The 144,179-nt window shown below is 42.9% G+C and overlaps 3 protein-coding genes, 2 long non-coding RNA genes and 1 other non-coding gene across 27 annotated transcripts in view; 3 read left to right on the forward strand and 3 right to left on the reverse strand.

Moving 5' to 3' along the window:
• Positions 1–6,039: 6,039 nt before the first annotated feature.
• Positions 6,040–13,383, forward strand: Lyc2 (lysozyme C type 2). Of its 3 annotated transcripts, NR_172125.1 has the most exons (5): positions 6,040–6,205; positions 9,761–9,925; positions 10,520–10,670; positions 11,786–11,864; positions 12,601–13,383. NR_172125.1 is itself a non-coding variant. In NM_001394393.1 (4 exons), exons 1-4 carry the CDS (start codon positions 6,070–6,072, stop codon positions 12,665–12,667), a joined length of 447 nt encoding a protein of 148 aa, NP_001381322.1. In that variant the 5' UTR covers positions 6,040–6,069; the 3' UTR covers positions 12,668–13,383. The 3 variants fall into 3 exon arrangements, 2 of the variants coding, with proteins under 2 accessions (NP_001381322.1, XP_087415235.1); NM_001394393.1 differs by lacking the exon at positions 10,520–10,670; XM_087559109.1 differs by lacking the exons at positions 6,040–6,205; positions 10,520–10,670 and adding an exon at positions 6,727–6,899.
• A 12,362-nt stretch (positions 13,384–25,745) lies between these two features.
• On the reverse strand, positions 25,746–31,042 carry Lyz2 (lysozyme 2). The gene is given in 4 exon segments (NM_012771.3): positions 25,746–26,526; positions 27,264–27,342; positions 29,184–29,348; positions 30,877–31,042. Coding segments are annotated over 4 exon segments (447 nt in total). The 5' UTR covers positions 31,013–31,042; the 3' UTR covers positions 25,746–26,459.
• A 17,764-nt stretch (positions 31,043–48,806) lies between these two features.
• Positions 48,807–76,808, forward strand: LOC148004692 (uncharacterized). The gene is made up of 4 exons (XR_015625335.1): positions 48,807–49,181; positions 49,767–49,873; positions 70,946–71,076; positions 75,512–76,808. It is a non-coding gene; the product is annotated as an uncharacterized LOC148004692 (long non-coding RNA).
• On the reverse strand, positions 49,067–49,208 carry LOC120093975 (small nucleolar RNA SNORA48). The gene has a single exon (XR_015626249.1). It is a non-coding gene; the product is annotated as a small nucleolar RNA SNORA48 (small nucleolar RNA).
• Positions 76,134–120,767, reverse strand: Cpsf6 (cleavage and polyadenylation specific factor 6). Of its 19 annotated transcripts, none has more exons than XM_087556388.1 (13): positions 120,485–120,744; positions 118,654–118,792; positions 107,818–107,975; positions 107,609–107,730; positions 98,440–98,649; positions 96,834–96,937; positions 94,151–94,296; positions 93,190–93,363; positions 92,021–92,525; positions 91,608–91,723; positions 90,357–90,510; positions 87,402–87,594; positions 80,343–80,952 (listed from the first exon to the last, which is right to left on the reverse strand). In XM_087556388.1, exons 5-12 carry the CDS (start codon positions 98,551–98,553, stop codon positions 87,405–87,407), a joined length of 1,503 nt encoding a protein of 500 aa, XP_087412514.1. In that variant the 5' UTR covers positions 98,554–98,649; positions 107,609–107,730; positions 107,818–107,975; positions 118,654–118,792; positions 120,485–120,744; the 3' UTR covers positions 80,343–80,952; positions 87,402–87,404. The 19 variants fall into 19 exon arrangements, with proteins under 19 accessions (NP_001426828.1, NP_001426829.1, NP_001426826.1 ...); XM_087556389.1 differs by having other exon boundaries at positions 107,823–107,975; positions 120,485–120,732; XM_087556386.1 differs by lacking the exon at positions 118,654–118,792 and adding an exon at positions 92,953–93,063 and having other exon boundaries at positions 107,609–107,975; positions 120,485–120,767.
• An 11,533-nt stretch (positions 120,768–132,300) lies between these two features.
• LOC148004693 (uncharacterized) overlaps positions 132,301–144,179 on the forward strand; it is a 13,475-nt gene continuing 1,596 nt past the window's right edge. Inside the window, exons 1-3 of one of the 2 annotated variants that reach the window (XR_015625338.1) lie at positions 132,301–132,493; positions 138,231–138,304; positions 138,642–138,811. This is a non-coding gene — a long non-coding RNA (uncharacterized LOC148004693). Of the gene's footprint in view, positions 132,494–137,626; positions 138,305–138,641; positions 138,812–144,179 lie in introns of those variants that run through there. The other variant, XR_015625336.1, reaches the window with a different exon arrangement.

Genomic DNA, 144,179 nt, shown 5'->3' on the forward strand with positions numbered 1-144,179 from the left:
AGGGCCTTGCGCTTCCTAGGCAAGCGCTCTACCACTGAGCTAAATCCCCAGCCCCTAAATTAACGGTCTTTTAAAATTAAATTGTTTTGTGTGCATTTTGCATTCATCTTCTTTTCACTTTAAATTCTCTTACACAGACCTTCCCACAAAACGAATCTTTTTTAAAAAAGATTTATTTATTATATATGAGTACACTGTCGCTGTCTTCAGACGCACCAGAAGAGGGCATCAGACCCCATTACAGATGGTTGTGAGCCACCATGTGGTTACTGGGAATTGAACTCAGGACCTCTGGAAGAGCAGTCAGTGCTCTTAACCACTGAGCCATCTCTCCAAACCATGAATCTCCCAGTATTTAGCCTGCTATGACTTTGTTTAGTCAGTTTCCTTTTTTAGATTTTCTTGGTTGTAATATAAATTTTGAATTGTTGTAAATCAGCACTTTGGTTTCTTTCTTTCTTTCTTTTCTTTTCTTTCTTTTTTTTTTAACCTTTTTTTTTTTTTTTTTTTGAGACAGGGTGTCACTGTGCAACTGGCTGGTCTGGAAATTGCTACATAGACAAGGGTGTTCTTGAACTCTCCCACCTCTTGAGTGCTGGTATTAAAGACATGTGCCACCATGCCTAGCAAACAGTTTGTTTGTTTGTTTGTTTGTTTGTTTTTTTAATAAGTTTCTTATTTATGTCATCTCCTAGCATAAGCAAAGGAACAGAAGATGAGTGAACTGCTCATCATTTGATAGAAGAAAAGGTGACAGTAAAACCCTGTGTGCTTTCTGATCCACACCAAGAGTAACAGTAGTGCAAACCAGTGCTGTGGGATAAGCTGGGGTTCTCTCTACTCATCTTTTTGCTGGGTGAAGTTGAGTCACATGAAAGTTATAAGAGAGAGAGAGAGAGAGAGAGGGAGAGAGAGAGAGAGAGAGCGCCTAGTTCTGATGCAGAGATGGGAATAGTGATGAACTTGGATCCCTTGTGTGCTCAACAGTGTGACTTCAGGAAGACCCTCGGCATGTTCACCCCTCAGGGCAATGTGAGGAAGAAGAGCGAGGGCCCTGATCATCCTCAATGGTTCAAGATACACCTAACAGGCAAGAAATCCAGGAGCTATCACCGCCGTTTTGGATCTGGACCCATAAAACTATCTTTAAGTATAAAGCTCATGTGAACAACTTTCCAAACATCTTCCACACAGAGTCTTGTCTCCCTCTCCCCAAATGCATTTCCACGTAAGAATATAAAAGGGTTGCTAGGAGTAGTGGGGCTTTAAAAATCCAAGTGACCCAACAAACACGTGCAGCGGAGCATTGCCTTCAGAAGCCGCCAACTCGGGGTGCTGTGCACGCATTCTTTAACACCGTCCGAAACCCCCAAACAAGCATGCCCAGGATCTGCCTAGGAAGGAAGTCCTGGAGCCATACGAAATGCCAATTTTATAGTTAAATCTCTTTTTCAACGATGGGAGTTGCCCCGTTTGGCCTAGAGAATACCAGTTTGGGGGCTGGAGAGATGGCTGAGTCATTAAAAGTTAGGCTCACTCAGTGGTAGAGCGCTTGCCTAGCAAGCGCAAGGCCCTGGGTTCTGTCCCCAGCTCCGGAAAAAAAAAAATTTAAAGCAAAAGTTAGGCTCACAACCAAAAATAAAGAACATTAGTTTTGGCTCTAAGTGGTTATTTGAGCATCAAAATCATGACTAATGCCATTTTTTCCAGATTAACTTTGATTCTTTAATAACAAGTGCTGAGACTTGGGGGATTCTAAATAGCAGGAACCAGATGAAGGTCCTGGCTAGCTGCCTTGTGCCCTTCCTGACTCAGTGCACAAGACCACATCCTTGTTATCTGCCAGGCTTTGTCCCTTCTGTTAACAAAACTGTTTTTTTTTTATTACAAACATTTGAACAGTGATGAACTTGACCTCTCAGGAATGGGATAAGCAAATGTTTGCTTAGCATCCAGAGCCAAGATGGTATCAGCCATCCAGTGGGACTACTTTAGAGGCCAGGAGGTGGTTCTGATCTCAAAAGGTCTTTCTCCAGGTGCAGGACTTACTATTCAATTATAATTTCTGCTTTATTCAAAATAGTGAGCAAACGACTTACAAATAAAAGGGCCAGCACACATAATGGTGGGCAGAGAGCTCACTCGGCCTTTGTAGAGCATACATGTCTTTGGTCATGTTTTAAAGGCTGTTTGTAGGTCCCAGACAATTCTGTCAAGTTGCAATGAAAAATAAATGCAGTCATGTGTCCATACTTAGTTCTTTATCCTGTTTCCAAAGATAAAGGAATTGATTATGATGAGGCCAGGAAGTTGGGGGTTGACTGTGGATCTGTCTGATATTTGACTGTAGCCCTTGAATGGAAACCAACTTCAAAGGTCAAAGTTTTGCCACAACTTATGGGAGTCTATAGAATGTACCTATAACCCTGTTAGAAGAAGTGCACTGGATACAGTGCTCCAACCCTTCCAATACCTAAAAATACTTGGGAAAGGCAAAAACAGTTAAAAAAAAAAAACAGTGATCTAAGTGATCTAAGCCATAGAGGAAGAACAGGAATACCAGATGTGATGAAACAAACCCCCAAGTGCCCACCGAAAGAGAAATCAAGGCAGAGCAGTCTGGATCTTGCCCTACAATCTGGAAAAACTAAGAGAATCTGGAGGCAGCCCATGGACAACAGGACAGGTTAGAAGTCGGTTTGTGAAGTCATTTAAAGGCCACCATCTTCTTTCCTGGGATGGAGAAGAGTCCGTTGCCCCTTCTGAGCCTTGGAGGAAGAATGGGGCAATCACTCCTTGGAGAGAATGAAGTGGACACTCTGGGTTTGAGACTTGAGGCTGAAGAGCTGGGCTGTAGCTCAGCTGGCAGAGTGCGTTCAGGTGCAGATCCCAGGTGGCTGCAGTGCGGCTTGCTCCTCCAGGCAGAAAATGATCACCATCTTGGTGTAGAGAGTACATGTGGCAATGTAGAGTAGAACAGTAAGGAACAGCCAGGCAATGGTAATAGTATTGCCAATATTTCTTAAAAGGCAGAGGAAGGAGAAGCCGGGAGCCTCATCATGGAGTCTAGCCATTATTCCTTTCTGCTCTCTCCCAACTGCTAGTGATCCTAGGTGTTGCTTGAGCATAATATATGTTTGCTGAAAGGGGAAACTCCATGACGTGGCTTCCATGACATGGTCCTTCACGATGGGGTGGGACTCTGCAGTAATGCAGCTGGATGCTTTAGGCTATCCCCAATTCTGTTATATTCTCTTATTTATGTTCTGTAAGTAAGCCCAGAATCCTCATTGGCTCACTGAGCTGCGTGTGGGTAAATTGTTACTTTGGTCTATTGTTGGTCTATGGGTGAGCAGACACATTCTCCCATACAAAGTTAAAGAAACATGAGTATAGAAGGACAGGGTAGCTAAAATCACAGTTATGGTGCCATAATCCAAACGGGAAGACAAAATAAAAACCTGCATTCAGAACTCTGAGCCAGGACCCTCTCCAGTCTGCCCCTTAGAAGCAACTTAATTGCTGTCTGTGCTGGTTGGTTTTGTGTGTCAACTTGACACAAGCTGGAGTTATCACAGGGAAAGGAGCCTCCCTTGAGGAAATGCCTCCATGAGACCCAGCTGTAAGATGTTTTCTCAACTAGTGATGAAGGAGGAAGAACCCAGCCCCTTGTGGGTGGTGCCATCCCTGGGCTAGAGGTCCTGGGTTGTATAAGAGAGCAAGCTGAGCAAGCCAGGGGAAGCAAGCCAGTAAGTAACATCCCTCCATGGCCTCTGCATCACTCCTGCTTCCTGACCTGCTTGAGTTCCTGTCCTGACTTCCTTTGGTGATGAACAGCAATGTGGAAGTGTAAGCTGAGTAAACCCTTTCCTCCCCAACTTGCTTCTGGGTCATGATGTTTGTGCAGGAATAGAAACCCTGAATAAGATGCTGCCTGACATAATAGCCTCCAAGTGAAATTCAATACAACTGTCTCAAGGAGGAGGAAAGACCACAGATGATGTGCTTGCAACTGTCAAAGGCCAGCTCCACTCATTTGCTTCTGATGTGACCTACCCAGGTCATAGGTTTGTCATTCAGCCTCTCAGTGCTTAAGGTTATATAAAATCAACCAAAAATCACCACATACTTTCCAAAGCTATTAATATGAAAGAAAAGTCAAAGCAAATGTTTAGAAAGAACTCAAAAAACAGGAGCTCAGGAAACACAAGATAAAGCATGATCCATGATGTGTATTTCAGAGACGAAGAAATATATACATCACATCTGCGGACCAAGCTTGATGATATGATAAATGATTGGAAGAAAAAAAGTTATAGCATACATTTAAAATGTGATTGCATTAGGAACACCTTTACTAGGAGAGCTAAGAAATGTTCTACAACCCTCTTCTACATGAGGCCCAGAGCAATGGCAGAAAGCATCCTGGAGGGTGCATAGCTGTTGGGGAAGGTGAGCATGCATTGTAGGGAACCCAGGAGAGGCGCCTACTAACTATGACCTCAGCTCAGCACTAACCACTGAATGTCCGTCTCAGGCATACACTGGGTCTAGTCTGAGGTCTCCCTGAGTTGTTTTCTTTTGTTGTTGTTGTTGTTGTTTTGGTTTTTACTGTAGTTTCTTGAGACACAGTTTGTTTGTTTATTCAGAAAGACCATTACCATCTCCCCACTCAAGGAGAACTGAAGCTCAGAGACAAGATCGATGAATTAGAAAAATAGCCTGAAATCTCCATTCACAGTGAACAAGTTCATTCCCACACGTAGCTGAGTTAGATCTGTTTGTTCTGATTTCTCTGATTTGTTTGAGAGTGAGCGTGGGGCTAAGAGATGGTCCCTGTGAGTCCCTTCCACTGTCTGCTCGTTCCTTTTGTTTCACGTGTGGGAACCCCACTGGTGCTTCACCCGAAGGCCACGGAAGGAACTCTTTTCTCTAATCCTCACTTTGCCCTTTCTTACTGTAAGCTGGCAGGTTCTCTCTGTCCCCCTCTCTTTCTGGCACCTATTCATGCCTGTTGGCATATATATTTCACAGCCTGCTTTAATAAGGGTCCCACCTCCACTCTAGCCCACCACCCAGCAGAGGCAGTGGAAAAGAACGTTATTAGGGTGTGGGGAGGTGAATCTTTTAGAAATAATTCTTTGTACTCCTTGTTCTCAGTCCGGTCCACTAGCAAACACCGAACGTGAAACAGCAGCTGCAGGCCAGTCCACTCAGCAGATGCCACATACGAATCAGCAGGGGCAGTTCAATCCAGGAATGCCACGAGAAGTTCCTTGGCAAGTTTTCTCTATGATGCCGCCACAGCGAAGCTCAGTAACAGAACATAAGGTGAACCGATATATGCCTGACGTCAGCGAAGACTAGTGAGGCAGAGAAAAGCAAACCAATGCCTTCCATGTCTGTGGGGTCACATTCATATTCCTTCTGAACATCACGTGTCCTGCCACGTGTCTGCTAGAGCAAAACATTCTTTCACGTGTCTGGTTTAGCATAACATTCTTTCACCCATCTGCTCCAGCAAAATGTCATTTGACACATTTGACTTTCCAAAGAAACCAGAAGTTTCCACTTCAATGGCTTGTAGTGATAACTCTTGGATAAGGATGATGATTGGGGTGCTGAGATGTATTCCAGGTAAGCAGGTCCTTTGACTAATCCTGGCCATCACAACAGGGAGTCCACCTCAGGCCCCGACAGAAGGACAAGTGCAGGGAACAGACAGAAGCCCTTATTTTTACAAGGTACTAGCAGTCCTTTGCCTGAGGGAGTGGATGTTCTAAGCTATGTGGTTACTGTCAGAAATGAGGCCACAACTCAAGAAGCGTGTGGGCAGACATCAGGGCTGTGCCTGCTGGCAGAGGCAGAGATAAAGGATTATTGATCCTACATTGTTGTTACAGCTAAAGTGGACTTGAGACTCAAGCTGAAGGGAAGGTGGGGCTGCCCGGTCTGTAAGCTGACCACACTAAGAGAGGCTGGCATAGAAGAAGGAAGGAGTTGGAGGATGCTTAAATAGCAGGCAGGCTTTCTCTAGTCAGCCGGCAGCTGGTCCAGCTTCCAGTCACCATGAAGGCTCTCCTAGTTCTGGGGTTCCTCCTGCTCTCTGCCTCTGTCCAGGCCAAGGTCTTTAAACACTGTGAGTTGGCCAGAATTCTGAGAAGTTCTGCACTAGCAGGCTATCGTGGAGTCAGCCTGGAAAACTGTAAGTCTCTCTTCTTAATGCCTCCAGCTAAGTTTTTAGAACAGGGACAAGGCAGCAATGGGTGACCAGAGGGAGCCACACCACACGCTCTCGTGTTTCTCGTGTTTGTTCCCTGTGTGTTTGAGTTAATTTGACTAAAAGCATCAGTCTTTGTCTTTTGGATCAGAGATGCTGGGTGAGGGCTTGGAAGGGACTTTGTGTGCCATGCTAAGGCGATAGGACCTGAGGTGCCCATGGACTGTCACTAGGTTTTCCAGTTGCTTCAGACTCGGCAGCCCATGAGAAAGGGGGCTGAGAACAGAGGGGAGACTCAGTCATTCAGAACTTGGGGTCTGAGATCCTGGACTGCCATGGTATTTGTCTTCCCTTCTCTTACCATGGTGTACAACTTCTGAGATAAAATATTTCAATTTTTTTTAACTTTTCTACACAGGTGAGAGGGCTCATATTGGCCCCTAGTTGCTGTATAAGTGAGGTCATCAGAAACTGAGTATAAAGAGACTTAGTGGTGGGACGATGTCACAGGTGAGGCAGGTACAAGATAGAAGGAGGCCTGTCATTGTATGAGAAGGAAGGATGGGCGGGAGAGAAATTTGAAGGGGGGAGGAGATGGGAACGGAAGAGAGGAGGAGACAGAGAGTAGCTGGGGACAACATGGAGGCTGACGTTAGGATTCCACACTGTACCTTTACAGGTTGTTATGAATGTTCTTAAGGGATGGATGTGTGCAGGGCTTTGTATGTTTAGATGGGCAATTATATCTTATCAATTGGGTCAGAGGTTATTGTGTTGTGTGTTCTTTCATGTAGCGATTTAAATGTAAGAAAGTGTGCAGCAGCTAAAGACACTGGGCCGCCGCAGAATTGGGATGTGTGCTTCTGGCAAGATATCTACCAGATATCTTAGGACACTGCGGTGCCGGATCTAGTGTGGGATAAAAGAAAGCTCTTTATTTTTTATATTTTCACCACACTTAGTAGCATTCTTTCACTCTGGGGTGGTCTTTAGTTTCATACAAGATGTGGAACAGTTCAAGGGTTACTGTGTGCTACGCAGATGCATTTCCACAGCTCTCACTTAATAGCTAGCTTTTGGTGAGTGAGAATATGTGTGTGTGTGTGTGTGTGTGTGTGTGTGTGTGTGTGTGTATTTGAATTGATGGATGGATGGACAATAGACAGATGGATGTAATCATAAAATAGCCTTTCTTGGTCTAATAGTCTTGAATGAAAGATCTAAGTAGCCAGCTGTGAAGCATGCATCGCTAATCTTAACATTTGGATATAGAGGCAGAGGACTGCCAGTTTATGCCCACATAGGCTACTTAGTGACATCTTGTCTGAGAAGAAAGAATTTTGACTTGAAAATTCACTTTGTTATAAAAACATTGCTCTGAGAACAATCCTTACTTTACTAATTAAACTATTTTTCATCTTCATATGTAGTTCCCATTGCTATTAAATCTACTAAGCCACTTTTTCCCCTATTCTAGGCTGAGGTGTCTCAAAAAACAGGGTCAGGGAAGGGTAAAGCCTGGAAGACGTAGTTATTTTAATTTCGTTGTTGTTGTTTTGGGTTTTTGCTTGTTTGCTTGTTTTGTTTTGTTTTGCTAAGACACAGTTTCCCTATGTAGCCCTGCTTAGCCTGGAACTTTTTTTTTCTTTTCTATTTTTCAGAGCTGGGGACCGAACCCAGGGCCTTGCACTTGCTAGGCAAGTGCTCTACCACTGAGCTAAATCCCCAACCCCAGCCTGGAACTTTTTAATCTAGGATAGGCTGGTTTCAAACTCACAGAGATCTGCCTACCTGTCTCTGCCTGGGATTAAAGGTGTAAATCACCATGCTGGCCTCATCTATTTTGACCTTTATGTTTATAATCTTCCATTATGTCTTTATTTACATAGGCTGTCTCTGCTTGCTCTTTATAGAATGAAGCAGGCTTTAAAAATAATATTTATTGATTTTATGTAAATGAGTGCTCTATCTGCATGTATGCCTACACTCCAGAAGAGGACATTGGATCCCATTACAGATGGTTGTGAGCCACCATGTGTTTGCTGGGAATTGAACTCAGGACCTCTTTAGAAGAGCAGTCAGTGTTCTAACGGGTGGGCCATCTCCGCAGCCCCTGAAGCTGTTTTAATAGCATGTGAAACAGTGTTCTTTTTTTCTGTGGCAGGTTTCCTCACTGCTGGTTTCTTAGTAGCTGGATCCATTTTCTGGACTTCTTCTGATTCTTGACACTCCTAGACCTCTTTTCTTGCTGTGTACTGGCTTCTTGCCTGCAGACCCCCTGCTCTGATTTGCCTTGAGCTGCAAATTCCACTTTCCTTCTTGGAGTTTGTGAGTTCCAGCCAGGCCAAGAATGGTACTGGGCTCATCTTTGTTTGGACTGTCTTATGTGCTACCTTGCTGGGGGCGGGGGGCAGGGATAGGTGTCTTTGGATCGCTGGGTTTCTCGTGATTCTCCTAAGGTTCATCATCTTGTGCATAGGACGGTTATAGCTCCTTTTTAGGGACTTTTGCGTTACTTTGAGCCTGACTCCAAGTGCCAACTGCTTACTGGAAATGAACATCAAAACCTCCCACAGGCCCAACAGTCTTCAAAATAACCAGCTTGATCCCGTTAAGCAGAGTAATACCCAGCATGCGACGGAAGGCCTAGATGATACCATGGCTTTCATTGTAGGTGACACACTGGATACTCGTGACATTGGAGTCTTGTTTCCGTCCTTGACGTTCTCATTGGCAGTTTCTTAAGCGGAGGAGCAGCCTCCTGCTCTTCTCGTAACTTTCAACCTTATCTCCAACCACCAAGGGCAGTTCAGGATTTCCTCAATACAATGATCTTTAGACCTCACTCAACGTGTGGAGACTGAGGTAGCCCAGGCAGAGCAGAAGGCAAATCTCTTTGTGGGTCGTGTGCATTCTGTGGTGCTGAACACACAGGTTTTCATTAGTGCCACATGTGGTCTCCCTGACTCATACTTCCAAAGAAATGCTGGCCAAACAATGTTTTGCACTAATTTCAACTCTGGGATTCCATTCACAACTCTGCCAATACCAGACAAGGAACTGATCACATGACTTGCTAATTCATGACAGCAAAGGGCTGCCTGTAATTTTCACCCAAGTTGGACTGAACAGAGTTCACACTATCTTGTCGAGCCAAAGCTGTGAACTCATCTGGCAAATGACATTTTTGCCAGATGAGTCGTCCTTTTCAGAGTATACCTGTGGAGGGGAGAGCACGTGCCATTGTGAGGAGAGGTGAGCCTCCTCTCAAAATGAAAGTTCTTTTCTGAATACCAACTCTTGTTTATTCTTGGTAGAAATTGGTTTGCTCTTAAAGAGGTATTCTTTAGGGCACTTAAAAACCACTTGCTGACTGGGCACAACAGTTTCACCTACTTGAAGGGCAGAGGCAGAGGAGCGCTTGAGACCAGAGCCTGAGAAATGCAGCCACACCCACGCCAGCTCAAGGAACTGATGTTGGTGTCTAATATAAGTGATTTGGTGCCTCGACTTACTGATAAAAATTCTTTTTCTTTTTAGGGATGTGTATGGCTCAGCATGAGAGTAATTTTGATACAGAAGCTATAAACTACAACTCTACTGACCAAAGCACCGACTATGGGATATTTCAGATCAATAGCCGATACTGGTGTAATGATGGCAAAACCCCAAGAGCAGTGAACGCCTGTGGGATACCCTGCAGCGGTAAGACAAGGCGGGTTACAGTGGCAGCCAACAAGCCATCTGCTCTAACTGCAAGAGCAGAGACGCTGTGCAGGAGGCAAACACTGGGGGAAGCATCAGGAGCCTGGGGAGACTGCTTTACTGTTAGAGTCGCTGTTAACTACATCAAAATTAGCCAACTAAGGCATTAGGTTGTGGTGTAGTTTGGGGATAGAAAGCTCTGTCAGAGGGCCCGTGGTCGCACTGCCAAACTCAATGAATGAATGAGTAAAACGAAATAAGTAAAGGCTGGACAGACAGTTCTGAAGGAAGAGTCATGCCGGTTTGACCCCAGCAGCACAGAAAAGCTGTTTGGTGAGGAGCATTTGTAACATCAGCACCCGAGAGTGGGACACAGGCAGGGGCGTGGGGCTCACTGGCCAACCCAGCACAGCCTGCTCTGCAAGCCAGGTCCCAATGGCAGACCCTGCCTCAGAAACACTGGGACTGCTCCTGGGGCAGTCCTCTACAGTGACCTGTATGAGTTCCTGCTCTGTCAAACTTGGTTGCTAACTTTCCTGAGAGAAGATGGACTTGGGGCATTCATTCTTTGCGCCTTGCTTTGTCTGACTGAAGGAGCGTTCTGCACACTCAGCTGTAGTCACCGAGAAGAGTTCGAAACACCAGCAAAGGAGAGACATTCTCAGCCTGGGCACTGCGAGCATCCACTTAAGTGGAAGCCTTTGGGAAACGCTCCTGCGGAATGTCAATCCTGCTGTCCATACATGTAAGGTTATATGATGCATGTAAAGTTATATGATGCATGTAAAGTTATATGATGCACATATGCGCTCATGTGAAGACATGTGACGATTTTACAGTTTTACATAAATTATACTTACACAGATGCATGACATAGCTATCACTGAAAAACACATCTGCGGTAACAAATACTGACCCGGAATCTCATCTTTAAGAGGGAATAAACTTACGGTAGCAACACCGTGCTTGAAGACAGCAAGCTCTAGTCCGATGTCTTAGAGCAGAGGGGCTCCTTGTTCTACAGCAGATGCAGAGTTAGGAAGAGAAAGGCCTACACGCTGCTTTCTTTTCTAAAGTATTGATTCATCTTTATGTGTGTGGGACTTTTGCCTGCATAGGGGTCTGTGCATCAGTGAGCCTGGCAACTGTGGAGGCCAGACAGGGCTCCAGAGCTCCTGGAACTGGAGTTACAGACAGTTGTGAGCTGCCATGTGGGTGCTGGGAATCAACTCCTCTGGAAGAGCATCCAGTGCTCTTAGCCAGTGAGCTTCTCTCCAGCCCCTGGTTTTTCTTTAGGATAAATTTTCACTGGTGGATGCTCAGGTGACAGGTCTCTGTCTGCCCTGTTTTCCAGTGTGTGAATGGAGAGGGGCTTCCCTCACCCTAGCGCACAGACACACAGCCTCCAGTGTGTCCTCACCACCCAAAAGGCTTCCTCAGTTTTCATCAGGGCTGGGATGCTAAGAACCCAAGTAGTTACACAGGCTCAAACCCACGACCACTCAAGCATATCCTAGACCCACCGGGGACCCTATGAACGAGAAATAGGGTGACTCACACCAAGTCACACAGAAGGAGCCCAGCTGCTTTAAGACAGAAGACTTAAGTGTGCTGTTTCAAGCACAGAATATTGCTACTGTAATTTTATTCCCTCGTTAAGATGTGAATTCGGGTCAGTATTTGTTACTGCAGACATGGTTTTGAGAGAGAATCAAGAGACTGTCTCCAGCAATCACGCACGCACAGACACTTGGGAAATAGTTCCTTGAATTCCCTGCTCACTGCCCCAGAGGAAGCTGGCAGGATCTGACCTGAAGTGGTTCTATAATGTCCTTGACATTCCTCACTCCTGTCCTTCAGCTCTGCTGCAGGATGACATCACTCAAGCCATACAATGTGCGAAGAGAGTTGTGAGGGATCCCCAAGGCATTCGAGCATGGTATGTTGGGACTTTGGAGGGGAATGGTTGGCTCTGTTGACATATGCTGTCTCAGTTAGGCTTTTACTACTGTGAACTGACACCAGGACCAAGGCAAGTCTTATAAGGACACCATTTAATTGGGGCTGGCTTACAGGTTCAGAGGTTCAGTCCAGTATCATCAAGGTGGGAACATGGCAGCATCCAGGCAGGCATGGTGCAGGAGGAGCTGAGAGTTCTACATCTTCATCTGAAGGCTTTAGGAGAATCCTGGCTTCCAGGCAGCTAGGGTGAGGGTCTTAAACCCATGCTCACAGTGACAAACCTACCTCAACTGGGCCACACCTCCAAATAGTGCCACTCCATGAGCCAAGCATATTCAAACCATGACATAAGCAGTGTGTGCCATTCTGAGAGCTGTGGGTACAGTTGGGAGCTTTTCCTGCATCATCACTTTTAGGGAATTCCTCCAGGTTTTGAGAGCCCCCCCCCATGAGACTACTTCCTTCTCAGGCCTGCAGATGAGTTGTAGAACCCGTGGGTTCTACAACATCAGAGCACAAACAGCTATGTAGACCCAGGCCCACAGTCAGTAGCCTGTTCTGGGTGCAGGCACAGCGTGCATCACAGCAGCTCTTGGCCCTGAACCCAATCTCCTTTAGTGTCATGATTGCAGTATTCTGTCCCCAGGGTTTGAGTGTGTGCACCAGAGGAGACACATGTTAACCATTTATCCCCATGTCTCTTTCCTCTACAGGGTGGCATGGCAAAGACACTGTCAAAACCGAGATCTATCCGGGTATATTCGGAACTGCGGAGTCTGACCGCAGTGCACTTCTACTCAGCTCACTCTGTCTCTTTCTCACTGTGGGAGTAGCTATGGGAAAGGTCACACTTCCTTGCTTTCCCCTCAAACCAACAGGGCTTTCACTTCTCAGTCTCCCAACACACTGCACACTGCTCCCAGCATCCCGCACAGTCTCACCACACACATCTCTGCACATCAGGAAGTAATGCACAGTAGGCTCCATCGGGATCCATCTTCATCAGCCCTGTGCCGGATACAAACAGCACATATTTACAGGAGACGAGTTGATCTTGGGGAATGGCAGTTGTGTGAGTGCCAGGGCTTTGTATAGGCTCAGCACCCAGTTAGAACAGCCTCTGTGGTGGACCTGGAGGGCTTTTGAGGGCCCAGGACTCTCAGTGGATGAGAACTGAGACTGCCTGAACTCAGAAACTTATGAAACGTGTGAGCTTTCAAAACAATATCTTCTTAGAGCTGGCCTGTTTATCCTGCCTTCAAAATAAATTCTCAGCCCGTATGCCCGTCTGTTTTAACCCTTGAGAGGATGTTCCCAGTCTTGTGAGGTGCTCAGGGGGACCAGTGAGCTGTGCTTGTCCATGTCTTTCTTAAGTAGCTTCATGCACACTAACCAACTCTGAGACAGATGAGCTTGTACCACCAGACAATAATCACTAGAACAGATCTAATCTCATAGAGAAAAAGTATAATTCTCATTAAATGATTTTCAATGCACAGGTTGTCTTTTCTTTACTCTGAAATCGTGTGTCTGGGGGAAATTGTTTAATATTGGAAAAAAGTCAACTGGGCCTACATCCTTACTTACACTTAACCACAGAGAAATGAAAATTTTAAAATTTAAATCAATTTTGTGTTCATGAGTATTTTCCTGTATGCATGTCTGTGTGTCATGTACATGCCTCATGCCCTCAGGATCCAGAAGAAGGTAATAGATCTCCTAGGACTGGCGTTTACAGAGTCCTACATATGGGTGCTGAGAATTAAACCTCACTCCAGAGCAGTCGTTGTTCATAACCAATAAATCATCTCTCCACCTCCTTTGTTTTTTCCTTTTTCCTTTCAAAAAACATCCAAGAGAGACCAGCTTCACTCTTTCACGGTCACGTCTGAAATGTAGACTCAGAGGTCACTGTCCAGATGAGTTTGTCATTTGGAGGCTGGAGGTTTTCCTTCAGCCGTCACCTGCCAACTGTGGTCAGTGCCTGCCCAGGGTCCTCTGCAGCTCCATTCTGTCCAGGAGTGGGCATTTGACGTTGTTCTGTATCCAAATAGGAGGGATAAACACGGTCAATCTTAGTCCTTTAGTAAATGCGTTCTCATGCATACACAGTGGTGACTTGGTTGACATGTCTTTAGCAAGTCTCCAGCATTTGAATCCTTGCTCTCCAGTTGGTGTTAGCTTAGTGAAGATTGGGAGGCATGGGCCTTGCTGAGGGAAATGAGTCACTAAGGGTGGGCTTCGAAGTTTCAAAGGACTGTTTCACTGCCAGTTAGTGCTCTCTGCCTCCTACTTATTGAGATAGCGTCCTCAGCTGCTGCTCCAGCTTCCTGCCACCATGCCTTGTCTTTCCAAAGGACACTAGTCCTCTGGAAAATGTCAAAGTAATTTTTATTCTCCAGATGTAATTATCCTCTTGGAGACTTACTGCTGAACACACCCACCCTCTCTCGTTCTCTCTGAATTCTGGCTAGCTAGTACACCTCAGCTGTCCTAGCTCAAACTCCTCACTAAGGTGGACTGATTTCAATCTGCCTTCTCTCAGCTTCACATGGAATTGCTTTGCTTGTCTTCAAACTAACTCTGGCAATCTCTTCTAATATTCTGGCTCCTTGTTCTGGGCCTTCAGCTGCCCGTACTGACGTGTACTGAATTGTCTGAAGTCACAAATGAACTCAACTCCACTCACTGCCCTGCACTGATCTCACTGACCTTACCACACTGCACTCACCTCACTGCACTCACCTCACTGCACTGCACTCACTGCACTCACCTCACTGCACTCACCTCACTGCACTCACCTCACTGCACTCACCTCACTGCACTGCACTCACTGCACTCACCTCACTGCACTCACCTCACTGCACTCACCTCACTGCACTCACCTCACTGCACTGCACTCACTGCACTGCACTCACTGCACTGCACTCACTGCACTCACCTCACTGCACTCACCTCACTGCACTCACCTCACTGCACTCACCTCACTGCACTGCACTCACTGCACTCACCTCACTGCACTCACCTCACTGCACTCACCTCACTGCACTCACCTCACTGCACTGCACTCACTGCACTCACCTCACTGCACTCACCTCACTGCACTCACCTCACTGCACTCACCTCACTGCACTGCACTCACTGCACTCACCTCACTGCACTCACCTCACTGCACTCACCTCACTGCACTGCACTCACTGCACTCACCTCACTGCACTCACCTCACTGCACTCACCTCAGTGCACTGCACTCACTGCCCTGCATTAATCTCACTGACTTCACCACACTGTGCTCCCCACACTGCACTCACCTCACTGCACTGCACTCACTGCCTGAACTGCACTTGGTCCACTGACCTCACTGCACTTGCTGTACTGCAGTGCCTGAGCTGCACTCACTGCACTGACTTCCAACTGACTGCACCAGCTGAAGGGAACTGAACTTAACTGACTGAACAGCATTGACTCTCTCCCTCCAATGCTCTTAAATAGCTTTTCTCCTGAGAGTTGCACATATCCTGTCTCTGACTCATTCTGTCAAATCTTTCTCTGATTTGTCATTTTGTCTGCCCCTCAGTTAGAGGTCATTGTTTGGGATCAAATGTACACATACTAAAGGATTCCAGCCACAGGGATTAAAGACGTGTACCAAGGGCCTATCTGCATTCCAGCCTTGTAGTCCCTAGGCAGTGCTCTGCAAAATCCATCAAAGCTGTGGCCAGCCCCTCCTTTCTGCCCCGCCTATGTCTGGAGTAAGATGCCCTGCAGGATCTGTCAAAAATGGTGGCTCTTGTCAAAAGGCAGCATTGGGACATCTCAGCCAGGAGCTGACACAGGAGCTGTCCACGGTGGCGACACCTTCTTTCCTGCCTCAGTCTTGGTGAAACACCACTGCAGGAGTGGTCCCATGGGAGCAGTTCACTGTGGCAGCATCTCCTCTCCAGCCTCCTTCCTGCCCCCCCAACAGTCCCACAGAGACAGCACCTCAGCAAAAACCTGCTATAGCCAGAAGGACTTCTCACCATAACCCCCAATGCAGATGGTGGTAGTGAAAAAAAGCCACCAACCCCTGAGCAGGAAAACCCACCAATCTCTGACCAGGAAAATCCACCAATCCCTGAGCAGAAAAATCTACCAATCCCTGAGCTCCTCAAGTTCAGGATTTGAAATCCCACCAATCCTTATTCTGGAAATCTCTGCCCTGAGAAGCTCCGCCCTCTCAGAAATCGTATAAAAGCCCTGCCCCTTGGTCCAATTTTCTGCTGCCCAATCCTGGGAGCAGAGTGCAGCCACCCCAGGATTCATCCCTCCACAACCTCGACTCTCCAATAAATCTTTCTCTTGAGATTTGCTGCCTGGCGGGACTCTCATCAGAAGAAGCCATGAAGCAATGAAGAGATGGGAAGGAGTGAGAAAGTGGAGCAGGGCTGAGGCTCCTTAGCTCCCCAGCCCAGCTAGGGATCCCCTCCCCTGGGGGCTGCAACCCCTCTGCTGAGAAGGCTTCCCCTCGGGGCTGTGTGGTTCCTGGGAGTCTGAGCCCCAGGTTACCCTTCCACCTGAGCAGAAACACGTCAGATCACATCTTTGGATGTGATCAGAGCAGTCATGTTGCTGGATTAAAATTCCTCTATAGGAAAAGTAGGGCACATTTAACTCAGTGTTATAAGTTCTCTTGGCCATCACATCGATAGGAACATAACGAGTACGAGCAGGAGGGTTTCCTTTGTTTTGTCTGGCCATTTATCATAGTGCCCCCTTCCCAGTTCTCTCTGGGGGGACATTCACTGTAATTGTTTTACTTGTATTGTTCTGTTTCCTCTTGATCCCTTCCTCCTCCTCCTCCTCCTCCTCCTCCTCCTTCTAATTAATCATTTTATTCGTTTACATTTCAAATGATATTCCCCCTTCCCGTTGCCCCTCCACAAACCTCCCATCCCATCCTCCTCTCCGCCCTCCTCTTTGCCTCTGTGAATTGCTTCTCCACCCACTCGACCACTCCCACCTCACTGCTCTAGCATCTCCTTACGCTGGGGCATCAAGATTCCACAGAACCAAGAGCCTCCCCTTCCACTGATGTCAGGTAAGGCCATCCTCTGCTTCATATGCGACTGGAGTCATGGGTCCCTCCATGTGTACTCTTTGGTTGGTGGTCTAGTCCCTGGGAGCTCCAGGTGGTCCAATTAATAGATATTTTTCTTCCTATGGGGTTGCAATCTCCTTCAGCTCCTTCAGTATTTCCCCTAACTCTTCCATGGGGGTCCCCATGTTCACTCTGATGGTTGGCTACCAGCATCCACGTCTGTATTGGTCAGGCTCTGGCAGAGCTTCTCAGGGGACAGCTATATCAGGCTCCTGTCAGCCGGTGCTTCTTGTCATCAGGAACATTGTCTGAGTTTGATACCTGCAGGTGGGATGGATCCCCAGGTGGGGCGGTCTCTGGGTGGCCGTTCCTTCAGTCTCTGCTCCACTCTTTGTCCCCGTACTTCCGTTTGTGTTCTCTTGTGTCTGGGTTACCTCATTCAGGATGCTCTTTTCTAGTTCCATCTATTTGTCTGCAAGTTTCATGAAGTCATTGTTTTTATAGCTGAGCAGTAATCCATTATGTAAACGTACCACATTTTCTGTATCCAGCTCTCCATGGAGGGACATCTGGGTCATCTCCAACTTCTGGCTATTATAAATAAGGCTGCTATGAACCTAGTGGAATATGTGTTCTTGTTATATGTTTGGTCATCTTTTGGATATATGCTCAGGAGTGATATAGCTGGGTCCTCAGAATTATTTTCTTCTTTTTTTTTTAAAGATTTATTTATTTATTGTATATAAGTACACTGTAGCTGTCTTCAGACACACCAGAAGAGGGCATCAGATCTCACTACAGATGGTTGTGAGCCACCATGTGGTTGCTGGGATTTGAACTCAGGACCTCTAGAAGAGCAGTCAGTGCTCTTAACCACTGAGCCATCTCTCCAGCCCTAGAATTACTTTCAATTTTCTGAGGAACCTCCAGACTGATTTCCAGAATGGTTGTACCAGTTTGAAATCCCACCAGCAATGGAGGAGTGTTCCTCTTTCTCCACATCTTTGCCAGCATCTGCTGTCACCTGAGTTTTTGATCTTAGCCATTTGGACTGGTGTGAGGTGGAATCTCAGGGTTGTTTTGATTTGCATTTCCCTCATGACCAAGGATTTTGAACATTTCTTTAGGTGCTTCTCAGACATTTGAGATACCTCAGTTGAGAATTCTTTGTTTAGCTCTGTATCCCATTTTTAATAGAGTGATTTGGTTCTCTGGAGTTTTAACTTCTGGGAGTTCTATGAAGCCACCGTTATGCTGATACCTTTCTGTGGAGCTCAGTTGAGTCACCGTGTGGAGGAAAACACCACACAAACTTAGTTTAGAATCAACAGGTAACTCAATCGCTGGGCACAGCAACTGGCATCCTAATTTGTCAGCCATTCTAAATATAACTCTTCCGGTTGGTGAATCCTGGTGGATTCGTCGTCTAAACCCGGGTCTTCTTGCTAGCTGCATTTTGTCGTCTAAGCTCTCCCCATCCGACAAGCTGGTCCCTTCTCTTCTGTTTTCTTATTTCAGACAGTAGCTTCCGTCCTGTATCTGCCGATCTTAGGTTTACTGCATAAAACCTTAATCACCAAGGAAGTGAGAAGGAGGCTGTGATTGGGGTGAGAGGCACCGAGCAGAGCTGGCCGTTCTACTGTGAGCCCAAATATTAGCAGTGTGGTGTGCTTTCTCTTGCTTTAGAAGTTTATTTCAGGGAAGAATCCTGCTGGCTCCTGCCTGGGAGAAAACTGTGTCGAACACGAAGAAGGGCTGGCTGAGATCCGTGTTTGCCAACATCTGTAATCCTAGATCTGACGAGGAGATGGGAAAGTTGTCTTTAATTTGAGGTCAATCTGGAATACAAAATGAACCCCAGGATTTGCAACCTGTGCCACAAAGTGAATCCTGGTCTCAGGAAACACCAATGGCAGACTGGAGAGATGGCTTAGCAGCTCCAAGCACTGGCTGCTCTTCCAGAGGACCCAGGCTCCCAGAACCCACATGGTGGTCCAGTCCCAGGAGTCCTGCCCCCTCTTCTAGCCTCTTCTAGCACCAGGCCTTCGAGTAGTGCACAGATGTCCATACATAGAAGGAAAACACTCATACTCATAAACAAAATAAAAATGGAAATAATAAACACCAATAACAATGGAGACAGACAGACAGGACAGACCTGGCTTAGTGCTCACAATGCACAGTTTTACTTCATTTTTCTTTCACTTACTTCATTTTACTTTCATTTTTCTATTATACATCCGCCTTCACCTGTGACTATCTCTCCATCCCTCTTCTCCAAAACCTCACTTCCCTACTCCACCCCTTCCTACCTTTCTTCCTTTCTCAGCACTGAGAGTTCACTAATGGGCCCCATGGTTTGCCCACCGGTGAGCTGTTTTCCTGTCTTTAAGCTTACAGTGATTGTCAAGGCCAGAATCTCCAGCTCTCTTCTGCACGGGCTGGTCCTGCCACGGGCTGGTTCTGCCATTCTTCTTCTCTGGGGTATGAAGAGCCAGCAACCTGCTCTCCAGATCTGGGGGGTTTATCTCTTCACAGGGAGACTTCCAGCTGGCTCCCCTCTTCTCGGCTGCCCCGCTAGTTTGTTCCCAGTCCCCAAGTGTCCTGTGGCTCATAGAGTGAGAGTCTGGCCTCTCTGGAAGATGCAGGCATAGAATGGGGCTGGCCCAAGAGGGGGTCTGTGTATACTCTGAGTGGATGAGCAGGAGAAGTGCAGCTGTCCGTGGTCTTTGGAGGTAGTTGTGCACCACAGAGAGCTGCTGGACTTGCTGTTTGCACTGCTGAATTTAGGTCTCGCTTAGGTCTTATTGTCAGGGTGACATGGTTGTGAACTGGGCTGCATGACCCACTTTCGGCTGCGGGAGCACCGTCAACCTGAATAAGGCAACTCTGGCTTTTTGGTATACAGATGGCGCTGCTCTTTCTTGTATGCTTTCTGTTTTGTCTTTTTCTATACTACATTTGTCCTCAAATACAACTTTGGTAAAGATTTCTGGAAAAGAAACTGAGGGCAAAACTAGAGAAGGAAATGGCTCTGATGTCTATTAGGAACAAACTGTTCTGGTCCTGGTCATTGAAGCAGTCAACTCAGGCACAGTGGGACAAGGGGTTCTGGATGTGGAGGCTGACTGCATTAGTTGTTCTCTGGGAAATCTTAGCCAACTCATGATGGTTACATTGTACCAGGAAATATTTGAAGAAGGAACTGTTTTAGTTAAGAGAACTGATGATCCCAAGGAAAGGGAACATTGAGCCAGGGTCACTAAGAACAGGGATGTACATGGAAGATACAAGGGACAAGATAGAGGAAAAATTAGCTGAGTCTACTGGATTAGAGAGCAATGGTGAGGGCCTCTAGGGGAGGAGATCTGTAATAATAGGAAGTTTGATTTGGAAATATTATTGGGGAAAATTGGAAGATATATATATATATATATGATAAAAAAGATAAAGAACAGATAGATGGACCCAGCGAGGGGGCCGTTGGATTAGGGAACTAACTGACCTTTTCCAGAAAGATTGGAACATTCTGATCTGAGCCCTGGCATTGTCTGCCTAAGAAAACTAGAGTACAGGATCTAAGAGACAGAATTCGGGCTTGTGAGGGAGCCCTGGGGAAGCCGCAAGAGAATCAATATTGCGTATGGGAAGAGTTTGAAAAGCACTAAAGACATAGATATTCAGATTAGATCAATAAACTGGAGGGAGAGAGTCTGCAAATTTAGACAAGCTGAAAATCCTAACCATACCCTGGCCTGTCTTACCCCTTTCCGTCCTCATACGAACGCTGTCACCTCACCTTCATGCCCAGATGACCTGCGATTTGGAGGGTTTTTTCGGGGAGTTAAGAGTTAATGTGTAACTTGCTTTTGCAGACACTGAACTGTGACATCGTGCACATTGTGCTTTCTGGTGAAAGTTACACAGGGTTTTCAGGGAAAACAATGGGTTTGAGGAAAATAATGAAAAGGTTTTTTGATTATGTATTAAGGTATCTCGAGGAAATGTGTAACCAATAAAAAAGACTGAGGTGAACTCGGAGGGAGGGAGAGAGAAAGAGATGGAGGGAGAGAGAGAAGCTGAAAGCCATCTCCAAGCTCAGCTTCAAAACAACAGTCAGCTGTCAGCCTGCACCGGCATCCTTGCCCGAGACTCTGATTTCACCCTGATCCAATCCTCCCATTCTCGAGAACCCCGGAACAACTGAGGCTGGTCTTCGGCATCTTATATTTTCTGGCCTTGCCCCCATTTTATCTTTTTAGGATGGGAATATTAGCAATTGGGAGATGGCCTCATTGGCAGGGGGCCCGACGCTCCATGGAGCTTATCCAAAACCAGGCACAACTGTATCCAAGTGCTCCTTCTGCAAGATGGGAGGTAGAGATATGAGAATCCTGGGAGCCTGGCCTGGGTGGAGGGTGGGGAGGGCAGCAAGCAGGCCCAGTTCAGTGAACACATCAGAGACAAACAAAACCAATTTGTCTCAAGGGGGAAGGCAAGGACTAACCTGGGGTTTGCCCTCCACATGCACACCCTGGCACTCTCACAGCTGCACCCCCATGCACAAACACATGCACGCATACACATGCACACTCACCATACACACATACACACACACACATGCACACTCACCATACACACACACACACACACAAACATGCCACTGTATGTGGACCACACTAAAGTGTCCATATATCGATTAGTTTGATTGGGGTTTCTTACGGGAGCTTGGGTAGGAGGTACTTCATAAGCTCTTAGATAAATGCCTTACCTGTGGCCATACAGCTGAGGAAAAGGACTCTCCCTCCAAGGGGTGTGGCCTTGTGATCGCTCTTCTTGGTTGTCAGCTTGACTACGTCAGGAATTAACTAAATTCAAGCAGCTGGGTACACCTGTGAGGTATTCTTCTTAATTAAATCATTTGAGGTGGGAAAACCGAGCTTTAACCCAGATCTTCCGAGGTAGAAAGATCCGCCTTTAATCTAGGTCACACCCTCTGGTAATAATCTGTGAAAGGACAAGGAGGAAGGAAGCTTTTGTTTTCTGCCTACTTGCCCTCACTCTCACTAGCAAGTCCGTTCCTTTGCTGGCTTCAAAGCCTCCTTCTACAGGACTCCTATGTATACTGAAGACAGGCTGAGACGCCCAGCCTCGTGGACTGAACAACTGTAGGATTTTTGTATTCTGTTGGTAGACAGCTACTGTTAGCCTGGCTGGACCACAACCTGTAAGCCTCTGTATCTAGATAGATCCATCTTATTAGTTCTGACTAATGCTGAGGTTATGACTTCTCCCCTGTAACTTGATTTCAATGTTGTAGGGTCTCAGAAGAGACTGAGCCCATACTTTTATTTTTATTTTTAAAAGGTTTATTATTTATTTATTTATTTATTTTATGTGAGTCCACTATAGCTGTCTTCAGACACACCAGAAGAGGGCATGGGATCCCATTAACAGATGGTTGTGAACCACCATGTGGTTGCTGGGAATTGAACTCAGGATCTCTGGAAGAGCAGTCAGTGCTCTTTTTTTTTTTTAATTCTTTTTTTCGGAGCTGGGGACCGAACCCAGGGCCTTGCGCTTCCTAGGCAAGCGCTCTACCACTGAGCCAAATCCCCAACCCCGCAGTCAGTGCTCTTAACTACTGAACCATCTCTCCAGCCCCCAAGAACAGTTTTACTCTTACCCATTTGGGCACATACCTCTTCAGGAAAAACTTTTAATGCCGTAATTTATCTTCCAGCATTGAATGCAAAAAGAAGATTCCACCATATTCAGTAATAATTCTAGTGATTCCAACAACTTTAATAAATGAAAAAGAGTGCTTTGGAGAAATGGCTCAGAATTTGAGAGCACATGCACATTTGAGTCCCAGCACCACGTTGGGCAGCTGGAAGCTGCCTGTGTCTCCAGCTCCAGCACGTCCAGTACTTCTGGCCTCGGTGGGCACTAACTCATGCACACAGCCACACATACACACGGTTCAAATGAAGACAAAAGTTCTAAAAAGAGTGTTTTTTATACTGTCAAATAAGACAGGATAAACATGGGTTTCTCACCAACAGTCAGGTCCGTACGTTCTTGGGGAACTTTCTTGGTAATTTTCCCTTGGCCTAACAGAAGGAAGCTGGCTAAATCCAAACAAGATGCAGATTCTACGGCAGTCCCTTCTACTCGTTACTCCTTCCTTTCAACACCACCCGGGGCCACACCCTGCGCAGAGCACGGTGAGGAATCCACAGATGTGTCTTAAAAACTAGTTACCCTGCTGCAGATATAATCCCTCCATTCTTAAACAGGCCATTTCTGGCAGCTGACAGAGTCTTACTCTGTTACTTTACACTGCCCTCAGGCGGTCTGGGGACAGCTCTGCCTTTGCTGCTCAGGTGAGGTTCCTGGCCTGCTCTCCCAAGTGCTGCAACTGGCAAGGAGTGGGGCCAGCGCTCCCAAGCTGCCTAGGCAAGAGGCGGGGCCATCTCATAGGTACTTATAGCATGGCTGTCAAGGATGGGGAGGTCTCACCCACACCCATGACACCATGGTTAGTTCTACTGTGCTGCCCAGGTGAAGTGCAGAGCCACTCTACCGTGCTGCCAGGTGGAGTGTTGTAGCTGAGGGGCGAGCCGAGGGGCGGGGCCAGCTCTCTGGTATTCACATACCACAACTAGGGCCAGCTCTCCCAAGTGCTGCAGCCATTGAGGGGCATAGCCAGCTCTGGGCATGCCTTGGACATAAACATAGTCCCAGGTGGCAGCCCAGAACAGAGATGTCCATATGGCCTTTGGTAGTAAAAGGGTAACATCGACATAGACCCCCACTGCCACAAACCCAGACACTGCCCTCAGTGGCAGCGCAGGTCAAGACCTAACCATGGCCTCAGGGAGCAGTGTAGGCTACTCCCATCGTTTCTAATCACTCGCACATCTCCAGCTCCTCCTCTCATAGTGTACGCACTGTCCTGCTTCTCTTTCTTTCCCATCTCTCCACACTTGTTCCTCTCGGCAGGCAGGGATGGTCTGGTGTGGTCTGAATAACGACAGAGGCTTATATTATTAATTATAGCATTAGGCCTTAGCTTACTCTTGCTCCCATCTAGCTCTTACAACTTAAATGAACCCAATATATATATATATATATGTGTGTGTGTGTGTGTGTGTGTGTGTGTGTGTGTGTATAAAATTAACCCATATATGTAGGTATGTATGTATGTTCTGCTACATGGCTCATAATTTACCTCTCCTCAGTGCCAGCCTGCTTCTTCCTCCACAACTGCCCTCTCCGATACCACACTCTCTCCCACAGTTCCATTCTCCTCCCGGAAGTCCTACCTTCTACTTCCTGCCTAGCTATAGGTCGTTCAGCTCTTAGGAGACCCATCAGAAGGTGATGGAGAAGATGTTTACAGGTGATGTTTAACAGTATCTGGCCTGCAGTCAGATCTCTGCGTGTACAGACACCAGCATTTGAACAAGGCAGAGACGATCTTTACACAGTGCTCCAAAACATCCCCCACACAGCTCCGTGTCTATGTGTCTATGTGCACATGCTCATATGTGCTGTGTCTGCGGTGCTCATGGAGGTCAGAGGACAACTTGCTGGAGTGCATTTTTTCCTTGCGTCATGGGCATCCCTGGTTTGAACTCAGGTCGCCAGACTTGGAAGGAGACTTGTGGCTCCCCACTCCCTGTTTTCTGACTGCAGTTTCTTAAGATCTTGGGAGGCTCTAAGCTGTGGGAGCTGCTGGTACTTTTGAAAAGGCTGTCGTTGCCTCAAGCCTCAGGGGAAGCACAGCTAACTAACGATGCTCTGAACGTGGACGATAAAGCAAAGTGAAGTGTATTGAGTCCATTCTTGGTTAGCAAACCACATGCAAGGTGCTGCTGGTTCTGGTTCTGATGGTGAGATTAGGAGATGGAAACCACAGCTAGTATACAGAATCCCACATACATTATATTTTAGACATATACACACGCACACACGCACACTAACAGCAGGTAATGAGAAAGGATTATTATAAAATTCAGTAAACTAAGATAACTAAGACCTGAATACTGTCACATAAGCATGCAGATGCTGGCAAGGTGAAGCTGATAGCTGATGTGGTCCTCAGAGACTAGGAAGTGTGTAGAATTCACAATGCAGTTGCCCTGGAGAAGGTGATGTGCCAGGGAGAACAGGGCAGGGCATAGAGGCTTCCACATTTGGGATAGGCTAGGAAATTCTCACAGAGCCAGTATTCATTCCGGCATTTTTTCATTTCTTATCTTCAGATCGTGCTTAATGGTAAGTGGTTGAAGGGGGGAGTAAGTGAATATATCATAAATAAAAGTAAAACTGTTACTGGATAGAGCCCTAGTGTCCCACACCGAGAAAGGAAATTGCAGTCTAAGAGCCAGCAAAGGCTTGAGAGAAGCAGCACGTTGGGGATGAGGCTGGGCTAGGGTAACTCCGAAAGCAGGAGTGGCTGACTCTCTCAAGGGCCACTGAGGGGTGGAGGAAGATTGGCCAGATGGCTTTGAACTTTATCCAGATGATCAACTGGTTAAGTGTACATGAGAGTGTAGGCCCAGTTAAGACTGCCAAGTTGGGGGCTGGGGATTTAGCTCAGTGGTAGAGCGCTTACCTAGGAAGCACAAGGCCCTGGGTTCGGTCCCCAGCTCCGAAAAAAAGAACCAAAAAAAAAAAAAAAAAAAAAAAGACTGTCAAGTTGACTTTTTCCCCAACACATAAACAATTCCCCCAGACACACACCATTTCAGAGTAAAGAAAAGACAACCTGTGCGTTGAAAATCATTTAATGAGAATTATACTTTTTCTCTATCAGATTAGATCTGTTCTAGTGATTATTGTCTGGTGTTACAAGCTCATCTGTCTCAGAGTTGGTTAGTGTGCATGAAGCTACTTAAGAAAGATATGGACAAGCACAGCTCACTGGTCCCCCTGAGCACCTCACAAGACTGGGAACATCCTCTCAAGGGTTAAAACAGACGGGCATACGGGCTGAGAATTTATTTTGAAGGCAGGATAAACAGGCCAGCTCTAAGAAGATACTGTTTTGAAAGCTCACACGTTTCATAAGTTTCTGAGTTCAGGCAGTCTCAGTTCTCATCCACTGAGTCCTGGGCCCTCAAAAGCCCTCCAGGTCCACCACAGAGGCTGTTCTAACTGGGTGCTGAGCCTATACAAAGCCCTGGCACTCACACAACTGCCATTCCCCAAGATCAACTCGTCTCCTGTAAATATGTGCTGTTTGTATCCGGCACAGGGCTGATGAAGATGGATCCCGATGGAGCCTACTGTGCATTACTTCCTGATGTGCAGAGATGTGTGTGGTGAGACTGTGCGGGATGCTGGGAGCAGTGTGCAGTGCGTTGGGAGACTGAGAAGTGAAAGCCCTGTTGGTTTGAGGGGAAAGCAAGGAAGTGTGACCTTTCCCATAGCTACTCCCACAGTGAGAAAGAGACAGAGTGAGCTGAGTAGAAGTGCACTGCGGTCAGACTCCACAGTTCCGAATATACCCGGATAGATCTCGGTTTTTACAGTGTCTTTGCCATGCCACCCTGTAGAGGAAAGAAACATGGGGATAAATGGTTAACATGTGTCTCCTCTGGTGCACACACTCAAACCCTGGGGACAGAATACTGCAATCATGACACTAAAGGAGATTGGGTTCAGGGCCAAGAGCTGCTGTGATGCACGCTGTGCCTGCACCCAGAACAGGCTACTGACTGTGGGCCTGGGTCTACATAGCTGTTTGTGCTCTGATGTTGTAGAACCCACGGGTTCTACAACTCATCTGCAGGCCTGAGAAGGAAGTAGTCTCATGGGGGGGGGGCTCTCAAAACCTGGAGGAATTCCCTAAAAGTGATGATGCAGGAAAAGCTCCCAACTGTACCCACAGTTCTCAGAATGGCACACACTGCTTATGTCATGGTTTGAATATGCTTGGCTCATGGAGTGGCACTATTTGGAGGTGTGGCCCAGTTGAGGTAGGTTTGTCACTGTGAGCATGGGTTTAAGACCCTCACCCTAGCTGCCTGGAAGCCAGGATTCTCCTAAAGCCTTCAGATGAAGATGTAGAACTCTCAGCTCCTCCTGCACCATGCCTGCCTGGATGCTGCCATGTTCCCACCTTGATGATACTGGACTGAACCTCTGAACCTGTAAGCCAGCCCCAATTAAATGGTGTCCTTATAAGACTTGCCTTGGTCCTGGTGTCAGTTCACAGTAGTAAAAGCCTAACTGAGACAGCATATGTCAACAGAGCCAACCATTCCCCTCCAAAGTCCCAACATACCATGCTCGAATGCCTTGGGGATCCCTCACAACTCTCTTCGCACATTGTATGGCTTGAGTGATGTCATCCTGCAGCAGAGCTGAAGGACAGGAGTGAGGAATGTCAAGGACATTATAGAACCACTTCAGGTCAGATCCTGCCAGCTTCCTCTGGGGCAGTGAGCAGGGAATTCAAGGAACTATTTCCCAAGTGTCTGTGCGTGCGTGATTGCTGGAGACAGTCTCTTGATTCTCTCTCAAAACCATGTCTGCAGTAACAAATACTGACCCGAATTCACATCTTAACGAGGGAATAAAATTACAGTAGCAATATTCTGTGCTTGAAACAGCACACTTAAGTCTTCTGTCTTAAAGCAGCTGGGCTCCTTCTGTGTGACTTGGTGTGAGTCACCCTATTTCTCGTTCATAGGGTCCCCGGTGGGTCTAGGATATGCTTGAGTGGTCGTGGGTTTGAGCCTGTGTAACTACTTGGGTTCTTAGCATCCCAGCCCTGATGAAAACTGAGGAAGCCTTTTGGGTGGTGAGGACACACTGGAGGCTGTGTGTCTGTGCGCTAGGGTGAGGGAAGCCCCTCTCCATTCACACACTGGAAAACAGGGCAGACAGAGACCTGTCACCTGAGCATCCACCAGTGAAAATTTATCCTAAAGAAAAACCAGGGGCTGGAGAGAAGCTCACTGGCTAAGAGCACTGGATGCTCTTCCAGAGGAGTTGATTCCCAGCACCCACATGGCAGCTCACAACTGTCTGTAACTCCAGTTCCAGGAGCTCTGGAGCCCTGTCTGGCCTCCACAGTTGCCAGGCTCACTGATGCACAGACCCCTATGCAGGCAAAAGTCCCACACACATAAAGATGAATCAATACTTTAGAAAAGAAAGCAGCGTGTAGGCCTTTCTCTTCCTAACTCTGCATCTGCTGTAGAACAAGGAGCCCCTCTGCTCTAAGACATCGGACTAGAGCTTGCTGTCTTCAAGCACGGTGTTGCTACCGTAAGTTTATTCCCTCTTAAAGATGAGATTCCGGGTCAGTATTTGTTACCGCAGATGTGTTTTTCAGTGATAGCTATGTCATGCATCTGTGTAAGTATAATTTATGTAAAACTGTAAAATCGTCATGTGTCTTCACATGAGCGCATATGTGCATCATATAACTTTACATGCATCATATAACCTTACATGTATGGACAGCAGGATTGACATTCCGCAGGAGCGTTTCCCAAAGGCTTCCACTTAAGTGGATGCTCGCAGTTCCCAGGCTGAGAATGTCTCTCCTTTGCTGGTGTTTCGAACTCTTCTCGGTGACTACAGCTGAGTGTGCAGAACGCTCCTTCAGTCAGACTAAGCAAGGCGCAAAGAATGAACGCCCCAAGTCCATCTTCTCTCAGGAAAGTTAGCAACCAAGTTTGACAGAGCAGGAACTCATACAGGTCACTGTAGAGGACTGCCCCAGGAGCAGTCCCAGTGTTTCTGAGGCAGGGTCTGCCATTGGGACCTGGCTTGCAGAGCAGGCTGTGCTGGGTTGGCCAGTGAGCCCCACGCCCCTGCCTGTGTCTCACTCCCGGGTGCTGATGTTACAAATGCTCCTCACCAAACAGCTTTTCTGTGCTGCTGGGGTCAAACCGGCATGACTCTTCCTTCAGAACTGTCTGTCCAGCCTTTACTTATTTCGTTTTACTCATTCATTCATTGAGTTTGGCAGTGCGACCACGGGCCCTCTGACAGAGCTTTCTATCCCCAAACTACACCACAACCTAATGCCTTAGTTGGCTAATTTTGATGTAGTTAACAGCGACTCTAACAGTAAAGCAGTTTCCCCAGGCTCCTGATGCTTCCCCCAGTGTTTGCCTCCTGCACAGCGTCTCTGCTCTTGCAGTTAGAGCAGATGGCTTGTTGGCTGCCACTGTAACCCGCCTTGTCTTACCGCTGCAGGGTATCCCACAGGCGTTCTTTGCTCTTGGGGTTTTGCCGTCATTACACCAGTATCGGCTATTGATCTGAAATATCCCATAGTCGGTGCTTTGGTCTCCAGGGTTGTAGTTTCTGGCTTGTGTGTTATAATTGCTCTCATGCTGAGCTAAACACACCCCTGAGAAGAAAGAGAAAATTTATCCATAAGCGTCAACAGCAAATGATCTATATTTGATACCAAAATCAGAATTTTGAGCTGGCTGTAGTTTAGAAGTGATGTACTCCAAGTACAATTATGTGGTTAAATTATATAAGATGCTCCACTATTCAGTCTGGGTCTGGCTGTGCTGCCCAGCGTAGTCTCTGGTCCCAAGTGATCCTCCTGCCTCTGCCCTTTAGTAGGTGGAACTGGTGTGCCCAGTCAGCAAGTGATTTCAAGTGTCCCAAAGAGAACCCCTTTCAGGACAAATCAATTTCCACAAAGAATAACCTGGTTAAGGTACTTTAAAAACATACACCTGTCACGGTGCTCAATTTCATTCCCAGCAGTCAGTAGGCAGAGGCTGGTGAATCTGTGTGAGTTTGAGACTAGTCTGGTATGCATAGCAAGTTCCAGGCCAGTTAGTGCTATAAAGTGAAATCATGCCCCTTCCAAATAAAATAGCTATTTCTTCTATTGCTTTTACCCTCCCACGCCCCATCTCATCCTTTAAGACACCTCTGTCTAAAATAGAAATGCAAATAGTAGTTAGGCACAAATTAATATGAAATATGTATGCTGCTAGAAGTATTAATATTAGAAAAATAAGGATTTTGTCAGAGAGATTGTTCTTATAACCAATGTGAAGTTTCATGTTAAGTTGGAATCCTTTCTTCTACTATGTGTTCCTAAGTATCCTTCTTTGGTGCTGAGCTTGCAATCCCCTGCCTCAGCAACCCATTGCTTGGATTTTGGGAGTGTGCACCATCACGAATGTCTAATGGGAATACTGAAAGCAAGAATATCAGAACAGAAAAGGCTATTCTGCAATTTCATCCATCCACCCACCCACACGTACATCTCTCTGTTGAGTAGGGACCACGTGAACCGAATCTTATTGTGCTAACATAGATGGTAGAAGGCATAAGAACTGTTCCTCATCTGCATCTTCGGTTGTGTGAAACTAAAGGCCACCCCAGAGTGAAGAACACCACTAAGTCTCTCTATACTCAGATCCCGAGGACCTCATTTACACAGCAAGTAGAGGTCAATATGAGCCCTGAGCCCTCTGCCCTGTGTAGACAGGTAAAAAAATTGAAATTTTTTTAATCTCAAAAGTTGCCCACCATGGTAAGAGAAGGGAAGACAAATACCATGGCAGTCCAGGATCTCAGACCCCAAGTTCTGAATGACTGAGTCTCCCCTCTGTTCTCAGCCCCCTTTCTCATGGGCTGCCGAGTCTGAAGCAACTGGAAAACCTAGTGACAGTCCATGGGCACCTCAGGTCCTATCGCCTTAGCATGGCACACAAAGTCCCTTCCAAGTCCTCACCCAGCATCTCTGATCCAAAAGACAAAGACTGTTGCTTTTAGTCAAATTAACTCAAACACACAGGGAACAAACACGAGAAACACGAGAGCGTGTTGTGCAGTTCCCTCTGGTCACCCATTGCTGCCTTGTCCCTGTTCTAAAAGTTTAGCTGGAGGCATCAAGAAGAGAGACTTACAGTCTGCCAGGCTGACTCCATAGTAGCCAGACATCCCATTCCTTTTCAGAGTTCTGGCGAACTCACAGCGTTCATAGGTCTTGGCCTGGACAGAGGCAGAGAGCAGGAGGAACCCCAGAACTAGGAGAGCCTTCATGGTGACTGGAAGCTGGACCAGCTGCCGGCTGACTAGAGAAAGCCTGCCTGCTATTTAAGCATCCTCCAAGTTCCTCCTTTCCTGACAGCTTGTGGCTTCCTACTTTGGAGCTGTGTGCAAAGCAGGAAGTCCCTCCATCTGTGGACTTTAGCATCTGATGTGCTTTCCCCATATATCTGATGAGTGATGTTCTGGTGGCCCAGGAATAACAGTATTTATTTTAAATTGCTCAAAGCTTTGTCTCATTAAGAATGGGGAAGTACTTCAGTTTCTAAAGGAGGCATTTTTCTTCCATTTGATTATGAAGTTAGGCAAAAAAGTAACTAGTACTTGCAGTTAAAACCAGAACTCCTTTCGCCAGCATGCCTTCATAGTAAACTATTTCTGTGTGCATCCGACATTTTGCACTGATTTGTTTTTAATCTTTCGTGTGTATCTTTCCCCCGGTGGACCTGCCACACGTACCTGTTCTCAGGAAGGATGCATCACATGTCATCACACGCTTAGCTGACTCCTGCCCTGGAGTGTTTCGTGGTCTGGTTCATTTTGTGCAGTGTAGTGCGGTGCACTGGGCGCAGCTGTCCTGCCCCTTTCACACTGTGCGCTCGGCATCTCCTCTCTACATTAGAAAGGAAAACATCAAACGGAACCAAACACAGACAGCCAGCTATGCGCAGACTTCAAGAGCGACCATCTCGGGGAGCTGCGCCTATTTTTTAAATAAAGTTTTCATTTCCTGATACAGAGGTGATGACAACTGGAATGTTTTTTCTTGATTTTCAACCGTTATTTGCATTTTATGCATATAGGCCTTTTTGCCTGCCCGTATGTCCGTGTGTCCTCTATGTGCCTGATCCCTTGGTGGCCAGAACAGGGTGTCAGATGCCTGGAGTGGAGTCCCAGGCAGCTGTGGGCAACTGCATGGGTGCTGGTGTGTGAACCTGGGTTCTCTGGGGGAATGGTTGCTCTCAAGTGTTGAGCCATCTCTCCAGCCCCTGTGGATGTGTGTGTGTGTGTGTGTGTGTGTGTGTGTGTGTGTGTGTGTATCCTTTAAATATATATTTACTGTCACTGTCTTCAGACACACCAGAAATGTTCATCAGATCCCATTACAGATGGTTGTGAGCCACCATGTGGTTGCTGGGAATTGAACTCAGGAACTCTGGAAGAGCAGCCAGTGCTCTTAACTGCTGAGCCATCTCTCCAGCCCCTGAATCTTGCTATCTTTAAGAAAGGTAGTGAGATTTCCCAGATTTGTTTGTCATATGGCCCTTGTTATGTAGCCCCGGCTGGCTGAGGGTTTGTAGGCCCAGTGTCTGTCTCTAAGTGCTGGGACTGTGGACATTTCCACAGCATGAAGCACAGCTACCTTTTGCTTACTCTTGACTCACAATCTATTCAGCCTCCTTGTGGCCAGATGTGGAGGAAAATGGTTGCCTATGCAGAGTGGCAGGGGCTTCAGGCCTAGGAGAGGGACTCCATGGAGTTTTTAGTTGACTTTTGACTAACATCTAAAATGCTAATCCATGTAAAAGACAAAGATTTTGTCAGTTTATGTTTCTAAGAATGCCCTGTGGGTGGAGGGCTGGGCCCTCAGTTCCCATGCAAATGCCATTAAAATACTGACAAAAGATTCTTAAGTGCACGTGTCAGGTGGAGCTGACTGACATTTTCTAGCACATACTCTGGAAGCTGAGGTAGGCATTCATCTGAGCACAGGAGCTGGAGCGCCTCCTGAGAGCCACAGTGAGGGAGCTCAAAACCCAAGCAGAGGGACCCACGTGGTGACTCTTGATAACTCCAGTCCAGGGGGTCTGACACCTTCTTCTGCCTCCACCACACCAGCAGAGACACAAGCAGGCAAAACGTGCATATACACAAAAAGAAATATTTTTAAATATATAAGCCAAAAAACAAAGCAAAACAAAAACAAACAAAATACTCCATGATAAAGGTACAATAGGAGAGTGGACACCAATCGTGTACAGGAAGAAAAATCAAGAAAAAGCAAGCTGGCTCTTGACCTACAGCCTAGCAAGTGCTACGTGTAGAAGCCACGCTGCACGGCAGTTCAGGAGAAGTAAGACCGAATGGATATCTCCGTGTACAGGGGTGAAACCCCCAGACAGGAGACCAGCCTGCTGACTCTTCGGTCTGCAGAGAAAGATGGGAGTCCGTCTGGGAATGACGGTTTACAGACCCTGGACTTGTCCACCATTCATTACACAGCTGCGGTCTGAGACGCAGGTTGGTGGCACAGTGCTGCCTACATCCATAAGGCATTTCTAAACCCACACACTTAGCAAACAAAGAAATGGAAAAGGGGCAGGAGGAGTGAGTCACAGAAAAAGGCAGATGTTAAATAGGGAAATTAGAAAAGTCTACAGTCTAAGTCCCAAGCCATTCCCTCGCCCCCTTCCTTTGTTGTTACTGAGACGAGTTCTCACTCTAGCCCAAGCGACCCTGGAACTCGCTGTCAAGTTCACCTTTTGAGTGCTCAGCGTTTCTGTCTGTCCCAGCCTCATGTGCACTGGGATTTCATGTGAGCCACAAAGCCCCTCACTTTGAATCAGCCGTTCCTGAGTTCTGGGCACCTTGATTTCTGTCTGTTATGATTATCTCCCAGGCAGGAGCCAGTAGGATCCCCCTCTGGGGTAACTTTTGTCCTACTGTTGCTAACATTCAGGTCCAGAATAGCAAGTTCTGCCCAATTCCCTCTGCTATGCCCCACCCTGCTCAGACTTTCCATTCGGTTCCACGGAGCTTAAGACTATTTACAGTCAACCAAAGCTCACCAGACACTAGAGGAAAGCCAGTGCCGGAAGGACAAAACAGAGAAGAGGGACTAAATAATGGTTCTCAACCTGTGGGGTACAACCCCTTCCCAATATCAGAGACCCTGCATACCAGACATTTACATTACAATTCACAACAGTAGCAAAATTACAGTTATGAAGGACCAACGAAAATGATTTTATGGTCGGGGTCACCACAACATGAGGAACTGTGTTAAAGGGTCGCATCATTAGGAAGGTTGAGAACCACTGGAAGAGGAAATGAAGCAGCACAAAATAAAAATAGGAATTAGAATGAATGTTTTGGAGATCAGAAAGAATACCACATGTATGGAACAAGCAAAGCCTCTGTAATAAAGAATAAAGAAAAATATAAATTATAAACCAGGACATACTTAGAATGAGATTGGAAACTGGAAGGGAGATGGTGCCTGGGAATCCCATGAATAAACTGTTTTTCTGTAGATGACTTTCTGGTCTCGTGACTAAAGTTCCCAGTACCCTCAGGCAACCTAGGTGTTTGAGTGTCTTGTAATGCTATTCCTTCAATCCTAGTCTCTCTCTCTCTCTCTCTCTCTCTCTCTCTCTCTCTCTCTCTCTCTCGCTCTCTCTCTCGCTTGCTCTCGCTCTTGCTCTTTATTTTTTTTTTTGTTTGATTTTTGTTTGTTTGGTTTTTGAGATAGGGTTCTCTGTATAGTTTTGGCTATCTTGGAACTTGCTCTATAGACCAGGCTGGCCTCAAACTCACAAAGATCCACCTGCCTACACCTCTGGCTCTATTTTCTACTAGTAGTGAATAATTAAAATTTATTTGGGTCACTATATAAGGATGGGGAGGGCAAGAAAGCAAACAGCTTTTGAAAATCCTTGATATTGTAAATCAAGATTCCCTGGGGTGCCGAAAGCTAGTCTCTGGTGTGTTTTGTCAGAGTGAAGATGGTGTTGTAGGCCTATGTCCTGTGGCTGTTGAGGACCCCAGGAGACCCCGGGTGGGCAGCTGCACTCCATTCATTACTTGGAGATGCTATGGTCTGGCATACAGAAGACCCACCCTCACCTGTGTTGTGGCAGCAAAGTTTCTAAGAAAAGATTCGAAGGAGGTAGGGGTAGAATAGCCCTTTCTGTTCACCTGAGAGAAAACCAGATGCTAAAAGGTTCTTTCTCCACTGTGGAGCAATCCTTCATCTAGATGGACAATAATTTTGTGACAAAAGACCAGCACCCCTATGCATTCTGGGTCAGATTTGCTTCCTGTCTTAGCAATCATTGACCCCAGTGCATACACAGCAACTAAATGAGTTGCACTGGGTTGATAGGAAATGGTACATAATTTGAGTGCACTTAATCTAGAGCAGTGTATTTTTATTAAAAGACTAATGACCACTTTCTGGCTTTTTAGTAATCAGTAACTGCAACTGAAACTGTTCTCACTGAAAACTAGATGGAGATGCTGGCAAGCTGGGCCTTCTGCCACCATGCAAAGCTATAGACCAGGCTGCCCTCGAACTCACTGATGCTTAATACTGGCTACCATCTAGTTACTATTGCCTTTGGAATCAGGTTTACTGTAAGAATATTATAGGGGACCAAGCAAAAGGAATTATTTAGACTGCACTGCTAACCCCGTGCTGCAGTTTTGAGCAAGACTCAGAAGCTGGCTGTGGAAACATGGTAGCCTGAAAAACATCTGTAGCCCAGTGAGATCCTGCTATGCACTGACACCACCACCCAACCCAGTGGCCCTCGTAATTCGCCACTGCTGCTGCACACTCACTCTCTCTGCACAGTTCCTCAATCCCTGCGTTCCTCCCCTCCTGCTCTGCCTGTGGAAATCAACTAGGTCTCTGAAACTCATTTCCATGCCATCAGACAGCAATGTTTTTTCCTATTTTCTTCAGTAGTGTTTTGAGAGTGTTTCTGTTGCACTTTCCTGCTTGCAACTTTCTCTTCTACTAATCTTTTTTTTTCTTTTTTCTTTTTTTTCCGGAGCTGGGGACCGAACCCAGGGCCTTGCGCTCGCTAGGCAAGCGCTCTACCACTGAGCTAAATCCCCAACCCTCTCTTCTACTAATTTGAGAAAGAACAAGTCATGCATATTGCTGAAGGAGCTAAGGGAGGGTGATCAGCATTGAGAAAGATGGCCATGTGGAAAAGGCATGGAAGCAATGCCATACACATCTGGGAGAGTCACTGAAAACAGTTGTAGAAGTAAAAACATTTTGGTACAAAGGATACTGAATGTTAAGACCCTTGTGTAGATGTGTTTGAAATGTGGAACCAGTTTTGCGAAAGACATGCTTGGTTTTAAGCTCTTAACTAGCTTTTGACAGCTTTCTATTTGGGGTGTCTTTGCACCTTTGCAGCCTAATGCTGTCAGTGGGCAATGTTGGTTCTGAGGTGTAAGCAACTCTAACTGCCTATGTTGGCCAATTAATTGTTGCTAGGGAACCAGAATGCCTTTGCCTTCGTAGAACTTATACAGACCCCAGACTCAAATAGTATCAAGAGCAGAGAACATTTATTCTGCAGAAATAAGCAGCGTGCAGGTGTTATCACTGCTTCAGAATGGCAACCCAAACAGAGACGCTCGAGCCCCTTTTATAACAGAATGGGTTATTAAGTCTTTCCCAATGTCAAAACTGCAATGGGGACTCTGCCAGTCTTTAAGTACATGAGTTAATTGCTTCAGAGAAAACAAACAGGCATCTAAAACCCAAAGCACATTCCAAGGGGTTGTAAAAACCATTAACCAAAGGACACAAAGAAGGAGCTAAGGATTTGCACTCTAGGTTCGAGGACAGAAGATAAAAATATTGAATGGGTTTATCTATACAAACCTTCAAGGACAACTTAGTTGTGTTTTTAACTCTCCATGAGCCTGTAAACCTAGTAACAAATGATGAATGTTTAGCCAGATAATTACTCCTAGTGGATAGGCATGTAGAAAGTCTATTTTATAAACCTCTTATTCAATTTATTACCTGAATTTATGTGCAAACTTGTAATGAACTTTTTAATGATTTGATCATGCACTGTGAAAGATATACAAGTGCTGAGAACAAAGAGCAGGGACAGGCCTCCCTCCCCTTCTTCCTGAGACCTCACCTTAGAGCTGCCAGTGCAATTCCTGCAGAGATAGAACAAAGGCTACTTCAAGGTAACTTATACTTAAAAGAGAGGTAAACATTTTGTTATTATATTGTTAGAGTTAGGTAATCTAAGACCTCATTAATAGGTGCTGGATACCCCATATGGGCTGTACTCCTGAGTCATGAATGATTAACTATAGGATAGGCTGCCCAGCACAGATGGCCTACTTATCCTGAGATAAGATATCTCCTATTCATGTGGCCATCTTTAAGCTGTTCCTCAAGTGATGGATTTTATTGTCTTCTTCCTGAACTTTGGGGTCTGCTACTGGATCAAATGGTTTATGGCCTAGTTTCTGAGTGGAGACAAAATGTGATAAAAGGTCCCTTCAAAAGGTTTGGAAATTTAGGTAGAGTGGGCCTGAAGGGGCATGTTAAAGAGACTAGAGGAAGGACTAAAAAGATGGCTCAGAAGTTAAGAACATGCAGAGGACCAGGGTTTGCTCCTACCACATACATGGTGGCTCACAACCATCTTGTAAGGTCTGTTCCCGGGGGATTCATTGTCCTAATCTGGTTGGTGTGCACCAGGCACACACATGCTACACATATATTCAGGCAAAACATTTGAACACATAAAATAAAACTAAATCTTAGAGGAAAAAAGAAGAGGGTGGCAAGGAAAGGCTGAGGAAGATTAAGAAGAGTCCAGAGAGCTACTGAACAGCAAGAAAGAGGGGATTGAAGGGACAGGGTCAGACCTAACTGTTGAACCCCCAAAGCAATGGAATCTACAACTTAACCCCAAGGACAAGCAGAAAGTATTTATGAACACTAAACTGGGGAGTGAGAGGCTCAAAATCTTTCCTAAAAATCCTGTATCAATCACTCTAAGAGAGCTGCTATATGTCTGACATATCTGGGTGCCAGAGCATATTGGGCTGTGGGAGGGAATAAGAGGCATCAGGAGACATTTCTTAAAGTATACTGTCAAGAGTTGGTCACTGCCAACCAACCAGAACTTCCAGGGACTAAACCACTTCAGAAAGACTATACATGGACTGACTCAGGGCTCCAACTGCATATGTAGCAGAGAATAGCCTTGATGGGGCACCAGGGGAAGGGGAAGCCCTTGGTCCTGCCAAGGTTGGACCCCAGTGCAGGTGAATATGGGGGGGGGCAATAAGGGGAATGTATAGGGGGAATATCCATATGGGGGAGGGGAGGGGATGGGGGCTTATGGACAGGAAACCAGGAAGGGGAATAATGTTTGAAATGTAAGTAACGAAATAAATCTAATAAAAATAAAAAAATAAAAAAAGAGTTGGTCACTATCTAGACTGTATGATTATAAATGAAAGAGAAATAATACCTTTAATTATCAAATGTTCAAAGGAGCAGTTACTTAAACTTTAAAATTCTCACAAAAGTCATATGCATAAATATACACTTTACAGATGAATAGTAGGTGTACTGTATGGGGGCAGTAAAGAATCATATTCAAAGAAGTGCTGGAAGCGGCTCGGGTTTGGTTCCAGGTCGTTTCGTTCCTCTTTTGCATCTGTCACACATCCTTGTAAAATAGAACTGGAAGGGGAATATGCTCTCTGGGGACTCAGTTCTAACCCTTGACACACCTAAGGTGTCTATCCATCCCAGCTCTCACCCTACACGCTGTAAGGCATCCATCTTTCCCTTTTCTGATTTCTGTTCCTCACACCATTCTGCACACTACATCTATCAATATCTATCTATATCTATATAGCTTTATAGCTAGCTAGCTCTGTATCTATATCTACCCATCCCTCTATCAATCTACTTTTCATCTATATCTATATCTATATACTTAAAGACGTGAGTTTTTAGGATACACAGTTGGCTCTGTGGTTAAGAACACTTGCTTCTCTTGCAGAGAAACGGGGTTCAATTCCCACCACCCAGACGGTGGTTCACAACTGTCTGTAACTCTAGTCCCAGAGAATCTGACCTCTAAGGGTAGCAGGCATGCTTATACATGCAGGCAAAGCACTCCCACACATCAAATAACAAAATGCATCTAACAATTTTCTTTTAAATCTAAGCTGTGGGTTTTGTTTTTAAGATATCTGTCTAGTGTAGAGAATAGCACTAAGCATCTGGAGAGTGTTTGTGGATAGACATCCCTGCCGTTGATAAACTCAGCAGCTCTTTACACCTCTCTTTATGAGCACTTTCTCAATTCTCCATCGTTTCTGTTTTCTTAAGCTTTCAGGACCAAAGCAAGAGGAACTTTGGCTGAGAGTCTTCCTCTTTGCACATTGTACTCAGATGTTTCCTTCCTACTTTAGTCATGTTATAAAAGCCTCTTCTGGATTTACACAATGACTGGGTATTTCACATTAAGAAATATCATTGTGAAATTATAGTGCAATCTCTAGGTAAATTTTCAAACATGTTATGAAATCCAGTCTTGTTTGCAAAGATCTGAAATGTTCCCATTTTTCGTTTCCTGTTTTCAAGATTTCATTTCTGTGTTCTGTGTGGTCGTTGTATCTGAAGTTCCACATAATGTTTTCACTTGTGTCTACACAACAGTAGACTCATTAAACTCACTTTCACTGAACTAAAAAGTGTTAAGTTCAACTTCCAAATGAGTTGCAATAAGAGTGCAAACTGTGGGGAGACCGAGGAAAGGCAAACTCAGCAAGCACCATAAAGTGCTTTACCTTCTTTTCTTCCCCCTTTTCTTGGTACTTGGGATCAAATCCAGTTTTGTTCATTTCTCAACACCCATTCTACCACAGAGCCACATCCTTAGCCAACTTCTTTGCAACAGTAATTTGTATCTATTCATACAACAGAAGATGGCCGCCTCCTCCTTTTAGACATCACTCTTAAGTTAATTGGTCAATGATAATCAGAGTAATTTAAGGTCCTTTGTTTTCAGATTCTTAGGATGAAGCACAGGTCCCCACATACACTGGGCAAGCAATCCACCACTGCACTCTTGATAGCTCCTAGGCTGGTCAGGTGCTTACTTTGACCACCTTAACTCTGCCTATCCTCTCTCCTACAGCTCTGGGAGACGTCCAGTTGCTTGCATGGAACAGTCTATGTCTTAGTCAAGTGGAAATTGAATTCACAAACACAACACCATTTATACATAAAAAAAAACTTTCATGGAGGTCGAATGTTTTTATTAGGGGTGAGGAAACACACATACAGCAGGCACACAGAGAGACAAGATTTTCTATCAAACAGCATGCGGACTTGGGAAGCTGAAGCCTAGCCTCTCCTTGAAGGGTTTTTCATTTTAAGTCTTTGAAGGGTCTTCCTTCCCTAATTTAGGGTTAGTCAGTTTGAAGAAAGATTTGTCTTAAATTGTTGTATGAACATGTTCTAGTATGGCCTTGAACTTTTTGAGCCAGTTCATCAGTAGGAGCTCTATTGGCAGGAGAAAAGCCCAACAGGTCTTTGTTTTAAGCTGCTGGCTTTTGTCTCAGGTCAGGAGGGTAAGGAAGAAGTCATCCATCTTGGAAGTTCACCATCTTTATGACCTGTACACAGCCCCTCTCCCTATTTTTCTGCCCATCAGGGAATCTGTCTAACTCTTAGTTCCTTATGTCCCTGAGGTCACCCTAACTATTAAAGGTTTGGGGAAAGCTCTATTTCCAAGCTGGCAAAGTAGATGATATAGAAGGAGCAGCAGGCAGAGCACCTCAAAGGAGGGCCGATCAAAGGAGCCACCATAAAACTTAGCAGATGGCAGATCCAGAATATAATGCAGCATGGGCGCTTGAAGTATGTTATGTAAGGGAGGTAGCATGTATAACACACAGAGTGAGACTCTTAGTACTCCTATAATCTCTACTGAAAGTGTGGTTTGGGAAATAGTCATGGCATTTTTGCCCTTATTAAGGAGAAAAGAACAGGCAGGAAAACCATCCCAAGAACTCATGGTAGGCTTTGACACAGGTGTAGCAAGCCTGGTTATTTCTTTTCCACTGCTGTCCACTGCATGATGCATACCCTGAGGGAGGCCATTGGTTTTGGCTTAAGTGCTTGAGACTTTTCACTGGCTAGTGTAGGTTCAGAAGTTGACCATAGGGTCTCCTCCATTACAACCTCAGGGGCAACATTTAAGAGACAAAGATAATGAGTGAAACTCTTTGACACTATGATTAGCATAAGTTAAGTCCTAGTTAGTAAGGTGATAATGTAATCACATAACTGGCTGGACCATGTATGAAACTTCTGGAGAAGAGTAAGGTCAGAGAAATGGTTCTTAGATCTAGAGGGACATAAGCTTTGTTTGATAGGTCAAAGTGTAACTGTACAGTAATTGTTGGTTACATTAGACTCCTGCATGTGGAGCAAATGACTGAAACATATATAAGAGAAGGCAGTTAAAAAATGTGCCCTGTTGGTCAGACCCTCCAGACTACAGTGCCTCTGCCCATGCACCAGATATAATGTCCAGTGGGAGTGGACATTAAGAGTCAAATCTTAGTGAAATGCACATTCCATTCACTAAGGTCACAACCAGACATCAGAATCTAATTGATAATCTAAAAGAAAAATATAATTGGGCCTTTTTTTTTATAGGATTGCCTAGCAATTTCCCAGAGACACCACTCAGGTAATCCTGAATAAGTTTCCCAAGCTTGTGAGTTTGAGAGCAGGATTTCTGGCAGCTTCCTTTACCCAAGGAACCAACATGGGCAGTCAGGGTTCACAATGTGACATTACATATTACTTACTCTTCCAGAAAAAGCGTTTCATAGTTGATTTAAAAAACATCTTTTTTTTAATCAAGAAGAGATTCATTTGTGAGAAACAACGGTTCAAATAATATCTCACATGGTTAAGTACAATGCTGAGCACTCCAGTCCCTAGACGGATTTAAAATATATACGAATACTGATCATTCTCTCTCTGGTTATACTCTACTGGCTATTTAAGACAGTAACCAAAATGACTCATTTTCAATGTCCAATCAGTTGACATTGGTCTTTAGAGGTCCCAGGCTTGGGAGGACCCCCTGGCTCCTGTAGTCTCTTCCTACCAGTTAGTCCATCTGAGTGAGGATATCTCAAGAGCCTTGCTTAATCACCGTTTCACTCAAAAGGGTGGAGGAAACATTTCCCCTGGTTGACCCTTTTCTTTGTAGACTGGGCACTGGCTAGAGTCCAGTCAGTGGTGTCTCCATGGACACCCAGAGGGTCAGTTGTAACAGCTGGTGTTTTTAAACTTGACTAGACACATTTTTTAAAAGATTTATTTATTTTAATGTATGTGTCTTCAGACACAGAGGGCATCGAATCCCATCACAGATGGTTGTGAGCCACCATGTGGTTGCTGGGAATTGAACTCAGGACCTCTGGAAGAGCAGTCAGTGCTCTTAACTCCTGAGCCATCTCTCCAGCCCAACTAGTCACACATTTTTTTTTTTTAAAAAGCTAGTTCCTATCTAATCTTAGGTTTTACACACTGTAAATACTTTATTCAAACCCTCATAGCTAGTGAAAACTTTTTACCTTTTTTTCGTTTTTGTAAAAAAAAAAAAAAAACTAGTCATTTTAATCTTTATACACAAGGCTTTTCTTTTTACTAAAAATTTATTTATTTGCACATTCTAACATTTGTCTTCTTCTTCTTTTTTTTTAATACTACGAGACACAGTGATGCCAATCTGTTGTGAGATTTGGGGGTGGGGTAGACTAAGTTCCAATGACAAACCAAAGTCCGGGCTTTACCAATGCTCACCCTGGCAGAAACCCCTCTCTGTCCTCTCCAGGTGAGCAGGCCATTAGCTGGGTTTTACCACAGAGGTCTCTAAATCAAGAGGCAAATGATAGCAACCTGTGCTGGGAAGAGTTTAGCCACTCACTGTCCCAGGGGCGCAACGCCTTTACCCTGGGGCTATATTACTGCTCCTTCTGTGTCATACTCAGAGGTCCAGACTGCGACGACAGGGGTTTTGAGGTTGTTTTGAGACAAACATGCTTGAGTTGTAAGCAGGAAATCCAAATCCCACCTCCAGAGCTGCTTCAGTGAGGTCCTGAGTTCAATTCCCAGCAACCACATGGTGGCTCACAACCATCTGTAATGGGATCTAATGCCCTCTTCTGGTGTGTTTGAGGACAGCGACAGTATGCTTATATACATAAAATAAATAAATAAATCTTTAAAATGCAAAAACTTCTCTTTGTTACTATAACTGAAATGCAAAGGCAAGGGTCCCCAGGGTGTCTTAGGGCTGGAACAAAAGCTGACAGGTGTGAAACAATGGAGTATTGGGGCCAGGGATAACTTTCCCTCGCAGGTAGAGGCACCAGACTCCAGCCTCTTCTTAAGCTGACTCTGCCTTGGCTGCAGGGGCTGCCCTCTGGAAGCTTGTCTAGCATCTGGTCATTTATCCCTCGGGTCCCCATTGGGACCTGTTTTACCAAGATTCAACCCTGGACCTGCACAGATCTCAAAGGCGTTAGCTCCTTTTGTTAGGGGCCCAGTGTTGGAGGCACATTGCATTTGTCATTGTTCAGATAGGAAGAAAGCATGATGTACACGCATGGTGACTTATTGACGTATTTACGTATTATCCGTATGAGGGACTGGGAAACCCCTTAGTTCTGTCTCCTCTAGAAACCAGTAAATTTTGTTATATAAAACATCCTATCAAAATTAAAACACAACTAAACATCAAAAATAGGAGGAAAGAGCACTTTGGACATCTGTGTCACCTCCTTAGTCCAACATGAAAAGGGTTACAGCAAGCCCTAGAGGCCTTGGTCAGATCTGGAAGCTTTATGGACGAGGTCATTTTGTTTTATACTACGTGGTTACACTCAGCAAGATGGTGGTGAATCCACTTGGTGTCCCCCTCTTTATCACCAGCAGCAAAGATGCTGGCCTCCGTCTTACAGAAGTCTGCTGCTAATGGTAGCAAACCACATGGCTGTTCTCTGCTCATGGTGAGCTCCTCCTCACGGTAAAGTGATCCCACACTCCATCGGCACAAGGCCCTGTGGGGGTCACACATCTTGGAGATGGAACATTTACACCTTTTCTCTTAAAAAGACGCCTTAGATAGTGTGGACATAGGCAACACGGCTGGTGCCAAGGCAAGTAGGCCTAAAAGAGCACAACAAAGAAACTGTGGAGGGACTTCATGGAGTCAGCAGGACCCACAGGCACCTGAAAGAGCAGCTACAATCTGTGAGGTTTCCCTCAGATTACTTTTAGAAGGGGAGGGAGAAGAAATGTAGCCATCATATCATTTTTAGGTCAAAACAATAGTGGGCCTGTCTCCCTTAATGATTTGGAAAAGGGACTGGGAAAGGATGGGAGGTCCAGGCTCGGTACCTCACAAGGTTTTGTCTGTCTCCACAAAGGTAACTTCCCACTGAGTGGGCCTGTTTGTAGCACCTGGAATTGGCTTACCTGAGGAGTTAGGTAACATTGCTGGAGTCAAGCTTTAAGCTAATAGTACATTTTATTTTCTGTTCACAGGTTTCTTTTTTTTTTTGGAGCTGGGGACCGAACCCAGGGCCTTGCGCTTCCTAGGCAAGTGCTCTACCACTGAGCTAAATCCCCAACCCCGTGTTCACAGGTTTCTACATGAACAGTTTAACTTGCTTTCCTATGGTACACAGACATTAGGGTTAGAAGAAGAGTTGTCTAAGGAGTCCTTCCTATGACACACAGACATTAGGGCTAGAAGGAGAATTGTCTAAGGGGACCTTCTTTGTTAGAGAGAAGAGAGCAAAATTACCTTCCATTAAGCCTGCCAGATGACACACTGCACCTTTAACCCAGCACTGGAGAGGCAGAGGCAGACAAATCTGTGAGTTCCAGGGCAGCCTGGTCTAGCTACATAGTGAGTTCCAGGACAGCCAGGGCTACCCAGAGAAACCCTGCCTCAAAACATCCCATTTCAGTATAGGCAAAAGGTGCCAATAGTCACATGTCTTCCTGTCCTTCTAGGATTTGGTCTGGTTATACTTACTTTATGAGTCAATGTTCCACAGAAGAAATCCTGAGAGGAGGTCTCAAAAAAGAAACCATCTAGGGGTCTTGATCAAGGTCATTCTCTCTGCCAGTTAGAGAATAAAAGGCAGGAAAATTCTTGAGTGTGACAGGTAGCACCAGGGAAAGTCTCAGATTCAGAAAATAGGAGCAGACAGAAATCAGGTAGTCAAGGAAGGCTTTTATTGGGTTCAGGAAACACTGACATACAGAAAGCACACAGAGAAGAGACTCTCTGTAAAGTCATAAGCCTTAGGCATGACTCTTTTGATAAAGGCTAACTAGCCTAGAGATGAGGGCTGCTGGTACTAACAGAGTACCACACATGGCTTTTGTTAGAGTGTCCACAAACACTCCTAAAAAGAAGCTGTTCCTGCAGAGCCTGATTAGAATTCAGTACTGCGGGGAGTGTTACAGCCTGGGGCTGCTTACCTTTACACAATCAACTACTTTTAGCCCCCAGCAGAGCCATTCCTTGCCCACCTCTGTGTTGGAACTAAGAGATAAAAACCTTCGGAATCTATTTACTTGGGAGATCCACTATCTTCCACCAACCCCAAAACTAAGAATGCAGATAGCATTAGGCAGCATCTTAGAGTCACAGACAAGCTTCCCCCATCTTCCCATGACCACCTCTTTGATGTGCCCACCAGTGTATTTAAACTTGCCTTGGTTTATGTCTTGTCTCAAGACAACCAATAAACAAAAATATTAAATGTAGCTATAAACATAAAGTAATGTGATATAAACCTGAGTTATGAAAGTTACAATATTAAAAACCAGGAAACCAAGAACTGGGCTGAGGCTGAAGCTCGCTGGTCAATGCTTGCGCAGCACTTGTGCAGCCCTGGCTGAGTTGCTCAGCACCACACTTGGACGTAGCAGGACCTGAAACCATGACAGGGCTGAAGGTGTCTTTCCTGAAAGTTAGGGTAATTCCTACTACAGTTACTCAATAACGCTGCATTCAGCCAAACTTCTTTCTAAGACAGTGGTTAGAGAAACTCGAACATTTCTTTCTTTCTTTCCTTTTATCCTTTTAAAGATTTATTTATTTTATGTTTATGTTTGTAGCTGTCTTCAGACACACCAGAAGAGGGCATCAGATCCCATTACAGATGGTTGTGAGCCACCATGTGGGTGCTGGGAATTGAACTTAGGACCTCTGGAAGAGCAGTCAGTGCTCTTAACCACTGAACCATCTCTCCAGCTGGGCATTTCTATTAATGTACAACATTAATGTATTAATAAACAAATCACTAAATAAATCACCTGGATGGTTATCAACAATTATCTCTGTGGTAGATAAAAATGAACATATATATTTGCATCACAAGATCATTACAATGAAAGCAGAATGTTCATGATTTTTAAAAGAAGTATTCTATTTTTATTATGTGTATGTGTGCAGCTCTGTGTGGGTATGTGCATGTGAATGGTGGTGCCCATGGAAGTCAAAAGAGGGTGTTGGACACTCCCCACCCCTGCCCCTGTGCAGCCAGAGTGACAGGCTGTTGTAAGCTGTCAGTCATGGGCACTAAGACTCAAACTCAGTTCCCCTGCAATAGCAGCAAATGCTCTTAACTGTTGAGCCATGTCTCCAGTCCAAACTTCATGTTTTGGTTGATTCATAGGTTCTTAGAGGGGCAAATGACTGGAAATCATTCATTGAGAAATTACTGTTAAATTTGAAGAGAAGCAATAGATAAACATTCCTAAGTGTGACTATGGTTCTGGGATGATGAGGAGGGAAAAGATACCAAGTGTACAAAATTATTTTTATTGCTTATATGGGAAGACAGAAAGTAATGGCAAATCTGACCTGACCTTTCGATTTCTGTGGGGCAACAACGAGTGATGGAGGCGAGCAGGAGAACCTAGCTCTGAGACAGCAGCCTGAGACAAGTGGGTGTGGATGGAAGCAGCTAGAACCTGGGGTCCTTCAGGGAGGGGGTGGAGCTACAGTTCAGAAAAGCTAAAACATTCATTTAGGTTCGCTTCTTTACCATTTATTCTAAATAGGAATTCCCATTTTTAAAAGAAGAATCCACCATTCCCTTTTGATAACCTTTCCGAGAGGGTAAAAGGGGCCATCAGGAAGCAACAAATGGCAGTTGCGCATTGATGAGAAGTCCCCGTAAAGGAGGGTTACACTGCCTAATTCCTGGGCACGTTGAATCATCTCCTTACCATCACAATATGCTTGATTTTTAAAAGAAACTGTTAACCCAGTCTCCAATGTGTTTTAGCATTTTACGTTTCCACCATCAGGCTGTAAAAGTGGTTCTTTTACACTTTTCAGCCTGCTTGAAACCACATGCAGCCTGTTTCACTCTAGCCATTTGAACAGGTGTGCAGTGATGTGTCATGTTTCGAACTTTCATTTCTGTAGTAGCTAATGATGTTGACTGCATGTGCAATCCACATGTTATTTGGCAGTGTCTATAGAAATACTGTCCCTTCAAAGGAAGTATTTCTTTTCCTTTTTTATTCTCTTTTAAAAAAAACTTTTGGGGTTGGGGATTTAGCTCAGTGGTAGAGCGCTTGCCTAGGAAGCGCAAGGCCCTGGGTTCGGTCCCCAGCTCCGAAAAAAAAAGAACCAAAAAAATAAAATAAAATAAAATAAAATAAACTTTTATTGATTCTTGGTGGATTTCACACCAATCATCCTGGTCCTGCTCTTCTCGCCTTCCCCTCACATCTGCACTTCACCCTTGCAGTCTCCCCTTCCCACAAGTGAAACACACAAACAATAACCAGCCGACAAATACAACTAAGCACAGGAGCCATCTCATCATGGGAGCTGTAGTGTATAGTGTATGTGTGCCCCACAGTACAACCCGCTTCCACACATCTTCCCCTGCAAATGTTCATTGCAAAGACTCATGGGTCTGGTTAGAGATCTCTGGCTTCTGTGACACCACCAATATTGGATCCTCATCGGACTCCTGGTTATCATGTTGCTGCGCTGTGTCATGGCGATCCTTTGCAGATTTTAGGGCGGGCCAATTCAGAGCCCTGGATCTGATTCTGAGTGGTAGCTGAGTGACCAGCCTGTAGGCTCTCCTTTATCACACCACTAGGGTGAACTCTCCAGCACCGTGGCAGCTAAGCCAGCCAATTGGCAGGAGGCAGGGTCATGCCCTCTGGGTCAGGTCACCCACACCCAAGCCTCCAGATTCAGCCCTACTGTACTGCTCACTCAAGGGTCAGGGTCCACTCTCCCGAGTACTGCGGCCTGTTGGGGGCTGGGCCAGCTCTTCTCACAACCCCAGGAATGACTCACCTGTGCCAGCTCCACTCTGTGGCCCAGGTGAGGTACAAGACCCACTTACCGGTTCTCATGGCCCAGGGGTCAGTGCTCCTGATTGCCTCAGGTGTTTAGGTGGTATAGGGGGTAGAGAGCATCTCCTCTACCCAGCCTCAACTCCACAGGTCACTTCAGACCAGAGGAGTGGGGAGCCTAACTCTTCTTTGTTTATGACCCAGGGCCAGACCACCTGAACCCCAGCCATCAGGGTTGGCTCTACTGTGCTGCTCAGGAGTGCAGGGCCTACTCTCCCAAATGCTGTGTCTAGAGAGAGTAAAACGGTGTCTTGCTGTCATGACCCCAAGGACAGCTCACCCAAGTGCTACAGATGGTGAGGGCAAGGAAGGCAGGGCATCATCCCTGCACCCACCCCATGGCAGACCAGTGTGGGTTCAGGTCTCCCACACACACCCTGGGGGCCAGCTTATCCACACCCCTGCTACCAAGGCCAGCCTCACTGTGCTGCCCGGGCAAGTGCTCCTGCCTGTGAGAGACAGAGCCAGCTCTCCAGAAGGACACATCCAGTGAGAGGTGGGTCCAATTATACAGAGCCCCTGGATATCCATGTGGTTCTTGCAGATCGCCGTGACCAGGTACATTCCCATGTTCACATGGACACTGACACAGTCTCCTGCCACTGCACAGCCACGGACTCAGACATAGCCTTTAGCAGCAGCTTGGCTTGGGACCCCAGCATGGTCCCAGGTGGTGGGGCTGGTCACTCACAACAGGCTACCCCTCTCCCGCCTTGGATCTCCAGGGAGGGTGTGTCTGTGAGTGGCATGGCAGTCCACAGATCTTTGTCTTCCTCCTCCTCCAGGCTGTGAAGCCTAGATTTAATTTGTTTTTATTTTAATGAGTCCTAGGCAGAAGACAGGTTTGGCCGCCAAGCCAGGCATCAATCTAGGATGAACATAGGACTGCACCCTCTACCTGACTGATGGAAGAACAACACCATTAACAACAAGGTGCCTCTTTGCCCATTGCCAGGGGGGTTGGGGGTTATTATTTCTTATTGCTCAGTTTTTAAAGTACTTAAACAGGTACTTGCCTTGTGCATTGTAAGTAAACATTTTCTCTTTTGTTGTGTGGCTTGTCTTTCCTAACACCAGCTGTGGAAGAGTGACAGGTTTTTAATTATCATTAGATCTAATCTATAGCTTGCTTTTATGGGCTGTATTTACTTTAGTCCAAAGATTATTTTTTTTGGCTCTGTTTTCTTTCAAAATTTTATTTAAGCTTTAAGTTTCACATTTGAGTTTATGATCTATTTTGAGTAAATTATATGCACATATGAATCCAAATCCACTTTACACACACACACACACACACACACACACACACACACACACACACATTTAAGCTTACTAAGTAACCAGAAATAAAACTGTAATATCAACTGCAATAGCAACTTCGTCTCTATGGTGACTGACTGAAGGTGGTTTCCACCCTTCTCTGTAATACTGGGATGAAATTAAGTCATAACTGAGCTGTGGCTGGCTGTGCTGGTTGTTTGTTTGTTTGTTAAGTTTTCTGCCTCTTCGCTATTTTAGGTCATGAGGGATCTTCCTCCAGCAGAGCCTTCCATCTGAGGACTAACGATGTCCCGGAGCTCCATCTCCCTGTGTTTAGGCCCTGTCACTCCGTCTCAGAACCACAGGTGAACATCCTGCCACTGTGGGGACACAGTAGGAGCCTAACGAGTTGTTTTGCTGTCTCTGTTCTTCAGTTTAGGCTTTGTTTCTGTCAGCGGAGGCCTCTAGCACAGGTACTGCCCACCCATCCTCTGGCCTTCGGTGGCTGCTTTCCTACGCCCCTATGAAGGATTTTCACAGCACACTGAAATTTGTCACAGAACAGTGACAATTTTGTACTATTTTTCACTTTGACAAGGTTTTGATGCAGTTTGTGTCCACACATGTAGGAGAAATAATTTTTAGATTTATTTTAATCAATGTTTCTGTCTCTTTCCAAAGTGTACAGAGAAGACTAAAGAGGTTCCAGAGTGTTATATTGATGGAACTTTTATTATATATCGCCATTTTTACTAGAAAGATGTGGAGAAAAATTAATCCTTTTAATTTTTACTACAAAGATGTGGCGGCACACACCTTTAGTCCTAGGATTCAGGAGGCAAAGACAGGTGGCCCTGTGAGTTTGAGGCCACACAGTGAGTTCCAGGATGGCCAGGGCTATGTGGAGAGACCCTGTGTTAAGCAAACAGCGCGCTGCAGTTTGGACTTCTCATGCTCTGCAATCAGAGTCTCTGCTGTGAACCCTTACATAGTTTTGAAGGGGGCCAGGACGCGTGAATGGTTTCCTACAGTTTGCACACCTATGATTTTTCTCCATTGTGAATCTTGTCCTGGCCTCTCAGGGAACTGAGATAAAGGTGTTACACTGGGTAGAGGCACACAGTTTCTTCCTTACGTACTGAAGCAGAACTCTGTGCCCTAAAGGGCTCCTAGGTGTCCTACATTTGTTGAGTTTTCTGCAGCCCCTCACACTGAGCACTGAGAAGAGCTGGAGCCCCCTCCTTCTGGACCTGGCGTCTCTGCTTACCCTTACCTCACACTTAGTAATTTGCATCCTGTCTGAACTGCAGTGATCCGGTTTTTCCCCCCTTAAATTTTAATAGACATCTTCAGTGTTCGAGTTTCCTTGTTCCCTGTGCCTTCAGGAAGTTCTTTGAACTAACAGAATGACCACACGCCTCAAGAGGGGCTCCCTCTTTACTTCTATTGTCGTTGCCCATTCCCCTTGAGTAAGAAGCTTTGACTCTTAAACAAACACAGTGAGTGTTTGGATGTAGACTTTCTCTGCTACTAAATGGCCATTACATTTCAATTAAAAATAGGTCAGCTTCTCTTTACCCCAATCTATAATGGGCGATTCCTTCTGTTTCAATGGTGAGCGCAGCTGTGGCCTCTTCCTCCCCCAGAAGGCCTCCTTAACTCTCTCTGGTTTCTACATCGTTTTTGTTCTGTTTTTTTTAGTTAGGGTCTCCAGTAGCTGGCCTTGAATTGCCTCTGAAGTTCAGGCTGGCCTCAAACTCTGGAACCTTGTCTGTAGCTCTATGCTTCTCTTGTGTTTCCTTTCTTTTTCCTGGTGTGTGTGTGTGTGTGTGTGTGTGTGTGTGTGTGTGTGTGTACACATCTATGGAAGTCAGATGGCAATAGTAGGACCTCACTGATTTCCCTAGCTTTGTTTACCAATGACCTGAACTCCAGGAACCCACTGGTTTTGCCTCTCCTTCCAGCATGGTGATTACAGGTTTGCACCACCCTGCCTTGCTTTCTATGTGGGCACCGGGCATTGAACTCAGATTCTCATGCTTGGGTGACAAGCACTTTCCCAACTGTGCCACCTTCTCAGCTTCTCTTAGCTGAGTTTCCTTTTGGTTAGGCATTGAATTCTTTAGTTATTCCATTACTGCAACAACTTGGCGGGATTTCTGTATGAAACGCTCGCTGAGAGCCTGTGGAAGAGAGGGCCTTTCCAGGTTTTGTTGGGGAAAGGACAAGATTGGTATGGAAGGATTCACCTTTGTCATCTCCACTGGGGCTGAATGGGAGCCTCAGTTTTCAGTGGTCAGTCCTGGGTTACCACGTTGATGCATGACACAACAACAACACAATCAGCGTCCTGGCAACAGAGAAACAAGCAGAAAACCTCTTCCATAGTCTTTAGCAACAGTTGCGGCTTGGTGGCAAAAGGACCATTTATTGGCCCTTCCTAAGGACAAGTATAACAAGAGAAGCAACAGCTATGGGAAATGCATCAGTTTGGGAGCTGTCTGGAGTGCAGCTTCAAGATAAAGCAGGAGGGCTGGAGAGATGGCTCAGTGGTTAGGAGCACTGACTGCTCTTCCAGAGGTCCTGAGTTCAAATCCCAGCAACCACATGGTGGCTCACAACCATCTGTAATGGGATCTGATGCCCTCTTCTGGTGTGGCTGAAGGCAGCTACGATGTACTCTTCTAAATAAAAATAAATCTTAAAAAAAAAAAAAAAAGATGAAGCAGGAGCCCAGAGGACTGACACCCTATGTAAATAAGAACCTTTGTTGAAGACATAGACTATGAGATGAAGAGGAGTTTGCAGAAGAACAAGCATGACTTTCTAATAATTATGGTCAGTAATTGTGCAGCAGAGGAGGAAAATAAGGGAGGGTACCAATCCAGATATAAACATTTGAAACCCACAAGTTCCCAGCATCATCTTACCATGAACAAGTCACCTGCAGCTGAATTAGCACCTTTAGAAATCACAGTTCCTGTGTGATACAAAATTGGCTCCAGGTGCCTTGCTGCTATGTCCCTAAGCGATCTCTTCAGAATAAGCAGCTTCACCGGCTGCTTCTGACTTGCAGTCATGTGAGGCCATCTATTCTTGATCTGGAACTTTCCAGGTCCCAGAAATCACGAAAATATATTTAAAAGATGATGCACCACTCATTTATATTATCCTATTCAGTTATTTATATTCTATAAAGCTTATTTCTCCAGTGTCCACTTCACGGCTTCACTGAAATTACACTTTGAAGACTCTGAGATGTTTTCAACAATTTGTAAATGACCCATGACCAAGGCTATAGAACTAGCGGCTGAGGTCTGGTAAACTCACTAGTGTCTACATTCCCGAAGACAGTGACTCACAATCCCCAAGTATATATCAATAGCCGGCATCTTCCATGGAGGTGCAACACTCAGTGGCTGCTTCCTCCGTACAGACCAAATGGTGACAGTCTGGCTCCTGCAGGCCCAGGACAGGCAACCAGAGCTGCCGTGACTTCACGGTTATTGCAACTCTCATGTGCCTAGAAAATAGTGCTTCCCTCCCACTTTAGATTTTGTATCTTCCTGACCCTTCCTCCTCAGTGTTCCAACAGCTAAAAAGGGCTGAACATTCGACATTAAGTTACTCCCTACACCTCAAGCAACCAGGAGTTTTTCCATTAACAGTCATTTGCCACAAAATGAAGCTGAGAATAGAATTTCTTCCAGGCCACAGATAATTTTAAAGGGTGTGTGTGTGTGTGTGTGTGTTGTTTGTGGAGGTAGAAGAGGGTGTTAGATTCCCTGGAGCTGTGGTTACAAAAGATGTAAGCTGCCCAATGCTGGTCCTTTGAAAGAACAACATATGCTTTAACTGCTGAGTCATCTTTTCAGATTCCCAGGGTGTTTGGTTTTTTTGTTTGTTTTTTTGTTTGTTTGTTTTGGAGACAGGGTTTCTCTGTGTAGCCCAGGCTGTCCTGGAATTCACTGTGTAGCCCAGGCTGGCCTCATAGATTGACCTGCCTGTGCCTCCCCAACTGCAGGGTGTAAAGGTGTGGGTCCCACCACCCAGCTTACTTATCCACCTTTGAAATCTCTGCGGGATCCTGTGTTGTGATGGCTAATCTCAGATAGCAACAGACACACCTGGTAAGAAGGAACTTCACCTAAAGAACCTTCTCCCTCAGGCTGGCCTGTAGGGACATTTTGATTGGTAATGTTGGCGGCCCCTTCGACTTCAGAGACTCTATCTTGTACACAGTCTCCACTTTGTACTGAACTAACTTCTAAGAATGGGCCGGAGGGACTTACACAACATCATCTTACCCTACACTTTGCTGGTCAGCATCTGGGCAGGACTAAAACCCTGCAGCTGGTCTCTCTCCAGGCCAAGCCATCTAAGTACTGACAGGTAGTAACCCACTTCAGATGTCTGGTGTGAAAAATGGTTAGAAACATACAACATGCATGTACCTGATTGGCCGCTCCTATCATACCTAATTTATGGTTTTTTTGTGCTGTGTTGTTCCCCCTGCCCCACCTCCCAATGATTTAGATCCCAAACCCAGCTGTTTCCCTGATATATCAGTTTCTGAATAGAGACATTTTTGTTGGCTTGAACTTGGTTTTCGTGGTGGATTATTTCCCAAACTCTTGGATCCTAACACTGATGTACAGCTCACTGTGACAGAAGTGTGCCTAGGCAAGTAGGCCTGGGCTCTGTAAGAGGTAACTAAGCCAGGTGGTGGTGGGACTCGCCTTTAAAGCCAGCACTTGGGAAGCAGAGGCAGGTAGATCTGAGTTCAAGGGCAGCCTGATCTACAGCGAGTTCTAGGACAGCCAGTTCTATACAAAAAAAAAAAAAAAAAAAAAAAAAAAAAAAAAAAAAAACCCTGTCCCAACCTCCCCACCTCTCTCATCCCCCAAAGAAACTAAAACTGAGCCAGGAAGCAAGTCAGCGAGCAGTTTTCTTCTATGGTTTCCTGCCTCTGCTCCTGCTTGAGCTCCTGCCCTGATTTCCCTCCAGGGTGGAGTGTTACCTAAAAGTATGAGCCAATAAACCTTTCTCTCCCTCAGGTTTTTTAACATGGTGTTTATCAAAGCAACAGAAAGCAAACAAACATACTACACTTACACTACACTAAGACTGGCTGCATGTTCGGGGCAGGGAAATGATTGTGTGAAGGTACTTCCTGCCAAGGCTGATGACCTGTTTTGTCACTGGAACCCACAGTGTAAGGAAGGAAAGATAAGTGATTCCCTTAAATTGTCCACTGACATCTCCATGTGTAGTTGTGGCATATGTGCTCCTGAACATGTGTACATACTTGTGTGTTGAGCACACACACACACACACACACACACACACACACACAACACACATGCACACATGAAGAAGGCTGGAGGCTGGAGATAGCTCAGAAGTTAAGAGCACTGACTGTTTTGCAGAGGTGCAGGTTGAGTTCCCAGCACCCGCATGGTGGTTCACAATCATCTGTAACTCCATGACCTCTTCTGACTTCCATGGGCATCAGGCATGCACATGACACACACAATCACATGCAGGCAAAACACCCATACATTTATTTTAATCTAAAAGCAAGATTGGTTATACATGTGTACAGTGGTATTTGGACATGATCCCCATATGGATACCAAAATTCATAGATATTTAAGTCTCTTAAAGGACTTCTTTTAGTATTTTATGTGTGATATTGCAGTAAGAATTGTTTCTGTTTATCTAGGTCTCCCAAAGTAGCTTTAGTCTCTTAATATTTTTTCTAGGTATATTCTTGACTGACAGTACTTTGAATATTTCACATCATTCTTTTCTTATATACAATGTTTGTGCCGAGAAATTTCATAATCTATCAGGACCTCTCTTGTACATGTTTTCTCTCGATCCTCTTAAGATCCTCTCTATGGTTCTGGCAGTCTGACTATGGTTTATTCCTGTGAAGTTATCCGAGCGCCTTTTGTGCGTGTGTCCATCTCTCTCTGATCTTCAAGTAGGTTCTCTGCTTCCTCCTCACCCTGCATGTCCGTAATGTGCCTGTTGTTCAGTTCCTTGGTGCCACAGGCTCTCCTCATTGTTTGTCCTCCTCTGCCCTGGTAATTTCAAAAATTGTTGCCTGTTAGTTTTCCTGATTCTTTTTTGTTTTTTGGAGACAGGGTCTCAATATGTAGCTCTGGCTGTCCCAGAACTCTGTAGATCAGACTGGCCTCCATCACAGAGATTCACCTGCCTCTGCCTCCTGAGTTGGGATTTCAGTGTGCCCGGCAGGTTCACTGAATCTTTATTTTACCTCATTATGGTTTGGATGAGTGTTACCAAAAGTGCAAATATTAAAGATGTGGTCCCCAGTGTGGTGCTACTGAAAGACCGGAGAGACTGAAAAGCAGCTTACGGGAAGTTCTTTAGTTCCCTTAACCTGAAAAGGGAATAGAGGATGTATGTCATCTGATCTCTTCGCTGCTGCCTGCCTTGTGTAGATGATTTACTTCAACATGTGTTGCTGGGAGCTTAGCCTAGGCTGGGTCCTCCTGAAGGACACTGGTAGGGACAAGACTTGGTCTTGCAAATGTAGAAGTTGCTTTCTATAATAGCAAATGCCTATCTGGACTTAAGTTACTCTGAGGCCAGACTCTGAGGCTACAGGTCTCTGGATCTATTGACACTTGTTGCTAACAACAGGGTGATTAGGGAAAGAATTTATTGCTAGGGCTCCCTGCTCTGGTCAGGCAGCCAGAAGCCCTTCACTGCCCTGGTTGCTTAACAATTTGTGAACCAGAGAGGAAGGAAAGGAAAATAAGATGTTTTATACAGGCAAATATGCACAGACACATAGACATTCACAAATACATTTTCATTTTCATTCGTATGCTCACACATTAACACATTCACAGTTTTGTTGGGCCCAGGCACCTGTCTCATACTCTCCACCACTACTCATGCATGCTTACACACACACACACACACACACACACACACACACACACACATACACAGACATATACACAGGGATGGATAGATGGGGCAGAGACACCCAACCAAACCATCTAGCCAACAACTTTACTTCTTTTCATACCTTCTTAGATAAAAACTTCTTTAGCAAATTACCTCAGAGATAAAATGGGAATTACAGAGGATGCTGACTTTAAGTTCAAAGCAAGAGTTTCATTCTAATATGTTCATTATAAGTTCAAAGGAACAGTTTCACATGGCCTTGCCTTATCATGGTGCACACTTGTGGCTTTATCCTTGGACCTAAATGTTTTTCCTTGAACACAAATTTGGCCCAAGTCTATTTCTCTTTTTAGTAAGGAGTGGGCACATTCTATTCTTGATTCTGACATTAGTACATCTTTTTAGCAAAGCAACTAAGTCCATCTCTTAAAACTTTCTTCCTAAAATTATCGAAATAAGGAATTCTATAGAATCATTAATTCATCTAAACAGCATTAATTCATGGAAGTTCATCTTTATGTTGACATGTGGGAAATCTGATCAACAGGGTGGGCTAATGCCCAGGAATTATTATGTTAATAATGACCGAAAAGGCATATCAGCTGCAAGAAGCAATTCTGGGATGGAGTCTCTTTGGGACCCTGCCATCAAGCTCACCCATGGCACACCATGCAAAAATGGTGGGCCACCTCCAGGAAGACCACCTACTAGCCTCAGCCTATTCTAGATGGCCCCTAACTATATGAACTCCACCATGGCCATTCAGTATTAATGCCAGAGATCCAAAGCCATAGGACTGTCTAACCTTGAATAGAAACATCAAAAATTGTAAGCCAATTTAAAAAATGATGCTTATATTTTGTTATAGTTATGCAAAGCTAATACATGCCTGTTCAAATCTGCTACCAAATCCCTAAGGCAAGATTTTCAGTACAGTGATAGATTCTTTAGTTTCATGACAGCTTTGCTCTTTGTTACACTTTTTAATCTCTGTTGACATTTTCAGTTTCTTCATATATGAATTTCCTGATTTTTCTTAGTTGTCTGTGCTTTTAAATTTGTAAAGCATCCTTGTGATAATTTTGACACATTTTTCAAGTTGTCTTCTGGAAACGTGAGAGAGAGAGAGAGAGAGAGAGAGAGAGAGAGAGAGAGATTGAATATGCTTAGCCCAGGGAGTGGCACTATTAATGTGGCCTCGTTAGAGAAGGGGTGGCCTTGTTGGGAAAAGTATGTCACTGTGAGGGTGGGCAATGAGACCCTCCTCCTAATCATGTGGGAGCCAGTCTTCTAGCAGCCCTCAGATAAAGGCTTCTCAGCTCTTCCTGAACCATGCCAGCCTGGATGCCATGTTCCCACCTTAATGGTCCGAACCTCTGAGGCTGTAAGCCTCAACGAAATGTTCTCCTTATAAGAGTTACCTTAGGCATGGTGTTTGTTCACAGCAGTGAAACCCTAAGAGAGAAATTATTACCAGAAGTAGGGTATTGCTGTGATAGGCCCAAGTGTGCTTTTGTTTGGAGGAATGTGGATTTTGGAACTTTGTAGAACAGCAGAATGCTTTAAGTGGGGCTTGATGGGTCCTAAGTGGAAGCATGGAAGATAGCGTTGCTGAGTGTTTTGAACTATAGGGACCTAGCTCAAGAGGTTTCAGAGGACAAGACTTTTAGTGTGTGGCCTAGAGACTGTTTTTGTGATGTTTTGGTGAAGAATGTGGCTGCTTTTTGCCACTGTCCAAAGAGAAGGCTAAGGTGAAGAGATTTAGAGTAATTGCTTTGACAATGAATTCTCAAAACAGCCTGGTATAAATTCTGTTGTGTGGTTACTAAAGTTCACTCTTACTAAAAGATTTTTAATGAAAAGTAGCAAGCTTAAAGAGAAAAGAAGTACAAAATGTATGGATCAAGGAGTAAAAGGGCACCAGGAAGTGCAATGGAGCTAAATCCTACATTTCAGGAGATAAACAGACTAAAGGGTTGGTGACGTTGGGGCAAGATCCCACCCAGTTAAGTAAGGAGCACCACAGAGTAAGTGCTAATAGAGAACAGCTTAAGTCCAGGCATGGCGGGACATACTTTTCAATCTTAGCACCTAGGAGACACGCATGCAGAGCTCTGAGTTCAAGGTCAATCTACAGAGCAAGTTCCAGAATAGCCAAGCTTAGGCAGTGAGGGGGATGTAAAACAGAAAGCTGGTGATAATGTAATAGAACAAGGAGGCATGTTCCAGCAAGCAGCAGAACTTGGCAGCTTTGGCCATGTGGCTCTGGCTTTAGAGTGAAAAATAGAACGAACTACTGGGACAATTGATGCTGGTTAACTGGAGCTAAGAAATTAGTAGTGATTAAGAAGAGACCAGTATCATTGAGGTGAAGTCTTCTGGGAAATGAGATAGTCAAGGTTGTACTTCGTGCTGCACCTGGTAGTGTGTAAGAGTCACCCAGGTGGTACTTGTTTTGAAGGCATGAGGGGTCATGGAGAGCAGCTGAGGCTTGGCACTGTGAGAGGCCAAGGAAGACCATTGGTGGAAGCACAGCCTCAGTTGCAGTGATGTCCCAAGAATGAATGGGTCATGCCAAGAAACTGAGGCTTGGCACCATGAAGAGAGCCTATAAAAGACTATTGGTGAAGCCTAGTTGCAGCAGAAGACTCCAGAGAGTTAAGAGATGCCAGTATTGTGGTATGATCACCAAGAACAGCAGCAGCAATGGAATCTCGGAGTCAACCAGAGCCTGGAGTGCTATAAAGTGCAGTACTGAAAAAGTGACCAAAGCTCTTTGAAGGAGCCCAGAAGATCAAGTGTGGATCCCAGACATTGGAATAAGTGGAAGTTGCCTTAGATAACCCAAGATGCTAGCCATGTCAGAGCATGGGAATACCTGCTGAGGAAAGCTGCTAAGAGGGCGTGGAACCAGTCCAAGAGAATGAAATTTGTTGCTAGTGAATGACAGATCTACCAACAGCAGTCAACAAGCATGAAAGGAGTTAGAGATCTGAAGAGCCAGCCCTTTGACATGAGACATAGAGATGTGGGGTTTGCCCAGGTGGTTTTCTGTCTTGTTTTGGTCCAGTATTTTTGACTCTATAGGGGATTACAGTTAAAAGACTGCATGAATCTTGGAAGAGACTTTTAACTTTGGATTTTTTTTGTTGAGAGCACTATAAAATATGGATACTTTTGAAGTTGAATTAAATGTATTTTGCATTATGCTCTGGTTAGGTATGACCCCCAGACTCATGTTTGAAACAGGGATATAGGGGCCTGGGAGTGGAATGTGGTGGTTTAAATATGCTTGGCCCAGGGAGTGGCATGATTAGAAGGCGTGGCCTTGTTGGAGTAGGTGTGTCACTGTGGGTGTGGGCTTTGAGAACCTCCTCCTAGTTACCTGGAAGTCAGTCTTCTTCTAGCGGTTTCAGACAAAGATGTAGAACTCTCAGCAACTCCTGCACCATGCCTGTCTGGATGCTTGTCATGCTCCTGCCTAGACTATGGACTGAACCTCTGAAGCTGTAAATCAGCCCCAATTAAATGGTTTTCCTCCTAAGAGTTGCTTTGGTCATGGTGTTTGTTCACAGCAGTAAACCCTAATTAGACAGTATGCATGTGTGCACTCCACCTCATCTTTCACGGAACTCAGTACTCACTGAATACCTAGAATGGCAAGTCAGAAGGCTCTGCCCTTCCTCCCCAACCCTGCGCTAGAGTTACAAACATAAGCAACCACACCACGTCACCCCCCACTGCCAGTTTTTTTTAATGCTAGTGCTAGAGATTTAAACTCAGGTCTTTACCCTGTATGGCAGTCATTTTACCAACTAAGGCATCTTCCACACCCATCTTTTAAATGAGCGTCTTGACTTTCTGATGTGATATAGTACCCTGACAAAAGCAATCTAAGAGACAAAGGGTTTAGTTTTGGCTCGCTGTTCATGTTCAACGTAGAGGACAAAAGATAGCAGGAGTTTAAAGCTCATCACCTTGCATCCAATCAGAAAGCAGAGATGAATGTCTCTGCTCAGCTACCTTCCTTTTTATTCAATATGGGACCGTAACCCATGGAACTGTGCTACCCTCTGTGGGAAAGTCTTCCTACCTCAACTCACCTAACTAAGACAATCCCTCAAAGGCATGCATGCCCAGGGCCCTATCTCCAAGTCCTAGCTCAAACTGACAATTGGGACTAATCATCACAGGTCATGTCTCCACTCTTGTCTTAATTTTTGTTGAGATTTCAGTATTGAAGAAATCAACCATTTCCCCCAGACTTTAGGGTCTAGTTTTATATAGGAAACTTCCCATAGCCTGGATAGAAAGTCCGGGTGTTTTGAAAGCGTTTTCTGGGAAGGTGACCTCTTTGGGCTTGTATGTGTCCTTTAAACATAAATGTGTTAAGATTTCAATTCACGTTGCTTTATGTTACGGTGATCACAGCACAAGAGCTGCACCTAGTGTCTACATGTGGTACTACTGATTTGGGTATATTTTCCTTTCATAATTATGCTAGTGCTTGGACTCAAAGTAGTATTTGGAGAAAAAACAAGGGAGGGAGGGAGGAAACAAACTAGTCTCTCCTGGGAAAGAAATAGTCTGACATGGAAAGATTCTGGTCAGCGTTAACTCGCAGAGAACATTTCCAGCACTATGCTTGAGGAGAGGCTGATGATGCACAGGATGCATGTTTAGGTCCCACTATCCTGTCAGAATGAATGAATGCTGCTACTTTTTGAGGCATCATATGAGACCCGAGGCTTTTTAGATTTACTTGCCACTGGCTCAAACCTACTATCCCTTAGCTGCACTTGTCCTGACCCTCAGTCTAGCACTGGAATTTTCCTCTACCCACTGCTATTTGAAGAATAACCTTAGGGCTACTCTGAAAGAAAAACAGCATCAAAATCTCATTCCTAAGAAACATACGTCTTGATTTTATTTGAAATAAAAATTCAAAGTAAGAGTAACTTTTAAATCATTTTAACTTACCTTTCTCCACATTTAAATTCTCTGAGCAAAGAATTATTTTAAAGTAGTATCTTTGTCATGTTTTGGGAGAAATATCTAAGATTTCTTCTATCATTTCTAGGCATAACAATAGCTTAAATTGTCTAGAACACATTTTGTGTAATAGGTTATTGTACTGTATATATATATATATATATATATATATATATATATATATATATGCATGTATGTGCATGTGCACACACATGCGTGGAAATGTTGTTTGCAGCTCAGGCAGTGAAATAGAAGATGGGAGCTCCTATGAGAGCCACATCAGGACACACATGTAGTCTCCGAGGCTCTCCTTGACTGGATGAACCCCTCTACTTCCTTGCCCTACAACTAACATGCTGATCTTGTTCACCGTTTTCTTGTACTACTTTCTTATATTATTTAATATAAAACCCACCATATTTGCAATTTTGCCTTTCTGGGAATGTACATAAATGGAATATTGAGAATTTTTCTATCTTCTTGAAGTCAAGATAATTTCATGACTCCTATGTATTGGTATACCTAGTTAAGAGTTAATGGTATCAGACTACAAAATGTTTTATTATATGACTATACTATTTACACTGGGTACTTGAGCTGTTCCCCCTCCCCCTTTTAAGATATTACAATACTATATTCTTATAAGTATCTCTTACGTGAAGACAAATTCCTCCAACACATACAAGACATGCTAGGCCAATCTACACTTCCAACTATACTGTTTTCTATTGCACCATATCTGAGCTGAAATACACAACTGCTTAAGCATTTTCTCCAATCTTATGGTTGTAAAATAGCACCTGTGATCTTAACATACATTCCTAGATTTTTTTTTCCTTTTCTATTTTTCGGAGCTGGGGACTGAACCCAGAGCAAGCGCTCTACCACTGAGCTAAATCCCCAACCCCCACATTCCTAGATTTCTAATGAGTTGTGTCTCACATTTAAGGACTGTCTCTGTACAGAGTCAATTCATATCTGTTGTCCCCTCTACCACACCTCCCCTTTTGTCAGGTGGGGTTCTTCCTGCCTCAGCCTCCCACCTGACTTGCTATTCAAGGTTTCAACTAGCCTTTCCCTGTTATGATAAATCTGCACTGTCTGGGAACATGGAGGAGGGCGGAAGCATGGAAGCTGACCGGAGGTAACCAGCCGTGTGGCAGACCTTCCAATAGAAAGCGGGATGATTAGTATGTGAGCTAGTGGGGGACAGCCAAAGCTTATGGCCAAGGTGTTTGGAAATACAATTTGTTATTCTGGGAGCCTGAGGACAGGAAGAACCCCCACTTTTACACTGGAGACCATACCTAGGCATTATGCACACAAATACTCTATTATTGCTGTGGCCTCAGCCCTGTTATAAACTTAGTCTTTAGTGAGTTGTGTATGTCAAATATTCTCCCAGTATAGGACCTTACCTCCATTCCCGATTTAAATTATCATTAGTTCTTAATGTACTCAATAGCTAGTACTGTCCCTTTTTACTATCGTGTATTAAAAATATTCTTTTGCACCAGCTGTGGTGGCTCATCGATGTCAATTTCAGGACTTCCAGGGACTAGTTAAGGGACCAGCCTGAGTTAAAAAATTAGTTTCAAGGGAGCCTGGGCTACAATGTAAAACTGGTCTGAATAAGCAAACAAAAATACCCAAACTTCAAGGTCATTTTAATTTTTAATCTCCTTTTATTTTTGCCTCTAACATCAAGTAATTATTTGGCCTCCCCAGAGTTGATATTTCTATATAACATGAGATAATATAGCATGTGGTAACCTCTGCTTTTTCAGCAATTCCCACTCTACCACAATCAGCTTCACAGGAATGGCTTCTGTCCATACTGTTTCCTGTAACCTCCCTACTAATGCACGGAGACTGTGCTGTCCTACTTACTGCAGGCCATGGCACTCCCTAAACAATCCTACCTCATATTTTTCCTCTTAGTACTCACTTGCCTCTCAACTCCCATATAAAGTTCTGAGCAAGACTCTTTTTCTAAAAACATTTTTTAAGATTAATTGTATGTATGCGTATGCATACATCTGTAGCTGTATCTGTAGCTGTCTTCAGACACACCAGAGGAGGGCATCCGACCTCATTACAGATGGTTGTGAGCCACCATGTCGTTGCTGGGAATTGAACTCAGAACCTCTGGAAGAGCTGAGCCATCTCTCCAGCCCTGAACCAGACTCTTACACTCTGTAACAAAATCTTTTGGGATTTTAATTCAACTTAATTTGATTCTAAAAACTAATTTAGGAGAAATTGTATTACAATACTATCTCTTCCTAACAAAGCACGTGCACCAATTTTCATTTATCTTAATGTCTTCCAATAAGTTTAAAACTTCCAGCAAAAAGGACTTTGCAGTTATCAAACTTAACATTGGCTACATTGGTTTCTAAATTAATCCTGTATACTGAGCTTGCTCAGTTTTTGTTTTTTTGTTTTTTTTTTTTTTTTTTTTTTTTTTTTTTTTTTTTTTTCGGAGCTGGGGACCGAACCCAGGGCCTTGCGCTTCCTAGGCAAGCGCTCTACCGCTGAGCTAAATCCCCAACCCGCTTGCTCAGTTTTTGATTCTAGTAGTTCACATTGTGTATTTGCAAATGATTCCTAAAAAAGAATTCCTGTAACATTCTCCCTTGATTACAAGATAAAACAAATCCACATCCTTACTCCTTAAAATGAGGAGCCCAAAAGGGCTTTGATGCTCATATACAACAGCTCTGAGAAAAATGGTCGGTATACATAGTCTCTACCTCCTTCTAGACAGCCCAGTATGTTAGTCTTTATCTCTTCTTAGATAGCACAATGCTTTCTTTCAATGTGCAGACATATTGCACAATCATCGCTTCTGTCATTGGGAGAAGTGTCTTTCCCTGGTTCAAGAAGATAGATCTACACACTTTCACCTAGGGCTAAGAGCAAACAAATCTTCCAAAAGCGTTAAGTCCAGACTCTTACATTTTATTCAGAACTTAGGACAGCATACACTTGTTTAAAAACCAAAACCTTAAATGAGAACCTGTGTAGCTGGTCTCTGCTACTTTGTGGGTTCTTCTTCCCACCCTTTATTCCCTCATCCCATGTCACCCCTATCACTAGATAGGAGAGAAAGGATAGAGGGGAGACAGAGTCTTAAATCTAAATTTTCTTTTCTTGTTTCCTCTTTTCTACTTTGTGAGTTCTTTTTCCCACCCTTTCCCCCACTCCCATTTCACAATTTTTACTTGTCCATGGGTAAACATCTCACTGAATCTGGGAAAATTCAGTGTTATAAAGTAGCCATTGGAGTTTATGGTCCTTGGGTTTGGGGATTTAGCTCAGTGGTAGAGCGCTTGCTTAGCAAGCGCAAGACCCTGGGTTCAGTCCCCAGCTCGGGGGGGGGGGGGGAGAAAGAGGACTGGGGGGGGTAGGGTGGGGTGCAGAAGAAATCCCTGAGTCTAATTTCTTTCCTTTTGTTTCTTTTTTGAACAAGACTACTTACAAACTGCAGCCAACACCTGCTGAATGACCACCAACCACCAAACCTGCCTCTTGGGGTCCTAGCATTTATGTAGCCTCTGAAAAGTTCCCAGAATTCCAAACAGCACACAGTCAAAGAAACTATCTCCAGCTGACAAAACCACACCTCTAGGAGAGCACAAGGCAAATTATAGTCTGCTGCTGTGGTCAGTTTGAAACAGCACCATATCCCACACCTGGGATTAAAACAAAAACACATTATATTTCTGTCTTAAACTAAAATTCCAGAATCCTCACGTCATTTCCCCATTAATTAAACTATGCTGGGTGTAGTGGGAAATTATAAACAGACATTTTCCATGAAAATAAGAGTTTTTGGCTCAGTGACCAAGGTTTTAAGTGGACCTCTCCTGCTCTTTCTTCTGGACTGGCTTTGCCTTTGATGTGGGGAAACAGTAGCAGCTGAGCAACTCTACCATCTGTGTTAAATTGCGTCTCTCTTTTGACGCAGATCACTATTTTATTTCTCCTTTGAAACCTTCATCTAGAATTCCTGGATGCACAACGAATCCTCGGGAAGTCACTCCACTCCTTCCCTAGGTTATTCCTACTGTCCCTGAGGGCAAAGGACCACAAACTCCAATAGCTACTTCATAACACTCAATTTTCTGACATAGAGTGAGTTGTTTATCCAGGGCAATGATGCCTGCACCTCCTCTTCTGCATGTCGCTCCTTGGCTCAAATGACTCATACTTTTTGCTTCAGGTATGCAGCTGGGCTCCCAAGGCCACCCTGGTGCAACTGGATATGGTAACAAAATGGTCATTTTTTTTTTTTCCCGAAGCTGAGGAACGAACCCAGGGCCTTGCGCTTGCTAGGCAAGCACTCTACCACTGAGCTAAATCCCCAACCCCCAAAATGGTCATTAATGGTAAGAAATTACCTTGAACATCTTCTTTGGATGTACTCACTGGTACACTGGACATCTTTGCAACATCACCTGCATAAGCCCCGGAAGTATAGGCCTTCTTTTGGATTATACTTAGAAAAATCATTGCCCTTTAGAGATGCCCTGTTCATAATTCTGTCGCAAATGGCCATACTTCCCACAATGGAAGCACTGGGCATTTTGATATTGGAGACCTCTAACTACAGCTTGACCTAGTGTATTACATGTTCAGATCAATATTGGTCGTATCTCTTATCCATTCATCCGTAGGCACTGCTCATGCTTTTAATGTTCTAATAACTTTTTTTTACATTCAATATTTGCATTCTCATACACCAAGGTTTATATCAACCTCTGCTTTGCAACAGAGTCTGATACATCTTGGTTCACAGGGGAGACTTATCTTTTTTCTAAGATTTATTTATTATATATGAATATACAGTAGCCGTCGTCAGACACACCAGAAGAGGGCATCAGATCTCATTAAAGATGGTTGTGAGCCACAATGTGGTTGCTGGGGTTTGAGCTCAGAACCTCTGGAAGAGCAGTCAGTGAGCCATCTCTCCAGCCTGAGACTAATCTTTGTAAACCATCAATGACGGTTTCTTGAGAGCCTTGCATAATCTTTGTAAACAAGGTGAACCTTGGCTCCTCACCTTTATTCCAAGCACTTAAAGCCACTCAGTGGCACTGTTGTACAGAAACATCATCAAACTGGGCCTGTTTTCATCTACCACAGTACCACCCTTCACCCAGCAACTGTCCTTAGTTTATACCTTCTCCTCCGTGTTCTGCTGTTCAGTGTCCACAGCTTCTTCCCTCTACTGTGCTAACCACTGCAACTGTGGCTCAGCCTCTAGAACTGCTGTTATCAGTCCTTCAAGTCTTGGGGAATAATTCTATGTTGAGTAACTCAGTTTAGAATTTGTTCCACATAAGGCGACTGCATCCAAATGAAACCATGGCCTCTTTAAAATGCCTTTAGACCTACTATTTCTATAGGATACATCCTATCTTGTCATAACCTTTGTTCCACACCATTAAAGAAAATACTGGGGGGGCTGGGGATTTAGCTCAGTGGTTAGAGCGCTTGCCTAGGAAGCGCAAGGCCCTGGGTTCGGTCCCCAGCTCCGACAAAAAAAAAAAAAAAAAAAAAAGAAAATACTGGGAAAGTTGATAGTGATCTCATAACCTCCGGTTGCCCTCCTCCCACTCTGGCAGCACAGCTGGTTTAGGATTAACCCTTTCTCTCAAAACTGGCTGTTTCATCAGCTTGTCCTCCAGCCTTTCAGTGCTTCTCAGACCTCACAGTCCTCCAGGACAATTTTTTTTCCTCTTTCCTCCCATGGGGAACGCCCACTCTCTTGCTCAGTCACCAGGACTGAGCCTCATTGTTCTCTTCCGGTGCTCCTTTCCTCCCAAGAGCTTCCATCTCCGTCAGTAACCTCTCCAGTTGCACTGGCAACTCTGCAGCACCTCAGAAGAGGGCAGAGTGACCCCTTTTGTTCTCCCATTCAGCCATTTTTTGTTTCTCCGGCCCCTCCATTTCCACACCAAAATTTCCCAACTGCTCAGCCATTCTTCCAACCTTTTCTTTTCTTTTTTGAAACAGAATATACAAAGGAGAAAAAGAAAAAATTAAAAACCCAGAAAATCCCCTCTGGAACCGAAGTTGGTTGTATGCCAGTGGTAGTCACTACAACAAATGTTTTTGGTTTTTTTTTTTTTCCTTTGTCCTCTGCCACTACCATTTGGAATCAAATTTCCCATTTTTTTCTTTATGGTTGGTTGCCATTTGTAGCTGGACTACTTTGTTAGTTCTTCCTACTTTTTAATCCCACTCCACCCTCTGCTGTTCCTTCCCCAACAGTAAGAGTAGAGAAAGGCAGGGGGTTCCCTGACTGCTTTCTTTTTCTTTTTGAAAGCAGGACTAGTAACAAACTGCACCAACCCCCCTGAACCACCACCAACCGCCAATCCAGCTCTTGGGGCCCTAGCATTTACATACCCTCTGAAAAGCTCCCAGAACACTAACCACTGACAATCCTGGAACTACCTACACCTAGTAAACCCCATGCCTTTGCTATGACAATTTGCACCAGACAAATTCCAGCTGTGGTGGTCAGTTTGAAATAGCCCCATATCCCCACACCAGGATCAAAACAAAAACACATTCTTGTATTTCTGGGTTCTTTTGGTTTTGTTATGCTTTTCAAGACATGGTTTCACTGTGCAACCCTGGCTGTCCTGCACTCACTCTGTAGACAAGATCTGCCTACTTCTGCCTCCTGATTGCTGGGATTAAAGGCATGTGTCACCACACTGGGCTATTTCTGTGCTTTTAAAGCAACAAAATTCCAGAATTCTTACTATAAACCTGTACAATGGCTCAGTGGTTAAAGCACTTGTTCCCCTACCCCAAACCTGGACTAACCTCAGCCCAATGTTCTGAGTTCAATCCCAGAGATCCCCACATCTAAGAGAACCAATTCTCTCACATTGCCTTCTGACTATAGGAAACATGGTTCCCAATAAGTAAATGTCAAAATGTTTACCTTTTGCTTATCTTTTAGTGTTAAATGACAGCCTGGAATGTTACTCAGTGGTTGAGTACTTACTTGCCTACTACCTGCAAGGCCCTGGGTTTGAGTCCCAGAATGAACTCAAAAAATGGACAAAATCTCCAAGTAATGTTAAATGTATTCTCTAAGACTATAATGTATTTAACATCAAAATAATCTTTTAAATAACTTCATGTATATTGCATAATTTTACAAATATCTTCAGTAAGACAGGTAAAAACCCCAATGACATCACCAGGAGAGTCAGCTTATTACTGTGAGTAAAACACACCTCTTCAAGAGGCTATAGATTTAAAAGCACTTTTAGTAATTTCTAGGCTGTTACATGAGCCTGCCCCTTTTGGGGTCATATAACTTGGGTTCTATATTAGTGCTTCCCTTGTTGCTAAAACAAAATATCCGAGCAAGACTACTTAAGTGTTTACTTGAATGTAGTATGAGAGGATTCCCAAGATGGTGGGGAAGATATGAAGGCAAGAGTATGAAGCTGCGGGTCAGAGCACAGCCCAGTCAGGACCATCAGAGCCAGCAGCAGTTATCAGCTCATGAAATGGAGCCACCCCAAACTACGGTACTCACCTAGATCGTCCCTCACATGCCAGAGGCTTTCCTTCCAGGTGATTCTGTATCCTGCAGAGTTAACAACCAGTGCTAACTATCACACGCTCTCAGTCTCTTTGTTGTTTAGACAGGTCTCACTGTACAACCCCAGCCGTCCTATGTACACCACACAGTCTTGAACTCACAGATTCGGATGATGAGATTTGGGTGCACACCATGCCCAGCAGATCCTGAATCTCTTTACTGAAAGGTTTTCCCAGTGAAAAATATTGGACTAAAACCTTCACACAATTTACAAAATTTATGCAAACCTATCACTAGATGGCAGTGTATTGCTAGAAATTCAGTAAAGATGACTGGGCTAACACTCAATTGGTAGTGCTTGCTTAATATTGTACGGCCATATACTGGATCTGTCATGTTACAAAGCAAAACTACCATAAAAAACAAAGTATGTTAAAAAAATTAATCACCAGGGCAACTTAATGTGTTCAAAACTTTCACCTGCTCACTTTAATGTATAGTTTACTTTTATGTTCATTGGTGTTCTACCTTCATGTTTATCTGTGTAAAAGTGTCAGATGCCCTGGAACTGGAGTTATAGATAGGTGTGAACTGCCATGTGGGTCCTGGTAATTGAACCCAGGTCTTCTGGAAGAGCAGACAGTGCTCTTAACTCCAGAGCCATCTCTCCAGCCTCAACTGTTCGTTTTCAGGTAATTGAAGTGATTTTTAGAAGAGATCTGCACTAAGATAAACAAATACCACAGTGATCCCTGAGAGGGGGAGGGGAGAGATGATTAGATAGCCAATGGTAAGAACTAGGTTAAATTATGGTATATGAATTTAAGTATCAGATGGGCATTACAGGTAGTCTAAAAATGGGTTGGCTGGGGTGGTCTCTGATTCTCAGTTAGGAGGTAGGTAGAAGCACGTTTCAGAATTCAAAAGCAGCCTGAATGAGATCCTATCTTAAGAGTAAAACCTGTTGTGGTAGCGCATGCAGGTAGGATTTGGTGAAGGAGGTAGGGGCAGGAGTTTGAGAGCAGCTTGAGCTACACATTTTGGGCTGGAGAGATGGCTCAGTGGTTAAGAGCACTGACTGCTCTTCCAGAGGTGCTGAGTTCAATTCCCAGGAACCACATGGTGACTCACAACCATCTGTAATGGAATCCGATGCTCTCTTCTGGTGTATCTGAAGACAGTGACAGTGTACTCACATACATATGATAAATAAACAAATCTTTTTAAAAAAAAAAGAAAAGAAAAGAACAGGGGTTGGGGATTTAGCTCAGTAGTAGAGCGCTTGCCTAGCAAGTGCAAGGCCCTACGTTCGGTCCCCAGCTCCGGAAAAAAAAGAAAAAAGAAAAAAAAAAAAAGGAAGAAAGAAAAGAACAAAGCCAAACAAAGCCAGGCATGGTATTAAAGACCAGCCTAGTCTACAAATCAAATTCCAGGATGTTACACAGAGAAACCCTGTTTTAAAAACCAAACAAAAATACAGAAAAGACAAACTTGCAAACCTGTAGTGTGTATTATATTTGATAATTGTAATGCAGAACTCAGTTCCCAGGCCAACTGGTGTCAATGTTGCTATAGACCATTTTCTACTGCATTTTTACACCTTTAATGAGAAAACTTTATAAAGTTGACAACCATTGAAAATGGCATCCAAAAATTTATAGTCCAAGTACTATGCTTTAGACTGTTTGTTTCTACTTTAACATGCTATCAGAACGTTTCCTTGATTGCCACAGTATTATGCAAAGCAACAGAATGTAAATATAAACAACTTGGCTTCCCTGGAACTTGCTCTGTAGACCAGGCTAGCCCCAAACTCACAGATCCACAGATCTCTGCCCCATGATGGGGAGGCACCTCCCCTGCCCAACATCAATGAGTCTTAAATCTTATTAACTTTTTTTTTTTTTTTTTGAGATAGGGTCTCACTACGTGGCTCTGGCTGTCCTGGAACTCACTACATACTCCAGGCTGACCAGTACAGCACAGTGTGTCCAGGGTCCTGGGTTCAATTCCCTACATGTAAGGAGGCCTGTGACTGAGACCAAAAAGGTAACTGAGTCCTCTGACCTTGCATATGTATTTACTTGCTAAACCCTATTTTGACTGAATGGTGAGGATAAATTTGAAACACTAGCATAGACACCCACAATACTCCAGAGAGCATGGTATGTACCATGCAAAGATTCAAAGGGAGGAACATGTTGATCTGTCTGAAAAACAGGAAAAAAAAAAAAAAAGGCAGAAATAGGCTGAGCACAGTGGGCAAGAGATGAATTAGATCATCTGGTCAGAAAAAGGACCTAGAGCTCAGAAAGGAAGTTCTTAGCACTACAGCCTTACTGAAACAGGGAGCAAGCTACTGCAGGATTCTGATATATGTACTATAGAGACTGTGTGGTATCAAGGCAGAAAGCAGTATGAATACAGAAAGTGGTCCTGGGTATTCATTGATGGGAGATGGGCTGATGTGTTGAATGTGAAATGTGATGGATCAAGGGGAGCTCTCCAAGTTTTAGGAGGTAGCAACTAAAATGTTAGACTCAGTGGAACGCATAGCTGAGATGGATGTACCAATGATTAGAGTTCAGTCTCAGCAGGTTAAGTTCGAGATTCCTATTGTGGATTTTGCCACTAAGCAAAAAAGTTTGGGAGGATTGAAGTAGAAACTGTAATTCTAGCACTTTCGAGACAGGTCTCTCTGGGTTCAAGGCCAGCCTGGTGGAGATCTAGGATAACCAGGGCTATACAGAGAAGACCAGTCTCAAGAAAAAGAAAGGTACAACTTACAGCCATTTAAGTTAAAAAAAAAAAAAAAAAAGGCAAGGCAAACTAGGAAGACTAAACTCCCTTGGGAGTACTCAAAAACAAAGACAGACACACTAAGGATCTTAAAAAATGTGAATTTTACATTTCGTTTGACAGTTCAGTTATGGGCCTAATAAAGGATGTCATGTTCTGTAGTTATTATGTGTGTGAGCAAGGGAAATAACCGGAAAACAACTGCATCATCGTATACTCTCCTCAGATCATTAATCTAAACCAGCCCAATAAAATGGGCTATGAGCTGTAGTCTCTGTGTACAGATATACACCCTACCTTTCTAAGGAATGTGAGTTCTCTAAGGAGCTCGTTTGCTCACAGGATAACCTGAGACCTGCTGCTGGCTGTGAAGCCACCCACCAGTAAATGCACGCAGCTGCTGGCTGAGCATCCTAACTTACACATCTTCTAAACCAGCTGTGTTCCTAGGATGAGTGAGATGCTTCCAGGGGAACACAGGGCTCAATTTTCTACACTCTAAACTTGTATAAGCTTTGATTTATACTATTTAAGAGTTTGCTTGCATGCATATTTATGTACCATGAACATGCCTTGTGTCTTCAGAGTGCAGAAGAGGGCACTCTATCCCCTACAAGTGGAATAACAGCTGTGAGCTGCCACGGAGTACTGGAAATTGAACCTGAATTCTCTGGAAGAACAGCCAGTGCTCCTAATTGCTAAGACATCTTTCTAGACCCTTCCCCAGGTTTTATACCCATCTGTCTACCTGGTATCTGACAGTTAATCAGCAATGTAGAGTAAGTACCAATATTTAAAAAATTTTAAAAATTATGTACACATATATGTGTGTGTGTGTGCGCACGTGTCCATGGAGGTTAAATACTACCAGATACTAATGCTGAGGACCAATCTTGGATGCTTACCAAGAAAAGTACACACTCTTCACCGCTAAGCCAATTCTTCTGTCCTGCATAAATATTTGTATGATACTTTAAGAAAATGAAGTATTACTTGAGCTGCTTACTATACCCTGACTTAAATACAAAGCATCTCACAAGATCTATGTAAATAGGTACTCAAGATTTCTGGAAGTGAATATTTATAAACATATTCCTAATTTCAGTTTAATTATCAATATAACTTAAAAAATAAGACTTAGTGTGATAGGGACGGACAAATAACTGTAAAATGAGAATCCCAAGAGTATTTTCTAACTTCCACTCATTTTTCTGCCCATCACAACTCCTCAGAGCTTTTTATTGTAAAATCTTCCATAAAGTGTGAGGGAAAAATGAAAGGCTAAAAGTACAAAAGCAGTTCTGTAACGCACAGCCTCAGGCAGGGAGTAAATGGGTAAGCTGTATGTTGTGGCTAGGCGACAACCACCAAAGTGCAAGTTAAGGTGACAGCTTGTCTGCAGCTTTATGCATTTATCTCCTCCTGGGAAACAGATGCAGGCAAATGGACTGCCACAAATAAATGAAGCCTAAACCTCGATGCATGCCAAGCCTTAATAGAGCTAAGAATATCACTTCTCCTAAATATAAGCCACACTTACACGATGGTATTCTCAACTTCTACTTCAAATAAATATTGTAAACTTCCTACCACCTAAGTACAAACCTATAAGCTTTGATGTATTTATTCTCCTTTGAAAGAACTTTTCTGTTTCCATCCAAGAAAGTAGTACTCAGTACTACTGAACTCGATGAGTACTTTGCTTCCTAAAACAGAAGTATGACCATAGCAATGGACCTTCCTTTTTACCACTGGTCCAAGTTCTTAGCAAATTTATCTCCATCTTAACTAAAGGTTACATAACTTAAGATTTAACCCCAGTTCTCAACTTCAAAATCATGACTACATGATTATAAAATGGAAAGCAAAAATACTAAATGTGCACCCTTTGTCTTCCAATGTACTCCATCGTCACTGCTGCAGCCTTACACAAGCCCTTCATTTTCACTCTATGCTACCTCACTCTCTCCCTTGTAGTTCATCTCCTGATTAAGTAGTAAACTTCATTGTCCTACCTCCCTCATCTCTTTCCCAATTTAATCTGTAAAGATGCTTTGAAATGCTAACTGAATCCTGCCACTTCACACACACTCCTCACTCCCTGAGACACTGAGGGAATTTGGGAGGTGTGGGCAACTGTGCTTGTGTACAGAGGCAATCCACAGGAGTTAACTCTCTCCTCACACCACAAAGCCCCATGACTCCCATGCTCCTCAACACCTGCTTCAGGCAATCAAGCATCCTTCAAATTTCTACCTACCACACTGAACTCTCCTGCCAACAGGTCCGTTAGGAGCTTCCCTCTTTGCCAGGCCTAACTCTCCGGGTTTCAGTAGTATAATGTTCAGGAAAGAAGCTAAAGCTTTCATAACTGAGTGTGGGGACTTTCCTCCCATTAAATGTAGGGCCTACCTGGGTAACCGCACTGGCTACAGAAACCCGATGGTGTGTGACTCCTAAAGCCCAAGTAAAAGCCAGAATACAGTGGCGTGCACTTTCCATCTCAGCACTCATACTGATCACAAACCTGCTAGGCGGAGTGTGCCACTCTGGCAGAGACAAGGGGAGGCTATCTAAAAGTGGAAAGCAAGAACTGACCCTGTATGTTGTCCTCTGATCTGACAGGTTAAGTGCCTGCACAACAAAAATAGAGATAACTGCTAACTTACTTTGGCTGGCCTCAAACTTGAGTCTCGCCTTCCACTTCCAGGTGCTGGCAATTACAGGCACACAGTACCGCACACCCAGCTGACTCTATGGACTTTTGAAAAGGCCCATAAAGTACCTATTTCATGGTTAGGAAACCCAAATAGGAAGACTAGGAAAATCATCTTAAATCCCTTCTTTAGCAGGGAGACACAGCTTTACCCAGGTGGGAGCTGTAATTCAGTTGTTAGAGTGCTTGACTATCATGCAGGAGGCCTTGGGTTTCAGTCCCTAGCTCTGCAGAAAATGGGAATGGCACTGTGCCTGTTATGACAGCACTTAAACATGGCAGGCAGGAGGATCGCAAATTCAATGTCATCCTCATCTATACTTAAATGTGAAGCAATGCAGGCTGTGGCTGGTTCCTTTTTAATTTGATGTGTTCTTTACTCAAGATATTCCCACTAACTTTACAGTTACATGCTCTTTGATGTTACATAAGGCTAAAAAGCGCCTCAAGTTATTCCAAAAAATGCAACTTTAAAAATGCATAAAGATGGCTGGAGAGATGGCGCAGCAGTTAGGAGCACTGACTGCTCTTCCAGAGGTCCTGAGTTCAATTCCCAGCAACCACATAGTGGCTCACAACCACCTGTAAAGGGATCCGATGCCCTCTTCTGGTGTGTCTGAAAGACAGCTGCAGTGTACTCATATACATAAAGTAAATAATTTTTTTTTAAAAAAATGCATAAAGAAACCTAAAATGCTACACAAGCACTGATGGCAACCTGCATTATTATTATTTTTTTTTTATTTGGAACTGGGAACCGAACCCAGGGCCTTGCGTTTGCTAGGCAAGCATTCTACCACTGGGCCAAATCCTCAACCCCGGCAACCTGCATTATTTCAATCTAAATTATTTAGCATTGTTACTGAGAAATCAAATTGCTTAGTATTGTTATTGAGAAATTAGTATTTGCACATAAGAATTTGTTCAGAGCTTCAACTGTATATCACATATGTCTTTCTTTGTTAAAAGACTACCCAAAGACGGCCTGAATCTCATCAGATGAGGAAACTTCTGATCCCAAGTGCTCAGATTACAGATGTGCCCTACTGCGTCAGCTCTTATTGGTGCCATGTATCAAACCCAGACTTCCAGCGCTGTATGCAAGTACTCTGCACCAACTGAGTTATATCTCCAGCCCCAGTGGATCAAATATTTGACGAACTAATCTGTTCTTTAAAAGTATGTCCCATAATGTTCCTAAGTTAACTGGTAAAGTATGTTGCTATGATCCAAAAATGTTAATTCTAAAGGATTAGTGAGGTTCATAATCTTCTTAAGATGAGGCAACTATATTTTAGCCAGATGTCTAAGCAAGTAAAGCTGATGCCACCTAACCCCTGCAAGTTGTCCTTCCACCTCCACATTTGGGCCATGGCTGGACATGCACGTATGTATGCATGCATGCATACGAAATGGATTTAAACTTTTAAAATATGCCAGGAGAAAATAGCCACTCTCAAAAGTGTTGACTTAGACAAAATATACATGAAAGTCTAATCTTTCATATTGCATTTCCCCAATAGATATTATTCAAGGGTAAAGGAAATAGTTACCAAAATTATAAGCCAAACAAAAAGAGCAAACTGCAAAGTCTTACGAAAACTTTTTTATTTTCCATACAAGATAAATACCATGCTTGTTACTAGCGCAGTTTAAGGCCAACAATGGCCATATAGAAAACTGCTGAACAGTCACCTAAATGCTAAAGAAAGAAAAGACAAAGTAAACATTAAACACAAATTTGCAAGTACAAACATTTTAATAAAATGGGAATGAGCCTTTTGAAAGAAGCTAATATGGAAGTCTAGTTTTCATGGACATCAAAAGAATGCCTATTGAATGGAATATCACCTTACCTTTTGCACAGAAATCTTATGAAGTCACCACATTCAATAGCTAAATCAAGACTTTCTTTGGCCTTCTGGTATTAGACAACTTATTTACAGAGGGGGATCATAACTCATAGGTACTGTAATATGATACAATTTTTTTAATTGTTAAGGGTTTTCCATAAAAATTTGTAAAACAACTTTGTAAGGCTGTGCTGGGCTGTAAACTATTTGCTAATATACCATGGGATGCAAGGAAGGAATAATAGACCTTTTCTTAAGGCTAAAGTCATAAATGTTATAGTTGCAGTCCTCAAAATGCATTATGATTCACCTCAAATGATCATTTCTCATTAAATACCACCTGAGTACTACAATTTCCAAAGTAAAAAAATGAAAAAAAAAACCATGAATTATCACTGAATTTTAAAATAATTTGCACACAGAAATGCTGAGAAGTGTTACACAGTAAAGTGTAAACTTTTGAAATGAAGTACTTTTACTAAAATGAAGGGTATATCCAATCATGAAGTGAGTGTGATTTACTCCCATGGTGGAGTTTTAGGGTACTTTGATATGGAAACTGCTCGTAGTATTTACTATCCACGAATACCATTCAAGACCTGTGTGACTTCAATTCAATGCTACCTAATATTTTAGATGTCTCCCGTTACAACATAATTAATGTAGCAGGAAGCCTTTAAAATCTGCCTACATGTAACCAAGAGTTCATACGCCCCATATGAAAACCGTAGTAGCTATATATTCAGTGAATGCCAACTACCTGGAACTTTAAAGAAACATTGGGCTAAAACCAACCTAAATTGGGCTAAAACCAAGCTAAAGCAACCTGGACATAATACAATGGCCTGGATATTGAGAATATCATAAATTCATATTGCTTCCTTCTAATGCTAAGAAAGAAGAGTGTAAGAACTTCCTCCCAGAAGCCTAGACGCATGGTACACTTTCTGTTTTGACTTAAAATGAAACTAATTCTAAATCTTGATTTAAATAAAATCTAAATTAAAAAAAAAATCTCACGATATGAACACAGAAAACACCACATATAAGGCCACATCTCAAGAAATTCATAATTTTTGGTTGAATGTTTATTTAAAAATTAGTCTAAGGCTTCTAGGAGTCAAGTTGCTAAAAATAAATACACCAGTGTTTAAACTGAATATTAATGTTAACACATACACTATAAGAACATAAAAATAGAATGCTTTGCTACAAAAACCCTACTTAATATATTTTAGCACAAAAAAATGTCTAGTATGTACAATGAAAAAGCGTGCATTTAGTAAGAACACACAACCAGGGGAAACATTTACAGAGGCCCATGGGATGCAAATGAAGTTCATGAATAAAATTTAAAAATCAGTTTATCTGTGCAATAGCAAGAATCTCAACACTGTATTCTCAGTAAAGAATCAGAACATAAACTTCCTCTTAAAATAACTTAAGCTGAAGCTTAAAACACAATATTGGGGCCACCTTGCAAGATACAAACAATGCAATGACCATTTGGGTAGCAAAACTAAAATGTTAAGAGCACTCCAATCGGAGTCCTGCAGTAGCATCTCATTGTATGAAACAGAATGTACTTAGGCTATTGGCACATTTCAACACAGGGAAAGAGAAAGTCTTACCCTTTTCAACAATTTCCCCCCTTTACTATAAAATATTATACAACGTTCATGAAAACTTCCATGTTTATTTTTAGAACTGACTTTAAACTAGTAAAAACTAAAGCAACAGTCTCCATAGGAGAATCAAATCAAAATAATACCTTAAGCTACATGCTATTTGTAAATTCCAAATTGTAGTTAACTGCTTAAGATTATAGGTTAAGGAGACATTAAATGGCCTAACATGTATGATCAATAGCTATAGCAAGTCACTAAAATCTTGCTCATCTTGCTGATGAAAGCTGACAAAACATACACACATGTAAATGTACACTGAAAGAATCCTTTCTACAAATGTATTTCCTTTACCTCAAAGCAGTATATTGAATTCAAAGTGCTGCTCCAGGAGAAATACCATGTGGGCGCTTTACCAAGCATCTGGAATTTTAACTACTAGTTGCAAGGAATGTGACTGCACAGCACTAGGCAATGCTAGGATTCAAGACAAACTCAAGCTTGCTTTCACTGCCACTATATGAACCACAATTTCTTAAAAACTCTCCCTAGTTCCTTTTTTCTTCTGACTTTTTCTTCTCTTTAGTTCATTTGCCTGCCTGTCTGTCTGCCTGTCTCTATCTCTCTCTCTCTCCTTTTTTTTTTTTTTTTTTTTGGTGTCTTTGTAAAATTTTATCTCTTTGGATTGTTTTTACACATTAAAAACCAGTTTTCAAATGAAACTGACTCCTCAACAACAGAAGGCTTTGACAAATAAAACAAGGTTTGCAATGTTTACTTTTACTGCTGACATTCATGTGTTATCAGGGAGGAGACACTGTAAAACTAGACAAACCAAGGTTATTTTATTTCTTCCTGACAACACTTAAAATAATGGACTAGCAGCAGCAAACAATGCTAGTCCACTCTGTCTGCGTCCAAAGTCAGGTAATAGAATAAGCTGGGCAAGAGGGTGACATACAGAGAGCAATAAGAGTTCCAACTCATTTTTAAAAAAGAAAAAAAGGTAATAAAGGATTAAAATTAGTACAAAATCTCCAGTTTCATTTCAAGTATATGTATTTTTGATTCCATTTTAAAAATGTTCAGAGAAGTTCTATCTATGGGCATTGTACTTACCTTTTAATCTCACTATCAACTAATCTTAATCTCCCTTGTAAACACATGTATGTCCACACGGCTTCACATTAGGGTATTGTAATTAAACTATTAAAAAAGCTAAGAAATGACAAAAACTTACAATACCTATATACAAAACAAAATAGATTTTGATACAACTCTCAAATCAAAAGGTAATTGCATTTCAACAAGATTAAAACTTAAGAAAAATCATTTCTGAGAGCTAACAACAGTTTGGGTAAACACCAATGATCCCTTGCAAAAAATACTCTGCTCACAAAATGTTTTAAAATGAACTGACAGTGGTATGGATATTTTTGAGTATTTTAAAAGCAGAAAGGATGAAACTGAAGAAGAAAAGTACAAATGTCTCAAGCTGCACACTCTCGACCTATGGTACATGCCTTAGGCACTGCGCTTAAATTTAGGTAAACTTTAAGATCTTTTAAAACATATTTAACACAAATTAGCTTAAGGACTTTATCTAAAAATTCTTTAGGAATTCAGATTTTTATCTTCCTATAAAAATAGGCAATCAAATTAACAGTTTGTTTCTGCTAATTTTGCAGAACACATGCTAGCCAGGTGTGTTTAATACAACCTTTTATTAAGGCTGGATTAAAAAAAAAAAAACAACTGATAACTAACTCTAATCAAGCATAGATCAACAAAGTTACAGGAATATACACAGAATTCCTCGAACCATGAAGACAGTGTAACTATAATTTTTCATTATTCACACTGAAGAATACAACCCAATGTTAATAAACATCATACCCCTCAGAAATTTTTATCAAGTACAATACTAGGGCTTTCTTTACTCATTTATCTTGCTGTGTGGCCATAATTACACTGCCTATGGCACCATCAGCATGAAACAGTAAATTACTGCATGAAATCAGAATTATCAAAATCTATCTTAAAAGCTAGCAGTTCACAATTTTCATTTCAGTATATCTGGGTTGTAATTAAGCTGCACTACTGTAGCAAATACATGAATTTTTACCAAAAATGTTACAACCTTCAATTTTTTGACCCCTAACACATTGAATGGATTGCTCTGTCAGATTTCAGTTTTTACACGTTTACATACCATTCAGCAAAATCACAAGCTAACTAGGTAAAAACAGCTAGAAAAGCAGAATATAGAAATATTAAATACCCATGTAATCACCTATTCTAATATCAAAATCAAGGGCAATAGACACTTAATTAGTCATGTTTAATTCACTGAACGCAAGATTAGATTGATGCATATCCAAACACGCTATTGCAATGCTTTTTTAAAGGACAGTAAAAATGTTGTCATAGTAACATTATCTTTAGATATTGCTGAACACAAGACTTTCCCTGAGGTGTAAACATCAAATAACTTGAACAGCTTTACACATCAGCCCCATTAAACAGTTTATTACAACACTACATCTATTGTAATCAAATTGGTGCTGTTTACAGACATTATCATATGAACATTTTAACAAGAACAAACTACTATAAAAACAAGCATTTACTTGACTTTTTCCAATTGCTTGCACATTATAATGGCCAAATATATAACCAGTAATAAAGTTGCAAAAGCTATTAACTTTTTAAATCACACAGTTTCCTTCAAATAAAACAGTTAAGCAACATAAAAAATAAAAGTAGAGCTACTGGTTACCATTTATGCAGATTTGCTTTATTCAGATCTATTCCTGTTCAGTTTATCCATGAATCCTTACAGGTTCAGTTCAATCAAGAAGCAAACTGCTGGACAAGCGTCACTTTCCCCGTGAAGACTGCTTTGTCTTGGAAGGTGTTCCTCTTCCTTCAGCTGTAATGTGTCAAAATTTGTGATGTAGATTTTGCTATTCCCCAGAATACACAAAAAAATGTTGGCTTAGCTATACATACACAAGTCGTGCAACTAGTCACTGTTAGGGATTCTAACACAAAATAAAAAGTAACTCAAACAGTAGCTGCTTACATGATGGAGAAATGCTCCTATAAATTGAATTTATAAATTCAAAATAAATTCTTATATTTCATTCTTTACGTATTAATTCCTTTGAAATTTAGTGATTCTCATATGAAGACCACTGTTTTGTGCAAAAATGGTAATTTTAAAAAGAACAAAGTCACAGTAACAAATGAAAAAACAGCAGCTACTGTTTCTGGGATGATGAGAACAACCGTAAGTCATTGTCTAAAATATGCACACTACAAAATAAATGGGAAAATGCTTGGATTTGAATGTAGATATTTTTCATTCATCCACATATCAATGTATTTAACAAATGCTGAACTGAATATAAAAATGCAGTGAAATTTACAAATTAACTGTATTTGACAGCATACACGAACTTCTGCCAATTTGTTATAAACCAATGGAGTTCCATGTTACAGAATTTATAAGTAAATACCTCAATATGGTCATTAGATATGACATCCACATACAAATCTTTAGACACAATACAATTTAAGACATTACTTTCTTCTACTTCACCTATATCCACTAGCCCAACACAAACTAATGAGTATCTACAATGATGAGTCTCATCGAAAACTTACATAAAGAGGGAGAGGGGAACCCAACAATAAAATTGATACTATAGGTTCAGGAATACATATTTATGTAAATGTCAAGTAAATGTCCAAAAAAAATCATTAATTTAAAAACGATCACTTTTATACCAAATATTTAAAATAGAAATATTAAGGGATATTTTAATATTTTTCAAAAGCACATAATACTTAGTGGCATTCTGTCATAAAAATAATTTTGAAAGATCCTTTGTTTTATAATTAGGATGAATTTTGGTAACAACTATGAATTTTGTGTTCATTTCTCTATTGGGAGAATCTTAAGAATATCAGTGTGTATAGACACATCCATCCTCCCTAGTAAAACCTTAAATCTTAAAAGTACAAAAGGAGTCTTTCAACTACCTTGTTTAAAGAGTCATTTAAACTATTCTAGAAATCACCCTTTGTACCTTCACTTTCATGATGTGTTGATAGGCTTATACAGAGGAATTATTTAACAGAAAAAAACTACAACATCAGTTTTCAAATGTTTTAGTTTTACAGGTTAAAATTTTGGTAGATATCTTTGTTTACTGGGATTGATGCTAAAGACTGAATTCAGGACTCCACAACATACTAATCCCATTACCTACACTAACACTTCCAGCATTAGTGACATTTAAAAACATTAGAGAAAGATATGGCAGGTATTTTAATCTACAAAAAAAGATTGCGGAAAATTCATAACCCTACTAAAAAAGAAATGTTATCTCCCCTAATATTTTTGTTTTGTTATAAAGGATGAAGAATGAGTCACCAAGAGAAAAATTACTTAATGTTACAATTCCCGGGTGAGGGGGTAGGGTGATATCAATCTTTCAAAAAGCCACGGGGTATATATATTACCATGACCCCAATGGAAACTTACTACTTGTATAGAGGAAATCCTGTCGTGAGGTCATAAAACACACGTTTATGCAGAACCAAAGCACTCATCTTTTGCTTCATTAGATTATAGATAGGTCTTTACTAATTGATAAATCTTCAAATTTTACCATACAGACATAAAATTTAGGGAATAGTTTAGAAACTTTTATTTCTAGTTCTAAACACTTTACATAAACACAAATTTTACAATCTCAAACGGAAGCAAAATTTGAAGGCAATACAACCCATTTCCAATAATCCAACTCCATATGATAGACTCGAATGTCTAAGTAGACATCTACATAAACAAAGATATTAAAAAGCTTAAAAGTAACAAATACATTTGATGCCCGTATGTTCAAAATTGCATTTGATCAAATCTGTAATGTCAAAGCCACACAGTTACTTGCTTTACCTGTCAGCTATGAAAAGGAACCTACACAAACAGCTGTTACATGAACTAGCCTTAGAGTCTGCAAGCTAAAGCAAGCAGTAAAATTTGAATAGACTGAAATGCCTATATTTTGAGATAATGAACTCTCAATTATGAGCGACTCAAATTGAGTGTTTGTTAATTATATATGCAATCTTGGTATTATTCATATTTTAAAACTCATGGTAAATTAATCTTTTTTAAGTAAAACATTTGAATATTTATTTGATAAAGATTTCTCATAGGTTTTTATGTTGAGTGTTTGCTCTTATTTCTGAAACAGGGTATTAGTATAGAGGCCTGGCTAGCATGAAACTTCACATGTAAACCAGGCTGGTCTGAAGCTCACAGCATCCTCCTGCATCAGTAGTCTCTTTAGGTGTTAAGGTCACAGGTGTGCACTATCACACTCAGCTCTTACAGGTTTTCATAGTAATGTGTTGAAGGATCCTCACATAATTTTAGAAATGCAATTGCTTTTAAATTAATAAAATCTATATTTCTATATCTGAAAATTTCTCCTTAATGAAGAATGGGCATGAGGTAGGCAATAGAAGCATCTAAACATATTAACTCTTCCTGAGTTTCTTCTTATATTGACTAAAACACAGTACATTAAAAAAAATCCATTTATTACTAATGTTAACAAAAAAAGTTCATAGCCCCTTTTCTCTGAACATACTTACCCCATTTCAACTAAATCACTTTATTACTGTACAAAATACACAATGAAGAATCCTATGCAATTGACTACACAGAAAGATACTGCATCACAAAAAAGAAAACGAAAGAAAAAAAACTTTGTGCCAAAGAGAGTCACTCAAAAAATATGGATATTTCAAAATAAGCTGGTTGTTATTTAGAATTCACCCACTGTCAAGAGTTAGAACTTGCTAACTACAGAACACAAAAGCATAAATTTACAGAACATGAATGTGTTACTCTACTCTTACTGGTTAGTAGGTTTCCTTTAAACAATACTAACTGAATTTATTTAAAACATTATGTATTCCAAACAATCCAATATACAAACTAAACAATGGCAAAAATATCACACTGAGATGAGGTGAGGGCAGGTGACTCACACTGGCACTGAATTTTTTTAAGACAGAACATCAATTATTTATAAACAAAACTATATTCTTAAACCACAGTGAGCAAAACAGACTATATATCCACCCAAGAGGCCACTTTCTACCCTCTCTTGTCACATCAAGAAAAACAGTAGATAGATTTTACACATACTAAAACTCTGAGAAATCAGAAAAGAAACGAGAGCCAGCATGGCGAGATGAAGCGGAGCGGCTGATATATGGAAACCACAAGAGAGCAACTCGGGGACACTAGGCAGGTAGCAACACGTCATCTAAGACTTGCAGAAGTACTCTGGAAATCTTGTTAACAGACAGTTATCATTCACCAGGCAATAAAAAAGAATTTAATTTTCATAAAAGCCTCAACATAACACTCCTAACAAGATGGAACATCTTAATATAAAAGAAATGATTTTCTTTGGACTTTCCCCCAAATTAACACAAGCTATATATAATAACCTGGATAAAAACACAAAGTATCCTAGATCCTATGCAGTAATTAAATCCAAGTACATGACATTTATGGTAGAAGTAATCACACGCCCATACTCTTAGAGTTATAACCCAGATTCCAAATACAGTATCTTAGGGGGGAAAAGTAATCATTTGAGAACATGAGAATCTCATAAATTAGTAAGAAAACCCTGAATAAAAAGCATCTAGAAAAGGAATGTGCTTTCTTTGTTCTTCAGTACACAGAACTCAGTTGTGAACACAAACTGCTGAGTGGGGCTATTCTAAACAAGTTGTCAGAGCAACACAACCAAGGCAAGGAGCTCGGCTGCGACTGAACAGTAGCATTATTCCTGTGAGAACAAAACCTTACAGCTTTTATTTTGCTCAGAGTGGTCTGAGAATAGAGGCAAAAATTACAGAATATGAAGCACAATGCATTTATACATTGAAATTTACAAAGCTGTTATTTTTCTTGAAGTATTATTACCTATTTGAACTCCGATATGGAAAACTTTTAGAAAAACTAATACATTTTTTTCAAATGAGAATGCAATTAACATTACTCAACAGTTCAAACACAAAAAAACTTAGGATGGGACAGACATTAACAGCTGTCAACATCACACTTCCAGAACCTGCCCTTTACCACCACCACCATCACTTGACAGTATGTTACATCATCGACTTATACAGAGACTGACATTCACTTTATTGGTGAAGTACTTCTAATTCCATTTACAAGGACGTTCAAAAGGACTCATATTTAAAAACTTCTAAAGAGGTCAACAGACCTTATAATGGTAATAAAATTTGCAAATAGATTTGCACTTCAATATATGTATTTATGCCCACCCCACCCTCTTACATCTACTTCCACAATAAATACTGTTTGGTACGGCAAAGGTACAATAATCCAGGAAAACATATTTTTTTCTTTCCCCCACTGTAAATACTTGTAAAATTTTGCTTGGATGAAGAAGGCACATAACAATATTACAACTCAATCTCAATTCTGGTTAATGTACAAACAAAACATGGGATTTGGGAAATGATACATCACTGATTGCAAAAAACTGCATACTAAGAAACTGTAGTTAATGTCTGAATGACGTGGGACTCGAATCATGACATAGTTAGGTGATTACTCTTGACTGCAGTGTAAATTCAATGTAAAATTAACAATGCATACTTAGTTTACTAGATTAATTTTATGAAAACCTGTTTTTAAAAAAAAACTGCTAATTAAAGCTACGTATGAACTGGCTTAGAGGCCCCTTGATGGACACACTAAATTACTGAATATGTATCCAATTTCACTATCATATCTTTGGTAACTATAAGATGGTGGATAAACTGGAAAGTCTAAAATAAATACATAAACAAACAAATAAAAATACAACTTGTAAACTTGGTACCTTACCAAATAACAGATAATTAGACATTTCAAGTATTAACTTGATCCCAATCCACCCTAAGGGATACTTTAACTAGAAATAAAAAAAAAAAAACCTCATTTAAAATTTAGTTTAGATTTGTATGATACAATAACCAATTTTTATATCCAAACAGTACCAATTCTAGTAATTTTAAAATAGAGAAATGTTTTAAAAATTAAAATTTTAGTGTAACATATAACCAGTAAAAAGGTTTTGATAAATACTCAAGATGTAAGACAAAGTAGAAAATGGGTTTCCTCACTTCATAAAGCCCTTAAACTGTTATGAAACTTGTATTTCATAAAAATTACCTTACATTTTTTTTCTTTTTCAAAAGGGATCTTGGGTGAGTGTGTATGTGTGTGATGATTAAAGAAACTACTAGTCACAAAATTATACACGATAAAGCCAATTACAATTTAAATATTAACAATTTTCAGACTGGATTTTCAGTAAGTTTCTGTAAAATTTACTTCTAAGTATACTTATAAAGGCTTTGTTTTGAATCTACTTTAATGCCAATGTGTTTACAGAATTGATAACCTGCCACATTCAAGATTCACAGTGCTCTTGTCCCACTCTTCATGAGTAAACACTGCTCACAAATAGAAAATAAAATTACATGTAAAAATGAAGCATAAACAGACAATTCATTCTACTTTATGAAAAAATGTACACAGGAATTTTAAAATACAGAAAAAAAAGACAATGATCATGGTTTATGAATGAAACAAAGAAAATTATTCCCAAGTATTTCTCACTTGGGATGTATGGCTTGGCACAATTTTAAGTTTTTAGATATGAACCCTAAATCCAGTTTATGCTTTCTTTGCAAATAAAAGATAGTGTTCCTTTAAAAATAATATCAAATGCTAGCAATTCTCATCTAAAAGTGATTTTTAAAAGGGAAAAAAACCTCTTTCACTGCTGAAAAACATCTTTTTGTATTGTAACCTATTATAGTATTAGATTTTCTTTAAAGGTTTCAGGGACAAATTAAATTAATTCTAGGAAGGAAGAATAAAAATTTTATTTTTAAAAATCCAAGCACATAAATATTTTATAAATATTTTAAAATCACATGCAAACAATGTATGTGATTACAAGAATCCCAATTTTCAAATTTAGAAGTACATAATGAGTCCTCTTGATTATTTTTCTTGCTTTAAGACTATGAAAATCTGAAATCTAAAAGTCAGAGATAACTCATGAATATTCAAGGAGGAAAAGGTCAAAATTATTTACCTGTGATGGCTTACCTGTTTTCAGATGTTTCCAGAAGATTAAATCAGAACAAGTACTTGGACCACTTAAAATGTAGGTATATTTACTGTATAAACAACAGCCTTGGAGTTATAATTACTGTTAACAACACACACATATAAATAAAATAATAAAAAGGAATGCCCACCTTCTAACGATGACGGTATTCTCGCTCTCGGTCGCGCTCCCGGTCACGATCCCGATCGCGATCCCGGTGTCTCTCTCGCTCTCTGCTTCTCTCTCTGTAATAATCATCATGGCGATCTCTACTCCGAGATTTATGACGTCGACTCTTTTCCCGTGATCTACTATGGTCCCTTTCTCTTGATCGTTCACGTCTTCTAAAAGAAATTACTGGATTAATGCTGTCCGTAACTGAAAGCTTCACAAGATATTTAATACAGTTATCTTTCCTTTATCACTAGTTTTACTTTCCATGGTTGCAGCTACAGACCACCAGCCTAAAACTATTAAGTGTAAAGTTTCAAAAATAAAACAATCATATGCCATTCTGATTAGGGTAGGAACAGAGGCAGCTCCTAGTGAATGAATTCTGAATGAACGCATTATTACCAGGGCCATGTATCTGGGAACTCCAAGGCCCTACCTAGCTGAACCCCATGGAACCCTGGCAAAGATAATTCCCATACAGCAGTGGCTAGCTACACGGAGGAACCTGAGCTGAGTGTTTATGAAAAGATCACTGCACAGAAAGACTACAAAAAGCGGCTTCCGTTGGGAGGTTTTTCAGTCAGTAACTGGTACTCTAGAGAGACCTCCTACCTAGACTAGCTGGCCCTGCCCTAGTACTGTACTGGTCAACCTCAAAGTTCCAGGTTGCAGCAGTAGAACCCTGGATGTATCTAAGTGTGTCTGTCCTTTCTTCATTTCCTTGAAGCCCCTGGTCATATTTCCAGGACCCAGGCCACCTAGACTGAGTCAATCATGATGAAATATTTTGTCCTCTTGCTCCTTCCTGCCTGCACTGTCAACTATCCCTTTGCCTAGTGCACCCACACTAAATGTTATTACCCATTAACTACTCAGTATCCATCTTAAGAATCATCGCGGTGGCACAGTGCTTATACTTAACTATTCCTTGGATTACTTAACAATAGCACCAAAGTGGGAGAAAATGATGTTGATAATTTGGACATTGTTCCTTTAAGTGAAAAAAAAAAAAAAAAAGTCATGTTGCAATTTCTAAGTGAGAACCCATGAAACAATAAAGAAAAGTAAATTCGTGCAAATTTTGCCATCTCATCTTAAAAACCCAAAAATCCTAACCAAACCTCATAATAATTCCATTAGTTTAAATAATATTTCATCGTTAATTGTTGAACCGGGCACCTAATCTTAAATATTAAGTGCAAGCTTCTTCATCAAGCTAGATGTTCCCACAATGAAGACAATGCAAGACACAACCTCTAGTTATGACAAATTTGTTCAGAGATACTTATAATGAGCCAAAAACGTAGAAACAGAGTAAAAACTGACCAATATGAACTTCTTGCTCTCAATTAAGATACTACCTCCAGAAAAAGCATACTAAGGACAGAGAGAACAACATGTGGAGAACTGGAGAGATGGCTCAAGGGTTATAAACACTGGTTGCTCTTCCACAGAATCCAGGTTCAATTCTCAGCATCCACACAGTGGCTCAAACCTGCCTCTAACTTTAGTTCTGGGAATGAATCCAAGGCACTTTTCTAGCCTTTGTGGGTACCTAACATGGGTAGTTTATAGCCAGAAATGCAGGCAAAATATCCACATATATGAAGTCAAAATATTAAAAAATGTGGCTCTGTAAGAATGAAGAGTCAAGCTGATCTCTCTGTAAGTTCAAGGCTAGCCTCATGTACATGAGACTCTGTCTCAAAAGAGATCATGTAAAGATTAAACATTTACCTCACAAAATAAATAAATTTCAAAATTGCTAAAAATGCTTTTAAAAGTAACTTTTAAAAAATAGTATCAAGAGGCTGGAGAAATGGCTCAGTATTTAAGAGCACTGACTGCTCTTCCACAGGTCCTGAGTTCCATTCCCAGCCACCACATGGTGGCTCACAATCATCTGTAGTGGGATTTGACGCCCTCTTCTGGCGTGTCTGGAGTGAGTACTGTGTGCTCATATACATAATAAATAAATCTTAAAAACAAACAAACAAAAACACAGGGTCTGAAAAGATAGCTCAGTGGTTCAGAGCACTTGTTGCTCTGAGGACCTAGGTTTGATTCCCAATACCCACATAAAAGCTATCCAGTTTGAGGGGACTCAATGAATGTTCTCCTCTGGTTTCCTCTGGCACCAGAGAAATACATACATGTTTGCTAGAAAAACATTGATACATACAAAATAAATCTAAAATAAAACCACCCGTATTACAAAATAACCAGTCATTCATAACTCTTTCAAACACATCCTGTTTCTTGTTAAAGCAGTGTTTAATTGGTAAAGCCCCTACCATTGTTCAACATGTGTTCACTAGGAAATGGGCATATTCAATAATGAATAGATGGCTATAGCAAATACTACAAGTGAAATAGATTCTGACAGACTAGATTATGGTAAAACATGAAGAAATACAGAGGCAAATAAATGTTTAGGGGAAGAAAACAGCAAGAAAAGTAGTTCCAAGGAGGAATATCAAGCACAAATCAGTAAGGTGGTCAAATGCTTAAGAGGTCCACGAGAAGGGAGCCCCATTTGGCTAGAAAACAGTGAGTAAGAATGGGAGTTATGAGAATCAAAGAAAAGATTACATCACTCAAATGTGCTTGACTGTATACAGATGTCTATGAGTGAAGAGAAGCCATATAGTTCCTTGCATTTAAGTATTTCAGGAAGCACCAATATATCTGAGTTAAAAAAACAAAAACAAGGGGTTGGGGACTTAGCTCAGTGAAGGGCCTGGGTTTGGTCCCCAGATCCAAAAAAAAACCAAAAACAAAACCAAAAAAACAAAACAAAACAAACAAACAAAACCAAAAGAAAAAACAAGCCCCCAAAAATTGTGTGTGTGTGTGTGTGTGTGTGTGTGTGTGTGTGTGTGTGTGTGTGTGTGTGTGTGTGTGAAAAATACATGACACAGGAACATTTTACCTTGATCCAGACCCATAGGACTTGGACTCAATTCCATGAAGGCAGTCTTGCAAAGAGCTAATAAGAACTTTGCAGCGATCGTCGGCAGATACTTTGGATTGTTTAATTAGAGAAATTGCTGTTACCAATGTTTCAATAGCACTCCCATAATCACCTGCAGGAGAAAAGAAAAGGTTAATTATCAAAAAAAACTTGTTTTCAAATTATCTTTTGAGATGAATTCAAGCTGTCCTAGAACTCAGTCTATAGAGCAGTCTGGCTCAAATTCAGAAATTTGACTACTTTCCAAGTCCAGGGGTTAAAGGCATATGTCATCTCCGCCTGACCTGAAAATCATCTTCAGATGACCACAGACAATGACTTTTGTTCAGTTTTTTGGAGTTTGGAAGACTCTCATTTTCATGAAGCTAATACAATTGATTCTGCCATGAAGAGACACAGTTATTACTTTGCAAATATGGGAATGAATAAGCTATCTCTAGGGCTCTGAACCATAAAACACCAAAGTTCATATTTATATCGTGTCAGGTGCACAAGTGTTTTGCCTACATATGTCTTTGTATCCAAAGCAAGAGTGGTGCCCACTGAGGCCAGAGAGGATGTCAGATTCCCTGGAACTGGAATTATAAAGGTTGGTGAGCTACCATACGGGTGCTGGGAATCAATCTCAGCAGCCAGTGTAACTCCTAAGCTACCTCTCCAATCCCCAGTTGGAATTTATTTTTAACTTAATGTAAATGGACATTTTGTTTGCATGCATTTCTGTGTACCCTGTGTGTGCCTGATACCCACTGAGGAAAAAGAAGGATAATGGATTCCAGCACTAGCAACCAGTGCTCTTAACCACAGAGCCACCTCTCCACCCAATAAGTATTTAAATCTAAATCTAGTAATTCAAAACTGGCAGTCTTCCTATTACAATCTTCCTTTAATACTTTAAAACTAAGTGACAGATGATTTGGGACTAACTATACAGATTACATAAGAATTAAGAAAATTCTTTATATGCTGCACTTAGCTTTGGGTTGCGTTTAATTTTAAATTTTCTGTGTATGGGTATTTTGACGGCACGTGTCTATCTTTGCACTGTAAGCAGGAGAGGGCCTTGGATCCCCAGGAACTGGAATTAGCAGATGGTGGGTTCTTCTGGAAAAGCAGCCAGCTCTAAACAGCTAAGTCATTTCTCCAGCCTCTGGGTTTAGGGTGATTCTTAACATAAATAGGAAAGAAGACTGAAACAAATATACAAACCAGCACTAGCATCAGATACAGCTCTTGAAATAGCACTGCTAGAGATTGCCCGATTTCTATTCATGATTTCTTCAAACTCAGCTTCACTCAGAGGTGTTCTTGCAGTATCCATTTCCCTACAAAAGACAAAGGAATGATATGTTGTTACTTAACAAAAGTTCTCAAGTTAATAATAATGTAAACACCTCCAAATAAGCAGCTTTTGGCATTTGCTTTAGAGAAGTTGTTACTTTTCCAGATGGAAAAAGCTGTCTTCCCTATCACATCAAATTCTCCTTTTCTAGCTGAATTTGTTGCAGTTTAGAAATCTGATCTTTCTACAGGACAAAAACTATATTTCTAAAATATAAAAGACTTCATAGTAATTTATCTTTTACCAACTAAAGAGTTTCAGTACTCCATGTTTAACTTACCTCCCAGGGGGACCATAGTCACCCCTATCATATGGTGGAGGTCGGCCATATGGGTCTGTTGGCGGTGGACCTCGACTATCTGATGTTGGCATGCCACTATTAGTTGGTGGAGGGAAAAAAGCAGGATTCACATGTGGAGCTGGTGGTGGGGCACCTGGAGGTGGTCCCGGAAGATGTGGAGGAGGAGCAAGTGTAAGGGGAGGCCCTAGTGGACCTGGTGGTCGAGGTGGAAAGGGGCCTGGAGGTGGAGGTGGTCCCTGCTGTGGAGGCGGTGGACCTGGAGGGGGGCCGTAGCCTGGAACTGGAGGTGGAGGCCCAGGAGGAAGTGGACCCAGCGGAGGCTGCCCAAAAGGTTGTCCAGGAAAAAGAACTGGTGGTGGAGGGCGGTCTCCTCGATTAGGAGGTCCTGCTAGAGGAGGTGGCAGAACCTGACCGGGAGGTGGAGGACCTGGGGGGCCAGGTGGGCCAGGTGGACCTAGAGGTGGACGTGGTGGAGTCTGTCCAGCTATAAAATAAAGGAGAGAAAAGGGGGGAAAAAATCACTTCAATAAAGATATTTAACCATTACATGTCAAGAATACATTTCTAAAAGCAGAATTTATAAACCATGACTCGCTCTTTGAATGAAACCCACAGGGTAATGCCCTAATAATTACAAAGATAAAGTTTAGTTTCCTTACAAATTTAACTAGTGCAAATTATGATTACAGAAAATCACTACACAGAGAACTTGGTAAGATTTTAACACTGAGTTTCCATCTCTCAGCGCACACTTCTCACAGGGAAGTCGCCCACTTTACACTCTACTCTGATGCCAAGCTACAAGGGAACAGGGAAAATGGTCTTGAAAGGATTTTTTAAGAAGTAAGAAAATAAGACGGATGTAAATATTCTATATATAAAGTCAAGCAAGTGTGGAGAAAAATAAAGACCTTTTAGGCCAAAAATGGGTATTTCCTCTATGCTGTGCCCCATATGCCATGGAATCCTAGTTTCCAGGAACAAAGGCCGAGTTCCTTTAACAAGATGCTTGATCAAATTTCCTGGGTTCCAAAAATAGCATAACAAGGAGAGTGAGTCACGTTAATAATGCATTACTTGAAAAAGAGAGAAAGGAAAAGAGGTATTAGGCAGACATGTTTTCTCCATGATAACTTAAAAAGTTTTACCTGGGAAAGGTGGAGGTGGCCCTCCTGGTCCTGCTGGCCCAGGAAATCTGTCCCCACCAGGAACAGCCCCTGGAAAACGGCCCCGTCCTCTACCACCTTGTGGAAATGCTGCGCGTGAACCGCCTCCTGGAGGACCAGCTTTACCTTCCCCAGACATTTGTCCTGATTGTGTAGCTGCAAACATCCAAATACTCATAAATAGCACTTATTAAAAGTGTCTGAGTTGTAACCACTGCTGTTAGAGACTATTTCAAAGTTCATTTATACTACTCATCAATTTCTAGATGCCTCAGACCTAAAGTACTTGGCAAGGAAAACATTCACATTTATTTAAATATTTTCCTAGTCTTAAAATATTCAAATTTAAATGTATTTCTACTGAGAGATAAACAAGTTGCTTTTAAAATACCAGTACTCTGCAATAGCCAAAACAGAAAATCTTCAAAAGAAATCTTAATTTCAATAACAGATTATTTTATGCCATGTAATATATTCTTCAGATAAATCTTATATTAAATGCCCCAAAAAACAAAACAACCACCTGAATTTCTACTAATAACAAGTGTCTTCTATATTTATTTTACCAAGCAGCAAAAGGTCTTGGTAGCAAGCAGAAAACCCAGTAACTACTTCATTAGCCTCTCCCCCACCAGAGCAGATAATACATGTAGAGGCTCCTCCTCTAAGGTTAGAACGAAGCTTCTGTTCTCCAGGATGAGAGTGGCAGGACAAGAATGTCAGCACCAGAGAGCTTTCAAACTGTTGCATACTGACTGGTCTATCTAGAAAAAACTGGAATGGGAGTGGGTTTCCAGTATATTGACCCATAGTCATAAGCAATGATTAAATCAAGTTCATGTAAAATTAAATAGTAACATGACTTCCTAAGTGTAATATTTAACAAATGACAGCAACACTGCTTAAATACATTTTTAAAAAGGCTGCTGAGAGATTTGCTTACTTTTCCTGGATTGCATTTCAAACTGACTCAGGAACTGTTTATTGCATGGAGTTACAACAGGATTCTGACCGTGAAGTTCTCTTTTAGGCAAAAGATCCATTAACTTTTTGGAAGATGCTTCAGATCCAACACCAACAAGGGCAAATCTAAAAGATGTTAAGGGGGCAAGAATAAAAAGCAAGGAGGAACTGAGAATGTTGCTGTTGATTAAAAAAAGAAACGGTCTTAATCTTTTTTGAAAACATTATGTACAGTGTCCAGCCTGCATGTATGCCTGTATGACAGAAGAGGGCGCCAGATCCCATTACAGATGGTTGGGAGCCACCATGTAGTTGTTGGGAACTGAATTCAGGACTTCTGGAAGAACAACCAGCTCTTAACCGCTGAGCCATCTCTCCAGCCCCTTAATTTACTTTTATGAGAAGAAAAAATAAACTATTTAAGGCTCCACAAACTTGGACTACTTTTTATAATATACTACAGAATCCACTCTCAATGTACACTCTAATAATTTTTAAAGTATATTCATGTGTTTTACAAACATCATGAAGGTTCATTTATAACATCATTACCCAAAACAAAGATATAGCCTCTACCAACATTCCTATTTACTCTTGTCTCTTAATCATACGGAGTAATGAATCTATTTTGTCTCTATAGATATGCCTCATAGAGTATGAAATTCTTTACAACCAGCTTCACTGAGCATTAAAGATCTAGTCATGTTATAGCATGCATCATTAATTCATTCCTTTTCATGGCTGAGTAATGTTCCATTATAGATATCAGTTTTGGTTTTGCTTTAAGCCCACCTATCAGGTAGCAGGCACTGGAGTTGTTGTCACTTTTTATTGCCACTAAAAGTTATTCAGGGGCTGGAGAGATTCCTCAGTAGTTAACAACACTGACTTCTTCCAGAACTTAAGTTCAATTCCCAGTAACCACATGGTGGCTTACAACCATTCATAACTCCAGTTTTAAGAGAGCCAATTCTCTCTTCCGGTCTGCATGGCTATGAGGCCAAACACCTGTACACATAAAATAACGAACTAATGCTCAGTATCACTGCCTGCCAAGGTACAAATCAAAACCATAGAGATGCAATTTCCCATTATAATCAAAATCACAGCTATTCAGTACTGGTAAGGTAATGAGAAACTACAACCCTTCTTTCTGCATGGTTGAATGTACAATCTGGCAGCTTTTCAAAAGTTAAACACACTTACCATATAACCTACTAACTCCACTCCTAGATATATGCCCAAAACAAGCAAAACTTTATGTTCACACAAAACAGTATACTATTAAGGCTGACCACATTAACAGCTAAAAGTAGAAACCACCCACACATTCCTCAGCAGATGGATATTCCTCATTAAGTGCTACCCTATTATATGAGATTATCATTCAGGTATAAAAAGGAATGCTGATGCTGTCACACAGAGGAACCTTGAAAACATGACACCAGGTCAAAGAAGTCAGACACATGGGATATTAATATTATTGTAATTATAAAATATCCAGTACAATTTATTTATAAGATACCCAGAATAGGCAAATTCTGAAGTAGACAGTACATGAATGCTTATCAGCAAAGGGTACAAGGGAGACTGGGGATTAATGCTAACAGACATAGGGTTTCTGTGGAGGTGTGGGGTTGGTAGGGTGATGAAATATTCTGAAATTAGAAGAATTACAATGGTTGCTTAACTTTGTAAATATATATTTGTAAGTACTGTATTGTACTCATACACATGCAAAATAAATTAATGTAAAAAGATCCAATTATGTGCTTACTGTATTATTTAAGAGGCACAAGTAGAAACAACAATACACAAAAATAAGAAAAGATGTATTTATCACAAGCATTTCTCCTGCTCTTTGCAATCAAACATGACTAAATATGAATTATAATACTATCTTTTAGAGGAAAGCATAGAAAACACATTCACTTTCTTACTTTTAGATACTTGCATTATACAATGCTCATATAATAATCTTAGAGAAATGGAACAAGATGCCTAGGTTGCACTATTCAGTTAGTCTCCATCACTTTTATTCTTAGGGTACTGGGATCAAACCCACACATCAGGCAAGTGGCTCCAACGCCAAGCTAAATACCCAGATCTTCGCTATCTTTTTTTCTTTTTGGGGGTGTATGGGGGTAGGGCTGTTGAGACAGGGTTTCTCTGTAGCTCTAGCTGTCTTGGAACTTGCTCTTCAGATCAGGCTGGCCTCCTGCCTGCCTCTGCCTCCCAAGTGCTGGGATTAAAGGTTTGTGCCACCACCATCTGACACTTCCTTATCACTTAAATCACAACAAAAATAATACTTCTTAGCCTAGTTGTTTCTATCTTAGGAACATATAGTATATAGAACGAACTCAGTATAGTCAGGAAACAGGCCTAGTCTGTCCAGTCCTATCTCAGGCAGCTTCTGTGTGTTTTTAAAAATCAGAAAATAGAAAATTCAAGTGAGAACCTCTGCCTAAGATCTTCCTCCTAGTGTGTTCATGTGGCTTCCTAGGAACTGAGACTGTCAGGTTTGTGCAGCAAGGACTTTTACTACCTAAGCCATCTGTCAGTGCAGAGATGTCATCCACATGTGTGTCATCAGCATTGAACTTAAGGCAAACTAACTTGTAGTCACTATCAGATTACATTAGGAAAAATTAAATTCTTACCCCTTTGATTGTCCATTTGCCCGATTTTCAAAAAATTTTATCTCCAAAATATCATTTACTCCCAAAGAATGAACTGCTTCAGTTAGGTCCTCATCTGTTGTCCACTGCAAGACATTTCCCCTTATTAGCCATTAAGACATATTCAGGTTTTATTACTGAATTTAACATTTAAAGGTAAACAAGTGATAAAGGAAATTTTTTTATTTTTGCAAATCTAAGTAGAGATACTGTATAGTACCTACCATACTACAGTAGGTAACTAATACCAATTTAATATCAAACATTTAACTCTTACCTAAGTCACTATTTTCATAAGATGCAACAGAGTCTGGGATAAACCCCTTACTCAAAGTCACGAAACATAAGCGTATACCAATTCCTTTTTTTACTTTTTTTGAGATAGGGTTTTGTGTAGCCATGGCTGTCCTGGAACTCACTGTGCAGACCAGGCTGTCCTGGAACTCAAGATCAGCCTCCCCAGGCATGGACCACCAAACCCAGCAAAAACACCATTTTTTGTTTTGTTTTTTTAAGACAGGATCTCACTATGTAATCTTGGACCTAACTGTGTAGACCGGGCTGGCCGTCAAACTCAGAGCTCCCCCTGCCTGTGTTTCCCCAGTGCTGAGATTAAAGGTGTGGACCACCAATTATTTAGCAGCTAAATCTCAAGTTACACTGCCATTACTCCAATTTTGTGAGGACTGTTCAGACTGGATGACAGGAGACTCAGTCAATGTGAGGGCCAGAGAGAAGGCCCCATGGAGGACCTCAAATTCAATTCCCAACATCCACAAAATGGCTCACAACCATGTAACTCCAGTCCCAGGAAATCTGATACCCTCTTCTGGCCCCTGAATGACTATATGCATGTGGTGCATCAGCATGCATACACAAATACCAATATACATAAAATAAAATCAAGACAATAAAACGATGTGAAGTTAAATATTTTCACATAAAATTCTATAAGCAGAGTAGAAGTCAACATGTTGCTATAACTTTTAACTTTCCAATATAATAGCTGAGATAAAGACATTTCTAGAACTGCTTTAGTGACTGTAGGGTCTGATGTTAACAGACAAGTGCTCATGAGGAATTTTACCAATAGTCTCAGAATCTTATCAACAACACAATTAAAATACAAAATATATCCAGGCAACAAATATTTTAAAGTGTCTAACAACTTCTAACTAATTTCAAATTAAAGTCAGAAATGAAACTTAAATTTATAATATGAATTAGAATAAGGAATATTTTTAAAACTATAGTGGCATTTTATCTTTCTTTGTCCCATAACCTTAAATTCCTAATTTGAGTTCCTGCGTGAACAATTTTCTTGGTGAAACTGGTAGGAACGTAAAAAGGGTGAGTGAACACAATTGCAAACTCAAGTAGAATATCCCCAAACCAGGCTACAAAATTCCAAATTATATTAACTTCAATGTCTTTTTAAAAGAAGTTGGTTTTGCCCTTCTCATCACTTGGGCAAACATGAAAAAAATTAATTTTTTTATATTGTAATGTCTATTTTTTTTAAAAGCTGGGCAAAACCATGTACTGCTAGATCAGTTCAAATGACTGCCAACAATCTGTGTTTACTTACCCATGTTAGATTTCCAATATACAATGCGATTCTCTTTCCAGTGTAAGTATAGACAACGTTTGGTGCTGCCCCTTTACCCACATCATCACCAACAGTTGGTGGAAGAGTATCCATGTAGTCCCGGTCTTCTGGGGCATCGCCATTATTTGCAGATGGAGAGATGACATCATCATACAAATCTATCTGATCATGCCCACCATATTCCGCTTCCTAAGATACAGAAATAACATTAGATTATATGAGTCAGAATAGTAAATAAATGTGAATACCGATTCATTCAACTTTCTTTTTTTTTTTTAAAGATTTATTTATTTATTATATATAAGTACACTGTAGCTGTCTTCAGATACACCAGAAGAGGGCATCAGATCTCCTTACAGATGGTTGTGAGCCACCATGTGGTTGCTGGGAATTGAACTCATGACCTCTGGAAGAGCAGTCGGGCGCTCTTAACCGCTGAGCCATCTCTCCAGCCCCTCATTCAACTTTCTTATTTTAAAAATCTCAGACAGGAAAAGGCCCAAAGATCTTAATACAAGTCTCTTCTTATTTTATATAATAGATGTGTTCTTGGTGACTTAACTAATACCTTCCTTGAAAATATTCTTAAAAATAACCACACATAAATGCAAATAGACAAGTTTCCAAAGAGTATTTGTCATAATACCATCTCACACACACACACAAAGGTATTATTATAAGTCTTTATTACGGACCACATGTGAGACACCAGTTTTTCTTTGGTATTCAGATCTTATTTATCTACTCTGAGAACACTAATGGGTTTTTTTTTCCTTTTCTTTTTTTCGGGAGCTGGGGACCGGGCCCAGGGCCTTGCGCTTGCTAGGCAAGTGCTCTACCACTGAGCTAAATCCCCAACCCCTACTAATGTTTTTATAAGCTAAGCCATAGGTGACTAAAATACACACACATAGAGATAGATATGATATATACATGTTTCAAAGTCTTAATTATCTAGTGAAATAAAAAAAATACATAAAGCTATTCAAATAATATCTTGCAATAATTGTATTACTCTCAGTAAACAAAGAGCTACTACTTACCTGACTTTTTTTTTTTTTCTTTTCTTTTTTTTCCGGAGCTGGGGACTGAACCCAGGGCCTTGCACTTGCTAGGCAAGCGCTCTACCACTGAGCAAAATCCCCAACCCCTTACCTGACTTTTAAAATCTAGCCAGGTACATTAGCAAATGAAAAGTATACACATAGGAGTTAGTACAACTGCCACTGTCACCAGCAGAATCAAAGCATTGCTAGGATGTCACTCACATGCCTAGCAGATAAGCCAGGAAGAGGAAAAGAACAAAGAAAGTGACCTGAGGAAGAAAAAAGTAATTCAATTTCTCAACATCCCTTTCCACGACCAAATTATCCTACCAATATCAATGTGAACTATTCTACCCTTCTGAAGGAAATCTGAGAGAGAAAAATGCAACTTAAGAGATATAGCTAGGGGTTGGGGGTTTAGCTCAGTGGTAGAGCGCTTGCCTAGCAAGTGCAAGGCCCTGGGTTCAGTCCCCAGCTCCGAAAAAAAGAAAAGAAAAAAAAAAAAAAGAGAGAGAGATAGCTAGTCATAACAATCTCTCATGTGTACAATGTACTAGGAACTGGCATATAAATGGCATACAAGAGCTAGTTTTAGAGAACATAATGATGACCAAGTAAAAATTTGCTATATGATCAAAAGATACTGTAGGCACCAAGAGTGCATGGCTATTGTTCCACTTTTCAACAAAAAGCCAAAAAAAAAAAGACTTAATTTTTAAAGAGAAAGGGAAGAAAAAAACCTAGAAAACAATATTCACAAAGCAATAGAGACCTCAATTTTCCACTGTTTTTTGTTAGATAACCATTAATAATGAACTATGTAACTTTCTAAATTTAATATTACATATTTACTTATCACAAAGCAGGATGTCTGTAACTCTTAAGACTTACAAGTTAATAAGAGCTAACACGTTAAATAATTCTGTAAGTTAATGAGACTTAAGTTATCAAGGTAAATCAAAGAAAAGCCACCTTCAGCAAAAGGCAGAAATTAAGATAAGTCACTGAATGATGCCATTGATTTTAATGCACAACAATGCTAAAATACCACCTCAGTGATGAGTTTTTATCACACAAAGGAGCTACTCAAACTGCATTGACAGTAAAACTCAGAAAAAAGGAGGGTAAGCTCTGTGATGTTAGCTGAACCTTTTCTGGTTATGTGGCTACAACAGTAGCTCCATATTCTTAAAAAATATAAGAAACGTTGTAGTTGGGCACTTGTACAATCATGGTTCTGAACATCAAGTAAAATTATTATAATTATTCACAGGCAGTTGTGAATAATTACCACACAGGCAGCAGCGACTAATTACAAATTACAGTCTGAGGGAGAGTAAAAAAGAAACCAAGACTAAAAGTTTTTAAATTTCTACTTTCAGGAAAAGATTAAGATATAATTTTTCATTAGTTATAAATAAGTGAAAATGTTTATATAAGTAGACCATCATTTATAAGCCACAATTGAAGCTACACTAACCTGGGCGTTACAATTGCTATTTTTTTATGCCCACGACTTCCTACAGTGACACCAAACATATTTTCCACATTCATGAGGAAGACCATAATCAGCCATTTTGTCTGGTTGTTGGATTGCTTCCAAGTGGTTAAAGTGATGCTAATTGAGACCATGGTCCTGGGGTTTGATCTCCACATGGACTAGTTAGCTGTGTTCTAAGACCTCAAACAGTATTCTTAACCCCAAGGGTATACATTGGACGTGGTGAAAAAAAAATTAATGAATCTGATACAAATATTGCCATTGCTAAGAAAGCACCTCAAAGGATACTTAAAAGTATCCGTATTCTTCCCTTTTTAGATTATTTTTTTAAAAATCTAGAATACATTCAAGTGTAACTACTTCAAGTAGAAAATGTATATACTCTGAAATTAAGCAAAATGCCTATCACCAGTCAAATAAAAATGAGCTCTGAAGACCTACTAAATAAACTAAAGCCTTTCCACTGGGAAAGGCAATCAATAGCATCAAGTTCTGCCACGTGAAGTCTTTTTTCAAATACATTTCAATGGTGTTCAAAAATGGAAAATTTCAATACATCTGAAATTTCAGATTCCAAAAGTCACCCAGCCTTATTCATGATTCTAGGATCTAATCATCAATAAAGGTGCATATCTAGAAAGAACAGCTATTAGGCAGTTGGGAATGATGTCAATGCCTTTAATCTCGGCACTTGGAGGCAAGTCAGGTAGGTAGATGATCTGTGAGTTTGAGGCTATCTTGGTCTACATAATGGTTTCCAGGGCACAGTGAGACCACGTCTCAAAGATACAAAACAAAACAAACAAATGAAACAAAAGAACAGCCCTTAAGGTTTGTGAAAAGAGTAACAAAGTAATTTTTCTCAATCCCTACTATTCTGAATCACTATAATCACTCTAATGGCAAGCAAGGCATCAAAACCCAGTAATGGTTGTTAAGCCCAGCTTTGAAGGTCCTGTAATTCTAGCATTTGGGACACTGGGGCAAAAGCAAGCCTAGGACACAAAAGGCAAGCAAGCCTTTGCTGCAAAAAAAAAAAAAAAAAAAAAAAAAAAGAAAGAAAGAAAGAAAAGAAGAAAAAGAAAGAAAGAAAGAAAAAGAAAAGAAAAAAGGGAGGGGTCACTCTTTCAAGATTCTGCATTACAGGATGACTGCTTTCCTCCTATATGATACACAAAACTGTTTCCCAGTCAAAGAACAGACTTAAAAGTATGGTGGACAGAAAAATGACCAATATCTCACTCATTTTCTTAGGAAATGTTTTAATCTTTTTCATTAGCACTATTTCCCTTCAAGATTTTTACACAATTTCCCCCAATCATACCATATTTTTTTTACTACCTCAGATGAACTGCATATAATATTTACCATCATTGGGATTATCCTGATAGAGCCATTAAAATACCCATTTTCCCTGACAGACGACACACTAGAATCACAGTTAATACCATTTGTGCACTATTGGTACTACCAGTAAAGGACAGCACCTATTTAAAAAAAAAAAAAAAAAAAAAAACCAACTCTGTATTTAAAAAAGCATTAGGGCTGGCGAGATGGCTCAGTGGTTAAGAGAACTGACTGCACCTAACTTCCTGAGGTCCTGAATTCAAGTCCCAGCAACCACATGGTGGCTCACAACCATTTATAATGATGCCTTCTTCTGGTGTGTCTTAAGGCAGCTACAGTGTACTCATATATAATAAGTAAATAAATCTTTTTGAAAAAAAGCATTAAGTCATTCCATTTAAAGGATAGTTATTTCACTATAAGAGAAGGGGAGCTATACTTTGCATGACAAAATGTACTCAATACTATGTAAGAGGAAAACCCAGTAGCAAGAAACTGGTTCCAACATATCCTCTCCAATCTATTCAGAATGTTTAACCCTCTTATATAAAATGATACAGTATTTACATATAAGCTATACATCTTTTCACATACTTTAAATTATCTCAAGGTTTTTTTAAACTAACATACTGTAAATGTTACTGACTGTATTGGTTTAAGGAACAATGTCAAGAAGCCTGTACATATGCGGTATAAGTGCATTTCACCCAGCCAGTACTTTTGATTCCAGTTGAATTCTAGGCTACAGAAAGTGTGGATTCTTTTTTCCCAGAAGTATCACATTATGGATATGATAGGGGATTAATTTTATAATTCCTGTAAAATATTAAATTAGATCTTAACTATTATGCCATCTCTCCAGCCTCTATAGATTTATCTTTAAGCTATTTTCATTAAGCATATCATAAAGTTTCGCAGGGTAATAGATGCTTTACAGTGAATATACAATGACTAAGTATAAAGTGAAATGATTCACTCAATAAAACTAGACTTATGGGGACGGACATCTAAGTCCTTACTTACAAACTGATACCCCAACCCCAGCCATTGCCTCCATTTGCTTTTAAAGTTAGGTGAGCAGGTAACTAAATCAGTACTTCTTGCTATCATATCCACAATCTGATAGACACTACACTACATAAACTGCTTCTGACTGACCCCCAGATAAACAAAATATATATTATTTGATTGTACAGAATATAAATTAAGCATGCCTAATTAAAGAACCTTGGTTTAGTTCCTAGCACCTTTATGGTCCATCTGTAACTTCAGTTCCAGAGGTTCTGATGCCCTCTTCTGCCTTCCATGGGTAACAGAAATGCACAAGGTATACATACATACATACATACATACATACATACATACACACACACACACACACACACACACATGTAAACAATCCGTAAACATAAAAGAAAAGTACATCTTGGGATGGGAAGGACTGCTTTCTTTGTAACTCCAAAGTCAGTACAAGCAGTGTAGATTCAGAAGTAATTCATATTCTCCTTCCAATGAGCAAGCACTCTCAAATTTGTCCATGATAAAAGCTTTTAGGAATCAACCTTCTCATCTTTATTCTCCATTCTTAAAATTACCTAGTAAAGGGGATGGAGAGATAGCTCAACAGTTAAGAGCCCTGTCTGCTCTTCCAGGGGTCCTGAGTTCAATTCCCAGCAACTACATGGTGGCTCACTACCATCCGTAATGGGATCTGATGCCCTCTTCTGGTGTGTCTGAAGACAGCATACTCATATACATAAATCTTTTTTTAAAAAATTACCTAGTAAAGAAAGTAAATACACTAACCTAAATCTCATCCTACCCCCAATATAAGCTTAATACTCAGTCTCATACTTTCTGCAATTTATTGTGCTTTGCCAAAATGCAAAAGGCTTTATAAAAGTATACTATTTTAAATAGTAAAAAGAGACTAGCGACTAGAGAGAATTTCGAAGTACAATTAAAACTGCAGCTCACACTAGAGAACAAAAGATGTCTTAGGGGCTAGGGAGATGGCTCAAGGGTTAGAACACAGGCTGCTCTTCAGAGCACTCACATTTAATCCCCAGCACCTACATGGTTGCTCTCAACCCTCTCTGTAATTCTAGTTCCAGGAAATCTTAACTCCCTCTTCTGGTCTCCTTTGACACCAGGCACCCACACAGCGCAGGCATGTATGCTAGTAAAGACTCATACATTTAAAAATTAAAAAAAAAGGAAAAAAGATAAAGAAAAAGGTAAAAAAAACAAAACAAAAAAAAAACAAACAAACACTTATAGATGTTTAGAACCCAAAACAATTTAAAACGTCTAATGATTAGCTCTGAAAAATATTTTGCTCAATTACAATCAAATAATCACACTGGTTACTACAGCAGCTAGTAAAAATAAGGTTATCACCTATTAAGAGAGAACAGATTACTGGGGATGTTGCACAGGAGTCAAGTGCCTAGCCTGTGCAAGGGCCTGAGTGCAGACTCCCAACAGTAAGGGGGGAAAACGAGCAAGAGAGCAGACAGATTGCACAGGCTGTAATCCCAGCACTGGCCGGTGAGGCAGCAGGTGCAATCACAAATTAAAAAGAAAAAAAAGTAAACCTGGAATACACAGCAAGTTCTAGGTCAACCAGAGCTACAAGATGGGGAAAAAAAAAAAAAACAAATAAACAAAAAACAACAAAAGGAGGGAGATCAGAAGATTAAGTCAATACTTTTGTTGTTTCTTTTAATTCTGGTAGGATCTCAGAAAATGATAGTAACACTTACAGAAAACAAATCTTAAAATAACTGGCAATCTTTTTGTGGCTACTTTTTTTGTTCGGTAATTCAGAGCAAGCATAATTGAAGTCAATCATACGCAACCAGTAGCAAACAACTCTGCAGTGAGGCTATAGCTCAGGGGCAGATTGCTTACCCAAACAAGAGGTTTGGGAAAAGTTACTTAGATCTCCCAACTAACCTACTTAAACCTACAAGGATTTTACTTATAAAAGTACACAACCATATATCAGATACAATGCTAAAAGCACAAGTCAATGAAAAGCTACATTTATTAAAAAAAAAAAAAAAAAAAAAAAAAACACGGCCTGTAGTTTTTCGTTGGTGTCAAAAAAAGTTTAATCTCGCCAGGCACTCGGGAGGCAGAGGCAGGAGGATCTCTAAGATCGAGGCCAGTTTGATCTGAATGAGTTCCAGAACAACCAGGACTACACAGAGAAACTCTTGTTTTTGTCAGCAGTAATTAAAACCCTGTCAAAATTTGCTTTTCTTTTCTAATATTTAAGCCAAAGGCACATTCTTGAAAAACAAAGCAGTAAGGATTTAAGAGTTTCCACTGTTTTTAAGTCTTATATCCCTAGTCATAAATAGAAGGCAAACACAATATAAACCAATGGCATTTTACTAAGGTTCTCACCGGAACCTTGGAATTTGTTAATGTGGTTGGATGTAATTTGAAAAACGTGAATATACGAAATGCAATTTAAAAAAATATATGAGGAGAGTAAAAGGCTAAACAGAGGTTACAAACTCTGGCAATCAACCGTTTCAAGGATATTCATCACCAGACAACAGAACTAGCAAGTTCTGTGTATCCGAGGCCGGTGAGACCGGAAAACGTTACACGTCTCACTTTCTCCAGCCTTTCAAACCGTGAAGCAGAGCCCACAGGGCAAACACTTCGCTTTCAAACTACAGTCACGTCCACAACGACTTGTCAGCTACACTACCGAGTGGCGGCCGGTCTCCGTTTCAGCCTCTCTGATCAGTTAAGCTAGGTACCAGCATCCACCATCTTTTTGTTCTGTCCAACCACCGCGCTTCCAAGTCTTTGGCGATATTTTTTTTCACAAAGGCCAAGGACTGGGCCTCGGAGGCTCTGCAAGTCCTCGACTACCAAGGTGGGCCGCCGTACCGACTTTTAAACGCGATCGGTGGGTCCAAAAGTCAGATGACTTGTTGCAGACGTAACCAAACCTAAGCAGCCATCCCCTAGGGGACCGGTGAGCAAGGACCTGGCGCCACACCGAAATCCGTCGCAAACGCGAGCAGGAGCCCAGGGAGAGCGGGCGCGCGGGATACAAAGGGCTGTGAACGCGGCCTTCCATGAGGCGACCGTGCGCGGACAGAGACACAAAATGGAGCGGCGGGAGGAATCGGAACCCGAAGCGGCAGGCAGGGACGGGATGGAGGCGGCGAGCGCGCGCCCAGCCAGGGCTTCCCCTCAGGCCGGCAGCGGGGGAGGGGGCGCGGCGGCCCGTTCTCCCCGCCCCGCACACGCGGCCTAGCTCGGCGGGAAGCGCCCGCCACCTAGCCAACAATGGGGCGTGAAGCCGTCCTGAGAAAGGAGCGGGCGGCGGCGGCCGCTGCACGGCGACCGGGCCCCGCGCTCCAGAGCCCGCGGCCCGCAAAACGACGCGCGAGAACAAGGGGTGAGGGGACGTCGCGCACGGCGGCGCGGCCCGGAGGCGCCAAGGGCGCACGGTCTGCAGCGAAGCCGGCTCGCGGGCCGCGACGGCCCTGGTCAGCCAAGCGTCCAGGCCGCGGCACCGTCCGCGTTGGCGGCGGAGCCTGGACCCTCACGTACCTGGTTGAACTCTTCCCCCACATCCGCGTAAATGTCTATGTGGTCCACACCGTCCGCCATCTTCCCTCGGCCTCGGCCGCCGCCGCCGCCGCCTCCTGCAGGTCGGCCCGCCGAGGCAGCAGCAGCGGATCTAGCGGTGGGGGCGGGGCGCTCTACGTCACTTCCGAGGGGCGGAGACGAGGGTGCAGCGGCCCGCTGGTGCTGACAGAGGACTCCGCTGAGGGTCCGTGGCGGTTCTGAGGCGCTAACTAGTTCCTTTGTGTGCAGGATTGAGCCGCGGCTGGGGAAGGGCGTGATTTCCCCGCCATCCCGCACGCCATGAAACCCGCTTATTTCCAGAGAATGTCTTTTCAAACTGCATATGTGCGTGCGTGTGCGTGTGCGTGTGTGTGTGTGTGTGTGTGTGTGTGTGTGTGTGTATGTATTCTTATTTTTTCCTACGTTTTTTGCTTCCAAGGTCTCGAGAGATGGGAGCTATGTATACACAATTAAAAACAGAATGTGATGCCCTGGTCAATGTCTTATTTTTGCTTCTTCAGACAACTGAATTTTGTGGTTACCTTGAATTATTTGCATATTGCACGTTTGCATCTCTTATCTTTATGTAGTTGTAAGCATCTTTTCGCTTCTTCCCTCCTCCTCCTTCCTCCCCCATTGCCTTTGCTTTTACCTTTTTTATGTCTGTGGTAGGTTGTCCCCAGGCATCGTTCAGTCTTCTATCCTCATTTTAGAGCACATACAACAGAGTAGATGTATCCTAAATCAACTAACTCCTGGGTTCAGAATGCTGAGCTACAAGCGAAATTAAAAAGGTGGAGTGAAGTCCAAGCAACCCGTTTTACAGATGAGAGAACTAAGGTCTCATAGAACTTAAGTTACTTAACTGGGTTTACATGACTTGTAAAGGTGCACGCCTTTTAACACCGATGATTCAGAGATCTCTATTTCCAACGGTTCCACCCATTTCTTTCCTTCCATTTAAAAACTCAACAGGTCACTCAGCTGCCTGCGTGCTTGATTCAGTGCCCCCCAGCACTCTGAAGGAGAATAGAGAGAATGGAGCCAAATCCTCTTAAAATAGTCCTCTGATCTACTCAGTACCTCTGTTTAGCTACTCCTACCTCCACCCCAACCCTGCCAAACAAATAAGTTAACATTTATTAAGAAAACAAAAACAAAAAACCACCAGATCAGACTGGTCTGAAATCATCAAAAAAACCATCTATGTTTGTAAAAGTTGCAGTCACAGAGACTAACCTCTTAATCTGAATAAACATTTTTTAATTTTTTTATATGTTGGGGTGTTTTGCCTGCATATAGTCTGTGTACTACACATGTGCAGTGACCTGGGAGGACCCAAAAAAGGAGTATCAGTTGACTAAGATGGTATTAGATAGGGTTGTGAACCATCACATGGGTGCTGGGACTCAGACCCTTACCCTGGAAGAGAATCCAGCACTATGGAGCATTGTACAAACAGGAAAACAGGACTTAATGGTGACCACCACTGTTGAAAAGCCCTAAACTCCAAATTTTGCTTAATTAGAAGTCAAATGCATTCTGAGTGGTGGTGGTCACAGCACTTGGGAGGCAGAGGCAGGTGGATCTCTGTGAGTTTCAGGCCAGCTTGGTCTACAGAACAAATTCCAGGACAGCCAGGCTACACAGAGAAACTCTTGTCTCAAAAGCCAGAACAAACCAAAACAGTAAAAAAAACACAGCTTCATCCCTCAGCTACATTTTGAGATCTGATAATTCCCTCGACTGTAGACTCACTTTTGAGAAAGAGGTCCTATCCTTTCTACTTCTCTGCCAGATGATTGCTCATACACTATCTTAAGAATGTTTTGATGTCAGGCTCTGGGGCATTCAGGAAGCAGAGGCAGTTGGGTCTCCAAAGTTCAAGAACAGCCTGATCTACAGAGTGAGCTCCAGGACAGCCAGGGCTACACAGGACCCTGTGTAAATAAGAATAAATAAGTAAATAGAAAAAATGTTTCAATTATTTTTTTCAGATGTAACTTTCAGAGTACCTTTTTACTTGACAATTTTCAAGCTTTAAAATATTTGTGAAAAATAAAAAGGAAAAAATATAATAACTCCAACACTTATTTTTTTCCATTCTCCTTTAATCCATAAACACCTAGTCACAAGTTGCACAAATCATTTTTTTGTGTGTGTGAAGGCAGAGAAGGGTATAGATAGAGAAGTGTTTTTTGTGATGTGGGGGTAGGAGAAGGGACAAGGAATTGGGAGCTAGTCTACTCTCTCCTCAGTCCTTATAGGACTCTGTCCAGCGCTTCCTTTATGTTTACTTATGTGCTTACTGTGTGTACGCATGGATGTGTGGTCATGTCCATGCTGTGGATCATGGATGAATGTCATTGAGAGTCATTTCCCTGGCTCCACTGTGGGCCTCCTTGGGGTCAAACTAAGAGAAAGGTTATCAGCGTGTCTTTCCCTACCACTTCTACATACCAGCCTTTTTGTTTCGTAAAAGATTGGAAACAGGTTTGTTTACTCCGTGCTGACTAGCCAAATAACCATGGACAAGTCTTTTATTTGGTGGGGCAGGAGGCTGTTTTTGATTTTGTTTTGAGACAGTTTCTCTGTATAGCCCTGGCTGTCCTGGAACTGTGATGACAAGGATAGCCTCTGTCTCCTGAGGGCTAGGATTTGAGGGCTGTCACTGCCACCCAGCTCATCTCAATTTCTGTTTTTTTTTTCCTTAAGATTTATTTATTTATTATATATAAGTACACTGTAGCTGTCTTCAGACACACCAGAAGAGGGCATCAGATCTCATTACAGATGGTTGTGAGCCACCATGTTGTTGCTGGGATTTGAACTCAGGACCTCTGGATGAACAGTTGCTCTTAACCACTGAAAGATCTCTACAGCCCTACATCTCAATTTCTTGAAGAAGATTCTAAAATCTTTTTGTCTCAAGACTACATAGTACAGAAAGTCCAAATGTCCTTAGGAGAAATACAATAGTAAGTTATATGTTGCACATAGATGACCTTATCACTACCCTGTGTTAAATTTCATATTGCTACTGTAACAACTTAGTAACATTGTTAGGGACCAAAACAATACAGATTATTTTTTATCCTCAGTTCTGCAGGTCAGAAACTCAATATAAATTTTATCAGGCTGTTCCAGTTACTTTTTCTGTTACTGCAATAAAACATTCTAACCAGAAGCAATTTAGGAAAGAAATGGTATATTATTCAGGGTTCTCTGGAGTAACAGAATTTGTAGAATGACTCTTTAAATATATAGAAAGGAGATTTAGTAGAACCTACTATACAGACTGTCTAACAATGGCTACAGACTAATCTAACAATGGCTTCCTATAAATGGAGGGTCTGAGAATCCAGATTAGACTGGATGTCTCAGCTGGTCTTCAATACATACTAGAATCCTGAAGAAGTAGGAATGGACTGCTATCCATTTGCAAAGCAAGCAGGCAAAGGCAAAAACTTCCTTTCTCTGTGTTCTTATATAGGTTTCCGTCAGAAGGTGTGGCCCAGATTAGAGGTGGGTCTTCCTATCTTTGGATTAAAGTTGAGTCTTCCTCCCTCAAATATCTGGATAAGAAGTGGATCTTTCCACTTCCATTTAATAAAAGGTCTGTCACAGGTGTGGGATGATATTTTAGGGTTTTAGTTAAATCCAGATGGAGTCAGCATGACAACCAAGAATAGCCATCACAGAGGTGACAACTCAGAGCAGCCAGCACAGAGGGTTTATTTGTATTACACTTTTTTGTCTGTCTGTTTTTATACAGGTCAGGTCCAGCTGCCTAGGAATGGTGCCTCTCAAAGTAGGCTGGACGACTCCCCAACACATACATTATTTGTCATCAAGATAGTCCCTCACCGGGGTTGGAGAGAATGCTCAGTGGTTAAGAACATTGACTGCGGGGTTGGGGATTTAGCTCAGTGGTAGAGCGCTTGCCTAGGAAGCGCAAGGCCCTGGTTTCGGTCCCCAGCTCCGAAAAAAAAGAACCAAAAAAAAAAAAAAAAAAAAAAAAAAAAGAACATTGACTGCTCTTCCAGATGTCCTGAGTTCAATTCCCAGCACCCACATGCTAGCTCACAGCCATCTGTAATAGGATCTGATGCCCTCTTCTGGTGTGTGTATGAAGACAGACACTCATATACATAAAATAAATATTTTTTTTAAAAAGATAGTCTCTCATGAACCTAGCCACTGACCAATCTTAGCAGGCAACTCCTCAATAGAAGGTCCCCTTTTCCAAGTAATGCAAACTTGTGTCAAGTTGACAAAAACTAAGCAATCAAAGGCTTACCAAAATACTTTAGAGAGTCAGAAAGAAGTAGAAAGATAGTCCCAATGTTCTGTGATGCATCTACCTATTTTCTTTCTTTCGTTTTTTTTAAAGAATTATTTATGCATAGGAGTACACTATAGCTGTCTTCAGACACACCAGAAGAGGGCATCGGATCCCATTACAGATGGTTGTGAGTCACCATGTGGTTGCTGGGAATTGAACTCAGGACCTCTGGAAGAGCAGTCAGTGCTCTTCACCATTTTTTTTTTTTTTGGTTTTTTTTTTTTTTTTTTTTTTTTTTTTTCGGAGCTGGGGACCGAACCCAGGGCCTTGTGCTTCCTAGGCAAGCGCTCTACCACTGAGCTAAATCCCCAGCCCCCAGTGCTCTTCACCATTGAGTCATCTCTCCAGCCCTTCCTTTTTCATCTATACGTCATACCACAAAGCTACCTCAATTCAGGGATAATGACCGTGCAAGAAAACAGGCAGCTGCCTTAGTCCCAGTTACAAACCTAAGGAGAGAGTAACTAATTGCCTCATTTTTTAAAAAGTAGGACTATTCATCGTGAAAGCTAAGAGATTTGATTCTGACATCTTCATACGTAAATATCATATACTTTAACTGTTTCCACACACTCCTGTTATCCACTCTTGTACATCCCTTCCTCATTCCGCTGGTCCTCTTCCCCCTCCCAAGTAGTCTCCCTTCTACGCTGGTGTCTTTTACATCTTTTTAATCTAGATAGATTCCACATATGATATGAGCAGAAACAGAATATTTGATTTATAAATCTGGCTTAATTTTTTATTAATGTGACCTACAACTGTTTTCCTGCAAATGACATAATTTTCACTCTTCCTTATGGCCAAATGAAACTCCATTTTGTGTTCATTATATTTTCTCTATCCTTTCATCTGTCGGGGTTACTTAGGCTGACGCCAAAACTTAGCTGTTGTGAGTAGGGATATCCTGCTGCCCCTCTGTCAGTATTTGCTGTTGTTTGATTTCTTGATCAGCCATCCTGACAGGTGTGAAATAGAATTGCTATGTAGTTTTTAAAGCTTCCGTCAGTCCATCTGGGGAAGGTGGAGTGTGCTCAGAGGCAGCAGCATGACAGCAGCAGAGGGGCTGGCTCACCCCTTTCACCTTGGGGGTCCAGGGATCGAACTCAGTCTGTTAGCCTTGGCGGCGAGTATTTTAACCTACTGGGATAACTTGCCAACCTCCCAAAATGTGACTTGAATTTGCAATTCCCTAATGGCTAAAGATACTGAGCATTTTTTTTCACATATTCATTGACTACTTGTATATTCTTTAGTTTTATGAATTCTTTATGTATTCTAAATATTAATTCCAAGGAAGATAAAAGGACTAGGGAGGTTTGTCTCCCATTCTGCCAGCTGCCTCTTCGTCTGCACTTGGCTCTCTCATTTACTGCACAAACGCTTTTTTTTTTTTTTTTTATGCGAGCCCAGTTGTTATTCTTGCTTTTATTCCAGGGATGAGAGTCCTTTTCAGAAGGTCTTTTCAAACCCTGCATCTCGAGGTGTCTTCCTCGAGTGCTTTTGTAGGTTCAGGCTGAACTTAAACTAAGGCCTCAAATCTGTTTGGAATCGACTCTCCTGTGAGGTATAAGACAGGGATCTAATTGTCCTCTTCCGTAGGTGGGTGTTTGTTTATCCGAGGACGGTTTGGTGACAAATCTGCCTTTTCTCCACTGTATGTTTTTTGACACCTTTGTCGGCATCAGATGGCTTGGTTTTGCTATTGTATCTCCACCTTTATCCCATCTTCCACCTTTGGGAGTGGTCTTCATTATTCAAGGACCTGGTTTGTGTGTGTGTGTGTGTGTGTGTGTGTGTGTGTGTGTGTGTGTGTGTGTGTCTGTCCAGTAACATGTCCTTCACTGAGACCTGAGAAATGGGATACAAGTAAGACTTGGCTCCTCCAAGAGAGGGTTGCAGAAATCTGTTTCTACCCTCAGCTTCTATTTCTGAGGTCACCCACTCCACAGAAGATGTAAATCACCCAGCAACTGAGGCAGCAAGAACCAGCAGTGTGGCTGGCCCTCCTAAGCCCTTACTGAGAACTCTGTCTGAAAAAACAGATCAGCACCTTGAAGAAGGTGGCTATGCTGGCTGGTCTTCTGTCAACTTGACACAAACTAGAGTTATCTGAAAGAGGAAACCTGAAATGAGAAAGTGCCTCCAGGAGATCCAGTTGTAAGGCACTTTCTTCTTTAGTGATCAACGAGAGAGAGCCCAGGCCATCGTGGGTGGGGCCATCCCTGGGCTGGTGGTCCTGGGTTCTATAAGAGAGCAGGCTGAGCAAGCCATGGGGAGCAAGCCAGTAAGCAGAACCAATCCATGGCCTCTGCATCAGCTCCTGCCTCCAGGTTTCTGTCCTGACTTTGGTGATGAACAGGGATATAGAAGAAGAAGTCAAATAAACCCTTTTCTCCACAGCTTGCTTTTTGGTCATGGTGTTTCATTGCAGCAATGGAAACTGTTACTAAGACAGTGGTTTATTAAGCTAGCAACTGTGGAGTGTTACAAGCAGCTCCTCCCTGACCAGCATCTGAAGCAGCTGGGAATCCCAGTCAGTCCTGTCTATGAGGCTTTCTTGAGGATGCTTGCAGGTCAATGACTCTTCAGGTCTCTACTCTGGGCCAGAATATGGCCTGGGTTTCAGTCAGAACATTGGGCTGTACCTTTCCTATGCGTCAGTCCAGTGAGTTGGCTCAGTGAGTGACAGTGTCTCCAGCCAAGCACCTGATCTCCCGACTGCCGTTCCTTAAGCCCACATGGTAAAAGTAGAGGGCCAACTCCCACAAGTTGTCCTGTCTTCTGCACCTGTCATGTCGCGTGCTTCGCGGCCTCCATTAAAAAAAAATTATTAAATAAACTAGCCCTGTGGTAGTGACTCAAGAGGCAGAGGCAAGCAGATCTCTCTGAGTGCTGGGTCTAACCGTTTGGACCACCTCGCACGACCCAGCAGTGTCTTCCATTTTTATCAGTGTTTACTTTTTTACATTGCAAATGTCTTTTGTCTCCTTGGTTGTGTTTATTCCTAAGGGCTTTTTCTTTTCTTCTTTCTTTTTTAAAATTTTTTTTTTTGGATTTGTATAGCAATTATAAATAGAACCATTTTCCAACTTCTTTCTCAACATGTTTGTTATTGGCAAGAAGAAGGAGGGGGAAGAAGAGGAGGAAGAGGAGGAGGAAGAGCAGAAGCAGCAGCAGCAGCAACAACAACAGCAGCAGCAACAGCAGTAGCAGCAGCCGCTATGATTTGGGGGCTGGCCAGATAGCACTGACCCTGACAATGGATCTAGAAGGAGACCACCTGTTCCTACAAGTTGTTCTCTGACCTCTATGTGTGCACTATGGCACTTCCATATGCACACACACACACACACACACACACACACACACACACACACACACAAATACACACACACACACATACAGAGAGAGAAAGAGAGAGACAGACAGACAGACAGACAAATATTTTTAAAGCTATCGATTTTGTATTTTGATTTTTATAGGCTGCTTTTTTCTGAAAATGTTTAACAAAGATAAAAGTGTTCTGGTAGGATCTTTAGGATCTTTTAAGTGTGGGATCATATCCTCAAATGAGAATAATTTCATCTCTTCCTTTCCTTTTTGTATCAGTTTAATTTCTGTTGCTTCATTCCCCTGGCTAAGACTTCAAGTAGTAGGGGTTGGGGATTTAGCTCAGTGGTAGAGCGCTTGCCTAGGAAGCACAAGGCCCTGGGTTCGGTCCCCAGCTCCGAAAAAAAGAAAAAGAAAAAGAAAAGAAAAGACTTCAAGTAGTATATTCAATGACCATCAATAGCAGGGGCACTCTTGTCTCATTCCTGATTTTAGAGGGAACACATCCCCTTTTTTCCCCAATTACCATAACGTTGACTATAGGCTTATCATATATAACTTTTTTTTTTCTGGTTCTTTTTTTCGGAGCTGGGGACCGAACCCAGGGCCTTGCGCTTCCTAGGTAAGTGCTCTACCACTGAGCTAAGTCCCCAGCCCCCATATATAACTTTTTATTGTGCTTACTTGTATTCATTACTTCAAGACTTTCCATCATGAAGGGATGTTGAACTTTGCAAAAGGCCTTTTCTGTGCCTTTTGACAAGATCATGTGATTTCCGTCCCTGCAACTACTGATGTACTGAGTTTCACTTATTGACTGTTGAACTATCCTTGCATTCCTGGAAGGAAACCAACACGATCATGGTTTGGGGTCTTTTTAATATGCTGTTGAATTCTGTTTGAAAGTATATTACACCAGGAACCTTTATACCTGTACTCATGGGGAGACTGAACCTAGTCTTCTTTTTGTGCTGTTGACTAACCATTGCCTATTCTTTGGTATCAGAATAATGTTGGCTTCATACAGTGTGTTTGGAAATGGGTCTTTCCCCTTTATGAAAATATGAGGGCTGGAGAGATGGCTCAACAGTTAAGAGCACTGACTGCTCTTCCAGAGGTCCTAGGTTCAATTCCCAACAACCACGTGTGGCTTACAAACATCTGTAATGAGATCTGATGCCCTTTGAGGGTGTGCCTGAAGACAGCTACACTGTACTCACATACATAAAATAATCTCTTTAAAAAAGGAAAAGAAAATATGAGATCATTAGAGGAACATTGACATTAGCAATTCTTTAATATTCTGGTAAAATTCAGCGATTAATCCAGCTGGTTCTGTGCTTTTCTTTGTTGGGAAATTAATGCTTTAATCTCCTATTTATTTATATCCTCATATTAGTTAGTTAGTTAGTTAGTTAGTTTTGTTTTGTTTTTCAAGACATGGCTTCTCTGTGTAATCCTGGCTATCCAGGAACTTGCTCTCTGGACCAGGTTGGCCTCAAACTCAGAGATTTGCCTGCCTCCCCAGTGTTGGAATTAAAGGCATGGGCTACCATGCTCCCCCCTTATTATTAAATTACTTATATATTTTATGCACAGGAGTACACTGTAGATATCTTCAGACACACCAGAGGAGGGAATCAGATCCCATCACAGATAATCTCATGTGGTTGCTGAGAATTGAACTCAGAATGTCTGGAAGAGCAGTCAGTGCTCTTAACCGCTGAGCCATCTCACCAGTCTCTTTCTACCACTTTGGAGTTTGCCTTTACTTTTTTACCACGGATGCAACACTACATGATTTACTTCAGTTCTCTATGATTTTTCTAAAATAAGCTCACAGGTATGACCTACTAGGGGCTGGAGAGATGGCTCAGCAGTTAAAAGCACCGACTGCTCTTCCAGAGGTCCTGAGTTCAATTCCCAGCAACCACATGGTGGCTCACAACCATCTGTAATGGGATCCGATGCCCTCTTCTGGTGTGTCTGAAGACAGCTACAGTGTACTCATATATAATAAATGAATAAATCTTTAAAAAAAAAAAGAGTACTGGGCTGCTCTTCCTAGAGGACCCAAGTTCAATTCCCAGCCTCTGTGTGGCAGCTCACAACTGTCTGTGACTCCAACTACAGTTCCAGGGGATCCGACACCCTCACATAGACCTTGTAGTGACTAGTCCTGGTTGTCAACCTGACTATGTCTGGAATCAACTACAATTCAGAACAGGAAGGCTCATCTGTGATCCTGATCTTGAGGCTGGGAGATGCAAGTTTCTGACCTGGATCTTGGCATGGAGATCTTGAGGCAAAGTGGCTAGGAATCCCAGGAGACTAAGGCAAGAAGATCTGAGTTCAAGGTCATCTGGGACAAAGCAAGTCCCAGATACAGGCGTGGTGGCACACACCTTTAATCTGGGTCACACCTTCTGCTGGAGACCTACATAAAGACTTTGGAAGAAGGAAGACTCTCTTCTTCACTTCCTTGCCTTGTGGGACTGAGCCACCGCTACATCTTGGGCTTCCATTCACAGCTGCTGCTGACCATGGTTGGGGAGTTGGACTACAGACTGTAAGTCATCAACCAATTCTCTTACTATATAGAGACTACCCATAGTTCTGTGACACTAGAAAACCCTGACTAATACAGACCTACATGCAGGCAAAACACCAGTGCACACAAAATAAATTTTAAAAATAAAAGAATGGCTTACTGTTGCTGGATGTGACTGCACATACCTTTAATCCTAGCACTTGAGAGGCAGAAGTAAATGGACCGGGGCTGGGGATTTAGCTCAGTGGTAGAGCGCTTACCTAGGAAGCGCAAGGCCCTGGGTTCGGTCCCCAGCTCCGAAAAAAAGAACCAAAAAAAAAAAAAAAAAAAAAGAAGTAAATGGACCTTCCTGAGTTCAAGGCCAGTCAGGTCTGCTATGTGAGCTCCAGTACAGCGAGGGCTACATAGACTCTCTAAGTACATCATAGAAAGATCTTGTTTTAAAAAAAAATGGTTTACTGTATTCCAAAACTTTTTGGTATGAAAGGTGTACTGCTCAATGTCCATGTCTTTGTATGTATCCTGTTATTTCTTTTGCTATTTGCTTTCATTTTTATTCTATTATCATCTAATAAGATAGTAAAAATCATGCATGCCTCTAATCCAAGCACTCAGGAGGCAGAGACAGGCAGGCAGCTCTGGGAGTTTCAGGCCAACGAGGCCACACAGTGAGAACATGTCTCCAAGCACACAGACACACGCTCACAGACACACGCACACAGACACACACACACACACACAGACACACGCACACACACACACAGACACACGCACACACACACACACAGACACACGCACACACACACACACACACACATGCACGCACGCATGCGCACACACACACACACAGACACACGCACGCACGCAAAATAAAAAAGACATTATTCCTTTGTATTTGTTAAAACTTCCTTTATAACCTAGAATGTTATATGAATAAAGTTCCATGAAGTTCTGAGAAGAATTTGTAAGCCATAGCTCTTAGAATATTCTGTGGGTGTCTGTTTTAACGCTTTGATCTGTGGTGTGGTTCAGCTGACGGCTATTAATTTTTAGCTGGATGATTTAGATGTGGAGATGAGGTATTGTCGTCTCCCCCTATCGTGGTATCTGGACCAGTCTGTCCTTTTATACCCAGTAGCGATCATTTTATGAATTTGGCCGGACCAACATTTGGTGCATATGTATTTACAATCTCGTCCTGTGGCCCAGCCAGGTTTGACACCCAGATTCTCAGAGTTGCAACCGTTCTCACTCTCCAGAGCAGCTCAGTCTCAAACAACCGCCCCCCCACCCCCGGCATCTGATTGTAGTACTCCAGAACAAAGGTTGTACAAATGGATGTCCCCTCCAATGTTCACTTGCCACATAGGAGAAGCCACCGTGACAGCAAATCACCTCCCGAGATGTAAGTCTTGTGTTGCCCTTTGGTTAGGAATGCCGGTCTCTTCTCCAGGGACGTCTGACTCACCTTGTACTTGGTTTTGGCTTCCTCTCCCTTCCTACAGCACTGAGCTCCCTGCTACTTTTCTTCATGTTACCTTTCGGTTTCTCTCTGCTTTTCACCAGCCCATCCTTTCATTTCTTTCATAATTTCCAGATATTTCTGTCTTTGGAATAAATGTTCTTTGTTACTTACACTCTTCCTCTTCTTTTGAAAAAAAAAACTTTTTTAAAAAAGATTATTTATTTATGTATATGAGCACACTGTCACTGTCTTCAGACACACCAGAAGAGGGCATCAGATCCCATTACAGATGGTTGTGAGCCACCATGTGGTTGCTGGGAATTGAACTCAGGACCTCTGGAAGAGCAGTCGGTGCTCTTAACTGCTGGGCCATCTCTCCAGCCCCCCACTCTTCTAATTCTTACAGTTCCTCCTTAGGTTAACTTCCTGTCAGCCATGGTCACACCACCGTGTAATATTCTTTTCCATGTTAGTCAAACTTGGATAGTTCCTGAAGCTAAAGTCAATTGGTTTCCAGAACTTCCAGACCCAAGACAACATTGAATTATAACTTTATTTTTGTTTTTTTCAGACAGGGTTTTTCTGTGTAGCCCTGGCTGTCCTGGAACTCACTCTATAGACCAGGCTGGCTTTGAACCCAAGAGATCCACTTGCCTCTGCCTCCTAGGTGTGAGTACTGAAGGTGTGTACTACCACTGCCTGGCAAATTATATAACTTTATTTTTACCTAGTGCCTTTCTGCCTTGTGACTTCTGGCACCTAGGTTAGGTCCCAAGGTGTGTGTCTTAGTCAGGGTTCCTATTCCTGCACAAACATCATGACCAAAAGCAAGCTGGGGAGGAAAGGGTTTATTCAGCTTACACTTCCACATTGCTGTTCATCACCAAAGGAAGTCAGGACAGGAACTCACACAGGGCAGGAAGCAGGAGCTGATGCAGAGGCCATGGAGGGATGTTACTTACTGGCTTGCTTCCCCAGGCTTGCTCAGCTTGCTCAGCTTGCTTTCTTAGAGAACCCAGGACCACCAGCCCAGGGATGGCACCACCCACAATGGGCTGGGCCCTCCTCCCTTGATCACTAATTGAGAAAATGCCTCACAGCTGGATCTCATGGAGGCATTTCCACAACTGAGGCTACTTTTCTGTGATATCAAGGTGACACATAAAAGCAGCCAGTAGAGTGTGCAAACTTCCTCCCTTCAAATCTGTAGGAGCAATAAACTCTTCATTCCTTGGAACTAAAGGAATTGGACAGGAATTGAATTCCCTCCAGGACACCCCACCCCCAATAACGCTGTGCATGGTTGCTGTCTCTTCTTTTTTTTCCGGAGCTGGGGACCGAACCCAGGGCCTTGCACTTGCTAGGTAAGCGCTCTACCACTGAGCTAAATCCCCAACCCCAGCTGCTGTCTCTTCTAATGAGGTTCCTCTTAACCTGAAGGTTTGCTCTCCCAGCTTCAAGGCCCCATCATGACTGCCTGCAGCTCTGATGGGTGTGCTAATCCAAAGCCTACACATCCACTCAGTGCTTCAGCACCTCTTCACAAGGATACCTCAGCCCTTTTATTTTTTTTTACCTTTGTTATTGATATTAGCTATAACAATAAAAATAATAGGTTTTAGGAGTTTAAGAGCAACACATGGGCAGATCTTAAATCCAGTATTCAGGAGCAGATAGACCCCTGTGAATTCAAGGCCAGCCTGGTCTACAAATCGGGTTCCAGGCCAGTCAGAGCCACACAGTAAGACCCTGTCTCAGACAAAACCAAACCAACCAATCAACCAACCCAAAATCCCTTGGGTATTTTATGCTGCAACAGTTACAGTCCACAAACCTTTACTGTGATTATTGTCCTTTGATAGGGCCATCCTGTGTATCGTACATGATCCACTATACGTTCAGTTTATTGTTCTTAGGTCTCGTGGGTCGTCCAAATGTCCAGAAATATTAAATCCGTATCCAGATCTTAAACTGGACTGTAGGATTTCTGGTGGTTAGATAAAAGCCAGAGTTCCTCAGGAATTTACGAAACTGGTTCCCATCTGCCAAACGGAGTCATTTCTGTTACCTCTGGAGGAAGGGACAAATGGCTCCCTGTGACATCACTTATCGTTTGTGACATCACTTAGCGTTTGTGACATCACTCAGCGTTTCAAGGTGAACGCTGGCCTCTAGGCTCCCTCAGCAGCACAGGTACCTGTTACACATTCAGAGTCCACACTAGCGTCCTAGCTCTCGTACCTCCTCCTCCACCTCAAACCCTCCAGCTGCTCCTCTCATTATCAGGCTATTCTTCTCTCCTCTCTTAGGCGTCTACTCTCTGTCACCTACTCTGATTGACTGCTCTTGATATCCTCTCTCTCTCTCTCTCTCTCTCTCCCTCCTCCTTCTCCTCCTCCTCTCCTAACCCTCACCATGTTCAGTCTACTTTTTTTTAGATGTATTTATTTATGTATGTGAGTACACTGTCGCTGTCTTCAGACACACCAGAAGAGGGCAACAGATTCCATTGTAGATGGTTGTGAGCCACCATGCGGTTGCTGGGAATTGAACTCAGAGCCTCTGGAAGAGCAGTCAGTGGTCTTAACCACTGAGCCATGTCTCCAGCTCCTCAGTCTACTTCTTTCTCTCTCACTGCTCTAGACTCTTCCAGATGCTACAATGATAGGCCTACATGAAAAAGTCTCCCTAAGGGGCTGGAGACTCCGGTTCAGAGCACTGGTTGCTTTTCCAGAGGTCCTGAGTTTAATTCCCAGCAACCACGGGGCAGCTCAGGATCTGCAAGGGGAACTGATGCCCTCTTTGGCTTACAGGTGTACATGTTGATGGAGCACAAATATTTAAATAAATAAATAAATAAAATAATCTTTAAACAAACATTTTTTAAAAGAATCTCCTTAATATTCAATATTGTAGAACCTATCTCTATAGCATGGATTACTAGGAAGCTAAGGGAGTTATTGATTAAAGCACCTTCATTTCCACCGGTAGCTTCCACAATTTGCTTGAGACAATTGTTTCCATCTCTCTTTCCCATCTATGACGTCATCTTATGTAGCGATCTGAGTGCAATATGAATATGTTGAACATTTAGTTTGGATCCAAAGGATGTTTGCTGTGAGAATTTCTTCCCCGAGAAGGTATAGACAACATTTACCCTTCATAAGGTCCCACCGACAAACCAAAGTACAATTCAGTGATGTTCAGCCTGGGGAACCAATAAGTTTGTTGGGGCTACTCACAGAGCATGAGTAAGGGAATACTGGCAGTAGTGAAAGTGACCCTAAAGTAGAGGCACTGGAAAAGTCCTGACCTAGCAAGGATGATAGTTTCCCCTTAGCTCTACAAGCCATGCTAGGACCCTTTCTTTTTTTTTTTCTTTCTTTTTTTTTTTTTTCCGGAGCTGGGCAAGCGCTCTACCACCGAGCTGAATCCCCAACCCTCTAGGACCCTTTCAACCAACCTCCTGGGACTTATATATGGTAGCACTGTGGTTCTCACCCTCCCTAATGCTGCCCCTCTTTAATACAGCTCCTCGCGTGGTGGTGATGACACCAACTGTAAAATTATTTTCATTGCTGTGTCATAGCTGTAATTTTTCTACTGTTATGAATCAGAATGTAAATATCTGATATGTGGGATCTCTGATGTTCAACTCCTGTGGAAGGATTCAACCCCCAAAGCTGTCAGGGCCCCCAGGTTGAGAACCACTGCAGCACCTCCTGAGACCCTAAAGTGGAATCACATTCAAACAGATGAGAGGAGTGGTTGGAGTCTCAGGTGAGAGTCCAGTGGCCCTTCCCCTCCCCCTTGTCCGAGGGAATGTAAATAGTCCATGGGTCACTCCTGATAAGGCTCTGACAGGCAGTCAGACACAAATGCTGAGAGAAATGGAGACCTTTTTGATCGGAGGAACAGAGACGTAGTGAGATCTAAACCTGCTCAGTTGTCCTAGGCACTAGGGATGTGAGGAACAGAAAGTGCTTAAAACATAAGGGAGCGGTTACAAATACTATTCTGTAAAAAACTAGCTTAATTGTTGTATGTGACAGATGTGGTAAGGAAACGGCCAAAATGGCTGCTCCATGATGAGGGGGAGGGCAAGATGTTGTCTACAAGAGAGAAAATATCCAGAAGCAACTGGAAGAGTCCAGAGAAGAGAGGGGGATAAAAAAAAGCAGACTGGACACGGCCAGGGTTACCTGGGAGAAAAGGGAGAACAGCCGGAGGAGGGGGCCCACGACACAGCACAGCAGAGGAAAGTGGACTTAGCAAAATGGCAAACTACAGAACTATTATCCTAGGCAGAAACATCTTTACAACATCCATAAACACTCTGGGTGGCTTGAATGAAAATGGTTCCTCATAGGTTCACAGGGAGTGGCACTGTTAGGAGGTGTGGCCTTGTTGGAGGAAGTGTGTCACTGGTGTGGGCTTTGAGGTTTCAGAAGTTAAGGCAGGCCTAGTGTGTGTCTCTCTTCCTGCTGTCTGTAGATCTAGGTGTAGAACTCTCAGCGCCCTCTCCTGCACCAGGCCTGCCTGGATGCTGCCATGTTCCTGCCTTGATGACAATGGACTGAACCTCTGAACCTGTAAGCCAGCCCCAATTAAATGGTGTCCTTCCTCAGAGTTGCCTTGGTCATGATGTCTGTTCACAGCAATGAAACCCTCAGACAAAACCATACTGTATATTTTCCCCTCAACACATATAATAACTAAAAGCACATAGAAATAACAAAAGAATGTATTCACTTTACTACTCCGTAAAATATTTTAACTGTGGGGCTGGGGATTTAGCTCAGTGGTAGAGCGCTTACCTAGGAAGCACAAGGCCCTGGGTTCGGTCCCCAGCTCCGAAAAAAAGAACCAAAAAAAAAAATTTTTTTTTTTAACTGTAACGTTAGCTTAGTCTGGACCACCATGTCAAGAAGATTCCATCCTGACATAGTGGGAGACAGTGTGGAAAGATGTGTGGTCCATCTCGCTTTGAGGTCCTACGCTGCCGCTCTTCCTGGAGGGCAGGTATTGTCTTGTTTTCCTTTATTTATTTTTGGAAGCAGGTCTCACTGTGTTTTCCAGACTGATTTCTAACTCTTGGGCTGAAGCAGTTCTTTTTCAGCCAACGACCTAAGGCTACAGGCATGAGCCACCACCGCACTTCCCAGCTGAACTGCTTTAAGCAAGAGCTGCTTAACCGCAGTTGACCTGTTCGAAAGAGAAAAAAATAGAGAGAGATAATAACACTTCCCTCAAGTGGAACATTTATTGGTGACAAGGGGATGGAAAAGAGCCAACAATTATTGAGTACAAAGCAATTTATACCAGTCCCTGAGGTAATTGCTTCGCAAGCATCAACTCAAATTACGAGCTATGTGTTCAGAGAACTGATAATCCGTGAGCGGAGTGGAGCTGTTACTTTGAAAATCCCTCGGAATTTGTGTCAGCCAAAAACCGGGCAGGAAGCAAGTGGCATTCCCTGTGGGTGAAATAGAGGAGACCTTGATGAAGTAACCACTTATGAGGGTATATGTCAGGTCTAAAAGAAAGTAACGAAAGATGATGAAACGCTATAGGACAAGCAACCACCAAGGAGCCGCCTGCCGGGAGAGAGTCAAAAAGTTAGCAGTAACTGTGAGGAGAGAAAGGGGGAATGGAGGGAGCGAGGGGGTGTTGCAAGGAAGGGGTCACATGACCCAACTGAGCCTTTACGACGACGACGCGGAGAGCCTAAGGAGTAAAATTCCTGTACCACTCTGCTCCTGATTGACCTTAAATCCTGTTTCCTCTGAGTTGAAAGGTTGGCTGCTTGAGGGAGGAGGGAGGCTGCTGATACTCAGATGCTAAAGTTAGGAAATTCAGGATAGCGACCAAACTTACAAGGCTCAGGAAGCTGAGGAAGCAGGGGATGGAGGGGAGTTGGGGGTGGGGCACTACCAAAGCACTTCAATAGCTGGAAAGGAGCGCATCCCGCTTGGAATTCTGCTAGGAGCACACTGAGAATATTTTTGCTGTGTTGTTGTTGTTGTTGTCGTCGTCGTTGTCGTTTCGTTCTTTTTCTCTTTTGGTTTTTGACACAGGGTTTCTCCATGTAACCCTTGCTGCCCTGGAACTCACTATGTAGACCAGGATGACCTTGAACGCCCAGAGATTCACCTGCCTCTGCCTTCTGAGTGGTGAGAGTAAAGGCATGTACCACCTTCTCCCTGGCTCAGAGACTATTTTTATTGTTTTAATATATCGAGATAAAACCTTTAATCTCCTCAATCCTCTTTTACTGCCTTGAATATAAATGTTACACAATAGAGTTATAGAATCATATAACAAAACATGGTAGGATAAATAGAAATAACCTATACACTGGTTCTGTTACAGACATAATATATAGACTTGACATCAATAAGGACAGGGGTGATAGCTGGCTGGTGGTGGCACATGCCTTTAATCCCAGCACTTGGGAGGTAGAGGCAGGTACATCTCTGGGGGGTTCGAGGCCAGCCTGGTCTACACAGTGAGTTCTAGAACACCCAGGACTACACAAAGAAATCCTAACTCAAAAAACTAGAACCAAAACCAAAACACACATTCAAAAAAAGCTCCCGGGGCCCAGTGGCACACTGTTGTTCTCGGTCACTTAGAGGGCTGGTGCAAGAAATCCTACAAGCCAGCCTAGATAGCATGCCAGAACTTCATTTCAACACTAAAGGGGGACGGGCTGGATACAAGCAAGGTAAGGGAAGCACACACCAGGCAAAATGGAAATAGTGCAGCTACATTAACAGTAAGTCAGAGAGAATTTAGGAGACAAAATCACAAATACGAATGAAGCCACCGGTGTATCTTTCTCAAAGAACTGTTTGAGCACATGAAAGAGCTCATTCTGGGCCGCAGAGATGGCTCAGTGGTTAAGAGCACTGACTCCTCTTCCAGAGGTCCTGAGTTCAAATCCTAGCAACCACATCACAATCATCTGTAATGAGACCTGATTCCCTCTTCTGGTGTGTCTGAAGACAGCTACAGTGTACTTATAAACATAAAATTAATAAATAACTCTTTAAAAAAGTCATTGTGTACAATAACTAGTATTAACATGTGTATCTTCTTGAGTATTTATCTCCTTTTACTCTTCCACTCACTGGAAATAACTTTGTGTCCATTTATGTTCTATAGAAAACTGATATGCAATAATTATAGAGATGCGTGGGCTAAAAGCAGAAGGGAAGACAGCATTATAAATAACACTTCTGTGATGGTTTGCATATGCTTGGCCTAGGGAGTGGCACTATTAGAAGGTGTGGCCTTGTTGGAGGAAGTGTGTCACTTTGGGGGTGGACTTGGAGACCCTCCTCCTAGCTGCCTGAGGATGCTCAGTCTGTTCCTGGCTTCCTTCGGATGAAGATAGAGAACGCTTGGCTCTTCCTGCACCATGCCTGCCTGGATGCTGCCATGCTCCTGCCTTGATGATAATGGACTGAACTGCTGTAAGCCAGCCCCAATTAAACGTCGTCCTTTATAAGAGTTGCCTTGGTCAGGGTTGGGGATTTAGCTCAGTGGTAGAGCGCTTGCCTAGGAAGCGCAAGGCCCTGGGTTTGGTCCCCAGCTCCCAAAAAAAAAAAAAAAAAAAAAAAAAAAAAAGAGTTGCCTTGGTCATGGTGTCTGTTCACAGCAGTAAGACACTAAGACAACTTCATATCTATCCTTCCAGGCACTTTATTGAACACACATAAATGTGCATTGTGTTTTTGTGAAAGTGTATCCTAGCCAGATACTGTGGCGCATGCTCAGAACCCCAGCCTGTAAGAAGCTGAGACAGGAGGATGGCAAGCTTGTAGTCAGCTTGTAGTCAGCTTGAGCTACACAGAGAATCCCTGTCTTACCTTAGACTCCCCAGAAAACAAAGACACCGAAAAGAGCAGTAGACTGAGAAAGACAGGCCTTGTGTGTTTTCTCTCAATCTGAGTGTGGGCTGTGTGGAAATAGAGGGACCCCTAAAGGAAGAGACTGGGAGTGACAGGGAGACGTCAGAAGGTGATGGAGGTTGTTATGCTCAAAGTATATGCATGTCTGAAAGAGCACTAGACCCATTATTTTATATACTTAATATCCAATAATAAAATGTGTCTAAATGGCATCATAATAAGCATCCTTTTTTCCACCCAAGCATATAAATGTTTTTCTACATCGAGAAATTTTTCATCAGTCTAATGCATATATTATCTATTCTGATTTTTTTTTTAAGAAAGACAGGGCTTCTCAGTGTAATCCTGGCAGTCCTGGAACTTACTCTGTAGATCCTGCTGGCCTCTGACCTACAGAGATCTGCCTGCCTCAGCCTCCTGAGTGCTGGGATTGAAAGGTGTATGCCACTGCCTGACAATGTTTTTTAAAAGATCTGTTTATTTATTTTATGAGTACACTGTCACTGTCTTCAACACACAAGGAGAGAGGATTCCATTACAGATGGTTGTGAGCCACCATGTGGTTGCTGGGATTTGAACTCAGGACCTCTGGAAGAGCAGTCAGTGCTCTTAACCGCTGAGCCACTTCTCCAGTCCCTGACAATGTTTTTTATAGTATTGTATTTTTGTGCTTGAAAGTAGGCTTATCTTGTATTTTCCATGCAAAAAAATTCTGTGTGATTACCCCAGAGGCCTTCTCTACCGTATTGATAATGGGTTAATGGTCTATGTCATTAAAATATATGGTGCCAGCCTCAGTGGGAGAGGAAGTACCTAGCCTCACAGAGGTTTGAAGTGCCAGGGTGAGGAGATACCCGGGGAGCTCCCACCAGCTCAGAGGAGAAGGGGAACAGTTAAATATTGTGGCAAGGGCTGACCGTGAGGGGGCAGGACGTAAAGTGAAAAAGTTAAAAAATAAAAATAAATAAAACAAAATAAATACTCCGTGAGCAAAAATTGCTCAACTAGAATGAGAGCAGTGACCATCAAATGATCCAGGACGGGACTAGACGTGGAGAAGGCATCGTTTAACAGCACCATTATTTCTTTGACATTCAGAAGAATAACGTAGTCATGGCCTTGGAGGTCACCTTTCGGGAACAGCTCTGTAAAATATAGAAATAGGAAGCATCTAGGCTATCGGATTTCTGTACAGGATGTGGTTCATCAAAAGGAGCGGCAGAGCAGGAGAAACTGGGAGGAGCGGGGTTGGGGTGGGTGGGGTGGTGGAGTGTCTGGAGGAGCACATCTGTGCGCAGCAGAAAAGGTAGATTGGCAGCTTAGCTCTAAAGGTGTTTTCAAAGAAGCCTCAAGCTCAGCCAGTTGTGTGAGTGCGGCTGTCTCACTGGAGGCAGCCAGAAAGAGTTAAACCGAATGGAAATAAGTCTGCGTGACATTCTAAGTGGGAGAACCAGAAACTTATTCCATTACCAGAGCAGAAGTCAGCGCAGTAATCATGCTGTGGAACTCGAGGACTGTAAGAAATCAAAAGCAGCCCTGCACTTCTTTTTTTTTTTTCCTTTTCTTTTTTTTCCGGAGCTGGGGACCGAACCCAGGGCCTTGTGCTTGCTAGGCAAGCGCTCTACCACTGAGCTAAATCCCCAACGCAGCCCTGCACTTCTTAATGCTCTTTTTAAACAGCAAGTGATACTAGCAGCAGCAGCAGCAGAGTTCTATGGTGTACCACTTCCTACGCAGCTTGCTCTGGGACCCCTGACTGGGGGTGGGGGAAATAAAGAAAGAAAAGACACCCAGATACTCGCAGGGGCCACATGGGTGTGCACTCTAATGGAGTGACACCTACTACTGCAGCAACCTGGAACCTGGATGTTTTTATTGTGGATAGCACTGGAGGGAGGAGTTAGCTTGCTTCTGTAGGTCTGTGCATGGGAACAGTCTCAGGTTGAAAACGCTGAAAGAAGGAAGATAGTTTTTTTTTTTTTTTTTTTTTTTTTTTTTTTTTTTTTTTTTTTTTTTTTGGTTCTTTTTTTTTTTTTTCGGAGCTGGGGACCGAACCCAGGGCCTTGCGCTTCCTAGGTAAGCGCTCTACCACTGAGCTAAATCCCCAGCCCCTAGTTTTTTGTAAACACTCTTAGGATACATTTGCTCTTGGTCCAAAGGCTGGGTTTGAAATTCCTCTCAACTTTATCCTGTGAGTGAGGGCGGGCCTTTTCCCTGTCTGTGGGTCTGAGTATTTGTTTCTAGACATGGCTGTGCCCATGTCAAACAATACACATTTGATCAGGACATGCCACTCTTCATTTTTTTTTTAAAGATTTATTTATTTCACATATATAAGTACACTGTAGCTGTCTTCAGACACACCAGAAGAGGGCATCAGATCTCATTATAGATGGTTGTGAGCCACCATGTGGTTGCTGGGAATTGAACTCAGGACCTCTGGAAGGGCAGTCAGTGCTCTTAACTGCTGAGCCATCTCTCCAGCCCCCAGGACATGCCACTCTTAACACACTCACACACGCTCACATAAGGCCTCTCTAGCTCCCCACAACGATGGATGACTGCTTCTAGTTTTAGCTACCCGATAGACTGAGGTAGAAGGACTGAGAGGTGAGAATTGTTTGGACCCAGAAGTTTGAGATGAGCCTAGGCCACATGTGAAACTTGAGGGGAAAAAAGCCCTATTTCTTCTTTTTAACTTAGGAAAATTCGCTGGAGGCAGATGACTCACCATCCAAATTCTAAGTTTCCAGGTCTCGAGGAATCATATATAAAGAAAAAAGAAATAGTAAGTGTGCTCACTTCCAATGGCTACGACACGACCCCTAAAATTAAATCCATGTAAAGGACAAAGAGGATGTTTGGGCTCATGTTTCCAGAACTTTCAGTCGATGGCACGCTGGTTCCGTTGCTTTTAGGCCAGTGAGGAGGCAGAACAGCACAGTTAGGAGCATCCTGGAGCAAAATTGCTTACTTAGCTCATGCTAGCAAAGCAGCAGAGAAGGAAGGGTTGTAAGACGCGGAAACCGGAAACCGGAGTGTTCTCCAACTGGGCCTCGCCTACTACACTTCCTGTTGCCCCTCCCCTGTAAGGGCGGGACTTCGCTAAGCTATGAACCGGTCATTGGACCAATCATTGATGATGTTTGAGTTCTCAGGGTGTGCTCACCGCCCGCAGGTCCCTCTGAATGAACACTTGCTGTATCGGGGACAAAAGGCTTCATGACCATACAGGGTATATTTAAGATGCTGTGTTAGTGTTGCTACTGCTGTGATAAAAGACCATAACTAAAGAAGCTTGAGGAGTAAAGGATTTTAAGTTGCTATATCTCTCTGTACATCACTGAAGAAAAACAGGGCAGGAACCTGAAGGCAGGAGCTGATGCAGAGGCCATGAAGGGATGCTGCTTTCTGCCTTGCTCCCTGTTCCTTGCTCAACCTGTTCTCTTATGGAATCTGGGACCACCAGCCCAGGGATAGAAACACCCACTCACTGATTAAGAAAGTGACTAACGGGGTTGGGGATTTAGCTCAGTGGTAGAGCGCTTGCCTAGGAAGCGCAAGGCCCTGGGTTCGATCCTCAGCTCCGGAGGAAGAAAGTGACTAACGGGGTTGGGGATTTAGCTCAGTGGTAGAGCGCTTGCCTAGGAAGCGCAAGGCCCTGGGTTCGATCCTCAGCTCCGGAGGAAGAAAGTGACTAACGGGGTTGGGGATTTAGCTCAGTGGTAGAGCGCTTGCCTAGGAAGCGCAAGGCCCTGGGTTCGATCCTCAGCTCCGGAGGAAGAAAGTGACTAACGGGGTTGGGGATTTAGCTCAGTGGTAGAGCGCTTGTTTAGGAAGCGCAAGGCCCTGGGTTCGGTCCCCAGCTCCGAAAAAAGGAACCAAAAAAAAAAAAAAAAAAAAAAAGTGACTAACATGCTTGCCTATAGCTTTATCTTGCAGAGACATTTTCTCAGTCGAGGATCGCTCCTCTCTGCTGTGTCAAGTTGACCTAAAGCTGGGCGGGAAGATGGAAACATGCAGACGTGGTGGCATATGTTTCTAATCCCATCACTAGGGATACTGACCCAGAAGCATTGTGGATTAAAGGCCTACCTGGGCTAAATTCTGACCATAAAGCTAGCAGAGGCGGGTCTGGGGATTTAGCTCAGTGGTAGAACGCTTACCTAGGAAGCGCAAGGCCCTGGGTTCAGTCCCCAGCTCCGAAAAAAAGAACAAAAAAAAAAAAAAAAAAAAAAAAAGCTAGCAGAGGCAATATAAGACCCTGTTTCCAGGTTGGGGATTTAGTTCAGTGGTAGAGCGCTTGCCTAGCAAGTGCAAGGCCCTGGGTTCGGTCCACAGCTCCGAAAAAAAAAAAAAAAATCTAAATTCTAACAACCAAAAGCGATAGTCTAGACTCAGAAACTGGATGAGAGTTTACAAAGAGTAAAAAAAGTGTGGGAAGAAATGGATATTTGGGCGAAGAGAATCACAAAAACAAGCCAGGGACTATCAGTTGTCACGGTCCATCCCTTTCTTCTTAGTATAGAAACAACTTCAAAAAACAGGTACAGTGGTATTTGCCTCTAGTTGCACTTGGACTCCTGGCTGAGTTTAGAGGATCCCTTGAGCCCCATAAGTCTGAGACCAGCGTGGGCAGCATAGTGGTACTTCATGTTGGCATTTCCTCGAGGCTCCACCCCACAGTTACCTAGCAACAGCCAGGTGTGCCTGACTGTAAAAGGGGCTGCTTGTCCCCTCCGTGCTCTCTCTCTCTCTCTCTCTCTCTCTCTCTCTCTCTCTCTCTCTCTCTCTCTCTCTCCTCTCTCTCTCTCCTCTCTCTCTCTCTCTCTCTCTCTCCTCTCTCTCTCCTCTCGCTTTGTCTTCTCCAACTCTCTTACCCTTTACCCTTTCTGTCCCTTCTCTCTCCAGTCCCTAACCCTGCTCATGGCTTGCCTCCCCTCCCCTTCTCCCTCTCTACGGCTCCTCCCCCACCTTTCTCTGTCTCTATTACGCTCTCAACTCCCCACCCCGTGCCTTAAACACACTCTATCTATTCCATACTATATCTGATGTATGGCTGATACCTCAGGAAGAAGAGAGGCCTCAGCATGGGCGGGCATAGGCACCCCATTCCTCCACACCATACCGCGCCTCCACCAAACATACCCCTGGCTTCTTTTTCTGTTTTATAAAACACAACACTCCATCTTTAAAAAAAAAAAAACAAAAAACAAAAAAACTTAGCTTGCTGCATTGCTGTGGGGAAAGAACCTGGCTTTGTTTGCAACTAAATTATGTGGTTATGGGATTAATTTCTGAGTTGAATTCATGTTCATAACATCTAGATGGCATCCTTAACGGCAGTAGTATTTTTTCTCCCTTTCTTCTTTCATTCTGGTCAAAATGTCAACTATTGTCTTCTTGCTTTTGCAGGGGACTCGGGTTCAGTTATCAGCACCCACATGGTGGCTCACAACCATCTACAGCTCCAGTTCCAGGGGATTCAACGCTCTCTTCTGACTTCCTTGGGGTTCAGACATGCACATGGTACATATATGTAGGCAAAACACTCGAAATCGAGGCTCACGTTGGGACAAACCGGGCCAACACGCTCTCACAGGGAGGAGGTTTATTGGGATGGCGGAGACAGAGGGATGGAGGGGGTAAGAGAGGAAGAAAAGAGAGAAGAGAGAAGAGAGAGGGGACAGGAAAGTTCTGCCTTTTATTTGACATATGCCATGTAATGCTCCAGGGTGAAGGTAGGAACTGAACCAAAGGTATGCTGGGAATATGTGGCTGTTACCATGGCAACAGATGCAGCGTTGACCAGGTAAGGTCACTGCTGGAGACAGAAGCAGTTCCTGATACCAACAATATGAGCCATCTGCTTCCTGGTACTGCCGAAGTAGAAGGGACTTGGGCCCCCAGAGTTTTACATCAATCCGGTACCATACATCTCGATTCTTTATCTTAATTTGCATAGATTGAGTTTAAGACAATTCATATAGAGACTGGTGTGGCCCACACCGTGACCCCAACACTTGGGAGGCAGAGGCAACTGGACCTCTCCATTAGACTATTATGAAACAAATTCCAAATATCACTTTTTAAAATTTATTTTCCAATATTATGTGTATGGGTATTTTGACAGCATGTACGTCTACATAACACGTGTATGCATGGTGTCCTCAAAGTCTAGAAGAGGACACAGAAGTCCTGGAACTGTGAGCCACTGTGTGGGTGTCCGGGATTGAATCTGTGTCCTCTGGAAGGGCAGCCAGTGTTCTTAACTGTTGAGCCATCTCTCCAGTTCACATCACCTCTTCTGCGGGGCACCCTCACATGGAGGGCTTCTAAGCCTTTGACAGTAGAAGAGATCATCCAGGGAAAGTGTTTCCCTTGGTTGAAAACAGAAATACCACAAAGCAAAGGGTCAGGCAAAGCAGGGAGTTCTGGGAGATAAGATACGCGTGTCGGGTAGGAGAGTAGAGTGGATAGTGTTCCCGTTTCACCAGACTCCATTTCTCATGCCGACTTTCACTGAGACAACCACTCTCAGCTCCAAACTCATTTGCTGGGTGTCCCTATGTGTTGGTGGCTGCTCCTGCATTTTGGTTGTAGCTGTGTCCCAAAAGGATGTCTTCTAGGGTTTCTGGAAAAGCTTGTGGATTCCTCAAAAACCTGCACCGGCCTGGGCAATATTCGATGGTGGAACTAAAGCCAAGGCCATCGGAGTAGTGAGATGCCAGTAAACCTTGTTTTCTCCGCCACAACGTGGTTTGTGCTGCCGTTCTAAGCCTCTCTCTCTCTTTTTTTTTAAAACTGGATTTTTTAAATTTACATTTCAAATGTTATCCCCTTTCCCAGTTTCCCATCCATAAATCCCCTATCTCATCCTTCCCTTCTTCTATGAGGGTGTCCCCTACCCATCCACCCACCCCTTCCCACCTCCCTCCCTGACATTCCCCTACACTGGGGGGTCCAGCTTTGGCAGGACTTCTCCTCCCATTGGGGCCCAGCAAGGCCATCCTCTGCTACATATGCAGCTGGAGCCAGGGGTCTGTCCATGTGTACTCTTTGGATGGTGCTTTAGTCCCTGGGAGCTCTGGTTGGTTGGTATTGTTGTTCTTATGGGGTTGCAAACCCCTTCAGCTCCTTCAATCCTTTCTCTAACTTCTTCAATGGGTACCCATTGGTTGTGGGCTGGAGAGATGGCTCAGTGCTTAAGAGCACTGATTGCTCTTCTAGAGGTCCCAAGTTCAAATCCCAGCAACCACATGGTGGCTCACAACCATCTGTAATGAGATCTGATGCCCTCTTCTGGTGTGTCTGAAGACAGCTACAGTGTGCTTACATATGTAATAAATTAAAAAAAAATTTTTTTAAAAGAACATTGCTTGCTTTTCCAGAGGAACCGGGTTTGATCTCCAGCACCCATATGGCTGCTCACAACCATCTGACTCCAGTCAGAACTGGTCCTGTGACCTCTTCTGGTCCCTGAAGGTACCAGGCACATGGGCGATACAGTCATGTATGCTGGCAAAACACTCATGCACAGAAACTAAATGACAACAACCAACCAGCTATTGGTGCAGATAGGTGCAGATAGTTCTTACACGTGGATATTTTGCTAAGGAAATGTTGGGGAAGGAAGGTAGATGGTGTGTGTGGAGAACTTGAGGAGAAGCTCAGAGATCTGTCTTCAGGGTGGTGCTGAAGTTGTGGGCTAGCGTTGCTTGGGCATGGTTTTATTTTACATTAGCAAATCAAACATCTTTGTTATCTAGATTCCAAGGAATGGGGAGTATTAATCCCATTTGCCAGAGATGTTACTAGTGAAGAACGATCCCTCGGGGGGGGGGGGGTGCGGGGAGGGGGGAATCCCAGGAAGTAAAAGGCATTCCCGGCAACAAGCGTAGAGCGCCCCCTGCTGGCAAAGACTAGCAAAGGTCAGCACAACGTCTAGAATGATGTACCCAGAATAGGAGGACAAAAGTTACAGGGAAGTTTGTATTTATCATATAATCTTCAGGAAGATAAGCTGGGGGTTTCCATGGTTGGAGGGTCTAGCACGCCCCAAAGACAGATGTGTAAATGAAGGCTGCAGGTGACTTAAATAAGAAGCAAAAATGTGTGTGAAAGTGAAGCTAGTGGCCAAGTCAAAGCCAGAGTGGTGCAAGAGTCAGCCTTGGTAGATCAGTGGTTCCCAACCTTCTTAAAGCTGAGACTCTTCAATACAGTTCCTCATGTTGTGATGACCCCCCCCCCCCAACCATAAAATTATTTTGGTTACTACTTCATAAATGTAATTTTGCTACTGTTATGAATCGTTGTATAAATATCTGATTTTTAAAAATGGTTTTAGGAGACCCCTGTGAAAGGGTCATTGACCTCTAAAGGGGGTCGCGACCCACAGGTTGAGAACTGCTGCCGGTAGAGGATAAATGAATCGTCAGTGTAGAAACAGCAAGGCTTTCCGAGGTACCGACTTTACCGACACTTTTTCCAGAACTAGAGGAACTGAACTATTCAAATGCTTAAAAAATTTGAACTAAACAAATTCAAACTTGTAGACGTTCCCGGCTGGGAATCACCTCGTGCCTACCATCTCCCTAGCTTATTTTTGAAAAGATCGAGAGGTCTGGCTTCATGACAACTATGGAACCTCAGAGATGGCACCATTTGAAATCACCAGCTGCTGCCACTGGACCTCAAGCTTTTGGACATCCCTCAGGCATTCTGTTTTGCTAAGGGCAAGGACAACCGGTTCAAGCTTTCTTTCAGCTGCGGCTGTGATAATTTGCCTAGACATAATAGATGCTTAATCCACGTCTGGAAGCAAATGAAGGAATCATTAAATCAGGCGTATAGGAAGCCTATAATTTGGCGAGGTCTCAAAAGACTGATTTACTTATATATTCGTCTGCTTCTTGCCTTATAATTATTATGTCTTCCTCCACGGGGATTTGAGAAAGCTTGTAATAAAACATGTACCAAATAGGAAATATAAATAATAAATAAAGCCAGCATCAGGAGACACGTACATTCGGCAAACAGAAGTTAGCTAGCTGAATGGAATGAAATACGCAAGCAATAAGACAACACCTAATTATCTAAGCCCAGCTGCAAATTGGTACTTGGTTTTCTGCTGAAAGAAACGGAAGCCAAGCATGGTTATCTTGACTACAAAAGCTTAAGATGTAGAGGAAATTAACTTTAAGATCTGCTGCTTTATTCTTGGAACATTATGGGGAGATGGTAAACAGCCCTGGATACTATTCTACAGCGAATTCCAAAGAGCTTTCTCACAGCTCCGTGCTGTAGTAGGAACCTCTAGCATAGCTGGTTCTCAGCCTTCCTGAAGTATACAGTTCCTCGTGCTGCGCTGACCCCCAACTCTCAAATTATTTCTGTTGCTGCTTCATAAGTGTAATTCTGCTACTGCCATGAGTTGTGATGTAAAGATCTGATGTGCAGGATATCTGACATACTGACCCCTATGAAAGGGTCACTCGATGCCCCCCTGGGGGTCTCTACCCACAGGTAGAGAACTCGGCTTAGCATGAGCTTCATAGCTCACTGGAAGCAATTTATTAGCCACCAAGGAAATACTGCTGAGTTGGAAACTTTCAAAGTGCGGATGAAATGGAAGATTTAATATGGGTGGGAAACAGATCATATATATTTTCTGCTAAGGTGGGAAGCATGGTTGTTTTATAGTGTTGCTAGGTGCTAGTTAGTGTGTGGTTTAGCTATCAAATGAAATTTCTTTTAGGAGTTTTGAAGGGAAAACGAGTTAGGCACCAAAAAACGTCTTCGGGATGGATGATCCGCTCTTGGAAACATCTGTTGTTAGTGTGCTGAGAGCTCATGGCGGTGTGGCTGGTGGCTGGGGCTCAGTAAGGTAGTTCAGTCCGGGTTGTTCATGCAGCTGCAGTTGGACAGTGGCTGGAAGCACCCAAATGGCAGTGCTGGTGACAACGTCCTAAACAGAAGGACTTTGGCTGGGTTAACGGGATGACTGTTACTGAGTAAACAGGGGCCTAACGGTCGGTTTCTGTTTACCAGGCAGGCCCCTTAAACCACCCCAAAGGTCTACTACATTGAGCAAGGGTGTCTGACTCTCAGCCTGCATCAGCTCAAGGACTCCACCCGTTGTCATATAAACCCTGCTTGCGTTCCCATCATTTGTTCATCTGTCTGCCCCCACCCCATGACCTTGGCAACTTTGAACCCCAATAAACCTTTTTTCCTACCTAAGGAGCTGTCTAGTTCAGTGATTTCACGGTGCTACATTATAGAAGAATTTATTTAGACTTTGAATAAAAGTGGTGGCGTCAGAAAGACTTCACCTGTTGCTTCATTTAAATCGAGGCTCCTCAATAAATGAAATGCTTCAGGGGTGCTCTGGGCCCCACCCTTCATTGAGGACCCCCAGGGTCACCACAAATTTCAGTGTAGTCTTAGGATGCTGTAGCCAAAGGGAGGGGAAGGCCGCCTGCTTGTCTCTTCCGGTCCGGACTTAGTTGTCTCTTCCGGTCCGGACTTAGTTGTGCTCACAGTTAACTGCATCCCAGATCTCCACTACTGGCCGCTGCAATTAAAACTCCAACCCTGTATCACAACCATGAAACTGGATCTTAGCTCTAAATCCCAGGAGTTCTGAGTCTACATTGTTCCTTTCCTATGTCACCAAAGGAGCCAAGAATGATCAGAGGGGTGTTTGACAGAATCCTGAGCTTCCAGGACCTCAACTCCACCAGCTTTCCAGTCAGGTGTCCTGAGAGCACACCAAGGCCCTGCACCCCGAGAGGCTAGGCAGGGTGTGGTCCGTGAGGATGGGAAGTGCTTTGCAACCCCCACACCTTCTGTTTTCAGCTCCCCGAGGCTTGCGGCAAAGGTGGTCCCCTCATTCTCCAAACATTCCGTGACAGTACAACTGTCAACATTTTAAAATGTATACAGAGAGGGACAATATACAGGCAGCAAAAGCCGCAATCAGGAGTGTTAGCGTTCATTCCTTCTAGGCTCCGCCCCACTGTTACCTGGCAACAGCCAATTGTGCGTGACTCCCGGGCACTTGTCCCTGGGCTGCTTGCCCCCTCCCCTCTCTCTCTTACCCTCTTACGCTCTCTGTCCCTTCTCTCCCCATTCCCCTGCCCCCTTTCTCCAAGTGTTCCTAGCCGAGGGCTCCTCCCTCCCTCCCTCCCTCTCTCACTCTCCCTCCTTCCCTCTCTCTCTCTCTTTTCCTCTCTCTTCCTCTCCCTCTCTGCCTTTCTCTATCTCCCTCCTCAACTCCCCTCCCCATGTCCTAAATAACCTCTATTCCATACTTTGTCGTATGGCTGGTCACTCAGCGGGAAGGGATACCTCAGCATGGGCCCACAGAGACACCTCCTTCCACCTCACCATACCGCTTCTGCCAAACATATCCTGGTTCTTTCTTTCTTTTTTATAAAACACGACCCTGAGTCGGTTAAGGAATGATTCCATGCACCTTGCACACACTTGTGCCGTCAGCACACGGATTCATTTTGCTTCTCAGTCTGTCCCCCACCCCCACTGGGAGTGAAGCATTAGTCGAATGGCTGCTACCATTGATAAGGATTTAGATTTCTTTCCTTTTCCTTTCTTTTTTTATTGGATAGTGGATTATAGTTCTCTTGTTTGTGTTTGTTTTAGCTGGGACAGATCATGGAGCCCTGGCTATCAGTTCGTCTCAAAGTGTTCTCCTATGAGTTGATGTCTATCGGCAGGTGAGGGCAGGCACAAGATAAGGCAAGGCCTGTGGTTGGGCAGTGAAAAAGAAAGGTGGGCTGAGGATTTTAGAGACAGAGAGTATGGAGAGGGGAGAAGGAAGGAAGAAGATGGAGGAAGAGAAGGATGACCCTGATCCGTGTGGCTTTAAATAGAATATCTTATAAGGGATGGATAATTACAGGACAATTTGTCTTACCTAGGTGGGCAGTTTATACCAATATCAATTGGCTCTGAGTTCATTGTGTGGACTTTTGGGGAGTGGGAATTTACTGATATAAAGCTGATTGATAAATTGCAAGCCTCTGTTTTGATTTTGAGTTTTGATTTTGCCAGGTTACAGGGATTTGTGACAGCTAACCAGGAGATGGGCAGTCTTTGTATAGGGCCAGTGTGGCACACAACCCACCCCGGGAACTTATCGAGATGGATGGTTGCTGTTGGGGCTAGCCATGGAGACGGTGAGGCCACTGCTGGGGCCAGAGAAGGCTGTGCTAACGTGGATGGTACATTCATTTTTTAAAATATTTTCCGTTACGTTCTCCTAGGCCCCTTGTGTGGGGATGGGTGGCTCCCTTAATGCTGACATGGAAAGTAGAAAACAATATCATAAGAGTAAAACTATGTTTGGCCAGCTGTGGTGGTACCCACCTATAATCTCAGAACTCAAGAGGCAGAAGTGGGCAGATCCCTGTGAGTTTGAAACCAGCCTGTTCTACCAAGTGAGTTCCAGGCCTACAGTGAGTCAGGGCTACATAGTGAGACCCTGTCTCAAAAACAATCAAATCATCAAAACCTCCAATAACATTATTGAAGATAACTAGAGCACAGACCATTTCCAACAGAAATTACTATTGTGTATCCCACAATACAAAAATACCTGTGCTGAGAGAACCCAGGTGTTCCGCCATTCGTGCGAAACTCTCTGTGGAGACGAACATCAATCAGGATCGGCCTGCTCTTCTGCAGGACCCTGTGAGCACCGGACTCGATGTCATTTCTATTTCTTATTATCCTTTAACTTCAAACCTTTACCCAAAGGGACACTCTGCTTTGCTGGGGACTCTCTACAGTAGGAACTCCAGCTGACTGCCTCAGTGGGGCTTTCGTTGATGTTTGCTAATTGTTCTATTTTATGTGTATGTGTGCCCTACAAGCATGTAGTACCCTTGGAAGCTAGGAGAGGGCCTCAGATCTCTTGGAACTGATGGTTGAGTTACAGATGGTTGTGAGTCACCGTGCTGGTGCTGGGATTCAAACCCTGGGACTTGTGATAGAGCAGCCAGTGCTCTTAACCACTGAGCCATCTCTCCAGCCCCTGCTAAATGCTTCGACTACCCAATTTGATGAGTCCTTGCTATCTGTCTGTCTTGTACCTGCTGTTTATTCTTTTCCTTCAGCATGATATATTCTTTTTTTAAAAATTCTTTTAAAAAAGATTTATTTTGGGGTTGGGGATTTAGCTCAGTGGTAGAGTGCTTGCCTAGCAAGCACAAGGCCCTGGGTTCGGTCCCCAGCTCGGAAAAAAAAAAAAAAAAGATTTATTTTATGTATGAGTACACTGTTGCTGTCTTCAGACACACCAGAAGAGGGCATCAGACCCCATTACAGATGGTTGTGAGCCACCATGTGGTTGCTGGGAATTGAACTCAGGACCTCTGGAAGAACAGTCAGTGCTCTTAACCGCTGAGCCATCTCTCCAGTCCAGCTTGATATATTCTTGATAAACTCAGTTAAAGTGGACATATGGTTTTATAGATTGTCCACTGGGCCATTAAAAATGCAGGGTCTTACATACCACACATTCAATTCAAACTTGCTCTGTAGCTAAAGATGACCTCCACCTCCCAGGTGCTGGGGTCCCGGGTGTGTGCTACCATGCCTGGTCACCACTGATTGGTTTTGTCTATTCCTGTGAAATTAAATGGCGTACAGGTATAGATGGTTTTTTAAATTTAATTTTTAATCAACTTAATATGTATGCAGCCTATGTGTTACTTGTACCAATATATTTTCATTTTCCTGCTTTGTTGCTGTGTACTATCTCAACTTTATAAATATACTACAATATATTGAGCTATTTGCCTGTGGGGAGGCCTCTTACCTGCCAGGTCCGCTCCACCTTCGACTTTGTTTGTGAGGCGTTCATCTCTTTGTACTCTTGAGATATCTTGCCTATATCCCTGTAAGGGTCTGAAAAATCACTGAAGGGAGACCTCAGACTCAGAGAGTATGGGCAAAGGCAAAGAACTTTTATTCTGCAGAAACAACCAGCACAAGAGGGCTGGTCTTTGAAAGAGGGCACTATTCTTTGAAATGGTGACCCCAGATAAAGGCACACAGACCTTCTTATAGAGAACTGGGGCAGGTGTGTGTGTGTGTGTGTGTGTGTGTGTGTGTGTGTGTGTGTGTGCTGGAGAGATGGCTCAGCAGTTAAGAGCACTGATTGCTCTTGCAAAGGTTGTGAGTTCAATTCCCAGCAACCACATGTTGGCTCATAACCATCTGTAGTGGGGTATATCTGAAGACAGCTAGCTACAGTGTACTCATATACATCAAATAAAAATAATAGGCAACTGGGGAAAATCTCTAAAAGGACTAGGTTATCTAAAATTGCATTGCTGGGTGTGAGGGGGTCACAGGAGGAGGTCTTGGTCTGCACCACCACCCCCCCAGCTGAGGATCGAACCCAGGGCTTTGCACTTGCTAGGCAAGCTCTCTACCACTGAGCTAAATCCCCAACCCCGTGGTCTGCATTCTTATGTCATGAATGTTTAGCCATAGGATGAGATAGGGCTTCTAGACACAGATGGCCCATTCTGAGATAAGATATTTCCCCATTCTTGTGGTTATCCCCAGGCTGGTCTTTGGGAGGGGGTTTTATGATCTTGTCCTGGGTTTTTTTATGGTCTGTTCCTGGAGCTGGTGTCTTATGACCTTCTTTTCTAAATCAGGCCTGGTCCTTAAACGGAGACAAACTGGGTCTATGTCTACCTCTCAATCCCATGACTTCAGAAACAAGCTCAGGTACTGGCCACTCAAGGCACAGTGTTGTCGGTTGGTGAACTTAGGGCTGTTGCATTTCTACAGAAGTAAAAGGCAGTCAAGAGAGGCACCCAACCCATCTTCTCTTCTTGTCTCTGGAGTCTTTCAAGAAGGATCCATGGTAACCCATAGCTGCTGACCATCCAGCACTCCCTTTCATAGAGAATGCATGGGGACCGTATGGCCCAGGCTTCCTTGTAGTTGAGTGGGGTCGAGAGATTGAGTTTTACGGCTGTGGGCAGAAGTGCACAGCCTGATGTGAGTCTCCTAATAACGCTCTTCTGGATGGTTCCCCCGAGTTCTTTCTTTTCCTGCCTTCTGGATGGTGACCTTCAGAACCACAAGCTAAAGATGGAAAACCAACCCACCTTGGTTCGTAAGTGACTGTGTAGAACAGGGGCTCTTCCCTCCCCTCATTCCTCCAGCTCCGACTCACCTAGAGCTGTGTGGCTGTCGCTCTGACAGTGAAAAATGAATGTCTATAGTGTTTGGGCTCTTAGACATCTTGGGGTTAATTGATACAGCTGCCAGCCATGCTCACAATAGTACTTTGCTTTCTTCCTAGAGACCTCAGGTATCTCTGAGATACACTACTTATTTCTTTTTTTTTTTTTCTTCTTTTTTTTTCAGAGCTGGGGACCGAACCCAGGGCCTTGCACATGCTAGGCAAGTGCTCTACCACTGAGCTAAATCCCCAACCCCTGATACACTACTTATTAATGAGTTAAAAATAGTATAGTAAAATTAATACATATACAAAAATACTTTAGGACACTCTAAAATGCAATTATAAATCTTCTGCCTCCCTGTCCACCCAACGAATAGCTAGCCCTACAAGTCCTAACACTATATTTATCTTAATTTTCTTGTTATATCTACCTAGTCTCCTCTACTTTTTGTTTTTTATTTATTTATTTTTATCTAGTGGCTTCCAACTATGTATGATGAACAGTTACCAAGAAGTTTTTAACCCTAGTGTTTTTCCAGAGACTATAAGAAACTAGTATGAACTGAGTGGTTTAAACTTAGTAAACATTTAGTTCTTTGAGTTCTGGAACCTGGAAGTGACTGCTGAGTATTGTGGGGACTTTCTGCGATCCTGCTTGAGGTTTAATAATAAAAACTTGGAGACATTTAAATACTAAGGCTGTCAGCCTTTGCTGAAGCAGAATCTAGGCTATCACCTTAACTCCAATTCCTGTGTCTCTCCCTGTTTCTCTCCTTCTGTCCTGTCCCTTCATCTCAGTTCCCCCACCCCACCCCAGGCTGCCAGCTCTTCACTCTCCACAAAGCCACATTCCAGAAAGAGAAGCCAGGGATATGTTTGGTGGACGCACAGTATGATGTGGGGGGCGCCTCTGTAGGCCCATGATGAGGCATCCTTTCCCCCTGAGAACCATATATACTATACTATATATGGTATCGTATAGAATAGAGTTTATTCAGGGCATGGGGAGGGGAGTTGAAAGACGGGCAGGGTGGGGAGAGAGAGAGAGAGAGAGAGAGAGACCAGCTGTGAGCACGTGGAGAGGGGTGGAGAGGGGGGAGGGGGAATGGGGAGAGAGGAGGAGAAAGAGCAAGAGAGCAACAGAGAGAAGGGGGCGAAGGGGGCAAGCAGTCCCTTTTATTGTGTGTCAGGCAAACAAGGCTGTTGCCAGGTAACTGTGGGGTGGAACCTGGACTAAATGCCAACAGTTTGCTTTTTAACTTGAAAATCTCGGAGAAGCTTCCTTTGGGCAGGTTGAGTAAGGACAAACATTTGCATATAGAAAGCTGGTAATGGTAAGAGGACAATACCAAACATTCTGCCAGCACTTTAATTCTCTGCTCTGCTCAGCCATTGACAATTGAAAATAAGGGGACATACCTACAGGCCGCTGGATGCAATGGGGGTGGGGGGGAGGGTAGTCATCCCAGTGGCTGAGCAAACTTCCTAGTTCAGATTGTCATTAGCTCAGCGTGTAGTCCTATGGTTCAAACAGCAGCAGCAGAGTTTTCTGGAGCCCTTTCATAAGGGCACTAAAGCCATGCAGAAGGCTCTGTTCTCATGAAGTGGTTTTCGTTCTGGGACAAGGGACTGAGATGCATATTGTACACAACGAAGCCGGCCTGGCCTCCAGGATCTCCCGGCATCCCTCAGTCCCTACCTGGCATCCCCTGCCCCCAACCCTGAGCTCTCCAGCTCAGGGGTTGGGCTGCCCTTCCCCTTCAGGCTCTTCCCTGTGTAAATCAGACATCCTCTCCCTCTCCCCCCCCCGCCCCCCACCCTCCACCCTCTGCCTCCTCTTCCTCCTATCTTCTCTCTCTGCTCGGAAGTCCTTTCTTCCCTCCCCACAACCCACCAGCTCCATCACGACTCCCGGCCCTCAGTCCTTGGGGCTAGTGAACTCAGTGCTGCCAGAGCAGTTTCACAATAAATCTGCCTTCAATATATTCAAATCCGGCATGAATTGGCGTCTCCACCACTAACCCTATCACACCGAGGCATAAGGGGCCAACGTATGATTTTTAGTGGCACGGGCATAGATTCCTTTGCCCTAAGGAAGTTTTAGGCAGAGGAAGTAAGGTGTGAGAAGGGCTGTCACACTTCATAATCACACGAAGGAGAACAGTTGATGTGGGACAAACAAAACCTGGAATCAAATTAGTGTGAATTTTCACTTTACACTTTTTTTTTTTTTTTGTTCTTTTTTTTCGGAGCTGGGGACCGAACCCAGGGCCTTGCGCTTCCTAGGTAAGCGCTCTACCACTGAGCTAAATCCCCAGCCCCCACTTTACACTTTCTTGGTGAGGTTAGGGAGCCACTGAGACATAGTGATGCTTCTTCAA

The sequence above is a fragment of the Rattus norvegicus genome, chromosome 7 (genome assembly GCF_021556685.1).
Source record: "Rattus norvegicus strain SHRSP/BbbUtx chromosome 7, alternate assembly SHRSP_T2T, whole genome shotgun sequence".
In the NCBI taxonomy this organism is placed as follows: Eukaryota; Metazoa; Chordata; class Mammalia; order Rodentia; family Muridae; genus Rattus; species Rattus norvegicus.

Excerpts from the sequence above, each read along its gene's own strand:
- Lyc2 (NM_001394393.1), top strand. The coding sequence starts at position 6,070 with ATGAAGGCTCTCCTAGTTCTGGGGTTCCTCCTGCTCTCTGCCTCTGTC. Across the intron at positions 6,206-9,760 it reads TGGAGTCAGCCTGGAAAACT|GGATGTGTATGGCTCAGCAT; the intron begins GTAAGTCTCTCT and ends TTTTCTTTTTAG. Across the intron at positions 9,926-11,785 it reads CTGTGGGATACCCTGCAGCG|CTCTGCTGCAGGATGACATC; the intron begins GTAAGACAAGGC and ends CCTGTCCTTCAG.
- Cpsf6 (NM_001439900.1), bottom strand. The coding sequence starts at position 106,998 with ATGGCGGACGGTGTGGACCACATAGACATTTACGCGGATGTGGGGGAA. Across the intron at positions 98,650-106,938 it reads TGGGGGAAGAGTTCAACCAG|GAAGCGGAATATGGTGGGCA; the intron begins GTACGTGAGGGT and ends TCTGTATCTTAG. Across the intron at positions 92,526-92,952 it reads ACCCATTTTTGGCCTAAAAG|CTGGACAGACTCCACCACGT; the intron begins GTCTTTATTTTT and ends TTTATTTTATAG.